General features: G+C 44.0%; 2 protein-coding genes across 7 annotated transcripts in view; one reads left to right on the plus strand and one right to left on the minus strand.

The window, feature by feature from the left end:
* Positions 1-18,551, minus strand: part of BMF (Bcl2 modifying factor) — a 19,744-nt gene extending 1,193 nt beyond the window's left edge. The window contains exons 1-6 of one of the 6 annotated variants that reach the window (XM_025390390.1): positions 18,293-18,545; positions 17,779-17,906; positions 15,870-15,948; positions 15,307-15,603; positions 13,679-13,839; positions 788-989 (exon numbers count right to left, since the gene is read on the minus strand). In XM_025390390.1, coding sequence (XP_025246175.1) covers positions 888-989; positions 13,679-13,839; positions 15,307-15,603; positions 15,870-15,948; positions 17,779-17,906; positions 18,293-18,416 — 891 coding nt within the window. In that variant the 5' untranslated portion in view covers positions 18,417-18,545 and the 3' untranslated portion in view covers positions 788-887. Of the gene's footprint in view, positions 990-13,678; positions 13,840-15,306; positions 15,606-15,816; positions 15,949-16,098; positions 16,155-17,778; positions 18,225-18,292 lie in introns of those variants that run through there. The other 5 variants (XM_025390394.1, XM_025390395.1, XM_025390391.1 and 2 more) reach the window with 5 other exon arrangements.
* A 39,545-nt stretch (positions 18,552-58,096) lies between these two features.
* Positions 58,097-120,655, plus strand: BUB1B (BUB1 mitotic checkpoint serine/threonine kinase B). The gene is made up of 23 exons (XM_025389882.1): positions 58,097-58,343; positions 62,219-62,362; positions 67,213-67,272; positions 67,688-67,832; positions 72,730-72,926; positions 80,537-80,706; positions 82,320-82,534; positions 82,706-82,797; positions 94,652-94,881; positions 97,659-97,771; positions 98,289-98,404; positions 98,970-99,019; positions 101,042-101,102; positions 101,211-101,316; positions 104,759-105,033; positions 107,609-107,742; positions 108,652-108,792; positions 109,431-109,531; positions 111,964-112,113; positions 112,796-112,938; positions 116,976-117,147; positions 117,936-118,042; positions 120,101-120,655. The coding sequence occupies exons 1-23, from the start codon at positions 58,309-58,311 to the stop codon at positions 120,294-120,296; spliced, it is 3,153 nt and encodes a 1,050-aa protein (XP_025245667.1). The 5' UTR covers positions 58,097-58,308; the 3' UTR covers positions 120,297-120,655.
* The last annotated feature ends 1,241 nt before the right edge of the window (positions 120,656-121,896 follow it).

Below are 121,896 nucleotides of genomic sequence, written 5' to 3' on the forward strand. Positions count from 1 at the left end.
GATGCTGGGGGTGGAATGCGGTCTGTCGGTGGGGTCTTTTGAAAGAAGAGCCAACGAAGGCACAGGCTGCCGGCAGCAGCACGCTGACTGGCTATTCAGCTCATCCGTGGCTGACACCCAGCTGGTCCCAGGCCGCCAGTGGTGGCAGAGGCTCTGTACCTCAGGACCAATCCTGGGGCCTCCAAGGCGGACCAAGTCAGTTTTGAGGCCTAGCCAGAAGTCTGGTTCATTTTGCGACATGTGTGAGGGGTCCTTAGAGAAACCCAACCCTCCCTGAGGTCTGACAGGAGCTGGCCAGGAATCCTTGAGCCCTTGGAGCAGGTACTGGCTGGGGCAAGTGACAACCAGACAGATGGGCAGCTGGCCGGCCAGCCTAGTGAAGCTGCTATCCTCAAGTGGAAAGCCCCTGGCCGAGGCCCTGCTGGGTTAAGGCAATGTGCCCATCAGGATCATGGTCCCCATCCACAGTGGAAGGCTCAAAAGTGTGGTGGAACTGGGAGTCTAATCCACTCGATTTCTTAACTGAGTTCCTCTGGAAAAACCACAGTCCACTTCCCAGAGAACATCACTAACGGATCATCTTCGACAACCGGTAGATTCCTCAGTCGAAGAATCTACTTGTCAGAGGCCTTGGGAATTCTCACCATCACAGACACATCAGCCTCCCCTTCAACAGGGTTTGACAACGGCCCCATTCCAGGTCAGGGGCCTGACAGAGAAAGAAGGTCCCACTTCAGTATGTTGTATGTACACACAGGGAGAAATGTAAAAAAATTAAAACGCAAAATAACCACAAAAAAACAACTTCACAAGACACAGTGTCAGTCCTGCCCGATGTCCTTCCTGACGGTGTTCCTGGTGCCCCATGTGAAGAGGGCAGCCCAGCCTCACCTAGGGCCCGCCCCGTTCCTGTTCTCTTCTCCATTCAAAGCAAGATTGTGCAGGAAGAGGAGGATCTGCCACCACACGCGATTTCGGTTCTGCTGGTGCTGAAGGGAGAAAAAAAAAGACCAACATAACTCCCACACACAACCTCAGACGACTCCCTCTCATTTCCAATAAAAGTTCAGATCTCCAAGTCTCACGGCTGGCACTTTAATCCTATCAGTACAGCTCACAGCAGGGAGAGGGGGAGGCGAAAGAGACACTGCCATGTGGAGGAGATAGTAGAGTTCTCCAAAAACAATTGCAGTTTTAACATTAAAAAGAAAAGACTAGGCTCTATATGCACTATGCACAAGAGGATTAAGCTTTTTCCCCTGCTTGCAGGATTTTCCAGAGTTTAGCCAAGTGCTGCTTTTAATCAGATTGGCTCCCGAGCCCCTCAAACCTCAGCTGCATGAACAACAAACTGGCTTCAGAAAGAGAAGAAGTGCCCCCCTCTCTCCCCCGACTCCAAAGTAACATAGAGAGCAAGGGGGAAGGGGGGGCCTCCATCTGCAAGTGATTTGACACTGTGAAGGTCAAAGGGTTAATCTTCAATTTAAACCACACTGCTGAGGCAGCAAAAATCTGATTTCATCCAGTGCAAACACGCACACACACAGACTCACACACACACACACACACACTCTTGTGCGCCCGCCCGCTCTCCCTCTCCAGCATCTCCAGCTCGGTGCTGCCCTTTTTATAGATGCTCTTGACAGTAAGCCATAAATAATCCCTCTTGGAGCGCTCTCCTACTGACTGGAGCCAATTAAACGTTAAGCAAGAACATACTTGAAAACAAAACAAAAACAAAGAATATATACTATGCTCTGGAGGTTATCCCAGGTCCTACTGTCAGGCTGGGAAGCTAGGGGCAAAGTTCAGGGGTCAGTGGCTCACCAGATTGGGGCTGGTGCCCTGCCCACGCAGGTACCATTTCCCGGGAGAGGCCCGGGCGGGGCGGGGGGCGGGGAGGAGAAACTGACGGGTGCTGGAAGAGGCGGTCTTTGTTCTCTCTTTGTCTGCCAGGGCAGGAGGACTGGGCGGGGGCCTCTCCACAGGGTTCTCAGTGGACAGGGGAATAAAAACCTAGTGTGCAGAAAGGAGCCAGCACGGGCTGGACTTGGATTACTTCAGTGGCCCCGTCAGCAAGCAAGTTTACATGAGGTGTCTGGGGGAGCTGGAGCCCTCTCTTAAACTGTCTTCAACCACAGCACCAGCCCCCACCAGGCAACTACTCCGGTCAGATGGGTAGAGGAGAGAAGAAGCCAGTGGCACCGCTGGAAAGGGGACCCAGGTTGCCTGGACTCCCAGAGCTTCCAGGTTCCGTCCAGCCCCGGCCTCCCTGACCTCTCCCAGGGCCACCATGCAGGTTGCCGGCTTCCCCTTCATGCTGCCCTAGGCCACAAAAAAAGAGGCATCCAGGCAGCTGGCCTCGGGCCTGACAACCCAGGTGAACACAGAATGCCCGGTCCATGGCAACGGCATTCCTCCTTCCCCCGTGGAAGAGCCTGGAAAACAAGCCAGCAAACTGGAGGCACAGCTCCTGCTTGGAGGGGAAGGGAAATCGGGCGTGCCACAGAAGAGGCCTGGCAGACAGCGGGTGGGGAGATGGATGGCTTCCTCGTGTTTTGTAAACAAAGATGAGTAAAAAGAGGAAACACACCCGGCTTAACAAAATCTGGTTAGAGTAAAACAGCGTGAAAATGGACTCAGCTGCAAACCCGAAGCCTCGGGCCTGCGGCAGCTGGGCCAAAGACCCCCTCTCCTCCCCTCCCCAGCTGCTGCCCGAGACAGGTGCAGAGGTCATGTGGCCGAACAAGAGGAGAATCCAGGAGCAGACTCAGCCCTGCAGAGGCCAGTCTGCTGGAATTCCAGAGCTCCTCAGGTGCTTGTCTGAGAAGACTGGTGGCAAGAACAATCATCACCATCATAGTAACGTGGGGTAGGGTGGCAGCGGGGGGTGGGGAGGAGCCAGGCTCTGTTCTGTGTGTTCTGCATCCTTGCTTCTCAAAGGGTGGTCCATGGACTAGCAGCCTCGGCATCATCAGAGAGCGGCCTGGAAACGCAGACCCCACATCGGAAGATTCCCCAGGTGATTTTTGAGGCACATTATCATGCCCATTACGTAGCTACCACACAGCTAGTTTAAGTGGCAGGGACTGGACTAAACCTAGGCCATCTGGCCCTAGAGCGATGTCCCTTCCCATCATCACTGTGCTCACAGTGCCACTACCTTTCTTTATACAAAGCAGACCCTCTAGCCTCCCCTTCACTAAATCATCTCAAAACAGCTCAATGGCCAAGGAAAGCAGGTGAGAATTCTATGATTTGGGGCTGGGGCGATTCCCATCTCTGTATGTTTCAGTTTCTCCCAAATTCCACTAATGGAGGCCATCTACTGCCCGGGCAACTTGAGATCTCTGAAGATGAGGCACAGACTCCATCATCTGGGAGTGCTGGGGGACTGAGAAGCAGCTGTGGGCCAGAGAGTGCTTTCAGACAGGAAGACTGAGGTCCTGCAGGGGACCCAGGCAGGCCTAGGCACAGGAAGCAGGGTACATGGCCGGCCCTTGGGAAGCATCTAGTTTCCCTGCCTCTGTGTGTGACAGTCCTTAGGGCTCATGAATTGGCAAGGAAGGCTCTATGGTGTATGGATCCCCAGGGACAAAGAATCAGAGGACCTGGCTTTAGGGGTGGATCTCCCATCAACCTGCTCATGAGTTCCCTCTTGGCTTATAAGGAAAATGCAGGTATTGTACTAGATCAACGGTTTATAAACCCAACTGTGTCACTAAGCCAGCTGAGGTGCTGTTGTAAGTACAGTCTCCAGGCCTCTCCCAGACCCACCGGGTCAGAATTTCATGGAAGGGTCCCAGGAATCTGTGTACTGAAAAAGCTCCCTGGGTGACATTTTAGAGATCAGAAATCATTTATTGTGTATTTTAATCATACAAGCAATACATGTTAATTGTAGAAATATTGGAAAATACAAGACATTACAGAGGAGGAAATAAAGTCACTCATGATCCAACAGCCTAGAAGAAAACACTTCACGTGTTGGTGTTCTCTCCAGTGCCTTTCGATCTCTTCCCACCAAAGTAATGTCTTATCCATTGGCCAAGCCAAAGGTCAATCCTGCCCAGGTGGTTCTGTGGCAGCCAGGCCACAGCCTTTTGGAAACCACAGAGGTGCTCTCCAACCCTAAGGAGTTTGTCATCCACAACTACCTTCAGGATTATAACTCAGAGCTCCAACAACTGAATTCTGTCAGCCGGGTGTAGGGCCTGGGAACCACCCATGGGCCCAGGAGCCCTCTCTTGACTATAAGCAGATACCACACAGGCTCCCTTTGGCCTTCTCCTGCCTCAGGGCAGCCCTCACAAGACCCTTTTCCATGAGGAAACCAAGAGAATCAAAGAATGCCCTGATTACAAAATACAACAATAAATAAAATCTTTCCTAAAAGTTTAACAAAAGGGCCTGACTAGAAAGGAAAGCAAAAGGGCTTGAAGGGAGGCCAGTGGGAGAGACGGTGAGGAGGAAGGAAGTCGGCCTTCACCGAACAGGACTAAGAACACAAAGACACCAAAACACCAGAGAAGGTGGGTCCTTCCACAGGAGGGTATGGAGGAGAAGGGGACAAGGAAGGGGAACCAGGAATGAGTGCACTTGGCCTCTGCCCCTCAGGCACCTGGCACAGCACCCGGTGCACAATCTGAGATCAACGAGGGCAGACCCGCAGAACTAGGCCTGCTCTCCTAGACTCAGCTAGGGCACCCCTCACAGAATGGGGGTTCCCAGAATACACAGTCGGGGTGACCCAAGGGATACAGGGGAGCAGAAGCTCACCCTAGAGCCCTCAGACTCACATGATTTAGAAGCCAGGGCCAAGGCATGGAGGGAATGAACAGAGGTCAACGCCCCCAGGGCAGGCGTCCTAACATGGTAGATCACAGTGTTCTCTTCAGTGAAGAGAGCGCAGCCAGGCGTCAGAGCTCCGTGCGCCTTCTTTGGCCCAGTCTCATTTTCTTGCCGTGGTCAGGGGATGAAGGCAGTCAGCTGACAAATGTTTCCATCCCTACTGTGTGCAACACCTTATGCCTGAATGCACAGCTGCTCATCCTGTATAATGGGGAACATGGAAGGCATACAGTAGGCACTCAACAAGGGCACGCTGGACCGACTACAGAGGAGTCAGCCCTGAAAGATAACCCACTTGTCAGAGGCCAGCAACAACTGATGTCTGGCCAGGTCTAAAGATGTACTTTCTGTGATAGTATCAGCCTCTCACCTGGGGAGAGGCCCAACTAGTAAAAGGCCTCCTTTTTTTTTTTTTTTTCCCTCTAAAGAGCTGGCTGTGGTGTCTGACAAGGTTGGACTACATAAATCAAACTCTGTTTCATCCCACACAGCCTCTGCCCTAAGCACAAAGCATGTTCCCTACGCTCCCTGGATAAGAATCTCCCTCTGCCTCTCCCCCTTTCAGATCCAATTCACACCCTCTGGGGGCTTTGTGTGTCACCAGTGTTCCAGATGCTCCAGCTAGAGCTAAGTCACCCCCAAGCATCAGAGGAAGAAGCAAAGCAAAGCCGTGTGCAGCTCTAAAAGAACCTAACTCACAAAATGCAAATTTACCAAACAGAGAGCAACTTATAATATCTGAGATATAGAACCGAGCACTTTCCTTTCTTCTCATGTGATCCTCACAATAGGAAGAGCAGGTATTATCAACCCATTCTAGAGCCACGGAAACAATGGCTCAGAAAAGTCATCCCAAGTTAGTTGGGAGGGGTGTTATTTGAGGCTCTGACTTCTGACTCCAAAGCTATGTTCCTTCACTAAAATTTTGCAGTGTGTTTATTCGCATTATGAAAATTGTATTACCTTTTCAAAGCAAATCACTGATCTGCTCCCCTAGTATATTTAAAGACATTGTTTCCAGATCATTAACTATTTAGTAAGGATGCTGTAGACCAGAAAAAAATAAACCTTTCAGAGGCAGAGCTAACTGAAGATCAAACAGAAATAAAGCTAAAACTGGTCTGAAATTACAACTTCAGACCATGATCTGAAAGCACACTCCATCTCTTCAAAATGCAGAATTGTCTATACTCAAGGGGAAGGTACACAGTCTACGATGCGAAGTTTTCCTCCCTCTTCCCTTTTCCCTGTCATTCTCGAAACCTACTCAGGCCAGGGCTGAAGGAAAGATCCTTGCAGTTGAGAACAGGAACATTGAGATAAGAGAGACTTTTGGAAAATTCCACTTGAAAGAAGCTAGGAAGATGTTTTCTGTTGAAATCAGCACATTTTAATCAAGCACCCAACTGAGCCACCAAGCACCTAATTGAGCTACCAAGCACCTAACTGAGCTACCAAGCACCCAACTGAGCTACCAAGCACCTAACTGAGCTACGAAGCACCCAATTGAGCTACCAAGCACCCAATTGAGCTACCAAGCACCGAGCTGAGCTACCAAGCACCCAGCTGAGCTACCAAGCACCCAGCTGAGCCACCAAGCACCTAACTGAGCCACCAAGCACCTAACTGAGCTACCAAGCACCAACTGAGCTACCAAGCACCTAACTGAGCTACCAAGCACCAACTGAGCTACGAAGCACCCAACTGAGCTACCAAGCACCTAACTGAACTACCAAGCACCCAACTGAGCTACGAAGCACCTAACTGAGCTACCAAGCACCCAATTGAGCTACCAAGCACCGAGCTGAGCTACCAAGCACCCAGCTGAGCCACCAAGCACCTAACTGAGCCACCAAGCACCTAACTGAGCTACCAAGCACCAACTGAGCCACCAAGCACCTAACTGAGCTACCAAGCACCAACTGAGCTACCAAGCACCCAACTGAGCTACCAAGCACCTAACTGAACTACCAAGCACCCAACTGAGCTACCAAGCACCTAACTGAGCTACCAAGCACCCAACTGAGCTAAGAGTTATGTGGATACAAAGATGACTAAAATATAAACTTGGTTCTCAATTGTTTTACAATATAATGGGGAGAAGAGCAAGAACACAGAGCTAAGTATCACATGAGGCAGAGCGGGTTGAGGCAGCAAATGCGTGCTCCCTTGTACCGTTGTTTTCTGGAATGTGATTGCTGGGTAGCAGGTATAGGGCGGTTGGACCATGGTTCCAGAATCCATCAAATCTGTATGGCGCCTAGCTCAGCAAACTATAGTGTGACTTCAGCATGTTACCTCACTTCTCTGAGCCTCAGTTTCCTACAACACAGGGACAATGGCGTCTAAAAGTACAAGGTTGCTGTGGTGATGACATGAGAAAAATATACACGAAGCACTGGGCCTGGGGGCAGCAATGAGCAGGCTCCTTCTTCCCTGGGGAGCACAAGGAAAACCTGGGACCCACTGGCTTTGCAGAGCACTTCTCTCAACATGCTGTGCAACAGGGCCTGCCTGGGGAGCACCGTCTTCCCAGCGGACTCATGAAGCCCCTTGGAGATCCCTGACTTCTGCTTTGAGACTGGCCACCGCAGCCACAGGCCATGGGGCTCACGATTCTAGGCTGCCAGGCTAAGCCAAGGATTCTGAAACCCAGAGGGCAACCCTTGGGACCAGTGGGCCCACTGCCTCAGACTGCTTCTGACCCAGAGGCCCGAGGAGCAAGCAATGTGGCAAAATGGAAAAGGAAAAAAAGGCTCCTTGCCAAGAGCTTCCTCAGCCCAGCCAGCAGTGTTAACAGGACGGTGAAGCCACCATGGCCGCGCCCATAGATGCTCTAAGGACAAGAGCAGTCTGAAGCCAGCCAGCTCTCAGTGGAAGATGGCAAGGCTTCCTCTAACACAACTGGCAGACACTGGCTTCAGCCACTGGGGGTTGAGGGGTACGGGTGGGGGACAGAGCTGTGCTGTACCACCCATGTCCCCAGACCCTTGTTTTGCACCTCCACAGCCTAGAGGAAGGAACTACCGAGACCCTTAGTTTCCCTCCAGCTGAGAACAGCTCCATCAAACTACTGGGCAACTTCTGCAGAGCTCAGGAGGGCATGACGGTGTGTGCCCTGGTTAAAGAAGGGAGAGGGAGGGGGTTGGGGGGGACAAGCCTGTTGTGTGTATTATGCTATGCAAAATAACCCCAGGTTCTGACTCTCAACTTGGGGTCTTTTCAGCTGACTGTTCATGTCCTGTCCAGGACCAGGTCAAGGCAAACCAGGCAAGGAGGAAGGCTGGAACCCTCTCCTTCACACACTGACTGATTGTGCTCTGGTCATGGAACAGGACCTCTTGGCTGCCAGATACGGATCAAAAGGCAGACCAGATATTTTTCTTTAACCTTCTTTCTTTGTGTCTCCCTTACTCCCCTCCTCCCATCACCCACTTTCCAAAAAAAAAAAAAAAGCCAGTTTCCATCCCATGGCCTGCCTTGGTGGGGAGGGGATGAACGCTCCGGAACTACGAGCCCTTCTCCTGGAAGAGAGAGCAGTCAGGTGCAGAGTGTGTGGGGAACTCAGCCTCCAGTCTGCCACGCTGATGACTCAGAAGCTAAATATAGCGAGCGATATAAACAGAGCCAGCCACAGAGCAAACACAGGGCCCCCAGCCCTGGCGCTGGCTCTCACGCACTCTGGCTCTCCGCAGGCCCTCCCCCAGCCTCATTCTTCCCCTGACACCGTCCTAGGTGGGCCTCCCACTCCTGGGACAGAGGCTGGCTTCCTAGGGACCCTTCTCACTCTATAGCAAACCTCTGGGGCCCCTGCCCGGGGCTGTCCCATCTAGACCCTGAGCAACCTAGTTAGCCAGCTTGAGTTCCAGAAAACCACTAATAACGAGAGAATCCCAGTGTCAGGAAGCAGTCAGGGGCTCCCTGAACAAAGAATCCAGTCTGCTAGGCAGAGAAGCTGCTAGTTAATAAACCATGCAAACACCAACTTGGGTACAACTTCCAAAAGAGCTCTCCAAATTACAAAGTCAGGTACAAACAAAATCCTAAAGTCATCTTTTAACATATTTCTAAAAGTACTCAAGTGTCCCTGACTTAACAAGTTATTTGTATCACAACTCCTAAAGGCCTTTCACATCAACTCTGCAAGGTAAGTATTAGAAATCAAGGCTTGGAGAGATTAAATGATTTGCCCACGGACACACAACTTATAAGTGGCACAGCTGGGATTTGAACACAGATCTGCCTACAAGTCTAGGATCATTTTTGTGACATTACAGCTAAAGATGGTTTCAACCGAGTGGCTGAAAGTTTTCTCAGATTTCATTTGCCAAAAAGTCTAATTACTATTCAGGGAATTTCCAAACCCGGCTTTTCTGAATGGAGCCACTCCTGATCCAAGTGAAAAAGCCATTTCCAACATGAAGAATTCCAACCCTCCTGTAGCTTTACTCATTCGACTGTCTACAGTAACTACTGTTTTTGAGGATTCTTGGCTTCTTAACATTGCCCAGAAATACCCCCACAAATGTCATGATGGGCCACTGGGACAGAAGAGACTCTCCCAAGGGGAGGGGATACCACTTCCTGTCCCTCCTTAGGCTCATGCTGAAGGAGGCCATGGCACAAGGACAGGAAAGCTGGGGTTCAGACCTTCTGACCAGGGCAGCCCACGGGCTCAGGGAGGAAGTACATCTGTACCACGCTCTTTCGCACAGAAGCTGGACACAGAAGCAACACAGCACCACCCTCAAGATAAGTCATTATCAGCAGACCATCGGGGGTCCCTGCCACAGTGTGTCAGCTTACAGAAGAGCAAACAGGGGAACCTTCACTCCTGCCCCAGCCAAAGGAAGGTGGGATGTGCGGTGAGGTTGGGAAAGGCTTTCACCTCCACTCACTCTGCCTCCAACTCTCTTGCTGCTTTGGAGACACAGAGCTGAGGCGGAGCACCCTGCTGACTCTGACCTTCTGCCTCCAGTGTTTTGCCTGTGGGTCTGGAAGAGCCACCCTGAACTGATAACTTGGGTAACCAGGCTAGTCTTCCACCTAGCAAGGCTCTCGGGAAATGTGCGGAAAGCGCAGATGGCTTGCGTGAAATGACACCGAGGGAAACTTGGAACCTGTTGCATCTGGAGCCAGGCTGATACACTCAATTGGCCATAATTCCATTTCATCGCATCACCACGCCCCCTCCCTCTGCTCCATACCTCCAAGGGAGAAGATTGTTCTGATGCAAAAAAACCCAAATAACTCAGGTCTGTAACCAGGGACAAAAAGGGGGAGTTCACACTCTCCACAGAGCTATGGACCAGTGACCACTGTCTGGCCCCAGGACACTATCCCAGATGTAGGGAAAGGTGATGGTCAGGCCTCCTCAAGCCCCATCTGCCTATTGGGTTGCCTCCCTTGGCTGTCTCAATCCAGCCCGCAATGATGGGGAACGACTGTCATTCCCTGAAGAGAAATCGATAAGGCCAAGGTCCACAAATGATCAGTCTGGACACTAATTCCTCTGGACCAGGCAGGTGGAGGGAAGTTCAGGGGAAGCAGCTCTACTCAGGGAGTCCCCCGCCAGGTGGAGTGGGAAATGAATTGTGAACCAACAAGAACAAACATGGGGGGTGATCAGGATCATAAACACAAAGAAGGAAACAGGCATTAAAGAACATCTATTAGGTGTCCCGAACTCTCATAGGTATTTTCTCAATTATCACAGTAAAATTCTGTGGTATTAGCACTAATTCATAGAAGAGGAAATAGGCTCAGTGAAGTCAAGTGACTTCCCGAAAACTAGTAGGTGGCAAGGCTGGTATTCAAACTTGGACTTTGTGACTCTGAACCCAAAGCCTAGAAACTAAATCCTAAACAACCTCCTTCCCACTGCCTCAGTTTCTCTGCCCGCAAAAGTGAGAGAAGGGAATAGGGAAAGAAGATAAAGGATAAGAATGGAGGAGTAACAACAGTACTTTCTAGATATGAAATCTTAGACTGTAGTTTATATAAGAATCAAGTTTGGAAAATGACTCACTTCTTAAAACCAGCCACTGAAACGTTCCAGGAGTACCAGTGTTCCACCTGTCTGAAGCCCCCTCCCCCAGCCCTAGCCCTTCCTGCAGGATGAGTTCCTGGTGAAGGTCTATAAGCAGGGTCAGTGGGGAGGAGGGGGTTAAAAGCAAGAAGACTCTGGGGAGAACAGCTCAAGGAGAAGACAAAAAGCCTGGCTCTTTGTACTGGAAAATTTGGGAAAATCAGCTCTTTGAGCTAGAAAGGGCTCACTGGCCAGCCTCCTACCCTTGCAATGAATTGTAGCTTTACTCAAGTAAGTAAAGAAGTAGGTAGCAAGTAAGAAGTAAGTAAGATGAAGAAGTAGGTAGCTGGCAAGAAGGGTAGGGGTATAAGTAAGTAAGTAAGAAGAGTAGGTAAGTAAGTAGGAAGTAAGAAGTAGGTAGCTGGCAGGAAGGTAGGGGTATGGAAGTAAGAAGTAAGTAGTAAGTGAGAAGAAGTAGGTAGCTGGCAGGAGGGTAGGGCTATAGGAACATGGGAGCCAGTGTGGAGTAAGAAGAAGTAAGTAGCTGGCAGGAGGGTAGGGGTATAGGGAACTTGGGAGCCAGTGTGGAGTGAAGTGTGAGGCAGAGGAGACTCTCATGAAGCTCTCCTCCAGTTCTCCTTCTCCCCATCTTGGATGGCTGTAGCTAAAAGCACAGCACCTTGTCTAAAACTAACCTGTGCCCTCAAAGAGGCAGCTCTGAACTGGGAGAAGTGATGCCGACCAGCAAAAAGCAAGGCAAGGCTGGGCACAGTGGCTCATGCCTGTAGTCCCAGCACTTCGAGAGGCCAAGACAGGTGGATCATCTGAGGTCAGGAGTTCCAGACCAGCCTGGCTGACATGGCGAAATCCCATCTTCACTAAAAGTACAAAAATTAGCTGTGCGTGGTGGTGGGCGCCTATCATCCCAGCTACTCGGGAGGCTGAGGCAGGAGAATCGCTTGAACCAGGGGGGTGGAGGTTGCAGTGAGCCGAAATCATGCCACTTTACTCCAGCCTGGGCGAAAGAGTCAAATTCTGCCTCAAAAAAAAAAAAAAAAAAAAGCAAGGCCAGACCTTCGGAGAAGGGCCTCCTCCTCCTCCTGTTCAGGACCAAGTTAGGAGGGTCCCCAGGACTGTATCCTAGTCCTGTGCCAGGGAGGGCTCCCAGCCTGTTCCCAAGCCTATAGAGGCTCACCAGTGGATGGGGGAATATTCTGGGGAATAACTGGTGAGAGAGATCAGATTTTTGCAAATGAAGCAAGCTGCCTTCCATGTAGCCCTCTAGATGAGTCTAGGAGAGCCACAGCCACTGTGTCCTCCCATCCTTTCCAGTACCAGAACTGGAAGCTGTGAGCTGGGCTCAGCCATAGGCCTGTACAACCAGGGTGGAGTGAATGGGCAGGAAGGAGGCCAAGAAACTGAAAATAAGAATCAGAGCGAGTCCACACATGGACTGAAGGGGAAACTCTAAGCCAAGTTTCCACCAAATAATCAAAGGAGAGAATAAGAACTGGAGCGTAAGTCTATTATCTAAGCATAGGGCCACCCTCCCTTCCTGATAACTAAGGGACTGGGAGGACTTACCAGGCCCAGGCCTAGCCCCAAACTGTCCTCAGAACTCCTTGGCAGAGGGCACTAACCATATCTCACCTGCAATGGCCTGTTCTTAGGAAACCCAAGGTCAATTCCTCTTCCCCTGGCACTGGCAGTGGTTTGACACTTAAGTCAACCTACTATTACCAATAGCTCTCCTCCGGCCACCTGCAGCTACCCATCTCACCTCAGAGTCTGCCCAGTCATGGTCAAGCTATGTATTCCCTTGATTTCCTGACAGTCAGACACACATACGCACATACAGAGCCAGCTGGGCTGGGGACACAGTCCCAGAAGTACAGAATGTGTTCGCTTCCAGGTGGCATGCCTGTGCTTCAGCTTGGGCTGTACCAGCACGGATGCAGCCTCAGGCTCCTCTCCCAGCCTTGGCAGCCATCCAGAAAGCCAGCCTGAAGAGGAAGGGTTAAGTGCCTGGGGCCCAGCCCAGACAGCGGCTGCTGGAGCAGGGAGGGCAGCCTCCAGTCCATGGCACAGAGGGCTCCTCCAGCACGAGCCTGCCAGCCGCCGCCTTTGTTGATGGACTCTGCCACATGCTCGGCTGACACGCGATGCTCCGCCCTGGCGGGGCTGGTGCCAGGCTGCCGGCTGAGCGCCCGGCTGGCCGCCGGTCTGGGGAGCCTCTCCGAGGTACACTCTGGAGTCCCAGACCCTGGTTCCCAGACAGAGACAGTGAGGAGCGGCCTCCCCAGCTGGAAAGTGTCAGGTTTCAACCGGTTCCACCACTTTCCCCCACTCAGGCCCCATCCCTTGGCCTGGTTACCCGTTTCCCACTGTACCTTAGCCAGGCACCCCCCAACTGCCCGGTTTCACTGCAGCACCCTGAAAATCTTCCTGTTAGGTCTGTGAGGGGCAACCCCCGGGCCACAGCCATAAGAAGAGACAGGCTGTCAAGCAGGGCTGCAGAAAGCCATCCCATTCCCAGGGAGGGACTGCAGCCTCTCCCCAGAGGGCTCTTATGGAACATGAGTTGAGAGTGGGCAGTTTACCAATGTGGAGCTCAGAGATGAGGGCAAGATGCTCATCCAGTTGGGCCCATCCTGCCCAGGGCAACCGCAAGAACCAAAACTCTGGGACCATATCTTTGAGGTCTGGCAGAGACAGAGTTGCTGACAAGAGGAGACAGGCAGGCCCTGGCCCCCAAGCCCCAGCAGACTCAACCCTCCTCCCCTACACCCCCGTGCCTACTTGCTGCACATGGAGCCGGTGGAACTGGTCTGCAATGCACTGAAGCTTTCGGGCAATCTGTACCTCTGCTCGATGTTGCCACTGCCCTTCGGGGGGCTGCTCCCCGATGGGCAAGACTGCCGGGAAACTGGCAGGGAGAGGAAGCCGGTAGCCAGCATTGCCTGCAAAGATAGAGGACCCACATCTCAGCATTCTCCACAACTGCTCCGGCCTCCCCACGCCTGCCTGACCTGGCCAAGACCGGAGGCTGAGGGTCAATCCTCATATGAGAAAGGATAGGAACCAGCCTGCCTCTATCAGGGCACTCTGCCAGGCTTGGACAGCCTGCTGCCCAAGTGCACAGAAGTTGCAGAACAGAAGTGGGAACAGAGAGAGTGGCCCCAGCCTCCCCTTCGCTTCTCCATTCACCGACAGTGCCATGACAAAGGGCAGGTGGTAATGTGTGCAGGCGAACATGACCCCTTCCGTCCTTATTTATCAAGCCACCCTTAACCACAGTTGGTTATTCACGTAGTAGCAGGTTGAAGCTCTTCTCTGGAAAAGCACTGGAGGTAGCTCTCCAGTTTCTGGGTTGAGCAAAGGAAGGGGCAGAGAAAGAAAAAATCAAAAAGTGTCTCCACTTTTTTAGTGAAGCAGAGAAAGGCTAGTCTCCCGAAGCTCCTGGGCAGCAGCACAAAAACGAGGCAGGGAAAACTCCTGAGACGCACGGAGCTGCCAAGTTCCTCTCTGGAGACAGCCCCAGGCAAGACCTCTAGACCAGCGCTCCACACTCACCGAGTGCACGCGTTAGAGCCACCGCTAGGGGCGCCAGTCCGCCGGCCTCCTCGCTCCTTTCCCTCTTCCCCGCCTGCCCGCCTCATCCAGCTTCTCAGACGCCCGCCAGAAGCGCTTTGCCAGAACTGCCCTAAGGGGCAGTTCCCTCTGGGATTGACTGCAGTGTCTCCTCAATCTGCTCGTCAGACACAGTAAGCCAGCCTCCTAGCCTTTACCCTCCCTCCATAAGCTGCAGTGCTAATAGAAGAAAATAGACCGTCTAACCTGCCCTTTTGCCAGAGGAGGGCATATTTCTCACAAAACAAACTATTTAAGCCCACAAATGAAGGGGTCTTGTCTTAGCCTTGGAAGCATCCCCTCTGCTGGCATTGGGCCCAGGCCGGCCCAACCTCTTTCTCCAGTTTCCCTTTCACGCACAGAAAGTCCCAAGTGACAACTGGGGGCCACCTTCTGCCTTTGGGAACCCTCCCTCCCAGAACCGGCTGGGTTTTCCCCCTTCATTGTCAACAGCCGGTCACAGATCCCCCAGCCTTCTCCAGGGCAAGAGGAGCCACTTCCTAGTAGGCAAGTCACTGCTAGGACACTAAAGACCTGGCCACTCAAGGGGCACAGGATGTAAAAGGAGATACCATGGACACAAGGATCCCTCCAGGAGGGGACAATTTGCCCTCTGGGGGGCCTGAGGCACAGGTGAGGAGGAATAACAAGCCGAGAGGCAGCAGGTGGAAGTCAAGGAATCAACAGCGCCGCGGATCACTCTGGGGAAGGAAACAGCAAAGGGCAGGTTTGGGGAGGGAAAGCCCCTCTTTTCCCCCAGTATCTGTGGGAGGAGTCTTGAGGCTGAGAGCACTCACCGTAAAAGAGTCGCTGGGGTTCCTCAGTTACCCCACAAGGCAGCATGACACCTTGGCTGGGGGAGGCTGGGCCGAGGGTCTGGGTGGCCTTGTCTTCCTGGCTGGTGGGTCGAAGGCCAGGGCCACAGCAGTGGGTGAGAGGGAAGAGCTGAAGTCGGCTGAGGGGGCAGTCAAGTAGGCTCTGGGCAAACAGATCGGCAGAGAGCGAGCTCCCGGGTTGGGCCCCCGGCTCCCCGTCCTCCGGCTGGAACACATCATCCTCCAGCTCCTCCACACACCGAGATGGCTCCATCTCTCCTGTGAGGGGGCAATGCAGTCATGTGGGCTGCTGCCCCACCAGGGCCACACCTGGAAGGACTCCCCTCCCCTTCTTTCTTCCGTGCTCCCCCTTCTTATTTGAGGTGGCCGGGCCACATACTGATGACATACAACCCTGGTAATAAAGCACTGCCAAGGGTGACACTCACTCCCAAAGTGTGTGCTGCCTACATGTTCAGGGGCTCTCCACACCTCTTCCCTGGGCCCGCCTGGAACCACCCTTTTTCCTGATCACGTTTTCTGACCTAGGCCGGGCACAAAGTTTGACTCAGGGTTGTGAGCGATAGCAGGAGTAGAATCAGCAGCTATATGCATGCAGGGTACCTGAGAAAATACAAAGAAGACTAGCCTCTGTTAAGTTGCTGTCAAGGGTGCTGTGATGGGCTATACATACAGTGCTCACCACACACACGCACTTGTACACACACACTCACACACACACACACACAGTCATTGTCCCAAGGAAACTCTTATCTCAGTCTGAGCTGAGCTCCAGGCTCAGCAGCAACAACAAAAGCCAGCAATCCTAGGGCAGCCAGGTTCCCTCCAAACCTCTAAGCCCCGCCCTGCTGCCCATCTACTCTAATCTCCACCCCTTGCTTGCACAACACAACAAACAGGCTCTGCAGTGTGGTAAGAGTGTGTCCTGGGAGAGGGGATAAAGACCCAAGCTAGTCATTGCAGCTGCCATCTCAGCTCTCTTTGAGCAGAGGTGAGCTGTCTGCCCACCAAAGATTGGCCCGGAGGGTAGGTTCAGCCTCTCCCAACTAAGTCTCCTCACTAGTCTCCACGATTTCAAATCCTTGTTTCCACAGCCTCCCGCTCCTGCCAGCTCTGAACCTGAGACTGGTACAACTGGTCTTACAGAAGGAAGTGAAATTCAGCCCTCTCCCTATGACCTCACTCACTGCCTATACTACTCAGGTTATTGATATGAGTTTCTTGGTGATAAAGAAGTTCCTCTTGCTCCACCTGATGGCTCTTGGAAGTCTGAGCTTGGAGCTACTCAGCATCTTAAGCTTCCAACCCAGCTCCCTACACATGCCAGGAGCCCCTTAGGGCCTCTGCAGCAGCAGCCAGAAGCAGCCACCACCTGAACAGCTACGGATAAAGGGATGAATTTCATTCTTGTCAGACTCAACTGGAGATTCCTGGGGGTTCTGTCCCCCAGTCTCTTGCCATTGAAGAATATGCCAAATGGTCCATGGATTGGGGAAGTAGCTAAAACAATCTCAGTTCAATTCACAATCCTGCCTTTGCCAAACGCAAGCTCTCTGTGAGGTGCTTGCTTGGGCCCTCCCTTGTCCCATCCCATCCCTGTCCCTGAGCTGTCTATGGTCCTGTCTCTGTCCTCTTCCCTGGAGAGTGAAGAGATGCCTGCTAGGATGGCACGTGGTGTTCTTTGGACAGTGTTTCCCAAGTGTGTGTGTGTGTGTGTGTGTGTGTGTGTGTGTGTGTGGAGGGGGGTAGGGGGTGCACTCCAGCTTATTAACAACAGGAAACAAAATTTCCTGATGAAAGGACCAAGTGCTGTCCTGCCAGTCACCTGGCAGGGGCTCCCCTCCAGCTCTCCAGCCTCCTCTTCTCAGGCTGGCAATCCCGACCTAAGAAGGGGCCCTCAAAGCCAATCACAAGCAGGGGTCATTGTCTTGGTTTTTCCTTTGAAGCCTATCACCTTCCCCTCCCCCTCCCAGCAAAGCCCCAAAGTTCAACCCTTGCCTAGACTGGACAGTGGGGGAGGTGCAGCCAGAAGGTGTGGCTCTGCAAGCCCCGGGGACCCCTCTCAGGCTCCACAAACTGTAGGTGGCTTGCTTGTAGGTGGGCGCCTCTGGAGGGGTGCTGGGCAAGGTCAAGGGTAAACTAAGGGAGGGTGAAGAAACCCTTTCCTCCCTTTTCTCCTGAGCTTAAGAGGTGATGTCCAGAGTGGCGGGAGGAGGTCACTGAGAACAGGGCCAGGGGATGCTTTATTCCTAGCAAAGGAACTCAAGCCCCGCTGCAGCCATCTCAGCCCCTAAGGGCTGGAAGAGGGATGCTGAACTTAGACTCCTCCTCCTCTTAGGAGAAGGCAGTAGCCAGACACCCAGAGCCTCGAGTGACTAGGCGCGCGCGCGCGCACACACACACACACACACACACACACACACACACCCAGACCTGGGTGACTCCAGGAGAGAGTCTCAGCCTCCGAGTCGTGATGCCAGGGCTCCGCGCCAGGGTCCAGCGTGACGAGCACTCGGGGGCTTGACGCCCAGACTCGATTGGGAAGGAGGGAAAAAGCCCAGCTGTTAAGGAGAGAAGCTTTCAGACTCCGCAGGGAGGCAGGATGCCCCACAATTCCTGTTCTACCCCAAAGTCAGACCCAGAGGCTGGGCCGTTCTCGGGCGCCCAGGTCTGCTCAGCAGTGCACCCCAGGTTCTCCTGCCTACCTGGACCCAACTCCTTCGAGTCCCAAATGCTACCCCCAAGTTCCCTCTTGGAGCAGCGCACCCAGCTGTGGGTTCTGCACCCCGTTCTCTCACCCCAGGGCGCCAGTTCTTCATGGTCACCCCAGACGCCCGCAGCCCAAACCCTTCCCGGGCCCCCATGCGCAGCGCGACTCCACTCCCCACTTCCCCAGGGAGCTGCGATCCAACTCCGCCCGGACCCCGGCCGCCACCCGGGCGCTCACCGGGCTGCGGCAGGAGGCGGGAGGCGCAGGCAGGGGCGGCGGCGATAGCGGGCGCGGGCCGGGGCGGGAGGAGGCCACTCCGCACGGTGCGGTATTGTTTCCAAAATACGCCCGCTCGGGGCATCCCGCAAACAGCTGATGAGGCCCCGCCCCCCTGCGCGTCACGCCGAGGACTGGCCAATGGCGAGTGAAGCGCCAAGTCCCGGGCTGGGCAGCTGCCAGGGACGGTCACGAATGTACGAACCTTCCCTTGGAAACACTGCAAGGGACCGAGCAAAATTCCGACCGTCGCCAGAAGCGCAGTTGGAGCGCCGTCGCCAGCGCGGATTCTGTCCCTAATACAGGCTCTGGAAGCGCCAGAGAGTCCCTGAATCCTCTATTAGGTGTCGGAGAGGGGGCGCCAAAGTAACTTTTGTCTTCTTTTTCACGGGAATGGGCAGAATAATTGCTGCGCGTCCAGAAAGGGAGGGGGGAAGGAGGCGGGGAGTTTTTTGATGAGGCTGATGCGTCCAGTGGGTGCAGGGTGCAGGGTGCGGGTCCCTATGGGATCCCAGCCTCAGGGGAAAGCTCCCTCCCGCCTGCCGAGCAGGTCAGAAGAAAACTGCAGCCCCAAAGCTGAAGGTGTGTTTGAAACAAACACATCCAGAGGAACCCTTAGGTCCTCTTCTTGACTGGGCATAGTGGGCCCTGGCAAAATAAGGACCTGGCTGAGAAGAGGAGCGCTCAAGAAGGCAGGGGCTGCTTGAGCGGTTGACACATATCTCGCATATGGCAGCATTTAGAGATTGTGCTGGTGCTGCCAGGAGAGCAACATGTCCTGTAGACCGTGCAAGGGAATCTGTAGGCTACTTCACAGACATTTACCGAGCACCTACTCTGTGCCAGATACTGGGCTGAGTGCCAGAAACCTGGCGTCTGCCCTCAAGGAGCTTACAGTCTACTAGGAGAGGTAGCCCTAAAAATAGTGAAAAGTCATAGGAATTGTATCCGTTCCAAGGATAATGACTATTGAGGAATGCAGAAAAATTCAGAATACAAAGGCTGGAGAAGGCCTCAGGGAGACAGCTTTTAAATTGAATGGGAAATATTTTTCAATAAGGAAAACCAGATGCACGTGGCTCACGCCTGTAGTCCCAACTGGGAGGCCTAGGCAAGGCGGGTGGTTCACTTGAGCTCAGCAGTTGGAGACCAGCCTGGCCAACAGGGCGAAACCCTGTCTCTACTAAAAATACAAAAATCAGCCAGGCATGGTGGCGCATGCCTGTAATCCCAGCTACTTGGGAGGCTGAGGCAGGAGAATTGCTTGAACCCAGGAGGCGAAGGACGCAGTGGGCGGAGATAGCGCCACCGCACTCCAGCCTGGGCGACAGTGAGACTCCATCTCAAAAAAAAAAAGAAAAAGAATAGCCCAGGCCTAAGGGTAGCCAGCTGAAGTGCTGAGCTGGAGAGCTTGCCTGTGCAGGGAGCAGAGGGAGGCTTGGTGACTGGATCATTGGGTGCACACTGAGATTTAGGAACAGTGGGCATGGACAGGTGGGTTCAGGTCAGATTACAGAGGTGTCCCTGGAATACCAGACTGAAGCATCTGTATTTTATAAAGGGGAGGCGGCAAAGATTTTATTGGAGATGAGCGACTTGACCAAGCCTGCGTTTTAGGAAAGATAAAATGATGAGTCCAGAAAGCAGTGAGAGGGAGCCACTCCTGCAACAATCCTGACCCACCAGGGGCAGTAGGGCTCAGCTGTGCTCTGACCACTGAGCTGCTCTCTGAGTTGTAAACTCAGATTTAAGGTCGGTGGAGCTGGGACCTTCAGCCCAATAGAGCCTGAAGTCTCCTTGTACCTTTTCCCCATCCATTCTTTCCTTTGCTCCCTCACAAGGCACCTGAAAGAGAATGAACCAGCCACATTGAGGGCTGTGGTTGCTAGAATATAAAAATACTGTCTCCAAAGAACAGAGAAGAGGGAAAAGGGAAAGAGTGGGGAGTCAAGGTTGGCCAGTAGCGCAGTCCCCCAGAAATTGATAGATGTCCAGCAAGAGGCACTAAGCCAAAAGGAGGTATATTATTTTACCCAGAGGCTTGGCCAAAAGTGCACATCTGAGCTGGTCAGAGTGACCTTACCCTTCTGCTACAAGTAAGGAGATGCGGAAACCAAACCCAGCCTCTGTGAAAGGTATTGGGAGCCCTCCGTGGTTTCCAATGCACCGACTTCCTTCCACTCCTTCCTTCCATCCTTCTCTTCTCATTTGCTTTCCTATCAGGCCAGTGTCTTAGGCTGGCCAGTGGTGCCCCGAGCATTCCTTAGGTTCAAGAGTGGAACTAAAGGACACAGCAGCTCTGAATCTGCCCTCTGGGACAGCACAGGCCCTGAGGGCTGGGGCCATCGTAGCTCTCCTGACCCACCTGAGATGCTAAAGCTCTGTCTGCTTCATCACAGCCCTGCATGGTAAAATTGGGTCCACAAGGCAAAGAAGCGGAGAGAATGGGTTATTTTTGTTTGTTTTGAGACAGGGTCTTGCTCCGTTTCCCAGGCTGCAGTGCGGTGGTGCAATCACAGCTTATTGCAGCCTCAATCTCCCAGGCTCAAGTGATCCTCCCACCTCAGCCTCCCAAGTAGCTGGGACTGCAGGTGTGCACCACCACAGCCAGCAACTTTTTAAAATTTTTATTTTTGTAGAGACAGGGTCTCACTATGTTGCCCGGGCTGGTCTTGAACTCCTGGCCTCCAGCACTCCTCCCACCTCGGCCTCCTAAAGTGCTGTGATTATAGGCATGAGCCACCGCACCCAGCCAAGAATGGGATATTGACAGGGGATCTATGTACTCACCAGGCTCATCAGGGTCCTGAGCTTTAGGGTTTATGAACCCCTGAAACTGGTTAAACTGTGTTTGTGGGTACGCACAAACATTTTTGTGAGTGGGGTGGATCCATAGCTTATAACACTTTCATAAAGTGGTCTGTGACCCTATAAAGGTTTCAGAAAATCGTCATTGTGACAGAATGGGGCTGAGGAACAGAAAGGGGTATCTCAGTGGGTCTCGCAGTTTGCAAGATATGGGGAGGGTCACATCACCAGTGATATTTATTTTAAGACCTTTCTCCCAGGTCTTCACAGCCTGCTCCCTCCGGCTGGTTCTGAAAGACACCTGTGGCTTTGCCTCCTGCACTCTCAGTCTCTAAGGTCAAGCAGCAAGGGGCCCAGCCTTCAGAGCTCGAGGGACCAGAGAAGGACTGTCAGGGATAAAGGGGTCAGGGAGGTCAGGAGCCTCACCCCCACCTCTCATCACTGTCAAAGCAGACTCCTCCCTCTATGCCCTTTTCCCCCTTTCAGCACAGCATGGACTCAGCAGTATCAGGACCTGCTGCGCTGCAGATCTGGGCTCTGAGCCCCCTGACCAATAGCAATGCCCTGGGAACAGATGAACCCTGAGCTTTTGACTGGGCTCGGAGCAAATACACAGTGCAGTCACAGCAACCTCTGTTTTGGAGAATTTCCTTTCTCTCATTCTCTTCTCGTCCCTTGCCTTGATTTGTTTTCTCCTCTGCTAACTGATGCTGGCTCTGGAAGAAGCGTCCCCAGAGAAAGGCATCGGCACGGAGGCTGATAGGGAGGAGGGCCCTCCCTGACAATCGTGGAGGGATACAAAGAGTTAAGGGGAGGCTGCTCTCAACCAGAAAGAAAACCTAGCTCCCGTAGAAAGCGGGCAGGAGCCCTCTCCATTGTCTCACCTGGCTATAGGATTTCTCTGTGAGACAAGAAATGGCTCTAAAACTCCAGTAACTGGATCACTGGAGAGGGCGGTTTTTAAAAAACCAGCTGACAGCTGAATAATAGGAATTACCAGGCAGGCTGCCCTGGGGTTACTGAGGTTTGTAACTCAACCCCCAGGGAGGGGTTAGAATTGGAAACTGATTTATGGGTAAGGTTGGGGTCTTGCTGGGGGAGCACATGGTGCCTGACCCCCTTAACTACTTCCAGAAGAGCTCATATATGTAAGAAAGACCAGGGATCTGCAAGACGTGGGTGTCCTTCCCTTGCTGGACTTGCCCTATCAAAGGGAATTTATCTCTGTTATCCATCTGTTTGCAAAGGATAGTTCCTCTCTTCTGAGTTGCAGAGTGTGTGTGTGTGTGTGTGTGTGTGTGCGCGCCAGAACAGACAGATTGGCTTCTACTAACTGGGCAAGTTAAGAAATTTGATTGCCTAGTCAATGAGCTCACTACTTGCCAATCACTGATTCAGAGGGATTCAAATAGAAAAAGCAGGTACTCTGCTAAAGAGAAGGCATCTGGGAATTCAGAGACCGGGATGTAAAGGGAAATACTGAAACCAAGGACTAAAGCTGGCATGCTACAGTCTGGGAAAACTGGGAAGATAAGGTGTGAAGTCCAAGATCCCATGAAGTATGACAACAGCATATGTTCAGTTTCATTTGGGGGGACTACTCGGTAAATATTTGTTGAATGAGGAAATGAACGTACATTCCCACGTTTAAGAAGTACAAGTAGTTCTGTATTAGGAAGTGGGAAGAAAGCTACAGAGGGGCATTCCCGATAAATGTCCTCTCTACATTGGGTTTGCCATTTGGGATGCCTGGTCTTATCTTAGTTTCTTTTTTTTTTCTTTTAAAAAAATCATTTAATAAATAGAGATGGGGGACCCCCTAAGTTGCCCAGGCTAATTTCAAACTCCTGATCTCAAGCAATCCTCCCACCTCAGCCTCCTGAGTAGTTGCAATTACAGGTGCAAGCCACTGCACCCTGCTTATCTGACTGAATTTCTTCTCACCAGCGAGACGATCCTCCTAGAAGACAAGGGTGATGCCATCTACTCCTTGATACCCTCCAACCGCTCTGCTCCAGGCTTGGCACATGAGTCACTCACTAAGTCTTTGGAGACAAATTTATGGAAAAACTATGAGCCAGGCCCTCAGGGCAGTATCCTCAGCTCCCCTCTCCTCAACCGAGTGTGCGGCCGGTGGGAAAAAAGTTGGCTTTATCCTGCCAAGGAATGAAGAAATCCAACAGAAATACACTTTCTTTCACTCTACTTCTCCCAGGATGGCAGCCTTTTTCCTGGTCAAATGTACATCACTACAACAGTACATACTTCTTTTCAGGATTGGCAGGGAAATCTCAGAAATTTCTAGCTGAAGCCAGATGTATTGCTGTCAAGGAAACCTGCCACTCGGAAGAGCTGAGGACCAGTCCCTTCCTGGCTTCAAGTGTCCCAGGTTTTGAACTTGGTGTTCAAGATCATCTGGGCTGAGAAGTGAGTTAGATCAGCTGTTTTTCAGCCAACTCCTTAGTCCCCACTGTGCTGGAGGGGAACAGGGTCTCTCTCTGGAAGGGGCTTCATGAGAGAGGGGTTCAATCACTCAGGTGTGAGTTTATCAGACATTTACTGAGCACTTGCCATATGTTAGGCTCCATGCCAGCGGCTGGAGGTACAGACACAGTCCCTGTGGGGATCATTGAACACATCAGAACCCTTTTTTCTCAAATATGAACTTTCATATACACACCTATACACACGCTCAAAGAGACACTGAGGATAGGAGGAGGGTATGGCAAGAAGAGCTGGAACTAAACAAGCTAAGGAAAAACAGCCTTCTCCCAAATGGTCTTGCCTTTCCTCACACAGAAGCATCTGGAAATGTCTGAAGCCCCACTTCCCTGCTCTCAAAGCCCACCTGTCATCAGGTGGACTAGAAAGAGCTCTGGACTAGTGTGGCCAGGCGCAGTAGCTCATGCCTATTTATCCCAGCACTTTGGGAGGCCAAGCTGGGAAGATTATCTGATGCCAGGAGGATCACTTAAGACCAGCCTGGGCAACACAGTGAGACCCTTTCTCTACAAAACATTTAAAAATTAGCTGGACATGTTGGTGCCCGCCTATGGTCCTAGCTACTCGGGAGGTTGAGACAGGAGAATCACTTGAGCCTAGGAGTTGGGGGATACGATTGCACCACTGCACTCCAGGATGGGTGACAGAGTGAGACCCGGTCTCTTTAAAAACAAAAACAAACAAACAAACAAAACAGAAAGAAAGAAAGAGCTCTAGGCTAGATGTCAGGAGATCTGGATTCAGCTCCCAGCTCTGCTACCACAGGCCATCTTTTCCAACATGCATTTGTGTGCCCTTATGCTGAGGTGGCATAACTCGGGTAAATAGTCTGGCTCAGCAGGGGTTAGAGTTTGGGGCTGACACCCGCCTCTTATCGCAATCCTGCCCAGGTCCCTGGGCTGTGATGAAAACAACTCCCACCTGTTGAGCATTTACTATGTGCCAGACATGTTGTGTCAAACGGGGTCTCATTCAGGCTTTAACAACCTCAAGATAGAGCTATTACCATCAGCCAAGTCTTACACTTGAGAAAACTAAGGTTACTTCTCCAAGTACGGGCCCACAGCAACAGAAGCACAGTCTGAAGCCACCCCAGCATGAAAGCCAGCACTCACATCCCCTACCTCTACTGCCTTTAGGCACACTCAGTCCCTCCACACAGACAAGATTCACTCCCCTTCCCCCTTCAGTAACACACTGTCCCCGTCTGCCCCCTGAACAGGAAGGCCAAGCCTGAGGGAGCCTAGCAAGGTACATTCCAGCTCTCTCAGTTGCAAACACTCCCACCACCACCACCACCTGCGGCAGAAGCTATTGCATCACCCTCAGGAAGCGGTCCAGCGGCCCAGCATCAGCTCTAAGGCACATTTTCAGTTCCTACTTCTATCCTTGACTACATTCAACAGGCTGCCCTGTCTTCCAGCCCCTGCCCTGGCCCTGTAGTTTTAGGCTAAGGTGATGACTGGGCATGGGACTGCAGTCTGCTACTTAGATGAGATTTGTACAGGTCCATTTTCTGATCACTGCCAGGTGGGTGATGGGGGTCCAGCTAAAGGGGGCTTCTCAGCTAAGGACCATTCAGAGATCCTGTGGGCTCAGAGGAAGGTCCTGTCGGTTGCAGGAGACAAGGAGGGAAGGGAGTCCCAGGCAGGTACCATAACCTTATCTCTACCTTTCAAGGACATGGGCCAGCGAGAAGAAGGCCCTCAAGAGCCTGCCAACACAGCCAGGATGTCTCTGATGTGGGGTCTCAGCCCATCAGACTGGCAGACACGCTACACTGGGCTTTGCTTTCCTCCCTCTATTATTACTATTTTTTCTTGAAACAGGGTCTCACTTTGTTACCCAGGCTAGAGTGCAGTGGTGGGATCTTGGCTCACTGCAACCTCGGCCTCCTGGGTTCAAGTGATCGTCCCGCCTCAGCCTCCCCAGTAGCTAGGATTACAGGTGTGAGCCACCAGGCCCAGCTAATTTTTGCATTTTTAGTAGAGACGGAGTTTCACCATAGTACCCAGGCTGGTCTCGAACTCCTGACCTCAGGTGATCTGCCCCTTCTGCCTCCCAAAGTTCTGGGATTACAGGCGTGAGCCACCAAGCCTGGTCACTTTCCTCCCTCTATTGCTATGGAATCTTCTGGAACTGAGGAGAGATCCTTGTCCCTGTAGTTTCTCTTCTGCCTGTCCTGGATATTCTTTCCCTCTCCGCCAACTTCTGTCTCCCTCCTCCCCACGTAGCACTCTTTCTTTATCTCTTCATCTCTCTTCCTACCCTGGTTTATTCCTGTATGCACCACCTCTCTCTGGCCTCACCCTGGGTCACAGCAACAGCAGTCAGCCTTTTATGGGCTTGTAAAATACTCGACATTTTAGTGGAAGTCATCTTGTGTGGAGAGGCTGCTTCTTTTAATGTTATCATCCCCATTTGAAAATGGTTCACTTGAGCCTGAGTGACATTTTAAATGCCTCTGCAGGTGGGGTTATCACTGTCTCTTCACACAGAGATCTACCCTAAGCCAGAGACCAATATGGGTTTCTCCCAGCTCTCAGATTGCTCTTCAAATGCTCAACCTGACTGACTCTTTGGTAGGGGGTTAAGGCACCTGGATCAGTGATTTGAATAAATATCAAGTTGTTCTTTTAGGACCAGCCCAGCCTTAAATTACCAACACTGGTTTACTCTGTTGAAAGAAATGTCAGACTGCAGTGTGAACCTGGATAATGATAGGACTATTTCAGAATCACTCCAAAGGTTATCAGGTCACAAAGTTGTACTAGATGTAATAAACCCTAAAGAAACAAACGGGGAACCCAAGGACTCTGAATGTAAAATATACAAAAGTGACCCCTGTACAAGCTTGTGGCATAGATTCTTAGTGACCTGAGGGAGAAAATACTTCTCCAGTTTATATCACCATCAAGACAAGATCATAGACTATGACCTTTACTACGGTTTGGAGAAGTTCTCAGAGGTGAGGAGAAAAGAATCTTGATGTTGCTTTGGGTATGGAACGTAGTTCCTCAGCAAAGCGTTTTTGGAGTTTACTAGTTTCCTTGTCTGCAGGAAGTTTTTGCTTAAATATTTATTGCTCAAATATTCCCTGTCGCTAGAGAGCTTCTGTATTCCATTTCTTTGGTACTTACAATAAAGTTTGTGTCATTTGCTTTGAAATACGATTTTTAAAAAATAACTTAGTCTCCGGGCGCGGTGGCTCACGCCTGTAATCCCAGCACTTTGGGAGGCCGAGGCGGGCGGATCACAAGGTCAGGAGATCGAGACCACGGTGAAACCTCGTCTCTACTAAAAATACAAAAAATTAGCCGGGCGCGGTTGTGGGCGCCTGTAGTCCCAGCTACTCGGGAGGCTGAGGCAGGAGAATGGCGGGAACCCGGGAGGCGGAGCTTGCAGTGAGCTGAGATCCGGCCACTGCACTCCAGCCTGGGCGACAGAGCGAGACTCCGTCTCAAAAAAAAAAAAAAAAAAAAAAACTTAGTCTTATATTTTGGGGACCTTGTTTCATTTGATCACATTTTCCCCTTGGCAATGGGGTCCCTTCCTCTTTCTACATATTCCCTACAGGTTGAACTGAAATAATTATTACTTCCTCTCTGAAAAAAACGATTTCCTTTACCTTAAGTATTTATAGGGTACATACTATGTGCTATTCTCATCAAACCACATTAGGAATTTTAGGAAGGCCATGAGGTATAAAACACATCTCCTGCCTGCCTTCCCACTGGCCCGCCCCACCCCTCTTCCACTTTCATCATGCCCAGGGGTCACTGAAGGAGCCAAGATTCCTTGGGGATTTAATTGGGTGGCCACAGATAACACAGTGAAATAATACTATGACCACAGTGAGGTAACACTGTGACTCAGTTAAGAAGCCAGTGTTGGCCAGGCTCAGTGGCTCATGCCTGTAATCCCAGCACTTTGGGAGGCCGAGGCAGGCAGATCACTTGAGGTCAGGAGTTTGAGACCAGCCTGGTCAACATGGTGAAACCCTGTCTCTACTGAAAATACGAAAATTAGCTGGGCGTGGTGGTGCATGCCTGTAATCCCAGCTACTCGGGAGACTGAGGCAGGAGAATCGCTAGAACCTGAGAGGTGGAGGTTGCAGTGAGCCGGGATCGTGCCACTGTACTCTAGCCTGGGCAACAGAGCGAGAATGTGTCTCAAAAAAAAAAAGCATATAAATTACCTTAAAAATCATATTCCAGTCAGCCCTCTGTATCCATAGGCTCTGCATCTGTGGATTCAACCAACCTCAGTTCAAAAATATTCAGGAACAAAACAATTGCTTCTGTACTGAACATGAATAAACTTTTTTCTTGTCATTATTTTCTAAACAATCCAATATAACAACTATTTACATAGCATTTACATTGTATTAGGTATTATAAGTAATGTAGAGATGACCTGAAGTATATGGGAGGATGTGCATAAGTTAAATGCAAATATTACATCATTTTATATAAGGGACTTGAGCACCTGTGGCTATTGGTACCCACAGGAGGCCCTAGAACCAATTCTACACAGATATTGAGAGATGACTATAATAGAATATAATGACTATAGAAATAAAATGAGACTATGCATGTGAAATGCTTGACACCAAAGTGCCTTACATATAGTAAATACTCAATAAACGGTAGTATAGTAGTTATTGTTATTAACAATAACATTCTCCTAGATTCTTTGTGGAATGGTAGTTTTCAAAGCGTGATCCCTGGTTCAGCAGCATCAGCATCACCTGGAACTTGTTAGAAATGCATGTCATTGATCTCCCTCCCAGACCTACTGACTCAGAAACTCTGAGAGTGGGACCCAAAAATCTGTGTTTTTATCTATCTATCTATCTATCTATCTATCTATCTATCTATCTATCTGGAGACAAAGTCTTGCTCTGTTGCCCAGGCTGCAGTGCAGTGGTACTATCACAGCTCACTGCAGCCTCTACCTCTTGGGCTCAAATGATCCTTCTGCCTCAACCTCTCTAGTAAGTGGGACCACAGGTGCACACCGCCACACCCAGCTAATTTTTAACTTTTGTTTAGAGACAGGGTCTCGCCATGTTGCTCAGGCTGGTCTCAAACTCCTGGCCTCAAGTGTTCCTCCTGCCTTGGCCTCCCAGAGTGCTGGGATTACAAGCGTGAGCCAGCATGCCCAGCTCAATCTGTGTTTTAATAAGCTCTCTGGATGATTCGGAGGCAATAGTTCTCCATATTGACTACACATTAGAATTACTGGGGAGTTTCTTTAAATCCTGATGCTGGCTGGGCACGGTGGCTCATGCCTGTAATCCTAGCACTTTGGAAGGCCAATGTGGGCAGATCACTTGAGGCCAGCAGTTCAAGACCAACCTGGCCAACATGGTGAAACCCCATCTCTATTGAAAATACAAAAATTAGCCAGGTGTGATGGTGAACACCTGTAATCCCAGCTACTAGGGAGGCTGAGGCACAAGAATCACTTGAACACGGGAGGCGATGGTTGCAGTGAGCCTAAATCACACCACTGCACTCCAGCCTGGGCAATAGAGAAAGACTCTGTCTCAGAGATATAGACCAATGGAACAGAACAGAGCCCTCAGAAATAATACCACACATCTACAGCCATCTGATCTTTGACAAACCTGACAAAAACAAGAAATGGGGAAAGAATTCCCTATTTAATAAATGGTGCTGGGAAAACTGGTTAGCCGTAAGTAGAAAGCTGAAACTGGATCCTTTCCTTACTCCTTATATGAAAATTAATTCAAGATGGATTAGAGACTTAAATATTAGACCTAAAACCGTAAACACCCTAGAAGAAAACCTAGGTAATACCATTCAGGACATAGGCATGGGCAAGGACATCATGTCTAAAACACCAAAAGCAATGGCAACAAAAGCCAAAATTGACAAATGGGATCTAATTAAACTAAAGAGCTTCTGCACAGCAAAAGAAACTACCATCAGAGTGAGCAGGCAACCTACAGAATGGGAGAAAATTTTTGCAATCTACTCATCTGACAAAGGGCTAATATCCAGAACCTACAAAGAACTCAAACAAATTTACAAGAAAAAAACAAACAAACAACCCCATCAAAAAGTGGGCAAAGGATATGAACAGACACTTCTCAAAAGAAGACATTCATGCAGCCAACAGACACATGAAAAAATGCTCATCATCACTCTCCATCAGAGAAATGCAAATCAAAACCACAGTGAGATACCATCTCACACCAGTTAGAAAGGCAATCATTAAAAAGTCAGGAAAAAACAGGTGCTGGAGACGATGTGGAGAAAAAGGAATACTTTTACACTGTTGGTGGGACTGTAAACTAGTTCAACCATTGTGGAAAACAGTGTGGCGATTCCTCAAGGATCTAGAATTAGAAATACCATTTGACCTAGCCATCCCATTACTGGGTATATACCCAAAGGATTACAAATCATGCTGCTATAAAGACACATGCACACGTATGTTTATTGCAGCACTATTCACAATAGCAAAGACTTGGGATCAACCCAAATGTCCATCAGCGACAGACTGGATTAAGAAAATGTGGCACATATACACCATGGAATACTATGCAGCCATAAAAAAGGATGAGTTCATGTCCTTTGTAGGGACATGGATGCAGCTGGAAACCATCATTCTCAGCAAACTGTTGCAAGAACAGAAAACCAAACACCGCATGTTCTCACTTATAGGTGGGAATTGAACAATGAGATCACTTGGACACAGGAAGGGGATCATCACACATAGGGGCCTATTGTGGGGAGAGGGGAGGGGGGAGGGATAGCATTAGGAGATATACCTAATGTAAATGACCAGTCAATGGGTGCAGCACACCAACATGGCACATGTATACATATGTAACAAACCTGCACGTTGTGCACATGTACCCTAGAACTTAAAGTATAATAATAATAAAAATAATTTTTAAAAAACCTGATGGCCATGCTTCACCTAGACCAATCAGGATTTCTAGGGGTGAGATCCAGGCATTAGGATTTGTTAAAGCTCCCCCATGTTATTCAAATGTACCTCTGGGATTTGGGAATATATCTGTACATAGAGCTTTGAGTTTACAAGAAGAAAACTATTCAATCTTTCCAATGAGTAAGTTTTCTAACGTAAATTATGGAAAGGACCCTAAAATACCCTTTTCCATCATTTCACCCCTCCTCCAAAATCTGCCCTATAAAAAAAGACCCAGGAAGAAGGCTGAGCCCCTTCTGTAACCTGAGGTTGAGCAGAGGGTCATGGAACAATTCATCCTGCTTCCTCCCTTTAGAAGAACTGCCATCCTAGGGAAAAGACATGGAGAGCTTGAGCCCGATACTAATTTTTAATCATTCCGTGCTATAAATTCCCTCTGGAGGACAAGCAGGCATCTGCCTTGACGTTAAGAGGCTCTTGTGTCACCCAAATCCTTTAATTATTCATGGAACAAGGAAGATCCTTTATCAGTCCCAACCATGCACCCCAAGAGCCTGATCCAGTTGTCCCTAGATGCAGCCTGTTTACCTGGCCACACCTGCCCAACCTGGCTTATCTTTGGTGTCTCCAAAGTCCAGGATGATATTTCAGAAAGAGAACTTGGTGTGGAGTTTAGCAGAAGATGGAGTGAAATGGAAGGCAAGATAACCTAGACCTCCTGTGCCATCCTGTGTAAGTGATTGTACAAGATGAGGTGTCTGGAAACAGTGGGTTTTCACCCCAGCCATGCCTGCGATTAGAGGGAATAGCCCCTCAGTTGTGCTTGCTGGGAAAGTTCCTTTGCTACAGGCTGTTTTAGGAAAGTAGCTAGGAGTGAAAGAAAGGTGAGATTTGGACTCCTCAGGCAGCTAGAAATCCTTCTGTGTGTACCTTATAAGCTACTTAAACTTACAAGTCCCAATTTCTTCATCTATTTATAAAAATTGGGGCTTCAACGAGACGACAAATGTATGAGTCCTAAGCATAGTGCCAACTACACAGAGGCTTATGAAATGTTAGTTTCCCTTCCCTTTCCCAGAAAAGGGAAGGAGTGGCAGGAGTGTGATCAGTCAGCTGCCTGAACCTACTCTCTGACCCCCCGGAACCTCTAGTGCCCCACTCAGTGTCACTGTCTTTCAGAGTTATTGCTAGTTAAAAACAGGATAAGATTTACATGTTAAATACTTCTCTGATACATCCCCCACCAGGGCTGCAGCAAATTTGTGGTTGAGTCCACTTTTAGTTACTACCTACTTTTCCAGTGCATAACTTAGAAACTCAAGTAGCAGAAAATAAAGTTTATTTTAATTCTAAAATTATTATTGTAAAAATGAATATGACAATCCTGTGACCTCTGTTCCTTCACAGGGAAGACAGCGTCTCACGGGCTGGACCCATTCCTCTGAAGGCTCGGAGCTTTCTTCTAGGCTTCCTTTGTGGGTTTGGGCTCACATTTCTCCATCCCCTCACAGGATATATGGCTGAATTTCTAAAGAAGAAGGGGAAGTAGAAGGAAAATGGGCTGTTGTCCTTACAAAGGAAAGGGTCCCATCTTTTCAATGACCCAGGCCCTCTAGAAAGCCCAAAGAGACCCCACATTCCCAGCCTGGGAATCTGAATAAAAATAACCTAAGGCCTCTTGGAATAGCCACATATGTTGCACTTATTTTCATACATTTAGAAGCAAACATAAACAATGAATTAATTCTGGCACCCACTAGTGACTGCGATCAACCCCAATGTTACAAGCTGTCCGGTGGGAAGCAGATGGCAGGAACGTAGCACAGGGCAGGGCAGAGCCCCAGGACAGGACAGTAGCTGCAGACCACAGGGCAGGGCAGGGCAGGGCCCCAGGACAGGTCAGCACAGCAGATCACAGGGCAGGGCATGGCCAGGCCCCAGTACAGGTCAGCACTGCAGACCACAGGGCAGGGCAGGGCAGGGCAGGGCAGGGCCCCAGGACAGGTCAGCACTGCAGACCACAGGGCAGGGCCCCAGGACAGGTCAGCACTGCAGACCACAGGGCAGGGCAGGGCAGGGCCCAGGACAGCTCAGCACTGCAGACCACAGGGTAGGGCAGGGCAGGGCCCCAGGACAGGTCAGCACTGTAGACCACAGGGTAGAGCAGGGCAGGGCCCCAGGACAACACAGTAGCTGCAGCCCAGATGAAGTTACTGTTTTGGGACCTTCCTGAAGTAAGGGGCAGAGGCCCAGTGCCTCAGAGACCTAATGCCTCTGAACTCTCTCCCCTCTCAACTCCCGCTCCTTCCTCCCTCATATCCAGGGGACGCCATGGCTCATTGACTCCCTACCTGAGCCCCAGAGGATCTTCAGAGAGCTGCCCAGCCTAGGAATAAGAGGCTGGACACATACATCTTCGGTAATACCCCTCCTTCCCCACCACACACACACACCAAGAGAATCCCCACAGCAGTGGGGCAGACGTGCGGGAGCATGCCAACAACATGGAGCCTTGTAAGGAAATCTCCAAGAGGACAGGAAGAGGGACAGATCTGGGAGTCTGGGGAAACTTGGCCCCAATTCATTACACCTGCCTTTAAAGTGCACCATCAAAGTTGCATGCTGTTTTCCTCCCATGTCTGCAGAGCCCTTTGTTCTCTGGCCATTGCTGACCAGCCTGGCTCCCAGTCAAAGCCAGACAGATTGTTCTAAAGTGTGGATTTCCACTGGCTCTCTGCATCTAATGAGCTGTCGCTCAGAACTCTGCCTCAGAAGCCAGGCAATGCCTGGAAGAAGTGGGAGGGGACAGTAGGTGTGGCAGGATCCACAGCTGGGCCTGAGCCTTGCTGGGCAAGCAGGGAGTCTGGGCTGCCCTATACTCTGGCCCCAAATTCCACTCTCAAGGACCAATTTAGCCTTTGAGTCACCTGGTCTCCCTAGGGCAGAGTCCAGCTGTGGGCAAGGTCTCTGGATCCTGCATGACCCTCAGGCCAGAGACGCCACTTGGCCTTGCTCACCTTCTCTCTTCACAGGACTGTCCACTGGAATGGCTTGAGATGGAGCCCCAAACCCCTGGGCTCCCACAGCCTGTGCTGGGTCCTGTAGATCTCACAACTGGAATCCTTTCTTTGGAGTATCCAGAAGGCCTTCTTAAGATGTGACTGTAGGCTGGGCATTGTGGGACACGCCTGTAATCCTAGCACTTTGATCCTAGCAAATGATCCTAGGCTGAGGCAGGAGGATCATTTGAGCCCAGGAGTTTGAGACCAACCTGGGCAACACAGTGAGACCCCGTCTCTATCAAAAAAGGTAAAAAAAAAAAAAAAGAAAAAAAAATTAAGCTGTTGCTAGAAAACCGCTTTGGAGAAAGGCTGTGACCTTCCCTAGGAGGAGCTCCAGCTTCTCCGGTGTAACGTGTTGCCACAAGGATTTTTTTTCCTGTGACCAAAGACATGGACCAAAACCTGCCCCTGTTACTTCCCTCTGTGTCCCTCTCTCATGGGAGGGGCTTCACACGGTACATGTTTGGTGGCCATCATGGGACAAACTGCAGTGTATCTCATCAGTGATTAAGTAAAATCATTCATGGGGCATGCACAGGGGAAAGTCCACGTGAGGACACAGTGAGAAGGCGGCCGTCTGCAAGCCACGGAACGAGGCCTCAGGAGAAACCAAACCAGTTGACCCCGTGACCTTGTTCCAGCCTCCGGAACTGGGAGAAAATTAATTTCCGTTGTTTAATCCACCTAGTCTGTGGTATTGTGTAATGGCAGCCCTAGCAAACTAGTAACACCTTTGTTTTGTGGATGATAGTAATAGAATGTAATTCTTGGATTTGTTGTGAGGTTTGAATGGGTTGACATATGTAGGAACAGAATGCAGTTCCTGGCACAGAGTAAGCACTCAGTGAAAGTTAGCTATTACGATGTAAAACCAGACTAATGGGATTTATCATATCCATTCACTTTCTCATACAAGAAAAACTAATGAATAAGCCTAGCTGAGTTCTCTTCCCTGAACTACAGACTCATACATACAACATACTCAACATCTCTGCTTGGATGAATAAAGAGTACTTCCCACAAACCTACTTGCTATGATTTGAATGTTTGCTCCAAAGCTCATGAAATTCAAGTGCCATTGTAACAGTCTTATGAGGTAGGACCTTTAAGAGGTGATTAGGCCATGGGGGTTCCAACCTCATGGGTAGACTTGGTGCCATTATAAAGGGCAAGTTTGACCCACTCTTGTTTTCTCTTGCCCCTCCGCCTTCCTCCATAAAATGATGCAGCAAGAAGGCGCTTGCCAAGTGCCAGCGTCTTGATCTTAGACTTCCCAGCCTCCAGAACTGTCAGAAAGTTAACTTTTGTTCTTCATTAATGACCCAGTCTGTGGTATTTTATTATAGCAGCACAAATGGACTAAGATATTGATTCTCCTCAATCTTTCCATCTCAGTAGAAAACTCCATCCTTCTGCTTGTTCAGACCACAACTTTAGAGTCATCCTCTTCTTTCCCTATACTTCACATATCACCTGTCAACAAACCCTGCTGTCTCTGCCTTCAAAATGTACTCAGACTCACCACTCCACCATGGCCACACCAGTCTAAGCTACCACCATCCCTTCCCTGGATTGTTGAAACAACTGATCCCTCTATTGTTTCCCTTGCCTCTTACAGACTATTTTCATCCCAGCAGCCATGGTGATCCTGTTAAAACCCATACAAGACCCTGTCATTCTTCTGCTCAAAAGCCATCACTTCCCATCTCACACAAAGTAAAAGCTGATCTTTCCAGTGGCCTGTGAGATTGAGCATGAACTGACTCCTGGTTACCTCTCCAACTTCGTCTCTTCTTCCTGTTTTCACTCACTCTGCTCCAGACACATTGACCTCCTTCCTGCTCCTCTAACATCTGGGAGAGCTCTGCTTCTGGTTAGGATGTAGAAACATATGAAAAGCCTTTGCTACAATACGATCAACAAGAAAAACCCAGACAAAAATAAAAATTATACTTTTCTACTGAGCAGTGCATGCATGGCCTTGATGAGTTGAATTCCAGGAAGAAATAAGCCCTTTATAGATGAGCAGAAGGTCAGCACAGCTTCCATACCTGAGTATGTGCCTAGTCTGGCTACAGGTGAATGGAGAAACGTGCCATAGGCAGGGGCTTTGTAAGGATAAGAAGAAATCAGCTGAACCGCAGTATGGGCTGGCAAGACAGATGACAGTCTGGAAGAGGCCCAATATAAAAGCAGGTCATTTGGGCCGATAATTCTCTGTTCTCCACCCACCCCCATTCCTGAACTTTGCCACAAAAGTGGCACTGGAGAAGGGGCTGGAAAGCAGAGTAATGGCACAATCCTGCTTAGATTCTGGGACACTGCTGGAGTCGAGTTCAAAGTCGAATCAAAATGATCTGAATCTGTACACCACCCCCACCCAGCTCAATTACTGACAACTTGAAAAGGTGGCAGAAGCTTGGGACTGGGCTACTTACAAGTGAACACAATCTGATTAAAGCTGCAATCCAGCCTTAACTCAATTCCACTGTCCGAGGAGTCCCAATGATCAGCTTCAACCTAACCACCAGACAGGGGAAAGGAATTGCAATTTCTGGGAAGTAAACAAAAAAATATATTTTCGTTTCTACTGTTCTTTTATACAAAATTTCTGGAATACACTTTTGAGAAGCAGGAGATTAAAGAAAAAGAAACATATGATCCATAATCAAGAGAAAATAGAGAAGCAGATCCACACATGATCCAGTTATTGGAGTTAGCAGACAAAAGCTTTAAAACGATTAATATAAACATGTTAAAGTTCACAGGAAAACATAGCTGTGATGGTTGAAGAGAGGGTTATTTTAGTAAAGAAATGTAAACTCTGAAAAAGAACCAAATGGAAATTCTAGAACTAAATATATATATATATATATTAAAAATTCATTGGACTAGCTTAATAGCAAATTGGACACCACAGAAAAAGGATCAATGAACTTAAAGACAAGCCAATCAAAAGTATACAAACTGATACGAAGAGAGAAAAAAAATTAATGACCAGAGTACAGTGACCTGTGGGATAACAGCAGGTGTCCTAAGATTTGTGTAATTGCAGTCTCAGAAAGAGAACAAATAGCACCAATTGTTTTTCTACAGGAAGAAATAATAGCAAAAAAATTAAAATGCAATGAAAAGGATCAACCTACAGATTTAAACTAATTTTTTTTTTTTTTTTTTTTTTTTGAGACGGAGTCTCATTCTGTCGGCCAGGCTGGAGTGCAGTGGTGCAATCTCAGTTCACTACAACCTCTGCCTCCCACGTTCCAGCGATTCTCCTGTCTCAGCCTCCCAAGTAGCTGGGACTACTGGTGTGCGCCACCATGTCCAGCTAATTTTTGCATCTCTAGTAGAGACAGGGTTTCACCATGTTGGCAAGGCTGGTCTCGAACTCCTGACCTCAAGTGATCTGCCCACCTTGGCCTCCCAAAGTGCTGGGATTACAAGCATGAGCCACCACATGCGGCCGACCTACAGATTTTAAAAAGTCATCAAACCCCAAGTGGGGTAAATACAAAGAAAAACACATCTAGACACATCATAGTCAAGTTGTTGAACCAAAGATAAAATGAAAATCTTGAAAGCAGCCAGAGAAAAAAGGAACATTACAATAATAAAAATGATGCCTAACTTCTCTTTAAAAACAATGCAAACCAGAAGACAATAAAATGACATATATGAAAAGAAAACCCAGAAAATACAGAATTCTCTGTCCAAGAAAAATAGTTTTCACAAATGAAACAGAAATAAAGATATTTTTAGATAAACAACAGCTAAGGGAAATAATTTTCAACAGACATGTACTTCAAGAAATACTAAAAAAGCTGGGTGCAACTGTAGTCCCAGCTACTGGGAAGACTGTGGCAGGAGGATCACTTGAGCCCAGAAGTTCAAGATCAACTTGGGCAACATAGGGAGACTCCATCACAACAAACAAGCAAGCAAAACATAAATAAAATAAAATAAAATAAAATAAAATAAAATAAAGAAAGAAAGAAAAGAAAGAAATACTAAAGGGAGTTCTTCAGGCTAATGAAAAATGATAGCATGATAGCAGTTGGAAGCTCAGATCTACCAGAAGGAATGAAGAACATTGCAAATGGTAAGTATGTGGGTAAATATAAAAGACTATTTTAATTTATTTTGAATGACAATTGGCTTTTAAAAACACAAATAATAACGATATATTATGGGACTTATTACATGTGTAGAAGTAGAATAGATAATAGTAATAGTCAAAAGATGGAAGGGGCAAATGGAAGTAAAATGTAAGTTTCTTAAATTATTTGTGAAATGGTATAATGTAGATCCGAAATAAACTGTAACAAGTTGAAGATGCATACTATAATCCCTAGAGAAATTACTAAAAATAAAACAAAGAGGTATAGCTAAAAAGCTAATAGAGGCTGCATGTGATGACTCACACTTGTAATCCCAGCACTTCGGGAGGCTGAGATGGGAGGGCTGCTTGAGGCCAGGAGTTTGAGACCAGCCTGGATAACACAGCAAGACCCAGTCTACAAAAAATAAAAAATAAACTAGTTAGGGATGGTGGTGCATTCCTGTAGTCCCAGCTACTTGGGAGGCTGAGGCAGGAGGATTGCTTGAGCCTAGGAGGTTGAGGCTGCCATGACCCATGATTGCACTACTGCACTCCAGCCTGGGTAAGAGATCAAGACCCTGTCTCTCTCTCTCTCTCTCTCACACACACACACACACACACACACACACACACACAGCCAATAGAGGCAACAGAATTGGACATTGAAAAACAGTTGATACAGCTGAGCATAGAGGCTCACGCCTATAATCCCAGCACTTTGGGAGACCAAAGTAGGAGGATCACTTGAGCTCAGGAGTTCAAGACCAGCCTGGGCGACATAGTGAGACCCTGTCTCTACAAAAAATAAAAAATAAATTAGCTGGGCATGGCGGCATGTGCCTGTAGCCCCAGCTACTTAGGAGGCCAAGACAGGAGGATCTCTTGATCCCAGGAAGTCAAGGCTGCAGTGAGCCGTGAGTGCACCACTGCACTCCAACCTGGGCAACAGAGCAAGGCTCTGTCTCAAAAGAGAAAACAGTGCATTGCCACTGACCATCTGCATTGCCTTTAACCATACCCACTTCCCTGGCTCGGCCAAACCTTGAAGAGCACTATGCTGAGGGCCTAGTACAGTGCTGCTCAAACCCTAATGAATTGCCTGGAGATCTTGTTACAATGCAAACTACATTTTGATTATCAAGCCTATTTGACTATCAAGGTAGGGGATTCAGAGATGACCAAGACAAGGTCCCTTTCTTCATTTGGCTTAAAATCCATACAAAACAGCATGGGGGAGAAAGTGAGCAGTGCCCAAAGGCTGGTGGAAAGACAGCAGAGGAAGAATTTCACTGGTTTCAATAAAAAAGTGCACGATTTTGGTAGACACTTGACAGAGTTAATGAGTAAGGCCATTTGGTAAGAGAGAGAGTTGGGCTACACCAAAAGTCAGAGAAGTGTAGATGAAGCCAGTGTCTGTGCAACCCAGAAGAATATGCTACTGGGATCCTTACTTTTCTTCTCTTTATTCTGATGGAAATTGCTGAAGGGGAAGAGACATGGCCCAGTCTTGGCATGGGTAACATGGGTGTTTTACTGTAGGCAAAGGCGGCCCAGGATTGGCTGTGAGGCACCTCGGAAAAATAGGCCCTGAGGACCGGTTCAGGTGTGGACTCTTCTTACAAAGGGCAATGCAAGCAGAGAGGGCCAAGCAGCAAGCAAGAGTGTGGGGAAAAGAAAGAGAGATCAGAATGTTACTGTGTCTATATAGAAAGAAGTAGACATAAGAGACTCCATTTTGTTCATCTTGCGAGTCAATTGTGCTCGACTGCAGTGTTTCCGTCTCCGTGGGTTCATTGTAGAACTTCAAATGTCTAGTGGGTAAACAGGAAGCTGATTTTCTCCTGGTGAAACACAAGCAAAACCTCTTCCCCAGGTTATCACCTTCCCTATTTCCCACGTCTTATGTTTGTTGTCTTTCCACCAAATCAGTTTTCCTTCATGTGGGCTGTTCTTTTTACCGGTAAGATGTTGTTCTGCAGAAATAGCAGTCTGATTTCTATAAATGTTTTAAAAATGTGAAGTATAGAGTGCTAGAGTAAGTTGCATCTGAGGAGTGGTACACTCCTTACTGTCTCCCTCTTCTTTTTGTTTAACTAACTGAGTTTTGAGTGTTCTATTAGTTCTTTCAACTACGGTTACTATGTCTACTTCTTTCTATATAGACACAGTAACAGTCTGATCTCTCTTTCTTTTCCCCACACAAGAGCATGACTCATTATGAGTTGTCTTGAATTATGGTCCTTTCTAAGCAGAGGGCTCTGCCTGCTGCTTTTGAATCAGGTCTGCTTTGATGGTTACAGATTTTGGTACAATCTTAAATCTAACACCCTCCCTGAGGCAGGGCTAAGTCAGGCCCCTCACTCAGTGTCTGCGCAGAGTAGTATATTCATCAGGGTTCTTTTAGAGGACAGGACTAATAAGGAGAGAGATACATATGTGTGTTATATATGTATACACATATAGAGAGAAGGGAGTTTATTAAGTATTAACTTCCATAATCACAAGGTCCCACAATAGGCTGTCTACAAGCTGAGGAGCAAGGAGAGCCAATCCAAGTCCCAAAACTGAAGAACTTGGAGTCTGATGTTCGAGGGCTGGAAGCATCCAGCACGGGCGAAAGATGCAGGCTGAGAGGCTGGGCCCATCTCACTGCTTCACTTTTTTCTGCCTGCTTTATATTTGCCAGCAGCTGATTAGATGGTGCCCACCCGATTAAGGGTGGGTCTGCCTTCCCCAGCCCACTGACTCAAATGTTAATCTCCTTTGGCAATACCATACCCTCACAGACACATCCAGGATCAATATTGCATCCTTCAATCCAACCAAGTTGACACTGTGTTAACCGTCACAGGCCAGATCAGAGAATCATGGGATTTTAGAGCTTGTAGGCCCTTCTTGTGGCCCAACACTTTCTCTTTATGGTAAGGAAACACCCCAAACTCAAACTCTGGCATCGTGCTCCCCTTACTCTGGAGTTTAGACCCCTAGTGAAGACTGCTCCCCAGTCCCTGTAGAAACCCAGCTCTAAGCCCTCAGCAAGGCAGCAGGGATAAAGAGAAAGGGGGTACAGCTTCTGCCTGGGGTGGAGGGTCAGGGGTGAGGAAGGCTGGCTGCTCAGCTTTCAGGCCATTCTCAGAGGCCAGTAGGCAGGGCTGTGTGCCTGAATATCCCCAAGGAGCAGAACCAGAAGGAAGGCCGGGGCACTTGGCTGCTGAGAATGGTGGAAATTAACCTGGAGTGTAACACCACCCCTAGAGTGATAGAAGGCCAGCAAGAGTGGAGTCCAATGGATATCACCCCCAAAACTTAGAAAGGCCATGTGTCCGGATTTGCTTAGGACGGACCCATTATATAAAATATAACTTTTATGTGAGCATAACTATTAGAGGTTCCCCCCTTTCACTACCCAAACTATTCTGTTTTAGACAGTATTTCTATGGTCACTCCAGTGTGACTCCAAGACTTTGACCACCAAGGCTAAGAGGGGGGGTTGCTGAGCCCTGTCCTGGCCCTGTGGGGCCTTCCTCCTTTGCTGCTCCTCTGCTCTGAATCATTCTAGATATACCTCCAGGATCAAGTACAAGTAGGAATAGGATTCCTATAGGGAGATCAGTCTTCTCAGAAGCCCTAGAAGCTCAGCCTGGCCTCAGGGCAGCTCCAGAAGGGTAGAGAAGGGGCCTGGAGGCACTCTGGGGCTGACTCAACATCTGAGATGGCTGGAGATACTCCTTGACTGCACCCAGGCTCCAGCCAGGCCTGTTCTAAAGCTGACTCAAAGCCCCTTGCTGGGAAGAAGCAGGGCTTGGGACAGGGCACACACTTCCAGGATATTTGCACCATGAAGTTATACTTTCCCCTCATGGGATGGGGCTGAGGAGACAGCAAGGCCTGTATAGTGCTGAATATGAACCCAGGAAGGCCAGGACACTACCCCAAGGCAAGGTAAATTAACGAATTATAATTAAAACTACAATAACACTGTTCATTGACTACTTATATTGTTGCATGCTGCCTTTCTTTACCTATGGGCTAGCTCTAGTATAATTCAGCAACAGGTATCTGAGGAGGTTATATCCCAGGGAATTACATACCAGACTTGCCTCCCCATGGGATCTCAGTCTGGGTCTTTGCCTCATTGCCATGGTTTGAATGTCTGCTCCAAAACTCATGTTGAGATTTAATTGCCCTTGTGATGGTTTTAAAATGTAGGACCTTTAAGAGGTGATTAGAGCATGAAGGCTTTGGTCTCATTAATAGATTAATACCTTCAGAAGTGGGTTAGTCATCATGAGAAGGGTTTCCTGATGAAAGGATAAGTTCAGCCCCATCTCCTCTGTCTCATGTGCTCATTTCCACTTCTACCATGGGATGATACAGCATGAAAGACCTAACCAGATGCCAGCACTATGCTCTTGGACTTCCTAGTCTCTAGAACCATACCCAGTTTGTGGTATTCTGTTATAGTAGCAGCAAACAGACTAAGACACCTCTAAATGAGCCACATTTTCCTCCTTTCATGTAGGCTAATTGGGGTCCCAACTTCCCTGCCTCTCTTCATCATCACACACTGCTCTCCAAGGTGGGAGGATGACTTTATTCCACACCTGAAATGTTCCTATGTTGCAAGTTTCCAGAGGGTCCCTAGGCCTCAAGGAGGGCTCTTACTGCAGCAGGTGTGACAATGCCCAAGTCAAGATGGTGGGTGAGGACTGGGGCTGGTGTCTCTGCTTAGCTGAAGAGTCCTCCACTTAGCTTTTGGCTGGTTGTGGCAGATAATTGAGAAGAAGGCCAAATTGCAACTGGCAGTTGAGCACCCTTGAGAATTGCACTCCTAAGGACTTTGCAGAGCAGAGCCACCATGCCAGGCAAGGCCTGCCTACCTGCAGACATTCACTTAAGATAGAGTTGGCCTTTGTTTTATTGAAACCATAGTTATTTTATCTGTCTGTCTACCACAGCCAAACCTAATCCTAACTGATATCAGTATGTTAAGATTTACTGTTTACACTCCAATTATTTCCAAAAATAATGAGACAATTTATAGTAAATGAAAAAGATACGATAGAATCATTCAAACAAGCATAAATGAATAAGAGGCACAAAATAAAAATAGGGTGACAGTTATTCCAGAAAATGTGAATTAGGGGTCATTATTATAACTGTGTGCAATATTTCACATCTCACTTCCTAGCAGCAAAGTGAAATAAGGAACACCTGATGACTTACATATTCCTTATTATCCGTGTGGGTGGTGAAGGAACAAGATTCTAGTTCTGGGGCCAGCACTGGCATCTTACAAAGCAAATCTGTTGTTATCAATAGCATCACCCCACAGCAAGGATGTGAGTTAGAAACCTGCACTGGATGGCATGCTGTGTGTTCCCCACTTGCCCGACCTGACCACTCTCCACTCTTCTTTCAACAGTGTTCTGGAAGCACTGTGCCCATCATTTCTTTTCCCCTCTGACTTCCAGTTGGTTTGGTCAATGGGGAGCCCTGGCAGGACATCAGAAGGCGGGAGGGGAGACTGGTCATTAATGCTCCTGTGGTGCCATGCTCGGCAGTGGCTGCACTCCTGACACAGCTTTTTTCAGGCTCTCCCATTGCTGTAGTCTCCCAATGGGCTCCAAGAGCAACTCTTAACTCTCTCCCCATCAGAACTAAGGGTAGCAGCTTCCCCTTGTTGCCAGTTTCTAAGTTCTTCACTACCCATGTTTGTTCCCTTTAATCCCATCCCTTCCATAGTAAATTATCCCTTCATTTATTTCACGGACAGTGAGTCATTGGTTTGCTGCTAGGACCCTGAAGATACAGAAGGTGTCTCCATTAGAAATGAATCTGGCTTTCATAACAGCAAGCCTTACAAACAGTGGCTTAAGCAAATAGGTATTTTTATCCACATTATGAGAAGTCTAGGGGTGGCAGTTCCAGGATGGTGCAAAAGCTCCATGATGCTGTCATAAAGCCAGGCTCTCCCTTTCCACTCTCCTTTCCTTAACCTGTAGGCGTCTGTCTTTCTGCCTTCATCTCATGGCCACAAGATGCTGCCCAGCTCTAGACATTTCACCTATCTCCAAAATAGGAAGAAGGGCAAAAGGGCCATGCCAACCATATCTCTTCTGCCCAGTCTTCTCCAGACTTCCATTTGGGTCATGGCTGGATCACAGGGCTACTCCTAGATGCAAGGGAGGCCGAGAAATCAGGGAACAGATTTGTCATGACTGAGTTGGGCAAATCATGACTCATTACTTGGGGCACTCATGGCACATTGCCATCCCAATCAATCACCCTGTTAACAAAGGAGAGCAGGGAGAATTGGTTTTGGGCAGGCCATGAATACTAACAGTTGCAGTGAAGCTTCCTAAGGCTGGGGAGGCAGCCTGTGTACAATGTGACAGTGAACAGAAACTGAGACAAGCTGGTGGAGAGCAGTGTCTGTATCCAGAGATAGGTTTTAGGGATACACTGTCCCTGAAACTACCTCACGCCCCGTTCCCCACCTCAGTGAGAATTATCAAGACCACATGGTGTACAGACAAACCCTAGACACAGTCAGAAGACTCCTCTGCAAATCTTCCACAGCCGCCTCAGCATTTCTCTCTCCCTCCTCCATGTGCCCCGGCTTCATATGATACTCCTGCTAAATCTCTGACCCACTGTATTGCAATTGTCTTTCCACACAAGGCTGTCCTCACCCACTAGACCGGGGACTACTTGGGGACAGAGATTCTGTCTTGTTTGTATTTGTGATCCCTTGCTCAGTTAGTGCCTGACATAAAATAACAATAACAAATGCTCAATAAGGGCAAGGGGCGGTGGCTTATGCCTGTAATTCCAGCACTTTGGGAGGCTGATGCAGGAGAATTGCTTGAGGCCAGGCGGTCAAGACCACCCTGCGCAACATAGCAAGACCCTGTCTCTACAGAAAAAAAAAAAAAAAAAAGCCTGGCATGGTAGTGTGCATCTGTGGCCCTAGCTACTCAGGACGCTGAGGTAGGAGGATCACCTGAGTTTGGGAGGTAGAGGTTGCAGTGAGCCATGATTATGCCACGGTACTCTAGCCTGGGCAACAGAGCAAGACCCTGTCTCCAACAACACAAAACAAAAACAAAAAGACCCACAAATGCTCAATAAGGATTTGTTGACTGAGCAACTGATTGACTAAATAAAGGAATGGTAGTTGGCTTGTGCTGCCTATCCTAATACACTGGGTGACCTCAGGCAAATAACTTTTATGAATCTGGGTACTTCATCTGTCAATTGGGAGAGGTGCACTAGAACATCTCCAGGACCCCTTCTCACTCTGACATTTGGTGATTTTTAACTCCCATAGAACCATAGAACTCCCACCTCTGGAGTTATTTATTTGGTTTGAGGTGTTAGCTATCCAGATATTCTCTGTTAAAATGTACATAAACCATATGAGGAAGTTATCCAAATAAGAACTCCATCAGCATCACTGTGGAAAAATCTCTGGCGTTATGATTAGCAGGTCTTAGAGTGAAGTGTCTCGAGAGAGTGAAGCGCAGAGAGATAAGCTTTGATGTGGACAGGAAAGTCTGAAGTGAGATATACTGTCCAGTCACTTTGGGACTCGTTGAGATTCTGCAAGAGGAGACAGGGAGCCTGGGTAACTGGCATGTAGGTGACATAAGGACAGTGGGGAGTTATGGAGGCACAGAAAGGTGCCAAAGAAAGTGCCATTCGTTTATTCATGCCTGTCTAGCAGAATAGCTGAACATGAATGAGCCAGGCTGTGTGTTGCAGAGGGGCACTGGGACAGGGATGGAGCAAAAAATGATGCTTTGATCCAATCAGGGTGGCCAGAGGACCTGATGGGAGACTCCTCTGGGCAGGTTGTCAGGGTGTGGTCTGCGGCCATCTGTCTTCCACTGCGATACCCCACGGGACAGACCTTTCCCTGCATGGCTGAAACAGAATGAAAGAGGGAAGAGCCTGTCACTTTTTCATGCAGTCTGTACCTTCGTTCAGCCTGCACCACGGCATGCACAGGGAGAAAGTCACACACAAGGCGAGTGGCATTCTTCCCAAGGTGCGTACTTTTGCCTTTTTGTATAACCTGTCATGCGCTCTCCCCCTCATAGATATTTTTGCCATGAATATAATGGTATTAATGTATTATTAATCATCTTCATGAGTAATTTACTTTTTTTAAAACCTCAGGTACATTGGATTAACCATAGTCTTTGGTCTATAACACTCTCTTTTTACTGATCCAGGCCTGGCCCATCTTTGTGCTTCTTTTTGTTTAATTATTTATTTATTTCAAAATAATATAAGAAACACTCACAAACTACCACCCAGGGCTAGAACTAAAATATGAAGCAGACCCACATGTACCTATATGCTCCTCATCCATTCTATCCCTCTGTCTGTTGTCCTGCTACCCCACATAGATTATTATTATTTTATTTATTCATTTATTTTGAGACAGGGCCTTACTCTGTTGCCCAGGCTGGAGTGCAGTGGCGTGATCTCAGCTCACTGCAGCCTCGACCTCCCAGGTTCCAGTGGTCCTCCCACCTCAGTCTCCTGAGCAGCTGGGAATACAGGTGCACGCCATCATCTCCAGCTACTTTTTTAGTTTTTGTAGAGATGGGGTTTCGCCATATTGCCCAGGCTGGTCTTGAACTCCTGGGCTCAAGCAATTCACCTGCCTCAACTTCCCAAAGTGCTGGTATGAGCCAACGCACCCAGCCTAGATTTTTTTTTTTTTTTGGCAGAGTCTTGCTCTGTTGCCCAGGTAAGAGTGCACTGGCCTGATTTCGGCACACTGCAACCTCTGTTGCAACCTCCTCCTCTTGGCTGGGTTCAAGTGATTCTCCTGTCTCAGCCTCCCAAGTAACTGGGACTATAGGCACGTGCCATCACACCTAGCTAATTGTTGTCGTTGTGTGTGTGTGTGTATGTGTGTGTGTGTGTGTTTTTTTTTTTTAGAAGGAGTTTTGCCCTTGTTGCCCAGGCTGTAGTGCAATGGTGTGATCTGGGTTCACTGCAACCTCCACCTCCCGGATTCAAGTGATTCTCCTGCCTCAGCCTTCCTAGTAGCTGGGATTACAGGCATGCCCCACCACGCCCGACTAATTTTGTACTTTTTGTAGAGATGGGTTTTCTCCATGTTGGTCAGGCTGGTCTCGAACTCCCAACCTCAGGTGATCCACCCGCCTCAGCCTCCCAAAGTGCTGGGATTACAGGCGTGAGCCACTGCGCCCAGCCAACTTTTTAAAATAGAGACGGGGTTTCGCCATGTTGCCCAGGCTGGTCTCGAACTCCTGAGCTCAAGTGATCCACCTGCCTTGGCATCCCAAAGTGCTGGGATTACAGGCGTGAGCCACTGAGCCAGGCCATCAGCCTAGATTATTAAAAAATTTTGATCTCTTAAACTGTGTGAGCTATGAAACCGTGAGCAGGTGTGAGGCTTATAAAGGATCACACCTACTACCGCAGTTTAGTCATCAGGACCTGAGCCAGTGCTTCTAAGTTCTAACTGGCTGAATTTGCTTATGCCTAGAGGGACCAGAACCTCAGTCAATGACACATGTTCACAGCCTTGTGGCTGGAGTCCCCAGCTTGCAGTGAAGTAAGATTGTCCACAAATATATTTCACATTGTTTTGAAATTTCACCTAAGCTAGGGTGTCTCAGCTTCGGCATTACTGACACATTGGGCTGGGTAATTCTTTGTTGTGAGGGGCTGCCGTGACCCTTGTAGAATGTTTAGCAGAATACCTGACCTCTACCCAGTAGATGCCGGTAGCACTCCCAGTTCAACAAATTCTGCAGATAAAGTTTCCCCAAAATACAATGCCCCTCCATAAAAGAAAATACAAGGCTGGGCACGGTGGCTCAAGCCTGTGATCCCAGCACTTTGGGAGGCCGAGACGGGCGGATCATGAGGTCAGCAGATCGAGACCATCCTGGCTAACACTGTGAAACCCCGTCTCTACTAAAAGTACAAAAAACTAGCCGGGCGAGGTGGCGGGCGCCTGTAGTCCCAGCTACTCGGGAGGCTGAGGCAGGAGAATGGCGTGAACCCGGGAGGCGGAGCTTGCAGTGAACTGAGATCTGGCCACTGCACTCCAGCCTGGGCGATAAAGTGAGACTCCGTCTCAAAAAAAAAAAAAAAAAAAAAGAAAATACAAGTACAGTCTGTATTGCAGGGCCTAGCTACATAACCCGTGGTCCTCAAACTAGCAGCCTGAAGGATGCCTGGAAGCTCGTTAGAGATACAGAATCTCAGGCCCCACTCACATCTAGGAATCAGGATCGCATTTCAACAAGATCCCGGGTGATTCGTCTACACAATGAAGTTTGAGAATCACATTCGTAGAGATTATACAAACTGCACATCTGTGTGTGAATAAAGTGGGCCCAGCTGTGTTTCTCAAGGGTGGGAGAGGGATTACTGCCATTTTGGGTGGGACAATGTGTTGTTGTGTGGGATTGGGAGTCCCATGCTTTGCAGGACAGAGTATCCCATCCCCATTAAATGCTCACAATGCTCCCCAGTGCCCAAGACAACTAGACATTCCCTCTAACACTCTTGGTGGAGTACAGCTGCCTTGGGGTGTGAACCCCAGAAGAGGAGAGTCCCTCCACTCTTAAGACCTTGGATGAATGCAATTTGCCTGACAATAGGACTGCCTGTCCACAGATGGGTCTGGGAGGAAAGGAAAGATGCAGAAGTTAAAACATCACAGTGCTCTTCATCACAGCTTCAAGGGGTTAGGGGCTTGCTAGGAAGTGCCAGGTGATAAGCATTGACCAAAGGGGAGCCAGGGCCATAAGCCTGGCATATCCCAGGCAATGTCCGAGCTAGGAGCATTGAGGAGTGGAACAGAGGAGATACAGGAGCCCTCTGGGAGAAGCAGGAATTACAAAGTGCTGCCCAACCAGTCAGACCAGCTGGGCCGGTTTCCCCTGAGTCCTGGCAGCCCCAAGGGCTAGTTAGAATAAAGCAAATGATTGAAAACAGTTTGGCATCCCAGAGCTGTGTCTGGGGTGAGGAAGGAAATGCATACAGGTGGGTGAGGTGCCCATTCTGTGCCTCACTCCCTTCTCACCTGCAGGCCCTTCCCAGAAGTGGGAGGAATAGGTGGCTCCACAGCTGGGAAACTTGAGAGCTTAGGGGGAAAAGCCCTTGCTTTGAGAATGCAGCTGGACTCAAAACTGAAGGGGCTGGGTTTGCTCCCCGCTTGCTGCTTGTCAGGCACAGTGAGCCAGGGTCTCCTTTCAGGTCCTCACAACTCTCCTAGGCTCCTACCATTGCAACCACCTGCACTTCCCCAGATGCCAAATGCACTCTCACTCTCCTGCCTCCCAGTTCCTCCTGTGCTGTTCGCTCCACCTGGAAAGCCCCTTCTCTCCTTTTAGTAACTCCCACTCATTTTTAAGACCCCTCTTGGCAGCACTCCCAACCTCCCTTTCTCTCGTTCTCTCAGCCCCCATGCTTGGGTGTGGGAGGGGCTCCATCCTCTTTCAAGTTCCGCTAACTCCAGGCTCCTGCTGGGGATACAGCTCATAAGCTGTTATATCATAGATTGTTTTGTTTTTCTTGAGCATAGGACTGGTGCTTTTTTCATATATATATCCCTGGTGCCTGGCACAGCACCCAACACAAAATATTCAAGAAATGTTTGTCAAATGAATGGGGGACATCCTAGAGTGCTTGGTCTAACGAGGTCATGTGCTAGCTATTCTCTTTAGTTCATTACTGTCAATCAGTCAGTTAACCAGTATTGATTGAGCGCCTGCCTCGGGCCAGGACTTAGGGATGAAGAGTTAGAACCCACATTCTCATAGCTTTTATACACCAGTGAAGAAAACAAGGCTAACTGGAGCCTTTGCTAGAAACAGGTCAACGGGTCCAATATCTTTGTTTCCCACTGAGGAGGAAGGTGCAGCCTGTGGCTAGAGGGATGGGCCTTTCTCATGCTTGTCTGTGTAGTGGGGTCTTCCTCATGTCAGCTGCCATAGGTCACTCATATTCATTGTTGGGAGTCTGTTCCAGGCACACATCCCACAGCTGGCAGTAGTCAGCCTCTGAAATGCCACATCTTCCTCACTGACAAGAGAACCAGAGCTAGCAAAAAAAAAAAAAGCCTTTTCTCTTGGAATGCCCACTGCCTTCTATAGCTGCATTAGGCCGTTTCTGCATTGCTCTCAAGAAATACCTGAGGCTGGGTAATAGATAAAGAAAAGAGGCTTAATTGGCTAGAGATTCTGCAGGCTGCACAGGAAGCATGGCACCAGCATCTGCTTGACTTCTGGTGAGGCTGCAAGGAGCTCAAGGAGCTTTTACTCCTGGTGGAAGATGAAGAAGGAGCAAGAGAGAGAAGGGGGAGTGCCACATACTTTTAATGACCAGATCTCAGGTGAACTCAGAATGAGAACTCACCTATCACCAAGGGGATGGTGCTAAGACATTCATAAGAGATCTGTCCCACGATCCAAACACCTTCCACCAGGCGCCATCTCCAACAATGGAGAGAGAAGCCCCTTCTTTCTATATGAGATTTGGAGAGGACAAACATCCAAACCATATCAATAGCTCCTTACAAAGGGGTTGGATGGAAAACTAGAAATAGGCTCAGATAGATCCAGAGAGGTTTGCAGCCCTCCATGCCATCTTTGGCTGTTAGGAGATGACGTCTCTAACTCTGCTTGTCCGGATTCTGTTCTCCCTGCTGTAGCTTGGGAGCCCATGTTGGAAGAAAGGCACTGAAATGCCTTAGAGCACCAAGTGTCGAAGACCTACATGGACAGGGGAAGCTTGCCTTTCTGTCTGGGCTCAAGAGGCTGGGGTTGGCTGGGCACGATGGCTCACACCTGTAACCCCTGCACTTTGGGAGGCCGAGGCAGGCGGATCACCTGAGGTCAGGAGTTCAAGACCAGCCCGGCCAACATGGTAAAACCCACTCTCTACTAAAAATACAAAAATTAGCCAGGTGCCTGTAGTCCCAGCTACATGGGAGGCTGAGGCAGGAAGATCGCTTGAACCTGGGAGGTGGAGGTTGTAGTGAGCAGAAATTGCACCACTGCACTTCAGCCTGGGTGGGAGAGTGAGACTCCATCTCAGAAAAGAGTCTGGGGTCCTCATCTTTGGTATGTTCAGTCATCCCAGAGGTGAGCTTGAAATTCTGAAACGTAAAGAGTTCCTCCAAAGTTACTCTGGGGGGTCCCAAATTCAAGTTTCCCACTGGCCCTCAGTCTCCTAAGGCTGTTTTAAGAAAGGGAGAATATTGGCCAATTCTGGTTGGGACCCACACCTCCAGGTAAAACTTTAAAAGGACAGCCTTTAGAGAAGAAGGCAGAGATGGGAAAGAGGCAAAACAGCTGTCACCTCTCTTTAACAATCTTCTCTTCTCGCACCTAGCTGTAGCCAGCTTCCTTCCCACATTCAGCCAGACTAAGTTGTTTCCAATCATTTGGCCCCTCCCAGCCTGGGGGCCTCTGACCTCTGGCCTTTCTTTGGAAAAGCAATGCAGAGCCCAGATCTGCAGGAGTAGCTCCCAGCTGGGCCCCCTAGCAGGGAAGAAGCAAACTTTCCACAGTTTGCACCAAGCCCCAGGAGGCAATGTCAGAGAGGAAGTGAGGAAGCCTGCCTTGGCAGAAAAGCAATGGAGGCTCGGACATATCCACCCACAGACACTCCATTCTCCTGCCAGTGTCCCCACAGTGGATTGGCTCTGCCAGGAGCCATCCCTACCCCCATTCAGCTATCTTAGAATTGTCACCTCCTCAAATAAGTACAGAGCATTATGTACACCATTTCCTCAGGCCTCAGAGCTATGGCGTCACATGCACTAGTCAGGAGAATCCCACTGGCTCTTCCATAGGCCCCCAGGGCCGCTGCACACAGGGCTTTGTGTGCAAAGTGGCCCCTCTGGGCACTTTTGAAGGTGTCTTCTCTGAGTAGACAAAGCAGAAAAATGTCCCTATTTGCCTGACAGTCACTCTTGGATGCAGCAATATTGATGCAACTGTATGTGTGACCCTGAATGAGTCCCTCCTTTTGAAGCCTTCCCCAGGCGGTCTGGATGTTTTCAGAGCGTCTGCCACGTTCTTCCTGTCCTGCTCAAGCTCTCTCTGGTTGATGGCCTCTGTCTCCAAGGCTACTGGAGGACGTCTTGCTTCTGCTGGTGTCTTCTGTGGGATGCTGACGTCCTGGCTCCAGGGAGGGCCTCCCTATGCTCTCAGAATGGCCAAGTGAGACTGTGCCCTCGGTGCCTGGGCACGAAGGCAGTGCTGTTGGAGGCTGGCATCACACAGAACTAGCTTTTGTTTTTCTTTTTTTGAGACAGTCTCACTCTGTTGCCCAGGCTGGAGTGCAGTGGCATGATCTCAGCTCACTGCAACCTCCGCCTCCCAGGTTCAAGCGATTCTCCTGCCTCAGCCTCTGGAGTAGCTGGGACTACAGGCACCACCACACCCAGCTAATTTTTGTATTTTTAGTAGAGACAGGGTTTCGCCATGTTGGCCAGGCTAGTCTTGAACTCTTGACCTTAAGTGATCCGCCCGCCTCAGCCTCCCAAAGTACATAGAACCAGCTCTTATGGCCACTGCCTCAGGCCCTCACTCCACAACACCGTAAGTCCTTGGGGCCAGGCCAAGAAAGGGTCACGATCCAAGGTGGATATCCTGTGCCCCCCTCACTCCAGTTCCCCCCAAGCCCACAGACAAACCCTGCTGCTTTCAGCATTCCTCTTCCTCAAAGGCAAACCTTGCTTGCTGGGAGCTCCGCCCATCAGTCCATGGGACATCCCTTATATACGGGAGTGAGTGGAAGCCCCCACTACCTATGGTGCTGAGAGACCCTGAATTCGCTTCTCCCTCAGAATGTGGTGCCTAGATGGTGAAGTTTATTAAACGTCAGAACTGGTCAAATCTCTTAAATTAGAGCTGAGGTTTCTGGCACCCAGAGTTTGAAGTAAGAAGCTGGCAGCATTTAGATCCTACTCTGCTCTTCCTCCATAGGCAACTCAACTCCTCTTTGCTTCTTAGAGTTTGGATCGCCTCATGTGTAAAATGAGCACAATCATGAGTAGTTGGAAACTCTAAGATTCTCCAAGACCTTCCTGGAACAGAAAATTCCTGTCAGAATAACGCCAGGGCAAAACAGTCTCATTTTGCACTTCCTATTAGCTACATAGCTCATTTACTCCACATCTTTTCTTGTTTCTTTTCTTTCTCTCTCTCTTTTTTTTTTTTTTTTTTGCTTTGTTTTGTTTCGTTTTTTAGATGGCGTTTCATCTTGTCACCCAGCTGGAGTGCAATGGCGCGATCTCGGCTCACTGCAACCTCCACCTCCCAGGTTCAAGTGATTCTCCTGCCTCAGCCTCCTGAGTAGCTGGAATTACAGGCACCCACCACCATGCCCAGCTAACTTTTATATTTTTAGTAGAGATGGGGTCTCACCATGTTGGCCAGGCTGGTCTCAAACTGCTGACCTCAGGTGATCCACCTGCCTCGGCCTCCCAAAGTGCTGGGATTCCAGGTGCGAGTCACCGTGCCTAGCCCTTGTTTCTTAACAGCCCTGCCATATGACTGCTTCTATTCTGAGTTTGTGGTCACTTCTGACCTTTTGGTTCTTTTTTGCCAGATGCAGAACAGTTGATACCTGGTATCTCTCCATTTATTGCATATATCAGTGTGGAAATTCTCGGTTAGGCAATTTCCAATGTTTTCAGAAGACCATGAAAAGTCGGGTACTTCTACCTAAAAGCAGAAGCATAGTCCAGAAAGGAGTTTTCATGGAACTGAAGAGAGAAACTCAGCTCCTTGGAGAGTTCCCTAGAACCCTGTCAGCAACAGCTACTGTGAGATGCAACTGGGCAGCAGCCAGCAGCCCCCAGCCTTGGGCCAAGGCATCTTTTCACCTTTCATCTCCCTTCCTCCTGGCAACACAAATTGGTTTGGCTTATTGTGCCCCCTTCTCATTGGTTCTTCCACCTCAAGACACCTAATCATGGGTAAATTGAAGATGCAGCTGCTGTTCTGATGGGCAGATCTGTTAACCGCTAAGGTAAAAGAACAGCATGCTTTCCCAGATGTGGCATATTTCTAGCCCTGAACACCACCCCTCTCCTTCAATTCTGTCCCCCTTGACCCTCCTCCCACCCCAGATAGTCCCTCCTTCCCTCTGTGGTTATGCAGTAAACAAGCAGTCAGCCCAAGAGTTCCCTGGAGACCCAGAGATCTTCATCTTTGGAGTGTTTGGCCTGCTAAAGCTGAATTTTGTATTATCTATGAAGGCAAGGCAAAGTTGGGGAAATCAGGCTTCACACAATTAAGAACACAGACATGTCCACAAGCCCAGGCAACAGATCATAGACTTTTGGACAACTAAATCCATCTAAAAACCACTGATGAAGGTAGGGTTGGCTTTGATGTAAAGTAAATACATAAAATTGAGGAGCTTCCTAGAACAGTCCCATAATGCTACTAGTTGCCACTGTGCCTGAAATTCCACCATTAAGATTTATTCCTGGCCAGGCGTGATAACTTACTCCTATAGTCCCAGCACTTTGGGAGGCCAAGGCAGGCAGATCATTTGAGCCCAGAAGTTCAAGATGAGCCTGTGCAACATAGTGAAACTCCATCTCTACAAAAAATACAAAAATTAGCTGGGCATGGTGGCACACACTTGTAGTCCCAGCCACTCAGGAGGCTGAGGTGGGAGGATCTCTTGAGCCTGGAAGGTAGAGGCTGCAGAGCCAAGATTGCAGCACTGCACTCTAGCCCAAGTGGCAGAGTGAGACCTTGTCTTGAAAAAAAAAGAAAAAAAGAAAAGAGAAAAATAAAAAGATGTATTTCTTCATAAATTTTCTTCTCCTGGAGCCTCCTGTTAAAATACAAGGAGCCCTGGAGGAGCAATATATTGAGTAGCACGTCCCAAAATCTGTTCTGAAAGGAGTGTGGAAAGGTTTCTTTATGGTCAAGTAAGTTTAGAGATGCAAACATATTTTAATACCCCCTGTGGTAGGCGGAATAACAGCCCTCAAATATGTCTATGTCCTAATGCACAGAACCTGTGAAGATGTTACTTTATGTGGCAAAAGGGATCCGGCAGATGTGATTAAGGTTCAAGACCTTAAGATGGAAAGTTTAGCTTGGATCATCCAGGTGAGCCCAATTTCATCACACGAGCAGAGAAACGTTCCTGACTGTGCTCAGAGAAAGAGATGTGGCAATGGAAACCAGGTGAGAGAGATACTCTATTTCTAGCCTTGAAGATGGAGGAAGGCAACCATGAGTTAAGGAGTGCCAGTATATGCCTCTAGAAACTGGAAAAAAACGAAACAAATTCTCCCAAAGAGCCTTCTGATAGATACCCGGCCCGGCCAATATTTTATTTAGCACAATGAGACCCACGTCAAATTTCTGACCTATCAAACTGTAAGATAATAATAAATGTGTATTGTTTTAAGCTGTTAAGTTTGCAGTAATGCGTTACAGTATCATTAGGAAACAAACACACCCCCATCCTTGGAGATTCAGGTGCACTTTGGCATATTAAGGGCTCCACGAAACTTCTCATTTAACCCAGCACTTTAGAGACTTAATTGAACACCAAACTCTTAATCCACCGTAACATGTATTAGCATCTTAGAACATGATGTGAAAAATACTGCATCTCAGCATTAACTATTTTTAACACCTGAGTGTGATTTAGTTCCAATGTTTTCAATGTGATAAGTGAAAGAATGGGACACAGGACAGGTAAGTTTTGATGGCCCAGCATGGAGGTCTAAAGAGGCGAGGCCGGGGTTGGAAAACTCATGGGAGAGCGGTGAATGGATAGGTGGGCACATGCTATGAACTTTGGCTGCTACACAACTTGTGTTGTTGTGCTCAATAGTTTGTGCCAAGGCCTCCTTGCCCTTCAGGCTGCCCATCTTCTCCAGGACATTTCCCCTGACCTCACCCCAGGACTAGGTTGGAAGCCTCTCTCATATGCTTCCATGGCCTCCTGAGTTTATTTCTCTCCAGCTCAAATTGCCTGTTTTTGTCTCTCCTACTGGCCTGAAGTTTCTTTTCTTTTTTTTTTTTTGAGACAGAGTCTCACTCTGCCGCCCAGGCTGGAGTGCAGTGGCCGGATCTCAGCTCACTGGAAGCTCCGCCTCCCGGGTTCACGCCATTCTCCTGCCTCAGCCTCCCGAGTAGCTGGGACTACAGGCACCCGCCACCTCGCCCGGCTAGTTTTTTGTATTGTTTTAGTAGAGACGGGGTTTCACTGTGTTAGCCAGGATGGTCTCACTCTCCTGACCTCGTGATCTGCCCGTCTCAGCCTTCCAAAGTGCTGGGATTACAGGCTTGAGCCATGGCACCCGGCCTTGGCCTGAAGTTTCTAGAGGGCAAGTTCACTGTTCTCATCTTCTGTGTCCCATCCTGGTTCAGCACATTGGGGTGAGCCTTTGTCTCACCCTCATTAGACTATACATGTGTACGAGCTTAATCCTGACTTTCTTAGAATTGGCGGGTGCAGTTAAAGCCTATCCCCACCCAGGCCCTATGTTGGCTGCCAAGCTACAGTCCAGCCTAAGAACTCATTTTCCAAATTAAACCACAGAGCACCTCCTGTCATACATTTTGGAGTTTTGTTTTGTTTTGTTTTACCTACCTCCTTCTTTCTCCGTAGTGAAACAAGGGGTTTAGCCTGAATGAGTTCTACATTGTACCACAGTTTATGGGAAATCCGACTAGATTACAGGAAAGACTGAGATCAAAAGACCAAATGCTACATTTCCAAGATCGTTTGTAGGAAATAGTCAAAACTGAGAAGCCGTAGATATGAACAGGACACCCTGTTGAAAGGAAATGAAGTGCTAGGCCAGTACTGGCATAAGGTAAGAGATAAAATGAGCCAGTGAGAGAATCCCATGCACCGCATCTCACATGATCCAGGAAAGCTTCCTGGATGTGGAGGACTAGGATGTAAAGAGTAACCAAAATTTCCTATGAGGAATCACCCCTTCCCCTCTCTCAGTCCCAAGGTGAAACATAAGACTTGGTTCTGAACAATCAAAGCCCTGAAATCTACTATCCCCAGTGACTGTTTGGGAGGAAGGGGTTAAGCAGGGTGACTCCTAAGTCTGAATTTGAACCTGTAAGGATAAAGTCCTGAATCTGTTGCCCAATGGAGAATGACAATAAACCAACAACAAGAGTACAGGCGAGGTGGAGAGAGGCCCAGTCCACATGACTCCTGGGTTAAGCTTTATCTGAAGTCTTTTATATATAAAAGACAGTAAATTCCCTTTTCTGAGTAGGCCGGTTTAAGTTGGATTTCTATTTCTTTGGAATCAAGAGTCCTGATGATTCAGAGGAAAGAATGACTTACATAATGTGAACAAAGACAGAAAGCTGGGAACTAAGAAACAGGGAGTAGTGGACAGTATCCTCAGCACCTGCCTCTGGGAACTGCTGCTTCTCCGACCATCCCCACAGTCATAAAGGAGAAATCCCCTGTACCTGTGCTTTCTTAAACGACCCTGTTCCTGCCTCAAGGTGGCTAGTGCCTGTAATCGCAGCTACTGGGGAGGCTCAGGTGGGAGGATCACTTGACCCCGGGAATTGGAGGCTGGAGTGAGCCATGATCAGGCTACTGCACTCCAGCCTGGGCGACAGAGCAAGAAGAAGACCCTGTCTCTAAAACAAAACCAACCAAACAAAAAGACCCTACTCCCCTGGTCACATCTGATCTATCACAGTTTCTTCCTCAGAAAATTGAAATTGCGACGAACAGTTTAATGTCAGTCAAGGCTCGTCTCCTGAAGGGGAAAAGAGGTGAAACCTTGGGAACCATAGCATGGCTGTGTTTACTGCTTGTGGACTGAGCAGAAGAGAAAGCAAGACAATATCATCACTTTATAGATGAGGAAAGCTGACGGTCAGAGAGATTATATAGCTTGCCTAAAGTTGCACATTTGGTATGATTTTACAGAACTAGAATCCAGCTTTTTTGAATTCAAGGGTGGGGCAGGAAACAGCTAGGTCCGTGGCCTAAGAACCCTGCACGGGTGAGATTTGGGGCAGACGGCAGGGGTAGTCACTCTAGAAGAGTCAGGCCAAGCGCAAGCACTCAGAGACATCTCCCAGCACTCAAAACAGCAAAGAAATTCTGGTGCTTTAAGTGTTCCTCGCTCGGCTCAGAGACTCGCCTTCCAGCCACGACTCAAGACAGCACCTGCGGAGAATTTGTTTCGCCTAAGCCTGTTGTACTTCCGCGGCCATTGACTCCGGGAAACTACAATTCCCATTATGCACCGCGACTTCGCGGACTAAACCGGTATAAACTACAAGCCCCAGAATGCTTTGGGCGAGAGGCTAGCGCACGGAAGAGCGAAGGGGCGTGGCCACGTCGACCGCGCGGGACCGTTAAATTTGAAACTTGGCGGCTAGGGGTGCGGGCTTGAGGTGGCTGATTTGTAAGGGAGTCGAGTGCGTGCCGTGGTCGTTTCTGTAGCTCCGAGGGCAGGTTGCGGAAGAAAGCCCAGGCGGCCTGCGGCCCGGAGGAAAGACCTGCAGCAGGACGAGGACCTGAGCCAGGAATGCAGGATGGCGGCGGTGAAGAAGGAAGGGGGTGCTCTGAGGTAGATACGGGAGAAGAGCTGCTGGGGGCTGGGCCTGAGAGGACCCGAAGGTGCCTGGTAGGTAATAGAAGGTTCCGCTCGGAGTAGTCGAGGGGGAGATCGGCACTGTCAGAACAGGCCCCGCCGGAGCCTCCTTCCTTTTGGAGTCGAATGCCAGAGGTGGAGGGGAAAAGGCAGTGGACTGAGGGCACGTGCGAATCCTGCCTCATCCAGCTTCAAAGCGAAGAAGGCCGCGGGACCCCAGCGGAACAAAGACTTTGGAAGTTGTAATGTGGTCTTGTTTGTAACTCAGCTCAGCCACCTGCTAGTTGTTTGACCTTGGGCAAATCGTATGTATGGAAAACGCTGATGTTAATGCTGCCTTACGTGGTTCTGGGGGAATTCAAAGTATTTGTTAAGTAACTGCTTCCAAATAAGCCATCAACAAAAGGCAGGTGCTATGCTAATAGCACAGAGATCTAAAAAGCCTTTAGCCAATATCATAGACATCTAAATTATGCCAATAGCGTAGAGATCTAAAAAGCCTTTCTCTGCATGTTTGCGGCTTTTCCTTGTATTAAAAAAAAACTATATTGCAGTTCTAGGTTGGAAATGTGTATGTGTGTTCACCATGGTGCCCACAATACCTAGATAAGTGCTATGTCATGGGCTCTTTCATTCATGTAACGAGTATTTTTTTGGCTAAGCTCTGAATGCAGCAAATATACACACACCCAAATCTCAACCCTCATGAAGCTTAAATCCTGGGTTGGATGAAGGTGGGGGAGTCAGACAATAAGGAAACTGTTAGGTGGAGATGGTGGTCAGTATTAAAAAAAATAAAGCAAGTGTGGGTAGGGAATATTGGGAGTGGAGACTGGTGCAATTTTAGCTTGAACACTGGAGCCTCACTGAGATGTCATTTTGGTCAAGATTTGAAGGAATCTCAAAAGCTAGCGGTTCTATATCTGAGGGAAGTACAAAGGCTGAGGGTGAGAGCTGGGGAAGGAAGTTGCATCTGGCATGTCCAAGGCCATTGTCACTGGAGCAGAGTTAACTAGAAGAGTAAAAGGATATTACATAAAAATGGTGAAGATGCAGACATTGTAAGGACTTAGCTTTTACTCTAGTTGTAATCAAAAGTCACTGGAAGGTTTTGAGCAAAGGAAGGACATAATCTGACTTGGGTTTAAGTGGGGTCACTTTGGCTGTAGTGTTGAATACACTAAAGGCAGCAAAGGATGGAAGCAAGGGACACTAGTTAAGAGGTTGTTGAAATAATTCAGCCTGAAATAATTCAGCTCAAAAGTGAGTTGAGCCAGGTGGAAAACAGTGGAGATGATGAGAAGTGGCTGATTTCTGTATATATTTTGAGGGTAGAACCAGTAGGATTTGCTGACTGACTGAGGGGTATGAGAAGGGCATCAAAGTTGGCACTAAGATTTTTGGCTTGGGCAACTGAAGAATGGGATTGCCATTTATTTGAGAAAAAGGAAGACTGTGGGAGGAGCAGGTCTGGGAGGAAGTGGGGGCAGTCTTAGCTCAATTTGGGATATTTAACTGAGATAATGTAATCACTATTTTTAAGAGCAAGAGAAGAAAGTTCAGATGAATTCAACAAACATTCAGGGCATAATAGTGTTATATTTTGTATTAGATCGTGGGCATACAAAAATAAATGGCATAGCCTTTACCTTTACAGGGTTCACACAATGTAGAGCAGGTCCTGGTATAATGTCGTTTTGTTATAATGTTGATGAGAAAAAAAAATAATTCATTGCGGGGCTGCTGTGTATGTGAAGTTTGCATGTTTTCCACATGTCTGCATGGGTTTCCTTAGCTACTCCAGTTTCCTTCTACATCCCAAAGATGTACCTGTTAATAGGCGTGTCTAAATGATCCCAGTCTGAATGAGTGTGAATGTGAGTGCTCCCTGTGATGGAATGGTATCCTGTCTAGGGTTGGTTCCTCACTGAGTTGCTGAGATGGGCTCTGGCCACCCTCGACCCCGAACTAGAATAAGTGAGTTGGAAAATGAATGAAGGAATGAATACAAATTATTGTAAAATAAAAATCTGTAAAGGCTGGGCGCAGTGGCTCACACCTATAATCCCAGCGCTTCAGGAGGCTGAGGCAACAGGATTGCTTGAGCTCAGCAGTTCAAGACCAGCCTGGACAACATAGTAAGACGTGTCTCTATTTAAAAAGTTTATAGAAAGTGTGTATGATAATCATACAAATGCATGACAATAAACAATGCCTTATGAAAGTGCCCAGCATGCCCACTATAATGTTACTGTTTGTTTTTGAACTTTGTGGTGGTAGGAGGTACTTCTTGAAATTTTCACCTCAAATGTTTATTCCTTGAGTTAACCCACCAACACTATGACTGCAGTCACTCACGGATTCACGAAAAATTGGGTAAATGATTATTTTTTGTTTTCATTAATTGTTCTTAAGTGTATGGATAGCTCACATTTATTTCAATGTTTAATATTAAAAGTGTTTCGAGTCTTTATTTAGAAGTTTGGTGATGTTTTTGTGACCAGAAATATGCCATAGGAACATAACTCTTGTTTATGTCGATCAGCCTGTGGTAAAATTGGTTTTGTTACATATCATTTTGATTAAAGTCATAGTTTCCAAGAAGCTGTCTCCAATGTTAAGTGAGAACTTATTGTAGTTAAAAAGATGTAACTGATTACAACTTGAATTATTAATCACAGTTAACTTTAAGTTTTCAGCGCTCATCTAGACTGAAGTCCCATATAACTTTCACTCTATTTCAAAGATTAGTTCCAATGTGTCTCTCTTTTTAAGTCCAGAGATGATGTCTCTTAGAAGTAGTCTTCTATCTAACAATTGCAAACCTCTGAAGTGCAGAATACATAATGGCAATTACCTCCAAAACGTTTTGGGGATTCTCTCAGTAGGCTTGATAGAATTGGGTGTGGGGATACAGGGGATTGTGACTAGTAAACTGTGTGTGTTTGCTTCTGCTTTTGGCTACCTATATGTACAGACTTCAGTTTTGAGTCATCATTGAAACATGGGACATTAGTCACACCCACACGTTGCTAATTTTAATTTTTTCTTTTTGAGACAGGGTCTTGCTCTGTTGCCCAGGCTGCAGTGCAGTGGTGTGATCATGGCTCACTGCAGCTTCGACCTCCTGAACCCAAGCAATGCTCCCACCTCAGTCTTCTAAGTAGCCGTGACCACAGGCATGTACCATCACGCCTGGCTAATTTTTCACTTTTTGTAGAGATGGAGGTCTTCCTATGTTGCCCAGGGTGGTCTTGAACTCCTGGGCTCAAGCACTCCTCCTGCCTCAGCCTCCCAAAGTGATAGGATTATAAGCATGAGCTACCATGTCCGGCACTAATTTTAAATTAAACTAGATGATGCATTCAGTGGTAGGCATAGAATTACTTATTGCCTTTTTGTCTACTTTGCCAAATTTATAACACTTTTGTTCTCTTCTTTTCTTTCTGCATTAAGCCCTATTCATTTTTCTTTTCTTTAAAGAAAGAGGTGGGGTCTCGCTATGTTACCCAAGCTGGTATCAAACTCCTGGCTCAAGAAATCCTCCCACTTTGGCCTCACAAAGTGGTGGGATTACAGGTGTGAGCCACCACACATGGCAATGCCCTATTCTTATAGTGCTGTCTACAATATCCTTGCCAAGTTGTCTTCCATTGGGCAATACTGTAGCCATAAACTTGAAAAACAGCTAACAAGCTTAGGCGTATAATAATAATAATAATAATACTGTGTCAGTCCACTATATTCAACCCAAGACCATGAATAATCACCTATCGGAAGACATTTACAATAATCTAGTGCTATAATAGTCAATGTTGGTATGAGATTTACATTTGTTTCCTTCTTCACAGTGAAGCCATGTCCCTGGAGGGAGATGAATGGGAACTGAGTAAAGAAAATGTACAACCTTTAAGGCAAGGGCGGATCATGTCCACACTTCAGGGAGCATTGGCACAAGAATCTGCCTGTAACAATACTCTTCAGCAGCAGAAACGGTGTGTAGAATGGCTGAGTCTCAACCTGTCATCATTCATCCCAAATGTTGTAGATAACGTGGGTGTGGATCCGTGAGGGATGGCATAATGAGTACTCTTCAAAAATTGGTAGTATGAAAATCTGTTCTCTATCTGCCTTCATATCACATGACAGCCATCTGAAGATATCCTCAAGTATAATTAAGAACAAAGGCTATAGGATTTCATTTCATTGTGGTGCAGCCAAACTCTTTTTATTAATAGAAATGCAATTTATACAGGGGACAGTGATAAACATAGTAAAGCAAGTATTACATTGCAATGCTTCCCAAAAGTATTATGTTAGGAAGTTATTTTTGAGAGTATGACCAAAAAAAATAGTGGTCTCCAAAGACATGTAAACCTCAGAACAATTGAATTTATACTAGAAAGTTCTCAATAATGATTTAACAAACTCTGGATAAATAAAAGCTGAAAAATACTCTTACGTTATTCAAATGGACCTGTGGATCTTGTTCTCCTTTAATACATGTTTTGATAAATATGCTTTTTTAAAAAAAAGGTAAATCAAAATATCAGTTTCTACCTTGAATCTCTGACAAAAAGAAATACTGCCATTACAGGCAAATTATCATAATTTGGGATTATAATGTAATGACTATTCTTATTAATCTCTTTGGATTTTTTTTTTTTTTTTTTAAATATGACAGGGTCTCCCTCTATCACCCAGGTTGGAGTACAGTGGCCTGATCTCAGCTCACTGCAACCTCTGCCTCCCGGGTTCAAGTGATTCTCCCACCTCAGCCTCCCAAATAGCTGGGATTACAGGCATGCACCGCCACGCCCGGGTAATTTTTGTATTTTTAGTAGAGATGGAGCCTTGCCATGTTGGCTGTGCTGGTCTTGAACTCCTGAGCTCAAGCAATCCACCCACCTTGGCATCCCAAAGTGCTAGGATTACAGGCGTGAGCCACCACACCCAGCCTCATTCATCATATTTTTTCATGTTACATGCATCAGTAGATTACTGTTTTTATTGCTGAATAGGATTTCATTTATTTATTCACCAGTTGATGAATATTTAGATTCTTCCAGTTTTGTGCTTTATGAATAATGTTGCTATGGACATTCTTGTACAAGGCTTTTTGTAGACATAATTTTCTTTTTTTTTTTTTTTTTTTTTTTCAGAGATGGAGTCTCAAACTGTTGCCCAGGCTGGAGTGCAGTGGCATAATCTTGGCTCACTGGAAGCTCCACCGCTTGGGTTCATGCCGGTCTCCTGCCTCAGCCTCCCTGGTAGCTAGGACTACAGGTGCCTGCTACCACGCCTGGCTAATTTATTCTATTTTTTAGTAGAAACGGGATTTCACCGTGTTAGCCAGGGTGGTCTCCATCTCCTGACCTTGTGATCCGCCCGCCTCAGCCTCCCAAAAGTGCTGGGATTACAGGCGTGAGCCACCACGCCTGGCAGTAGACATAATTTTCATTTCCCTTGGAATGGAATTGTTGAACCATAGAATAGATGTATGTTTAACTGTTGAAGAAACTGGTTTACCAAAGTGGTTGTAAGATTTTACATTCCTACCAGCAACTCGTGAGAGTTCATTTGTGCCAAATCCACTCCAGTATTTGGCGTTGTCAATCTTTTTCATTTTAGCCATTCTAGTTTTGTGGAGTTGTGTCTCATTACTTTGCATTTCCCTGGTGACTAATAATGGTGAACGTTTTTTCACATGCTTTTTGGCCTTTTGTATATCTTCTTTTGTGGTGTATCTGTTTAGATATTTTGCCCAGTTTTCAAATTGTGTTGCAGGGGTTCTTTATTTACTTTTCTCAGGAGCATAGATTCAAGTTTTCCCTGATACAAGTTTCAGGAACATAGTTCAAGATTCCCTGAATCTATGCTCCCCAGTAGGGGTTCTTTAGTCTCTGTAGTCTCCGTATTAGTCTTTTATCAAATATGTGTTGCAAATATTTTTTTCCCTCACCCATGGCTGTTTATTTTCTGGGTGTTTTTTTTTTTAACTGCTAAGTTTTAAATTTTGATGAAGTTCAATTAATTAGTGTTTTCCTTTTATGGTTAGTACTTTTTGTGTCCTCTTCAGGAGACTTTTGCCTACCCCAAAGTTGCAAAAATACTCTCTTATGTTCTCTTTTACTAGTTTCATTATTTCAGCTTTTTTTTGAGATGATGTTTTGCTCTTGTTGCCCAGGCTGGAGCATAATGGCATGCTCTCAGCTCACTGTAACCTCCGCCTCCCGGGTTCAAGCGATTCTCCTGCCTCAGCCTCCCGAGTAGCTGGGATTACAGGCGCACACCACCATGCCTGGCTAATTTTTTGTATTTTTAGTAGAGACAGGGTTTCACTATGGCCAGGCTGGTCTGGAACTTCTGACCTCAGGTGATCCACTGGCCTCGGCCTCCCAGAGTGCTAGGATTACAGGCGTGAGTCACTGCGCCCGGCCAAGCATTGTTTTGGCTTTTACGTTTAGGTGTATGATTTATCTTAATCTTAAATTTATCCTTATATATGGTGTGGGGTTGGAGTAAAAAAGTTTTTTTCCCCCCATATGGGTTATCTTTCTAGTTGTTCTGCCGCCATTTGTTAGATTTTTTTTCCTTTCCTCATTGAATTGCATTGGGGCCCTTTTCAAAAATCATTTGACCACATATGTGTGAGTTATTTCTGGACTCTATATGCTGTTCTATTGATCAAATTGTTTATCCTTTCACCAATAATACACTGTCTTGATTAGTTTTACATAGCAAGTCCAGCAGAGTGAGTTCTACAGCTTTTGTTGTTTTTCAGAATTGCTTTAGTTATTCTTGGTCCTTTGCCTTTGCAAACAACTTTTGAAATCATCTTGGCAATTTCTAGAAAAGAGCATACTGAAAAGGAGAAAAAAAAGGCTGGGCGTGGTGGCTTACGCCTGTAATCCCAGCACTTTAGGAGGCCGAGGCGGGCGGATCACCTGAGGTGAGGAGTTTGAGACCAGCCTGACCAACATGGAGAAACCCTATCTCTACTAGAAATACAAAATTAGCCGGGCATGGTGGCACATACCTGTAATCCCAGCTACTTGGGAGGCTGAGACAGGAGAATCGCTTGAACCCAGGAGGCAGAGGTTGTGGTGAGCCGAGATCGCGCCGTTGCACTCCAGCCTGGGCAACAAGAGCGAAATTCTGTCTCAAAAAAAAAAAAAAGAGAGAAAAAAGAAAAGAACCTCCTGGGATTTTGATTACGTTGGTTTGAATCTACAGATCAATTGATAAGATTGCTGATTTTTATCAGTAACATCTTAGATTTTATTTTTTCACCATTTCTGCAGATAATCTCATTATTTCACACTTTAATTGCCATATTAGCCTCATAATTGTGGTCCCTTCTTCTTATGCCTGGCTATCCTTATAAAGTTCTTGATTAATCTTTTTGAAATCTTATATTTAAGATGCCCTCCAATAGTGGCTGGAGTAGATGGAATCCAAAGTCTTTAAATTTACATTTAAAGCATATGCTTCCTACTTCTCCAGGGGTCTCTGTTTGTTCTCGGTACTGACTTTGTTATAGCTTAGGGTCCACTCACCTTCCTTTGGATGAACTCTTCCACCTTCGTAATTTTATTCAATATTAGTTTCCCTCTGTCTTGAAAAAACTGTTTTTCTTTCAAATTCTGTGGTTCCTTCAGAGTCTCACCTTCTGAGGCTGCTTCTGTGATACCTCCTTTTGACTTCTTAAAGCCTTTACTATCCATTCTTGGCAACTATAATTTCGTATACCGCTTTGTATTACTAGTTCATTTTTCATTTGTGTACTTTGTTTTTCTTATTAGAGTATAGATTCCCATGTGACAGGAACTAATTTATTATTTTTAGATCAAACATAACTTCTTATCCAATTTTTATTAATCATTTATCCAAATTATGGCTTATTACCTAATTCTTCCCCTCTATTCTAACTGGTCAGTCTTAACTTGGTCTTAGCCCTCCCTGCCTTTGCCAGCATTTTATAGTCATATGTTACCCTTTCTTTGAGGTATTCTCCAAATTATCTATGGTATTATTCTTCTCTGACTAATGTTACCCATGGAATTTTTTTCTGAACTTTAAAATTCTTATTTATATATTTGTTCATGTGTGTAAACCCTTTACATTTAAGACTGGTCAACCTAATAAAAAAGTACTATTATTATCCCCATTTTACAAATAAAGAAACTGAAAACAGAGTTTTAAGTAGCTTGTCCATGTTACTCAGCTTGTGATTGGTGGAGCTGAATTTGAATCTAGGTTGTCTTGTTCCAGAGTTTTTAACTGCTGTGTGATATTAATACTACTTTTCTGTATGTTGTCTTGAAATTTATTTCTCTAATTTCTATATATTTTCTCTCTCTTCTTATGTTAAGTAGAATCTTATTTCTATTCTTTTTTTTTTTTTTTTTTTTGAAACATAATCTCGCTCTGTTGCTCAGGCTGAAGTGCAGTGCTGCGATCTCTGCTCACTGTAACCTCTACTTCTGGGTTGAAGCGCTCCTCCCACCTCAGCTTCCCGAATATCTGGGATTACAGGTGCTTGGCACCACGCCCAGCTAATTTTTGTATTTTTAGTAGAGACGGGGTTTCACCATGTTGCCCAGGCTGGTCTCAAACTCCTGACCTCAGGTGATCCACCCCCCCTTGGCCTCCCAAAGTGTTGGGATTACGGGCATTCGCCACCATGGCTGGCCTTTTTCTATTATTTAACAAACCCATAAACTCTAGTGCAATAATTTAGATCAATATGACCTACTTATTACATGAATAAAAATGGAAGTGATACTTGTTCATTGGCTGTTGTCACTATTGCATATGCTAACTTTTTCTGTTTAAATTTCAGGGCATTTGAATCTGAAATTCGATTTTACACTGGACATGACCCTCTGGATGTTTGGGATAGGTGGGTCTTTTTATTTCACAAGGACAATAGAAACATTAACAGATAAGTCCTTATGGCCATGTTTCTCAAATTAGGGTATATGGAGTGTGTGTCAGAGTAGACAGTGGTGTCCTGGGGGCACAGAGATCCAGACTAATCATAATATATTTTCCTGAAGTGTTTAAGATTCAGGAAATTTCGAGTTTATGATGTACGCCTTTGAACTACACCCTTGTATCCCTATCCTCAGTTTTTCCCAGAAGCATGTATTAGAGATACTTTGGAGAAGTTTGAGGGATACAGGCTTAGGGTATGTCATTGAGGACCTCAAAAGAAACATGCTTTACTTCTGCTTAAATCCAGAATGGGTCTTGGAGCAGGAACAAAAGTATCTGTTCAGTTTAAAATGTGTTCTTATCTTTTTCTTCCCATTTAGGTATATCAGCTGGACAGAGCAGAACTATCCTCAAGGTGGGAAGGAGAGTAATATGTCAACGTTATTAGAAAGAGCTGTAGAAGCACTACAAGGAGAAAAACGATATTATAGTGATCCTCGATTTCTCAATCTCTGGCTTAAATTAGTAAGTCTTTCTCAAGTGTCATCTGAGTTTTAAACTAAGGGAAAGTAAAACCTGAGCCATTTTGAACCATTTAGTAGATTGGAAACATTTAATAAATATGCAATACTTCTTAAATTGGTTCTACTTAAAGGTGGACTTAAATATAGTATAATAAGGTATTTTCGCCCTTTTAAGATTGATCGCAAAGTCTGTAGATCTCTCAATGAGTATGGATTATTAATTTACTTTATTTTTTGAAACAGGGTCTCACTCTGTCACCCAGGCTGGAGTGCAGTGGCTCTATCATGGCTCACTGCAGACTAAACCTCCCGGGCTCAAGCAATCCTCTCACCTCAGCCTCCTGAGTAGCTGGGACTACAGGTGCTATGCCATTACATCCAGCTAATTTTTTAATTTTTAGTAGAGATGACGTCTCTCTCTGTTGCCCAGGCTGGTCTCGAACTCATGAGCTCAAGCCATCCTCCCACCTTGGCCTCCTCCCAAAGTGCTGGAATTATTTGACCTCCCAAAGTGCTGGGCCTCCCAAAGTCCTGGGTGTAGGCATAAGCCAACACCCCTAGCCCAGATTACTTACTTATTTATTCTAAACATAACTGGGTGTAGTGGTTCATGTCTCTGGTCCCAACATTTTGGGAGGCTGAGGTGGGCTGATTGCTTGAGTCCAGGAGTTCAAGACTAGTCAGGGCAACATGGTGAAACCCCATCTCTACAATAAGTACAAAAATTAGCCAGGTGTGGTGGCACAGCACCTGTAGTCCCAGCTCCTCAGGAGGCTGAGGTGGGAGGGTCACTTGAGCCCGGGAAGTCCAGACTACAATGAGCTGAGATTGCACCACTGTACACCAGCCCAGGTGACAGAGCAAGATCCTGTCTCAAAAAAACAAAAACCAAAGCAGAAAAACATAATTGGGCCATTCAACTGTACTGGATGGGAAGGTGCAGGAACTAACATTTGGCAGCAGTGTGGTTGTTTGGGGAAAAACTTCCCTCTGTGATTCTGGTATCCCTTTTACCCCTTTATGAAAGTCATCAACATAAAGAAGTGATATTTTAGTTTTTTATTGGTCTTTGGACTTTTTTCACCTAGTGTATTGCTACAGCCAAAAATGTCTGCCTCAGCTGGGCATGGTGGCTCATGCCTGTAATCCCAGCACTACTTTGTACTGTCTCACTTGACATGTAGGAAAAGCATATTTTTCATTTAAAAAGTGACCACGGTTTCTTAGACATTAATATTACTGCTTTTATTCTAAAATAGAAAAAAAAATAAACATTTGGAATTATTTACAACCACTGCAATATGATGAAATATTGACATTAAAACTGATAAGATTTCTTTCTAAAACAAATCTGTCGACATTAAAAGTGATAAGATTTCTTACTAAAATAAAGTAAGAAATAAATTTCTTACTAAAGTAAGTCTTGAGGAGGAGTATTTTAAACTTCCAATACAGTTGACCCTGTCCATAATGGAACACACACATACACACAATAAAACTGGCCCCTTTGCCACAGATTATTATCCTACCTCTAAAAAAAAAAAAGACAAGGAACAACTTAGAAGAAACAGTTGCTAAATTTAAACAGCTAAACTGTTTATTTATTAGTTTTGTGTTTTTTTGTTTTTTTGTTTTTCTTAACATATGGGGTGTCAATCTATCATCCAGGCTATAGTGCAGAGGCAGGATCATAGCTCACTGCAGCCTCCCACTCCTGGCCTCAAACGATCCTCCCACCTCAGCCTCCCAAAGGGCTAAGACTACAGGTATAAGCCACCATACCTACCTCCACATAAACTACTAATAACTCAGGGCACATTTATCAAGAATTCTTACAAATCAATAGGGAAAACAAGCCAGTATCATAAAAAGCATAATCTAGATCAGTGCTACTGAAAGAAGGGTTTGCATACTGTGTGAGATAAGTACAAAAATTGAAAGTGAGCTTTAGAAACTTTGGTAACAATTTGATGTTGCCGGGACATCCAAACACATCATCATTCTTTGAGTAACTTCTGTTTTTATTGTATTTTATATCAGTCCATAATGGAACACACACATACACACAATAAAACTGGCCCCTTTGCCACAGATTATTTGAGAAGCACTGGTATAGACAACTATCAAATTCAAATGATCAGCACTAGAATGATCAGCAATAATCTGAACTTTGTATATGGCTAACTTGGTACATATTAAACTATTGCTTTTTCTTTGTGGTTCTGGTCAAGAGGAGTAACAGATTAATTCTTCACACTACTTTCTTTTGCTTTGCAGAAGGATTTCTCCAGTGAGTTATTTTATGTGACTCCTACAGTCTAGCTAAGGAAAAAATTGTTTCTGGAAAGCATCTGGTATTTTTATTTAAAGGTATAAAATTATTTTAGTTTGGCAATTTAAGGGTTACCAAAAAAAAGGTTTATTTAACTTTTAGATCTATTAATCTAACCATATAGTCCTTTTATTTATGTTATTTCTTAAGTGATCTCATTCAGCACTCTGAATAACCTGATCTTTACTGGCTGTCTCATGCACAAGAACACCAGAACCATTCAGAAAGCTCTCAAAGTAGTGAAATCACTGTTAAACTATATTTATGTAGTGACAGATATCAAAGATTGGATCTTATGCTGGTAGCACATTCAGAATTATAACTTTTCTTGAAACACCACCACATATGAGAAAACATCGCTAATTTAAATAAGCAAGAAAAATCCGTTTACTGAATTACTGCAAAATTAAACTATAAAATACTAATCATTTTTGTTAAAGATATAAATAAAACATTTCATTTATTTAAGCATTTGTTGTACTAGACCATGATTAAGGGCTAGCATATAATAGATAGCAATGTCTTCTGACTTTGTAGAGCTTAGTTTATCTGAAAGACAAATGTGAAGCCATTAATTGTAACTGTAACAAAAAGAAAATTACGAGTTCTGTAGGAACACATACAAGAAGGACTTAATCTAGGCTAGACAATTAGGAACAGATAAATAGGAGACATTTAGTAAAGTAACAAATGGTAGCTTCTCTAGTAGTAAAAGAACTCCTAACTAGAACATTGAAATGCTATTTTTGGCCAGGAGCGGTGGCTCCTGCCTGTAATCCCAGCACTTTGGGAGGCTGAGGTGGATAGATCACGAGGTCAAGAGATAGAGACCATCCCGGCAACATGGTGAAAACCCGTCTCTACTAAAAATACAAAAATAAGCCCGGCGTGGTGGCGCGTGCCTGTAGTCCCAGCTACTTGGGAGGCTGAGGCAGGAGAACCACTTGAACCCAGGAGGCGGAAGTAGCAGTGAGCCAAGATTGCGCTGCTGCACTCCAGCCTGGCGACAGAGCGAGACTCCGTCTCGAAAAGAAAAAAAAGAAATGCTATTTTTATGTAAAATTAGGAATTGTTTTTAATAGCTTCTAATGCTGATTAGAGTCTGGTGGAATGAGTATTTTTGCGAATTATTAAATTTTAGCATTAACAATTTTTACAACCATCTCAGAAAGCAATTTGTTACCTTTTAACATAGTTCTAGGAATTTCTCTTAATGGAATAATGTAAAATGTGAAAGGTTGTATGCATGAAGTTATTTATTTTAGAATTATTTATAATTGGGCAAAAATTAGAAGTTGTTTAAATATCCAGAAGTAGATGAACAGTTAAATTATGGAAGCTCTATTAGATGAAACATGATGCGTTCGTTTAAAAATAATAGTGAAAAGAATTCGAGGCTGCAGTGAACTATGATTGCGCCACTGCAGTCCAGCCTGGGCAGCAGAGCAAGACCTTGTCTCTAGAAATAAAAATAAAAATAAAAAATAATGGTTAAGTGTAAGCAGGCAGCATGGAAAAGTGAATGATGCAGTATGATAGTGGAATAAAAGCAAATTTTATTATGATCAAAACTTTATAAGATAATATATAACCTTTTATCCTTAAGGAAAAAAAGACTGAAAAAATTTATCAAAATGTTTATGATGTCAGGTTTTTAGTGATATTTTCCTCCCTCTTGCTAATAGAGTTATCTACATTGTATATGGTCTCATAATGTCCCTTCTAAAACACAGATTTGACTATGTCATTCCTTTGCTTATCGCTCACCCACCCTTAACACATATAACAATTACTATTAGGCAGATTCAAAATTGATTAGCTTGACATTCAAGGCCTATCACAGCCTTTTTCTCCAGACTGCTACCTTACCTGGACCCCTGCATAACTTTTAATTTTCTGTATCTTTGCTTATGCTATTTTCTGTATCTTTGCTTATGCTATTTTCTGTGGCTGAAATACCCTTCCCTTCCCAGTTTCCACCTGATGAAAGTCCATTTCTCCTTCAGGGCTAAGCTCAAATGTTAACCCCTTCATCCCTGCTTTTTTTTCTTTTCTTTAGAGACAGGGTCTCACTCTGTCACCTAGGCTAGAGTGCAGTGGCACTGTCATAGTTCACTGCAGCCTCAAACTCTGGGACTCAAGTGATTCTCCTGCCTCAGCCTCCTGGGTAGCTGGGACTACAGGCACCTTCCACCATGCCCAGCTAAATTTTTAAATTTTGTTGTAGGGTCTTGTTATGTTGCCCAGGCTTGTCTCAAACTCCGAACCTCAAGCGATCCTCCTACTCCTACCTCGGCTTCCCAAAGTGCTGTAATTACAGGCGTAAGCCACTGCACCTGGCTTATTACTCCTTCTTGAAGCCTTTACTCTCCAACTCTTCTTCTTACAAATCTCTCAATTTTGTCTCTTTTTTAGGTCCTCCCAGTGTATGGTCCTTATCACATTGTAATAATGGATTTTTTTTCAATACAGGAATTGCATGTAGTATCTCCAGTGATTGTTTGGCATCTAATAGGCATTCAATATGTGAATAGAAATTAGTTAACTGTTAACACTTTTGTTACAGGGGCGTTTATGCAATGAGCCTTTGGATATGTACAGTTACTTGCACAACCAAGGGATTGGTGTTTCACTTGCTCAGTTCTATATCTCATGGGCAGAAGAATATGAAGCTAGAGAAAACTTTAGGAAAGCAGATGCGATATTTCAGGAAGGGATTCAACAGAAGGCTGAACCACTAGAAAGACTACAGTCCCAGCACCGGTAAACTTTCTTTGGAGTTTGTCTTAACTCTTTAAAAATAATAGAAATAAATTATCTCTTTTTTGCGTCTGAATAAAGTGCTTTCTGGTGGATTGGCATGTTAAGTTTACTTAGTTACTATTCAATTTTTTTAAAGATATATTTAAAAAATTTTATTTATCATAGAGTAAAATCCACTCTTTGGTATACAGTACTATAAGTAAAAAGACTTGTAATCATCAACACTACCAAGATACAGAATAATTTCACACTCCCTAAAAGAATTCCCTTTGTAGTGAACATCACACACCGGGGCCTGTCGTGGGGTGGGGGGAGGAGGGGAGGGATAGCATTAGGAGATATACCTAATGTAAATGACGATTTAATGGGTGCAGCACACCAACATGGCACATGTATACATATGTAACAAACCTGCATGTTGTGCACATATACCCTAGAACTTAAAGTATAATTAAAAAAAAAAAAAGAAGAAGAATTCCCTTTGTAGTTAGTGCCTTTGCTTAACCCAAACCCCTGGCAAACACTGATTTATTCTCCAGCCCTGTGGTTTTGCCTTTTCCAGAGTGCCATATAAATGGAGTCATATAATATACAGCCTTTTGAGTCTGGCTTCTTTGATTTAGCATAATGCATTTGAGTTGTAAAAGTTCTTTATAGATTGTAAATATAAGCCTTTGTCAGATATGTGATTTGAAAATATTTTCTCTTGGCTTAAGCCTGGTCTGTTCATTTTCTTAGCTGTCTTTTTTAGAACAGAAGTTTTTAATTTTAAAGAAGTCTAATTTACAAGATTTTCTTGTATGAATTGTGCTTTTGATGTGTCTAAGAATTTTTTATCTAGCCAAAGGTTGTCATAGAGATTTTCATCTTCAAGTTTTCATCTTCAAGTTTTATAATTTCACTTTTTACATTTAGATCGCTGATCCATTTTGAGTTAATTTTTGTAGAAGATAGAGGTTAAGTTTTTTTTTTTTAGCATTTTAATGTTCATTTGCTCCAATGCCATTTCTTGAGAAGACTAATCTTTCTCCATTGAATTGCCTTTATACCTTGATTTAAAAAAAATTAGTTGATCATATTTATGTAGGTTTATTTCTATTATTCTGTTTTTTCTACCGATGTCTGTGTCTATCCATTAGTGTTTACCATGCTATCTATACCCTTATAGTAAGTCTAGAAAGCAGATAAAATGAGTCCTCTAACTTTGTTCTTACATTTAACTCTGGTAGTTCATTTGACTTTCTATATAAGTTTTAGAATCAGCTTTCTGGGATTTTGATTAGGATTATACAGGAATATGGTATAATTCTCCATTTATTTAGGCCTTTTTTTTTTTAAGTAAACTTCGGTAGATTTTTGTCTTTCAAGGAATTGATCCATTCATCCAAGTTAATGAGTTTGTGGGTATAGACTTGTTCATAATATTCCCTTACTATGCTTTTAATGTCTGCAGGTTATGTAGTGATTCTCCCTCTTTCTCCTGATATTGGTAATTTGTGTCTTCTCAGTGTAGCTAAGATATCAATTTTATCGATTGTTTTAGAAAACCAGCTTTTGGGTTCATTGATTTTTTTTTTTTTTTTCCTCTTAATGATTTTCTGTTCTTAATTTTATTTCTGCACTTTATTTCTTTCCGTTTACTTTGGGTATAACTTGCTCTTCTTTTTGTAGTTTAAGGTGAAAGCCTAGATCACTGATTCTAGACCTTTCTCTTTTTCTAATATAAACATTTAATGCTCTAAATTCCCTTCTAAGCACTGCTTTAGTTGTATCCCACAAGTTGTGATATACTGTATTTTCATTTCAATTTAGTTCAAAATATTTTCTAACTTGTCTTGTGTCTTCCTTTTGACCCATAAGTTACTTAGAATGTATTACTTAAGTTAGTAAGTGTTTTTGGATTTTTCAGATATCTGTTATTGATATCTAGTTTAATTCCATAGTGGTCAGAGAACATAATGTATATGGTTTCAAGTCTTAAATTTGTTAAGATTTGTTTTATCACCCAGATTATGGTTTATCTTGTTGAATGTTTCATGTACACTTGAAAAATACGTGTATTCTGTTTTTTAGAGTGTAATATTCTGTAAATATAATTTAGGGCAAGTTGACTGGTAGTCTGTTCTGGTCTTCTGTATCATTGATAACTTTCTGTCTACTTGTTATATCAATTACTAAGAAGGGTTTTGAAGCCTCTTTGTGATTTTGTCTATTTCTTTTAGTCCCATCAATTTTGCTTAATATATTTTGAAGTTCTGTTGTTAGATGCATAAACATTTAGAATTGACCTCTGTATCATTATATAATGTCTCCCTTTATCCCTGATAATACTCCTTGTTCAGAAGTCTACCTGGTCTGATATTAGTACAGCTACCCCAGCTTCCTTTTTGTTTGTGTGATACATCTTTTCCCTTTCTTTACTTTAAAAAACAAAACAAAAAAGAAACAAAAAAAAAACAAAACACTTTTAGAGTTGTGTAATCATCATTACAATCTAATTTTAGAACATTTTTCACACCCTAAAATGAACCCCATGCCCAGTAGCAGTCACTCCCCATTCCTACTTACCTCGCTCCTAGGCAACCACTGCTCTGCTCTTCGTGTCTATGGATTTGCTTATTCTGGACATTTCAGTTAAACGGAATCCTACAATACATGGACATGGTCTTTTGTGATTGGCTTCTTTCACTTAGCATACTATTTCCTTTTTTTTTTTTTTCCAGGGAGGGGAGGGTGGAACGGGGATTTTCAGCATACTATTTTCAAGGTTCATCATAAATGAACATAGTTGCGACATGTATCAGTACTTTATTCCTGTTTATTGCCGAATGATATTCTATCATATGAATATTATTTATCCATTTTATTTATCCATTCATCAGTTAGTGAACCTTTAGGTTGTTTGCAACTTTTGACTATTACAAAATAGTACTGTGTGAACATTTGTGTAACAGGTTTTTGTGTCATTTTCTTTTTACCTTTTTGTTAAGCCAGTCGAATTTAGCAGTGGAGGGTTATATACCAACTTTAGTGACACTTACGTTAATTAACTTCTTTAACTTTTAACCTGTCTATGTCTTTATATTTTTTAAGTGGGTTTCTTATACACAGCAAATAGTTGGATCGTGTTTTTTCCGTGAACTCTAACAATATCTTTTTTGTTATGTTGAGACCATTCAATAGAATTTTTAATATTGTTGGGTTTAGGTCTACTATTTTATTATTTGTTCCATGTCTTTTGTTCCTCTTTGTCCTCTTTCCTACCTTCTTTTGGATTATCTGAATATTTTTTAGTATTTCATTTTAAATTGTATTATCGGCTTTTTGTCTATTACAACTTTTTATGTGGTTGCTATAAGGTATATAATATACCTAAACTTTCACATTCTACTTAGAGTTAATATTTTACCATTTAAAGTAAAATACAGAAGCTTTATAACCATAAAGGTTCCTTTATATTCCCTACTCTTTTGGTATACTTGCCATATGTATTGCATCTATATGCATTAAAAACCCCACCAGACAATATTTTGTTTTGCTTTCAAAAGCCATATATATATCTTAAATAACTTAGGAAAATAGTCTTTTGTGTTTACCCTTTTTTCTTGTTGTTGTTCTTTCTTCATTCCTGAAGCTCCAAGTTCCCTTCTAGTATCATTTCCCTTTAGTCTGAAGAACAACTTTTTTTTTTTTTTTTTTTTTTTTGAGACGGAGTCTCGCTCTGTCTCCCAGGCTGGAGTGCAGTGGCCAGATCTCAGCTCACTGCAAGCTCCGCCTCCCGGGTCCACGCCATTCTCCTGCCTCAGTCTCCCGAGTAGCTGGGACTACAGGCGCCCGCCACCTCGCCCAGCTAGGTTTTTTTTGTATTTTTTAGTAGAGACAGGGTTTCACCGTGTTAGCCAGGATGGTCTGGATCTCCTGACCTCGTGATCCACCCGTCTCGGCCTCCCAAAGTGCTGGGATTACAGGCTTGAGCCACCGCGCCCGGCCTGAAGAACTTTTTATAGCCATTTTCTTTCAGAGCAGGTCTGTTGTCAGTTCTCCTAGTTTTTCTTCATCTGAGAATGTCTTCATTTCATCTTCTTTCCTGAAAGATATTTTTACTGGATATAGTATTCTGGGTCCTCTTTTCTTTTCTTTTCTTTTCTTTTCTTTTCTTTTCTTTTCTTTTCTTTTCGAGATGGAGTCTCGCTCTGTCGCCCAGGCTGGAGTGCAATGGATGGCACGATTTCGATTCTCTGCAACCTCCACCTCCCAAGCTCAAGTGATTCTCTTGCCTCAGCCTCCCGAGTAGCTAAGTAGCTGGGACTATAGGCATGCACCACCACACCCGGCTGATTTTTGTATTTTTAGAAGATATGGGATTTCATCACATTGGCTGGGCTGGTCTCAAACTCCTGACCTCAAATGATCTGCCCACCTTGGCCTCCCAAAGTGCTGGGATTACAGGCATGAGCCACCATGCCCAGCCAACATTTATTTTCTTTCACCACTTTAATGATGTTATTCCACTGTCTTCTGGCCTCTGTGCTTTCTTTCCTTTTTTTTTTTTTTTTTTGAGACAGAGTCTTGCTCTGTCGCCCAGGCTGGAGTGCAGTGGCGCAATCTTGGCGCTCTGCAAGCTCTGCCTCCCGGGTTCGCGCCATTCTCCTGCCTCAGCCTCCCGAGTAGCTGGGATTACAGACACCTGCTACCACAACTGGCTACTTTTTGTATTTTTAGTAGAGACAGGGTTTCACTGAGGTAGGATGGTTCGATCTCCTGACCTCATGATCCGCATGCCTCGGCCTCCCAAAGTGCTGGGATTACAGGCATGGGCCACTGCGCCCGGCCCTCCATGGTTTCTAATAAGAAATCTGTAGTCATTTAGTAGTTTCTGACCTATACATAATGTGTTGATTTTTCTCTGGCCTTGTCCAAGATTTTTTCTTGTTTAGCTTGGGCTTTCAGAAGTTTGATTGTGATGTGTCTAGATGTGATTTTTTTTTTTTTTTTTTTGAGGCAGAGTCGAGCTCTGTCACCCAGGCTGGAGTGCAGTGGCACAATCTCAGCTCACAGCAACCTCCACCTCCTGGGTTCAAGCGATTCTCCTGCCTCAGCCTCTCGACTAGCTAGGATTACAGGTATGCGCCACCACACCCAGCTAATTTTCTATTTTTAGTAGAAATAGGGTTTCTCCATGTTGGTCAGCATGGTCTGGAACTCCTGATCTCAGGTAATCCACCCGCCTTGGCCTTGGAAAGTGCTGGGATTACAAGCATGAGCCACCACACCCTGCCTAGATGTGATTTTCTTTACATTTAATCTGTTTGGAGTTCACTGGGCCTTTTGAATTTGCAAATGTATGCCTTTCACAAAATTTGACAAGTTTTCAGCCATTATTTTTAAAGTGCTTTTTTATACCTACATCTCTTTCTTCTTTCTCTCTCTGGGACTTCAGTTGCACAAATTTTAGATCATTTCTCCCCACTCTGCTACCAAGAATCTGTCCAAATTAAACTTTTTGGTATCATTCCATAGGTCTCTGAAGCTCTGTTAAGCCATTTTTCTTTTTGTTTTTTAGATTGGCCCATTTTTGTTGCTCTGTCTTCAGGTTCACTTATTGTTTTCTCTTCCATCTCCATCCTGCTATTGAAACCATTCAACATAAATTTTTTATTTCAGATACTGTATTTTTCAATTCTAAAATTTCTATTTCATTCTTTTTTATAATTTCTGTTTCTCTGTTGAGAATTTCTGTCCTTCCATTCATTTCAAATGTTTTTACCTTTATCTTATGGAACATAGTTATATTAGGTACTTTAAAATCTCCAAGCTGGGCACGGTGGCTCACGCCTGTAATCCCAACACTTTGGGAGGCCAAGGCGGGCAAATCACTTGAGGTCGGGAGTTTGAGAGACCAGCCTGGCCAATATGGTGAAACCCCATCTCTACTAAAAATACAAAAACTACCTGGGCGTGGTTGTGAGTACCTGTAATCTCAGCCACTCGGGAGGCTGAGGCAAGAGAATCGCTTAAACCCAGGAGGCAGAGGTTCTAGTGAGCCGAGATTGCGCCACTGTAGTCCAGCCTGGGTGACAGAATGAGACTCTGTCTCAAAAAACAAAATAAAATAAAATCTCCATCTGAAAACGATACCATCTGGGTCATTTTATGTTTGCATTCGCTTATTGTTTTTTCCTTTGAAAGTTGGTCACATTTTCCTAGTTCTTTGTGTGTCAAGTAATTCTTGTACCCTGGACATTTATCCTGACCCTATGTTATAAGACTCTGATCCTGTTGGCTGATATTCTCTGGAGAATATCTATGTTTTTGTCTTAGTAGACAACCACACTTCAGATATTACAAGTTCTTTGTCATCTTGTGTGGCTATTCGTTCCATTGTCAGTTCAGTTTTCAAGTCATTTGCTATATTGCTTTGGGTCTGTCCCATGCACGTCCTGCTTAAGGGTTTATCTGGGGCTTGGGCAGTGGTTTAATCATAGTTCAGTTCTCAAAGCCTTTTCTGTGCTGCTTTGAATCTACCCTGTGCATGCACAGCTCAAGAGGGAACCTAAGATGTGTGCCAATTCACATACAGAATTAGGAGATCCTCTTGTTCAGCTCATTCCTTTGCAGTTCTCCTCCCATATTCTTTGGCCTTCAGAGTCCTCTTTTCCCAGTCCTTATGCCAGTAAGGATTGGGGTTTCTTTAGGAGTTTCAGATTCACGTACCACCATTGCAACAGTTGAAAACCACAAGAGAAAATAGAAGAATAAAAAACAGGAAACAATCCTGCGTGGGTTGTTTCTTCAAGTTTTGACCCCTCTCCACAGTCCATTTGCTTTTGTTGACTTTTCAGAGCCCTCAGTTAGTTGCTTTTTTTGTATATTGTCTACAGTTTTTGATCCTATCAGTGAGAGAGAGAGAGAAAAGGTATAGTGGGCATACTCCATCTTGGCCAGCACCTGCAATTTATTCTGGGTTTTTTGGGGTTTTTTTACCCTTATGATAATACTTTTCAAGGCTGGTTGAATGAAGCAGTGGTAGGAATGGAGAATCTTTTCTGATAATACTTAAAACTGTGGTGGCAGCATAGGAAGTTTACTTTTCAAACTTCTGCCAGCTTTGCTAAAGTAAAATGTCATGTCATATGCAACTTCATTTCATATAGGTCAGGAGAAACTGTATATGTGCGTGTGTGTGCATGCATGTGTATAGAAAAAGACACTCAGTGATAAAATAGATGTGGCATAATATTAACAATTGGTGGGTCCAGTTTTCTAATAAAAAGTTGGTGGGGAAACTCTAATCTTAATAAATTCTGTGATCTTAGTCTTAATAACCCTAACCTGATCCTCAGATCAACTTAATGGTGATTTTCAGAATAATTTAAATTGGTCAAACTTGGGCATTTAACGGGAAAGTTAAATCATTCTAGCCAAAACTTTTCATGATCTTAAGGTGACTCTCTTTACTTCCGAGAGAATAAACATGTTCTTTGGGATATTTCTGCATTCTTCCCCCAGCCTATTCTTCTAATTTGTTTACTTTAACAAATTGGAAATTTAGAGTCTGGTAAAGTCGTGGTCACCTCACTAAAAGTTAGTTGTCCATTCTGCTGCTTTAGACAATTCCAAGCTCGAGTGTCTCGACAAACTCTGTTGGCACTTGAGAAAGAAGAAGAGGAGGAAGTTTTTGAGTCTTCTGTACCACAACGAAGCACACTAGCTGAACTAAAGAGCAAAGGGAAAAAGACAGCAAGAGCTCCAATCATCCGTGTAGGAGGTGCTCTCAAGGGTAAGTTTGTTAAATGTTATTTCGGAAAACTGTTAGTTTCTAGTGGTAAAATCACATAAGTGGTAAACTCATGTAAGCAGATAATACATAAGTATACCTGTGGGCACTGTTCTAGTTTGCTGAATACTGAGTAGCACAAAGAAGGAAGTCAAAGGAGAGCTAATATTACAGTGTACAGTAAAATCAAAATGCATCAGTAACTTTGTGTCTTAATTAAGAAAGACCTAATATTTAGGAAGCATCAAGATTTTCTGAGTTTGAATTGTAAGTTGAAAGAAGATATGTAGTAATATAGCAGGTGTTGTTAAAGTGAAACTTATGTATACCAAAGCCTCAGAGAATGATACTAATATGGTTAAGAACCCTGCCTTTGGCCAGGCGCGGTGGCTCAAGCCTGTAATCCCAGCACTTTGGGAGGCCGAGATGGGCGGATCACGAGGTCAGGAGATCGAGACCATCCTGGCGAACACCGTGAAACCCCATCTCTACTAAAAAATACAAAAAACTAGCCGGGCGAGGTGGCGGGCGCCTGTAGTCCCAGCTACTCGGGAGGCTGAGGCAGGAGAATGGCGTGAACCCGGGAGGCGGAGCTTGCAGTGAGCTGAGATCCGGCCACTGCACTCCAGCCCGGGCTACAGAGCGAGACTCCGTCTCAAAAAAAAAAAAAAAAAAAAAAAAAAAAAAAGAACCCTGCCTTCAGAGCCCTTTGGGACCAGACATTAGACTCTCTGTATACCCAAAGATCAGCAATAATTTTGTTTTAATTAACATTGACTTTTTTTTTTTTTAAGAGATAGGTTCTCGCTCTGTTGCCTGAAACGTGGTGGTGCAATCATAGCTCACCACAGCTTCAAACTCCTAGGCTCAAGCAGTCCTCTTGCCTCAGCCTCCCAAGTAGCTAGGATTATAGGTGTGAGCCACTGCATCTGGACAACACTGACTATTTTTTAGAGCAGTTTTAGGTTCATAGCAAAATCGACCAGAAGGTACAGAGAATAATAAGCTTTTATTTATTATATTTATAGCAGTTGGACATGTAAACCAGACTTTTTTTTAATCTCTCATTTCTTTCCTGGTATCAATTTATCAATAATCAGAATGTTGCTTGGTGATTCTAGAATTAGGATATAGAAAATGTATGGTCCCAAAGGCTATTTCATCCAGATTGTGATGAAGCTTGGTTAATAACCAGCCCCACAACAGAGAAAACCCCTAATAAATGGGTTAATTTTGTATTCTCTAGTTCCAGTATATCTCTGGATATACTCCATTGAGAGAAAGTTTAAAACTGAAGAATAAAACTTAGGTTAGTTTCTGATAAAACTAGATAATGTTATAATGATGACTGAAGGAAGATGTAGAATGTCTTTTTTGGAAATCTGTGAATAAAAGATGGGGGGTGATTGGAGGAGGGAAAAGGCAGAATATAAGTAACAAAGAATGGATAAAATGATTCTATTTTTGATTTATTAAGTTTTTTTATTTAAAAAAATATTTTTTTCTATTGTAGTGGAAATATTCTCCTTGAGTTGGGGAAGAATAGGTATACTTTATCTGGCATCTAAGTTAATAATGAAACATTTTACATGAAGTTTTAATATTTTTGCTCCTAGCTCAAAGCCAGAACAGAGGACTCCAAAATCCGTTTCCTCAACAGATGCAAAGTAATAGTAGAATTACTGTTTTTGATGAAAATGCTGATGAGGCTTCTATAGCAGAGTTGTCTAAGCCTACAGTCCAGCCATGGATAGCACCCCCGGTGCCCAGGGCCAAAGAGAATGAGCTGCAAGCAGGCCCTTGGAACACAGGCAGGTCCTTGGAATACAGGGTAAGGACTCTTAGATCCAGTGCTTTGCTGACACAACAAAGACTTCACATTTAGAGTAGAGAAGTATTTTTACCACCTCTTTTAATTCCTCTTGAATATTTAGGTATGGTCTATATATGCTGTCTCAGAACATAAAACTATGGTAATTTTAGTTTTCTTCTTCATCTCCAGCCTCGTGGCAATACAGCGTCACTGATGGCTGTACCCGCTGTGCTTCCCAGTTTTACACCATATGTGGAAGAGACTGCACAACAGCCAGTTATGTGAGTGTGGTTTTTGGATATTTTGAAGTGAGAATTATTAAGAGTGGGCAGAGGCACCTATTCTACTTCCCAGAGGCATTTTCTTCTTTGTGAAGATGAAAGTAACCAGGCCAGGTGTAGTAGCTCACACCTGTAATTCCAACACAGGTGGAGGCAGGAGGATCCCTAGAGCCTAGGTGTTCAAGACCAGCCTGGGCAGCCTAGTGAGACCCTGTCTCTATTTATTAGAAAATAGTAACCACAGTTTTGTATATCCTTTATGTTTGTATTCCTTTGAGTATGTTAGGGTTAAAAGACCATTTGTTAATATTTTATTAAGGAATAAACTTATTAATTAGGTTTATATTTTCATTACTGAACATTGCTTTAGGAAAATTAATGGCGGCTATTCTGGAAGATGGATTGAACACAGATAAATAAGCTATTGGAATGGTTCAGGCAAGGATATTAAGGAGTGGTATTTGGGCAGGGTAGTGGTAATGAAAGCAGAAGGGAGCATGGATGGGAGAGGCTTCAGCAGTTAAGTTCGAAGATTTGTCTGATGGGATAATGGGGATGTAGGGAAAAGATAATGTGATTTAAGTGAGACGTTCTCATTTTGTCATTGATAGTAATGAGAAATGATGATAGTTTTCCCTTTTATCCTGCTTTTTCCTTCTGGACATATTTTTCTCCTTTCTTCCTAATCCTTAGCGTTTCTGTTTTTAAGAAAAAGTATAGTAGCTGGTGGTTAAATAAACAAGCCAGCAAGCCAGCCTGAGATTTAGTCTAATGCTTAACATTGCCTAGTTCTTTTTTTTTTTTTTTTTTTTTTTTTTTGAGACAGAGTCTCACTCTGTCGCCCAGGCTGGAGTGCAGTGACGTGATCTCGGCTCACTGCAAGCTCCACCTCCCGGGTTCATGCCATTCTCCTGCCTCAGCCTCCCAAGTAGCTGGGACTACATGCGTCCGCCACCACGCCTGGCTAATTTTTTGTATTTTTAGTAGAGACAGGGTTTTACCGTGTTAACCAGGATGGTCTCGATCTCTTGACCTCATGATCCGCCTGCCTTGGCCTCCCAAAGTGCTGGGATTACACGTGTGAGCCACCCCCGGCCCTGGTTCTAATACTAGGTTGAATTCTGTCCCATTGCAAGAGTTACCTCATAACTAATTTATAACTCCCACTACATGCTAGGAATGCAAAAATAATAATTAAGATTTTGAGCAAAAATTCTGTTCTGCCTAAGTGCTCAGGACAAGGGGAAGGCTATTTTTTTTTTTTGTTTTTAAACAGAGTCTTGCTCTGTTGCCCAGCAGGCTGGAGTGCAGTGGCACCATCTTGGCTCACTGCAACCTCGACCTCCTGGTTCAACAGGCATGGCAGCCCATGTTTGCCATCCGAGCACTTTGGGAGGCCAAGGCAGGAGAATCACTCGAGGCCAGGAGTTCGAAACCAGCCTGAGCAACACAGCAAAAACCTGACCCTACAAAACAATTTTTTTTTTTTTTTTTTTTTTTTTTGAGACGGGGTCTCGCGCTGTGTCACCCAGGCTGGAGTGCAGTGGCGCGATCTCGGCTCACTGCAAGCTCCGCCTCCCAGGTTCACGCCATTCTCCTGCCTCAGCCTCCGAGTAGCTGGGACTACAGGCGCCCGCCACCACGCCCAGCTAGTTTTTTGTATTTTTAGTAGAGACGGGGTTTCACCATGTTAGCCAGGATGGTCTCGATCTCCTGACCTCGTGATCCACCCGCCTCGGCCTCCCAAAGTGCTGGGATTACAGGCTTGAGCCACCGCGCCCGGCCTTTTTTTTTTTTTTTTGAGACAGAGTCTCGCTCTGTTGCCCAGGCTGGAGTGCAGTGGCACAATCTCAGCTCACTGCAAGCTCCACCTCTCAGGTTCACACCATTCTCCTAACTCAGCCTCTGGAGTAGCTGGGACCACAGGGCCCGCCACCATGCCTGGCTAATTTTGTCTGTTTTTTAGTAGAGACGGGGTTTCACCGTGCTAGCCAGGATGGTCTCGATCTCCTGACCTCATGATCCACCCGCCTCAGCCTCCCAAAGTGCTGGGATTACAGGTGTGAGCCACTGCACCCAGCCAACAATTTTTTTTTAATTATCTGGGTATGGCAGTGGGTGCCGGTAGTCCTAACTACTCGAGTGACTGAAGGAGGATCACTTGAACCCAAGAGTTTGAAGCTACAGTGAGCTATGATCATGCCACAGCACTCCAGCATGGGCAACAGGGCAAGAACCTATCTCTAAAAAATAAATCAATTGTAATAATAAAGAAAAACCAGCCTGGCATGGTGGCTCATGCCTGTAATTTCAGCACTTTGGGAGGCCGAGGTGCAAGGATTGCTTGAGCCCAGGAGTTCAAGACCAGCCTGGGCAACACAGGGAGACCCCATCTCCACAAAAAATTTAAAAATTAGCCAAGTGTGGTGGCTTGCACCTGTGGTCCCAGCTACTTGGGAGGCTAGGCATCACTTGAGCCCAGGAGTTTTAGGCTACAGTGAGCTGTGACTGCACCACTGCACTCCAGCTTGGGTACAGAGTGAGACCTTGTCTCAAAAATAAATAAATAACAAAAAGAAAAAAGAAAATCCTATGAGCCTTTATAGAAATTTATAACATACATTTATAGATGTCTGGTTTTTCTAATGTTTCAAGTCATTTTGTAGAAATACGACTTATGTTAAAATTAATATGGTATAGGAAATATTAAACTTACTATTTTTGAGACAGAGTCTCACTCTGTTGCCCAGGCTGGAGTGCAGTGGTGCAATCTTGGGTCACTGCAACCTCTGCCTCCTGGGTTCAAGCGATTCTCCTGTCTCAGCCTCCCAAGTAGCTGGCATTACAGATGCCTGCCACCACGCCCAGCTAATTTTTGTATTTTTAGTAGAGCCGGGGTTTCACCATGTTGGCCAGTCTGGTCTTGAACTCCTGACCTCGTGATTCGCCCACCTTAGCCTCTCAAAGTGCTGGGATTACAGGCATTAGCCACCACACCCAGCCTTTTAGAGCTTTTTTTTTTTTTTTTAAACTTCATTGAAGTATAATCCCGTGGCTTTTAGTATGTTCACAGAGTTGTGCAGCCCTTACCACAATCAATTTTAGAGCATTTTCATCACTCCAGAAAGAACCTTGTACCCAATCCGGTAAGACTCAATTCCCCACCATTATCCTAATCCCCACCTTAGCAATCAACTGTTTTTTTGTTTGTTTTTGTTTTTGTTTTTGTTTTTTGAGACGGAGTCTCACTCTGTCGCCCAGGCTGGAGTGCAGTGGCGTGATCTCTGCTCACCACAAGCTCTGCCTCCTGGGTTCATGCCATTCTCCTGCCTCAGCCTCCCGAGTAGCTGGGACTACAGGCGCCCACCACCACGCCCTGCTAATTTTTTGTGTTTTTAGTAGAGATGGGGTTTCATCGTATTAGCCAGGATGGTCTCGATTTCCTGACCTCATGATCCACCCACCTTGGCCTCCCAAAGTGCTGGGATTACAGGCGTGAGCCTGCGCGCCTGGCCAACTGTTTTTGTCTCTAGATAATTTACCAATTCTAGACATCTCATGTAAATAATATAATATGTGGTTTTTGTTTTTGTTTTTGTTTTTAGACAGAGTCTTGCTCTGTCACCCAGGCTGGAGTGCACTGGCGCAATCTCTGCTCACTGCAACCTTTTCCTCCCGGGTTCAAGCAATTCTCCTGTCTCAGCCTCCTGAGTAGCTGGGACTACAGGCATGTGCCACCACTCCTGGCTAACTTTTGTATTTTCAGTAAAGACAGGCTTTAACCACACTGGCCAGGCTGGTCTCAAACTCCTGACCTCAAGTGATCTGCCCACCTCGGCTTCCCACACTGCTGGGATTATAGGTGTGAGCCACTGCGTCCGGGCAGTGTATGGTCTTTTCTAACTGGTTTCCTTCACTTAGGGTAATGTTTTCAAGGTTCATCCACGCTGTGACATGTATCAGTACTTCATTCTTTTTTATTGCCAAGTAATATTCCATTGTGTGGATCCACAACATTTTATTTAACCATTCATCAGTAGATAGAAATTTTAATTGTTTTCATTTTTTGGCTATTATGGATAATGTTGCTGTGAATACTGTATATACATTTTTGTGTGGACATGTGTTTTCATTTTTCTTGGCTGTATACCTAGGAGAGGAATTGTTGGATCATGTGATAACTCCATGTTCAATATTTTAAGGAACTGTCAAATTGTTTTCCAAAGAAGCTGCACCATTTTACACTCCCACATTCCCCTAATGTACGAGTACTCCAATTCCTTCCCAACACTTGTTATTATGCCTTTTTTGGTTATTGTCATTCTAGCGGATGTAAAGTGGTATTTCGCTGGTTTCGATTTGCATTTTCCCAATGACTAATGATGTTGAGCCTATTTTCATAGGTTTATTGGCCTTTTGTATATCTTCTTTGTAGAAATGTCTGTTTAAATCCTTTGCCTATTTTTCCTTTGGATTACAGTAGTCCCTCCTTATCTGTAGGGGATATGTTCCAAGACTCCAGTGGATGCCCGAAACTTCATAGTACCAAACCGTTTATATACTATGTTATCTTATACATGTACTGTGGCCATAACTTTTGCAGTTTGAGGTATAACAGCAAAACTAACTATGTTTTTTTTTCCTTCTTCACAATTTCACCGATAGAAGATTCATTCTTACTGTAAATCTTATCAACTTCAGCGTATGATTTTTTGTCTTTGGGAGACTGGGGCAGGAGGATTGCTTGAGACCAGGAGTTCAAGACCAGCCTGAGCAACATAGTGAGACCTCATTTCTACTAAAAATAAAAATAAACTGGCTGGGCACAGTGGCACTTGCCTTTGGTTTCCCTTACTATGGAGGATGAAGTGGGAGGATTTTTTGTACCCAGGAGTCCATGGCTGCAGTGAGCCAGGGTCATGCCACTGTACTCCAGCCTAGGCAACAGATCCAGATCCTATCTCTAAAAATGAAATAAAATAATAAAATAAAAGTTAAGAACTTTCACCTTTGGCATATCCAAATCACCAGCAGCACTACTCTCGTGCTTTGGGACCATTATTAAGTATAATAAGGGTTACTTGAGCACAAGAACTGCAATGCTGGGACAGCTGATCTGATAAGAGTCAGCTACTAAGTGACTAATATGTGGATGCTAAACAAAAGGATGATTCACATCCTAGGTGGAACAAAATGGGAGTATATGGGATTTCATCAGGATAGTCAGAACGCCTTGTAATTTTTATTTTTATTTTTTGAGACCGAGTCTCACTCTGTCACCCAGGCTGGAGTGCGGTGGTGCCATCGTGGCTCACTGCAACCTCAGCCTCCTGGGTTCAACCAATTCTTGTGCCTCAGCCTCCCAAGTAGCTGAGATTACAGGCTTGTGGCATCACATCCAGCTAATTTCTGTGTTTATAGTAGAGACGGAGTTTTGCCATATTGCCCAGGCTGGTCTCGAACTCTTGGGCTCAGTGATCCACCCGACCGACTCAGCATCCCAAAGTGCTGAGATTACAGGCATGGGCCACTGCGCCTGGCCAGAATGACTTGTAATTTAAAACTGATGAATTATTTCTGGAATTTTTCACTTAATATTTTTGGACCATCATTGACTGTAGATAACTGAAACTGCTGAAAGTGAAACCATGAGTAAGGAGAAACTACTCTATTTAGTTTTTTATTGTTGAGTTTAAGAGTCCTTTAGGTATTCTAGATACAAGTTCTGATCAGATATATGATTTGCAAATATTTTCTCCCATTCTGGGTTGTCATTTTATTTTCTCAATGATCTCTTTTGAAGACCAAAAGTTATTTAAAATTTTGATGAAATGCAATTTATCTGTTTTTTAAAATTTTGTCCCTAAGCTTTCGGTGTCATATCTTAGAAGGCTCTGACTAATCCAAAGTCGTGAAGATTTACTTCTATACATTTTCTTCTAGGAGCTTTATAGTTTTAGCTCTTACATTTAGGTCTGTGATCCATTGTTAGCTAATTTTTGTGTATGGTGTAAGGAAGGAGTCCAAATTCATTTTTCTCCATGTAGATATCTAGTGGTCCCAGCACCACTTGTTGAAGACTACTCTTTTGCCATTGAATGGTCTTGGCACTCTTGTTGAAATATCAGTTGACCGAAATGTATGAATTTATTTCTAGACTCTTAATTCTATTCCTTTTATCTATTCGTCTATCCTTATGTCAATACCACACAATCTTTTTTTTTCCCCCTACACAATCTCGATTACTGCAGATTTGTAGTAACTTGAAATTGAGAAGGATGAATCCAACTTTGTTCCTCTTTTTGAAGATTGTTTTGACTGTTCTGATTCCCTTGTAATTCCTTATCAATTTTAAGATTAACCTGTCAATTTCTGCAGAAAAACCAGCTGGAATTTTGATAGGGATTCTGTTGAATCTGTAGGTTAAGTTAATGAATATTGACATCTTAAAAATATTAAGTCTTCTGGTTCATGAACATGGGATGTCTTTCCAGTTATGTATATCTTTAAATTCTTTCAATGTTTTGTAGGTTTCAGAATACAAGTTTTGCACTTCTTTTTCTTTAATTAATAGACTTTATTTTTTAGGGCAGTGTTAGGTTTGCAGAAAAATGCAGTCGAAAGCACAGAGAGTTCCCATATACTCCCTCCCCATCCCTCAACCCTGTGCACAGTTTTTCTTATTACTAACATCATGCATGAGTGTGGTACATTTGTTATAATTGATGAACCAATATTGATACATTATTATTGGTTAAAGTTCTTTGTTTACATTAGGATTCACTCTAATGTGTTTTACAGTTCTGTGGGTTTTAACAAATGCATAATGTTATATATCCATCATTACGGTGTCATTCAGAATAGTTTCATTGTCCCAGAAATCCCTGTGCTCCATTTGTTCATCCTTTTCTCTCTCTCCCAAAATCCCTGGGAACTATTGATCTTTTGATTGTCTTTACAGTTCTGCCCTTTCCAGAAAGTCATGTAGTTGGAATCATAGTATATATAGCCTTTTCAATCTGGCTCCTTCCACTTAACAATAAGGTTCCTCTGCATCTTCTTCTGGCACAATACCTCATTTATAGTGCTGAATGATATTCCATTGTATAGATGTGCCACGATTTGTTTATCCATTCAACCACAGGAGGTCATTCTGGTGACTTACAAGTTTTAGCAATTATGAATAAGGTCGCTGTAGACATTCATGTGCAGGTTTGTTTGCTTGTTTGTTTGTTTTAAATAGTCTTGTTATTTCACCTACAGTAGCATGATCCTGGCTCACTGCAGTCCTGACTCCTGGACTCAAGTGATCCTCCCACCTCGTGCTCCCTAGTGGCTGGGACTACAGGTGCGTGCCACCATGGCTGGCTTATTTATTTTTTTTTTTTAAAGACAGAGTCTCACTCTGTTGCCCAGCCTGGTCTTGAACTCCTGGGATCAAGTGATCCTCCTGCCTCAGCCTCCCAAAGCACTGGGATTACAGGCATGAACCACCACACCCAGCCAGGTTTTTGTGCAGACGTAAGTTTTCAACTCATTTGGCTGGATTGCATAATAAGACTAATTTTAGCTTTGTAGAAATGTACCAAGTTATTTTTCAAAGTAGCTATACTGTTTTGCATTCCTACAACCAATGAATGAATGCTTCTATTGTTCCACATCCTTGGCAGCATTCAGTGTCATCAGTAGTTTAGATTTTAACCATTCTAATGTGTGTGCAGCAGTATCTTATTGTTTTAATTTGCAATTCCTTAATGACATGGGAAGCATCTTTTCATATGCTTATTATCATCTATATATATATCTCTATATATATATCACCTATATATATACTATTTTTAGAGACAGTGTCTCTAAAAATATATATGAATATATAAAATATATATAAATATATAATATATAATATATAAAATAAAAAATATATAAATATATGTATATATATATATATATATTTTTTTCCCCCTTAGAGACAGTGTCTCACTCTGTTGCCCAGGCTGGGCTCAAGTAATCCTCCTGCCTTATCCACCCTGGTAGCTGGGACTACAGGTGCATGCCACCACGCCTGACTAAATTTTTTTTTTTTTTTTTTTTTTTTGAGACGGACCGTCGCCCAGGCTGGAGTGCAGTGGCCAGATCTCAGCTCACTGCAAGCTCCACCTCCCGGGTTTACGCCATTCTCCTGCCTCAGCCTCCCGAGTAGCTGGGACTACAGGCGCCCGCCACCACGCTCGGCTAGTTTTTTGTATTTTTTTAGTAGAGACAGGGTTTCACCGTGTTAGCCAGGATGGTCTCGATCTCCTGACCTCGTGATCTGCCCATCTCGGCCTCCCAAAGTGCTGGGATTATAGGCTTGAGCCACAGCGCCCGGCCCTAATTTTTTTTTTTTAAGACAGGGTCTCAGCCATGTTGGCATGAGAAGTTCGCCAACATGGCAAAAGCCCATCTCTACTAAAAATACAAAAATTAGCCAGGCCTGGTGGCGGGCGCCTATAATCCCAGCTACTCGGGAGGCTGAGGCAGGAGAATTGCTTGAACCTGGGAGGCGGAGGTTGCAGTGAGCTGCGATCGTGCCATTGCACTCCAGCCTGGGTGACAAGAGCAAGATTCCGTCTCAAAAGAAAAAAAAAAAAAGACAGGATCTTACTGTATTGCCCAGGCTGGTCTTGAACTCCTGGCCTCAAGTGATCCTCCTGCTTCAGCCTCGCGAAGTGCTGGAATTACAGGCCACTGTGCCCAACCTCCATCTATATGTCTTCTCTCACTTCCTTATTTTAAATTTATTGTGAAGTATTTTACTGTTTTTGAAGCTATAGTAAATAGAATTGTTTTCTTAATTTCATTTTCTTTTTTCCCTTTCTTTACATGTTGCCTTGAGATGAGATTAATTTTATTTTCAGATTGTTCACTGCAAATGGATAAAATACATTGATTTTTGTATACTGATCTTGTATGCTTTGACTTTGATGAACTCGTTTGTTATCTAAGATCATATCTTCTGCAAAAAGAGATCGTTTTACTTCTTCCTTTCCCATCTGGACTCCTTTTATTTGTTTCTCTTGCCTAATAGCCTTGACTAGAACTTCTAGTACAATGTTGTATAAAAGTGACAAGAATGGACATCCTTGTCTTGTTCCTGATCTTAGGGGGAAAGCATCTAGCCTTTCACCATGAGTATGATGTTAGTGTGGGTTTTTCATAGATGTCCTATAGCAGGCTGAGCAAGTTGGGGAAACTTTTTTTTTTTTTTTTTTTTTTTTGAGACGGAGTCTCGCTCTGTCGCCCAAGCTGGAGTGCAGTGGCGCGATCCTGGCTCACTGCAAGCTCCGCCTCCCGGGTTCCCGCCATTCTCCTGCCTCAGCCTCCCGAGTAGCTGGGACTACAGGCGCCCGCCACCGCGCCCGGCTCATTTTTTTTATTTTTAGTAGAGACGGGGTTTCACCGTGGTCTCGATCTCCTGACCTTGTGATCCGCCCGCCTCGGCCTCCCAAAGTGCTGGGATTACAGGCGTGAGCCACCGCGCCCGGCCAGGGGAAACTTTTTAAGCATATAAATGCTTGGACCCTACCATTACAGTTTTTGATTCACTGAGTCTGGGAAGGACCGGTATCTTTAGTTGTACAAAGGTATATAAGAAAATAAAAGGTGGCCGGGCGCGGTGGCTCAAGCCTGTAATCCCAGCACTTTGGGAGGCCGAGATGGGCGGATCACTAGGTCGGGAGATCGAGACCATCTTGGCTAACACAGTGAAACCCCGTCTCTACTAAAAAATACAAAAAACTAGCCGGGCGTGGTGGCGGGCGCCTGTAGTCCCAGCTACTCAGGAGGCTGAGGCAGGAGAATGGCGTGAACCCAGGAGGCGGAGCTTGCAGTGAGCTGAGATCCGGCCACTGCACTCCAGCCTGGGCGACAGAGCCAGACTCTGTCTCCAAAAAAAAAGAAAAGAAAAGAAAAGAAAAGATATATAAGTTATTCTGATCCACAGGGTTGAAAATATCTGCTGTATCATGGTTGAAGTATCTTATACTTCATTCTTTTAAAATCTATGCTACCACTCTGATTCTCCCCCCTCAACTGAGCACCTTGGACTTAATATTATTGGGTTCCTACTGCTATATTCTTAACTCTAATCCTTTTGGATACTAAACCATGAAAAATGGTTTGTATTGCATAGGTTAACTTATTTTTTTATATACTGGGTATCATTAGGATATGGTATTAAGATTTATTTTCACCTATAAATAATGTAAGCTACTTGATGATCCCACTTATGGCTGATTTCCTTCCTTATCATAGCAGAGGTGGTACTCAGAACATAATTTTATTTTCCTTTTTTTAAAATTTCAATAGGTTTTGGAGAACAGGTGGTATTTGGTTACACAGATAAGTTACTTAGTGGTAATTTCTGAAATTTTGGTGCACCCGTCACCCGAGCAGTGTACACTGTACCTGATGTGTAATCTTTTAACCCTTATTCTCCCGAATCCCCAAAGTCCACTGTAGCGTTTTTATGCCTTTGCATCCTTGTAGCTTAGCTCCCACTTAATGAGTGAGAACATACGATGTTTGGTTTTCCATTCCTCAGTTACCTCACTTAGAATAATGGTCTCCAATTCCATCCAGGTTGCTTCAAATGCCATTATTTTGTTCCTTTTTATGGCTGAGTAGTATTTCATGGTAGATATATACCACATTTTCTTTATCTACGCATTGATTGATGGGCATTTGGGCTGGTTCCATATTTTTGCAGTTGTGAATTGTGCTGCTAAAACATACATGTGCAAGTATCTTTTTCATATAATGACTTCTTTTCTTCTGGGTAGATACCCAGGAATGGGATTGCTGGATCGAATGGTGGATCTACTTTTAGTTCCTTAAGGAATCTCCACACTGTTTTCCATAGTGGTTGTACAAATTTACATTCTCCCCAATAGTGTAAATGTGTTCCCGTTTCACCACATCCATGCCAGTATCTATTATTTTTTGATTTTTTTATTATGGCCATTCTCACAGGAGTAAGGGGGTATCACATTGTGGTTTTGATTTGCATTTCCCTGATAATTAGTGATGTTGAACTTTTTTCATATGCTTGTTTGCCATTTGTATATCTTTTGAAAATTGTCTATTCATGCCCTTAGCCCAATTTTTGATGGGATTGTTTGTTTTTTTCTTGCTGATTTGCTTGAGTTCCTTGTAGATTCTGAATATTAGTCGTTTGTCAGATGCATAGATTGCGAAGATTTTCTCCCACTCTGTGGGTTGTCTGTTTCCTTTTGCTGTGCAGAAGCTTTTTAGTTTAGTTTAGTCCCATCTAATTATCTTTGTTTTTCTTGCATTTGCTTTTGGGTTCTTGGTCATGAAGTCTTTACCTAAGCCAATGTCTAGAAGAGTTTTTCCAATGTTATCTTCTAGAATTTTTATGGTTTCAAATCTTAGATTTAATTAAGTCTTTGATCCACCTTGAGTTGACTTTTTGTATAACGTGAGAGAGGAGAATCCAGTTTCATTCTCCTACATGTGGCTTGCCAATTATCCCAGCACCATTTGTTGAATAGGGTATCTTTCCCCACTTTACGTTTTTGTTTGCTTTGTCAAAGATCAGTTGACTGTGAGTATTTGGCTTGATTTCTGGGCTCTCTATTCTGTTCCATTGGTCTATATGCCTGTTTTTATACCAGTATTATGATGTTTTGGTGACTATGGCCTTACAGTATAGTTTGAAGTCAGGTAATATAATGCCTCCAGATTTGCAGAACATAATTATTGATGGTCCTTGTAAATTATTTTTTGTTTATTTTATCAATCTTATTTTTTTTTATTTTTACCCATATGAATAATAGTAATTTTGCTTCTTTAGGACACCATGTAAAATTGAACCTAGTATAAACCACATCCTCAGCACCAGAAAGCCTGGAAAGGAAGAAGGAGATCCTCTACAAAGGGTTCAGAGCCATCAGCAAGCATCTGAGGAGAAGAAAGAGAAAATGATGTATTGTAAGGAGAAGATTTATGCAGGAGTGGGGGAATTCTCCTTTGAAGAAATCCGGGCTGAAGTTTTCCGGAAGAAATTAAAAGAGCAAAGGGAAGGTGTGTGTAATTCAAGTTTGTGAAAAGGACTTAACTTAGTTGTGTGAAGGTTGAGCTGATCTACTACGTCTGAAGAAAACTAACCTTATACTTAGCACCTTTATGTGATATTTCTATGGTTGTACTGTTTCTTTCTGTGTATCAGCCAAACTCCCATTGCTGCCTTCCACGAAAACTCCTTGAGGTGTGGGGGTACTGAGTATGTTTAGAAGTAAAGGAAGAAGTTCTGAACTGTGTGAACAATTTATGTTCCCCAATACAATAAGCAGGTGGCTATGATCCCTGACATGCATATATGTGCATTCCATGCATCCCTATTAAGTACTTTCCTAATGCTATTGCTTGAAATATTCCACTTTACCTTTGATATTTTGTCTGAAATTTCTCCAGGAGCTTATTTAGATTAACCTACTAGGTCACACTGCAATGATTTAGATTATGGATATTCATATTTTTAAAAGACATTATAAATTTAAAAAGTTTAAAAATTGAGATATGGGAATTTTTGGGAAACAGGAAACGGTTCTGATTCTGGAGCCTTGAGTACTTGAAAGCAAGAGGTAGGGCAGAATGGGCTGGAAAGTAGGGAAGTAAGGCATATGGGGCTTAAGGCTTGAGAAGGTGAAGGAGAGTAAAGAAGGGTACAGAAAATGAGGTAGGGGAGGGTCCACTTCCATTTAGACATTTTTTATTAGGATCTATAAGGAGAAAGTAATGTTTCTTTTATACATGGATGTCCAGAATAACCTACTAATATAGCTCAGCTCTCTTAAGAGGATGTAGTGTTTGTGGGGTTAGCTGGGAAACTTAACCATCACTTATACTTTGAGGAGCAATCTTTTCTGAGTTCCAGGTGACAACTTTGGTAAAGCAGACTGTTAGTAAGTTTGGAATTGTTTTCATTTGTTACACTAATTAGTGTCATCCAAGATTGTCAAAAGTGCTCTGGGTTCAAATTGAACCTGTGTGTCTAGGTAGGAGAGAGGGATAGTTGCAAAGCAAGGTGTTAGTTGAGTAAGGGTTTTAGAAAAGGAGAACCACTCCAGCAAAGAAATAGGCTAGAAGGGTGGCCAAATATGAACCAGAAAAGGAACTAGGTATCTAGATAAAAACTGTTTCCTAAGGGAAAAGCTTAGTCTGTACCAGGTATATAGAAGGAAAATGAAAGTCCATTTTAGGGCTGAGCATAGTGACTCACACCTGTAATCCCAGCACTTTGGGGGAAAAAAGACCAGCCTGGGCAACATGGTGAATTTTCATTTCTGTGGGAAAAAGAAAAAGTACATTTTGTTTTCAACTAGCCAGAGAAGGACCTACTCTAGATTAGATGGGATTTAATTAGGAATAAGAAGGCACTGACCTCTGAGAATTTTTTAATATTCATTTCTATTGTGTTGTTTTGTTTTGTTTTGTTTTAAATAGACGGGGTCTCCCTGTGTTGCCCAGGCTGGTCTCAAACTCCTGGGCTCAAGTTATCCTCCCACCTTGGCCTTTCAAAATGCTGGGATTATAGGCATGAGCTACCATGCAGACCTTAATACTCATTTCTCAGCTGGTCTCTGAATCTATTTCATGAGCTTGTATAAATTCCCATCTGTGTATAAGTTTGTACCCTTATATAAATCCTCATTTCAATAAATGTGGTTTCTAGTTATTGTCAAAAACTGGCTTCGAAGACTTGCTAACTACTTACTCTCAGGGAAGAATACAAGAAAAGAAGAAGCCACAATCAGGGCCTACACAAAGGTTGTTTTTCTTTGCATTGCACTTCCAAATCATTTTTCCCTCTTCTTTCAAAAACTCTGGCTTCTTTCAGATTTCTATCCTCTAATTCTTTTCTATTTCCTGAGCCTCCTTAGTGTACTCACCTCAGACTTTTCAGTCACACCCCATCATTCATTAATTGACTAATAAGCACATGGCTCACTATCTATGCCTCTTTACCCTAACCTGCAAAACCCTGCATGGCCAAGCATGGTAGCATGTGCCTGTAGTCCCAGCTACTCAGGAGGGTGAGGCAGAAGGATTGAACCCAGAAGTTTGAGACCAGCCTGAGCAATATAGCAAGACCTCATATCCAAAAACAAACAAAACCCCATGTGACTTAGCCTTTGCCTATCTCTCCAACCCCATCTTTTTATATTCACCCTCTTACTATGCTGCAACCACACTGAACTTCCTTTGGATTCTTAGACACAGTGGTCTTTTCCTGCATTAGGGCCTTTGTGCCACCTAGTTGGTTAGCCTAGAATCTTACCCCAGAACTTTGGCCCCTTATCATTTAAGTTACAGCTTAATAATGTCACTTTATCAGAATGATCTTCCCTGATCACTGGTCTTAAGTAGCCCTCCCTTGGTTCACCTCCATCTGTCTACCGAGTCACACATTCTCACGTCATCTATTTTATTCTTTTTCTAAACTGATTTTCTTGTGTGTGTGTTTCCCCCAAATTTGATTGTTAGCATCACATAACCAAGGACTTTGTATTATGTACCACTGAAACCTAAGTACTCAGAGTTGTGCTTGGCACATAGTAGGTATTCAATATTTTTTCCTTTTAGTAGAAACCTGTGTTGTTCAAAGGTATTCTGTTTTTTTATTGAATGGATAAATAAAAGAATAGAGGCCTAGACCACAAGTTGAGGACCTTGTTCCACTTAAATCATTTTCATCTGTATTAGTAACATATGTGTTGAGGAGATGAGCTCCAAAGGCAGTTTTGGACAGAATGAGTTACTATGAGGAATAATACCTCAAGCAACTTTACTGTTTCTAGCCGAGCTATTGACCAGTGCAGAGAAGAGAGCAGAAATGCAGAAACAGATTGAAGAGATGGAAAAGAAGCTAAAAGAAATCCAAACTACTCAGCAAGAAAGAACAGGTGATCAGGTAATTTTTCTTTTTTCAATACACAAAACTAAAATTTATTGAAACAAACTTAAACATTGTAAAAATATAGAAGGTTAAAATCCTCCCAACCCCCATTTAGAGTTTCTGGTAGCTTCCTAGCTGTTAGTAGCAGGAAAGTTCAGCGGGAAAGTAATTTAACAGGTGACTTCAAATAGAATTTGTGTCATGTGAAATAAGTGGTGCAGTTTATTGACTTCTTAGTTATACTCCAAATCATTATGTTGTTAATTCTGGCTTAAGCTTTTTATTCTAGCTATGTTCCATTAAAATGGGATTGCCTAAAGAGATTTAGTATATGCCTGGCACTGCTCAGTTGAGTACAACAGTACCGGTTTAGAGTAGGAATATAAATTATTGGAAATGACTTTTGTGGTATACTCATCTTATCTTGTTAGTGGATGTCTAGGGAAAGAGTACAGTAAAGCTAATGTTAGAGCTTGAAAATAGTATTTTCTGGGTGCAAGGGACATTGATTTTGTTTATTTAATGCAAACAGCAAGAAGAGACGATGCCTACAAAGGAGACAACTAAACTGCAAATTGCTTCCGAGTCTCAGGAAATGCCAGGAATGACTCTATCCAGTTCTGCTTGTCGAGTAAACTCTTGTGCCAAGTAAGATTACATTGGTGGAAGGGACAGTGCCTATAGGAGGGCATTTAGACACAACCCTTGATTCTCTAGTGCCTTGAAGTCTCTTTTACAGTATTGAGACATGGTTTTTATAAGTCTCTGTCACAACATAAGCTTTGATTCTGATTAGGGAGGACAGAGCATTGACTGTTTTCCACTGAAGAAACATGTTTCTTATAGAAACAAATACATTAAATGTTTTTAAAAAGCAAAATCACCCATTTCTACCACCAAGAGATGACTACCATTAACACTGTTCTGTCTTTTCTTTTGTGTTGTATTTTTGTTTTATTTTATAAAAATGTCAGCTTACCATTTTGTAATCTGCTTATACTATTAATGCAACTTGACATCTATTATCAAATATATTTCTGCAACATTTTTGATAACCAAAGGTTCCATCTTCTTTAAGAGAATTTGGATTGACAGTAATAATTTATCTTAGAGTAAATATTATATTTAATGGAAAAACCTCCTGGACTTTTAAAAACTAAACAGTTCTTTCTGTGGGTATCGAGCACATGATTTAGAACAAGTTTCTTCACAGAGAAACTTCACTTGCGGAGAACATTTGGCAGGAACAACCTCATTCTAAAGGTGAGTTGTATTTGACAACCTTGAGAAGAACTTGCTGATAACAAATGTATTATGTAATAAATGGTAAATATTTTTATTATGATAAAGGGATTGAAAGAAAGAGGGGGACTAGGATGCTAGGAATTTAGTGTAGGCATATGCTTTATGATAGGAAAGACATTTGAAAGAGTTTTTTTTAAAGATTCCTCAGTGTTTCAAAATATTTGGTTTAATTGTAATTTTAAATTTACACTAACCACCAAATCTTATATTTTAGTTACTGTACACTAAACAGCCAAGACACTAAGGAAGGTGTTTCTTTTCAGGGAAAAAAAAAAATTGAAGCTACTTTATATTCAAATTGGTTTTCTTCAGAACATGTTAAAAGTGGCGAAACATGGCCGGGCGCGGTGGCTCAAGCCTGTAATCCCAGCACTTTGGGAGGCCGAGACGGGCGGATCACGAGGTCAGGAGATCGAGACCATCCTGGCTAACACGGTGAAACCCCGTCTCTACTAAAAAATACAAAAACTAGCCGGGCGAAGTGGCGGGCGCCTGTGGTCCCAGCTACTCGGGAGGCTGAGGCAGGAGAATGGCGTGAACCCGGGAGGCGGAGCTTGCAGTGAGCTGAGATCCGGCCACCGCACTCCAGCCTGGGCGACAGAGCCAGACTCAGTCTCAAAAAAAAAAAAAAAAAGTGGCGAAACATGAATATCTACTTGGAAATGGCTTTGCAAAAATAAAAATAAAAAACATTAAAATCTAATTAAACCTCTGTTTCTAACCAACAATTTATTGGAAATGTAAAGCATGGAGGAACATTGTTAATAAAACAGGGGGATAGAATTGGCAAAATCCAGCATCGTGGGGCTAGCAACCCAGTTTGTTGAACAAAAACTCCCCCCAAAACTCTATAGAATAAAAGAGATTTAAGAGGCATTTGAACAATCACAGTATACGGATCTTAACTCTGCATTCCCAATTCAAACAAACTTTAAAAAAAAATTATTTATATTTTTTTGAGACTGAGTCTCACTCTGTCACCCAGGCTGGAGTGCAGTGGCGCGATTTCAGCTCATTGCAAGCTCTGCGTCCCGGGTTCATGCCATTCTCCTGCCTCAGCCTCCTGACAGGCTGGGACTACAGGCGCCCGCCACCTCGCCCAGCTGATTTTTTTTTTTTTTTTGTATTTTTAGTAGAGACAGGGTTTCATCATATTAGCCAGGATGGTCTCGGTCTCCTGACCTCGTGATCCGCCCACCTTGGCCTCCCAAAGTGCTGGGATTACAGGCATGAGCCACTGTGCCCGGCCAAAACATTTTTTTAATTGGTAAAATATGAAATTTCTGACTGGACATTTGATATTCATAAATTGCTCATTTTATAGGTAGGTATCATGTTTTGGGATTGGGATTTTTAAAAAGCCTCTTTTAGAAATATGTACGGAAATATTTGCAGATAAAATGACATGTCTGGAATTTGGTTTATTTTTTTTTTTTTTTGAGATGGAGTCTCGCGCTGTGTCACCCAGGCTGGAGTGCAGTGGCGCGATCTCGGCTCACTGCAAGCTCCGCCTCCCAGGTTCACGCCATTCTCCTGCCTCAGCCTCCGAGTAGCTGGGACTACAGGCGCCCGCCACCACGCCCGGCTAGTTTTTTGTATTTTTAGTAGAGACGGGGTTTCACCATGTTAGCCAGGATGGTCTCGATCTCCTGACCTCATGATCCACCCGCCTCGGCCTCCCAAAGTGCTGGGATTACAGGCTTGAGCCACCGCGCCCGGCCAATTTGGTTTAAAATAATCCTGTTGGATTGGGTTTGGGGCTTAGTGACAGTGGTAGGGAATCTAAACGGAACATGATCATCTATGTTTAGGTAATTATTAAATTGTTTAATGACCTTTTATATGTTTGAAGTTTTTTGTTATTAAAAAAACATTGCCTTGCTGCTTTCAAACAATACAAAATACTGATTAATTGATCTGGTTGTCTTGAAGAGTAAAGCATTTACTCCTAGAGTATGTATCTAGTCTCTCTTTCTCTAGGTCCCAGTATACCTTTCTCCATTTTTGATGAGTTTCTTCTTTCAGAAAAGAAGAATAAAAGGTTTGTTTGTTTGTTTTTAACTTAAGAATGTTCTGTTATTATAAGTGAGGATAAATTAGGGGCTACTGTTATGAAAAAAATTGCTAAGTGAGGTATGTCTTTTTCCAGTCCTCCTGCAGATCCCCCACGAGTTTTAACTCAACGAAGACCCCTTGCAGTTCTCAAAACCTCAGAAAGCATCACCTCAAATGAAGATGTGTCTCCAGATGTTTGTGTAAGGAGCAGTATCCTTAAGTTAATGTAAACGGGCTAGTGGATTGTTTATTCAAATCCACAAAAGCTTAAGGTTAAAATTGAAACCACTGACTTGAATTAAGCACATGAAAAGATGCTCAGCATTATTACTCAACAGGGAAATGCAAATCAAAACCACAGTGAGATACTACTTTATATCCACTAGGATAGCTATAATAAAAAATTATGCACAATAACAAGTGTTGGCAAAGTTGTGGAGAAACTAGAACATACATTACTGGTGGGAATGTAAAATGGTGTAGCAACTTTGGAAAACAGTTTGGCAGCTCTTTAAAATGTTAAACACAGTTACCATATGATCCCACAGTTCTGTGCCTAGGTATATACTCAAAATAATTGAAAACACATGTTCACACAAAAAATTTATACACAAATGTTCATAGCTATATTACTCATGATAGTGGAAACAACCCCAAATGTCCATCAACTGATGAATGGATAAACAAAATGTTGTATATCCATACCATGAAATATTATTTGGCTATAAAAAGGAATGAAGTACTAATACATGTCACAACATAGGTGAACCTTGAAAACGTTATGTCAAGTGAATGAAATCAGATACAAAGACCACATATTATATGATGTCATTTTCATGAAATATCCAGAATAGGCAAAGGTATGGATTGAAGTTTTCCAGGGGATTAGGGAGAGGGTGGTGGAGAGTGACTGCTAATGGGTATGGGGTTTCTTTTTGGAGTGATGAAAGTATTCTGGAATTAGATAGTGATGATGGTTGTACAACCTTGTGAATATACCAAAAACCACTGAAATACACTTCAAAAGGGTCAATTTTATGGTGTATGAATTATATATCAATTTTTATAAGTGAGGATAAATCACTAATTTTAAAGCCTTTTGCACTTTTAATTTTTTAACCAACATAGCAAAAGACATTTGTTCTTTTTTATATAAAATACCTTTTGTGGCAATGCAAAAGTTATGTGGGCCAATCGTTTTTCTTCAGTAATGTTCTATATTAACCGCTGTAGACTAATGACATAATGCTTAGGGTGAAAAGACCCTGTGTAGACATTTAAGTCAAAATAACCTTTATTATTGGCATTTTATTAAAGTTTTAAGGAGGAAAAATCATTCTCTTCAAACCAGCCTCTGGAAGCTTGTCATGAGACTGAAAAGAATTGAGTATGTTTAATCTGAAGACTTTTAAGGGGTGATGTGAGCAGTAGCTTTAGTGACTTAAAGCAGCGTTTTCCACATCCTAGGGAATCATTTGGAGGAAGTTTTTTTGAAAACACTTTTTCATTTTAGTTTCTTCTCTATTGAGGTATATTTTATATCCGGTAAACTGCACAAATATTGTACAGCAGGGTGAATTTTTCCATGCAATTTTTTCTCCTAGCAAGATATAGAATTATTTCCATCAACTCAGAAGAGACTAGGGAGTCTTTTGTGACTAACAGTGCTTAAGCCCCATTCCATCAATGTGCCATTGGAATTTCCAGGGAAGAAGTCCAACCATGTATTTTTGTCGTTTAAAAAATACTTTCTCAGATAATTCTGATACAGTTAGTCTACTGACTGCTATGAAAAGACAGTGATATAAGAGTAATTGATTACATACTGTGTTCTGGAGTATACCACCAGAGAACAGGCTGGATTTGGATGCAGTGGTTCTAGATTCAGCTGTTCAAGGCTACGCTTATTTGTTAAAGGAGTCCAACTTCATCGACCTTTTTTTTTTTAACCAATCTTTTACTTGAATTTTGTTACTAGGTACCTAAAATATGTAAGCTACTAGGGCTATAAGTAGTATTTGCATAAAATGTATAGATTATAAACATCTATTTTACTTTAATCACATATATAAATACATATATATATATATATATATTTTTTTTTTTTTTTTTTTTTCTTTTTCTTTTTTAGATAGGCTGTCTGTCACCCAGGCTGGAGTATAGTGGCGTGATCTCAGCTCACTGCAGCCTCTACCTCCTGGACTCAAGCATTCCTCCCACCTCAGCCTCCCAATTAGGTGGGACTACAGGTGTGAGCCACTATGCCTGGCCAATTTTTTATTTTTTGGAGAGACACGGTTTCGCCATGTTGCCTAAGCTGGTCTCAAACTCCTGGGCTCAAGTGATCCTCCCGCCTCAGCCTGCCTCCCAGAGTGTTGGGATTACAGGTGTGAGCCAATACACCTGGCCAAATCTTTTTTTTTTTTTTTTTTTTTTTTTGAGATTGAGTTTCACTCTTTCACTCAGGCTGGAGTGAAGTGGCATGATCTCAGCTCACTGCAGCCTCTGCCCCCTGGGTTCGAGCAATTCTCCTGTCTCAGCCTCCTGAGTAGCTGGGATTACAGGCGCCTGCCACCACGCCCAGCTAATTTTTGTATTTTTAGTAGGGACGGAGTTTTGCCATGTTGGCCAGGCTGGTCTCGAGCGCCTGACCTCAGGTGATCCACCCACCTCAGCCTCCCAAAGTGCTGGGATTACAGCCACTGCACCTGGCCTATTATTTTTTTTAACTATACTTTGTTTCTTCCAGATGTACCGCCCACCTTTAGTTACTCAGTCAGAAATTCAAAGTATATGTCAAATTGGTAATGATCTAGAAGATTAATCTCTAGTATCCATATGGGTTAAATCAGATAGGCACTATTTGTATACTACAGGTAAATATGTAAAGTGGTGTAATTTCTCTGAGGACAGCTAAGTAATACATATAAACTTTAGTGTTTATAACCTTTTGACCTGATAACTCTACTTTTAGGAATTAATCCTAAGAAAATTAAAGTGTTTCTAAAGATTTATGTATATTTAAAGTAGTTTTAAACTAGTAAAAAACAGAATAGCCTGAAAGTTGGTTAATTTCTTATAGACCCACAGTGTGGCCATTATGTTTTTAAAGAATTTTATATAGCATAGGAAGGAAAAAATACAAAAAGTATGAGAAACAGCAATACACAGTATCATGAATGCTACATTCCCTGGTTTTAAAACTCCTTTTTAAATGCATAGAATATGCTGTGCATGTATCCTACCAGACATACATGAATTATCTTTAAGAAATAAATAAAAATTAGGTATGTAGCATAGGGGAAGAAGACCTAAAAACTAGGAGGATAGCAGATTATTAGAATATTTACTAAGTGAAAGCCAGAAGAAAGATAGTATTTGTGCTTTACTTCATAGGTGAAATTTGTTGAGGAACAAAACATTGCCCAATATTTTTCTTTATATGGAGAATCTTCCTGGTACATTTTTTGGATGAAGTATAGTTTACTGTGTTCATGATATAAAAACCTTTTTATCTTTGCCTAGATATTCTGATATGCTATTTCTGTATCCTATGTCACTGAGCTACTGTGTCTCTCTCAGTAAAAAAGTTCTTCATGTATTGAAATAGTTTAGCTAAACTTTATATGGTTTTCACTTCAGGATGAATTTACGGAAATTGAACCCTTGAGTGAGGATGCCATTATCACAGGCTTCAGAAATGTAACAATTTGTCCTAACCCAGAAGACACTTGTGACTTCGCCAGAGCAGCTCGTTTTGTATCCACTCCTTTTCATGAGATAATGTCCTTGAAGAATCTCCCTTCTGATCCTGAGAGACTGTTACAGGAAGAGGATCTAGATGTAAAGACTTCTGAGGACCAGCAGGCAGCTTGTGGCACTATCTACAGTCAGACTCTCAGCATCAAGAAGCTGAGGTGATTGGGAATTTACAGGTTTTACAAACCAGATTGTTTACTCTCTTATTCTGTGTGTGTTTGTCAGTTATAGTAATCAGTTATCAAGTTCTTACTAACTGCCAGGTACTGTGCTAAGTGCTTTGTATGAGAGTAGGGCTGCCCCAGATAAAATGTCAATGGTTGATTTGGATGTGAGGGTTAAAAGTAAACTTTGATGGTGAAGAAACTAAGTGGTCCGAGAGGGGTATTGTACCACTGAGGAAAACTTTGCAAAGTGTACATGATTGTCAAAAAGTAGGCATTTAGTTTTTCTTTAATATTGAGTTTAAAATAGTGGTAGGATAGCTTTTGTTAATTTTATTTATTTATTTATTTATTTATTTATTTATTTATTTATTTACTGAAACGGAGTCTCTGTCACCCAGGCTGGAGTGCAGTGGCGCTATCTCAGCTCGCTGCAACCTCCGCCTCCTAGGTTCAAGCGATTCTCCTGCCTCAGCCTCCCAAGTAGCCGGGACTGCAGGCGCGCACCACCATGCCTGGCTTATTTTTATATTTTTAGTAGAGACAGGGTTTCACCATGTTGGCCAGGCTAGTCTCAAACTCCTGACGTCAGATGATCCACCCGCCTCGGCCTCTCAAAGTGCTGGGATTACAGGAGTGAGCCTCTGCGCCCGGCCAGCTTATGTGAATTTTAAATAGGCAACTAGAGATGTGCTTTTTAAAAAAGTATCTTTTGATAGAGAGGTGAAAATGAACTATGGAATAGATATGAGGGAATGGCTTACAGCCAGGGTCTGAGCCTTGTTTTAGGTCAGCTAATTTAAACTAATTCCAGTTTTAAGAATACTTTTTAATTTGCTAATTTTTGCTTTTAAAGCTACATTTTGAGAGACCAGATGCAGTGGCTCACCTCTGTAATCCCAGCACTTTGGGAGACTGAGGGGGCAGATCACTTGAGGCCAGGAGTTGAAGACCAGCTTGGTCAACAAAAAAAAAAAAAAAAAAAAAATTTTGAGCTCTACTCAAAAAAACATTTTTTTTGAAACTTTTTCCCTACAAGCTTTTAAGCACATTTGCTAGGATGTATTCACACTGCATGATTTGGGTTTCTCTTTTCTTTGCCTAATCTTTTCTTATTGAAGAAAAAAAAGTCCAGAGAAAGGATAAAGAGGAAGAAAGTGTCAATGTTAGTCAGTGTTTCTCAATATTATGGAATATAGAGTAGATATTTACTATAGGTAATATCTTTATTTACTATAGGTAAATAAAGCATAAATCCAGAAATGTATGCTTGTTCACCAGATTTAGACATGGCTTGTTCACCAGATTTAGAGGAGGTTACCTAGATTCTGATTTGGGGAAATAATGGACTTGAAAAATGAGATTATTGCTGAGTGCATTGGCTCTTGCCTGTAATCCCAGCACTTTGGGAGGCTAAGGTGGGAGGATCCCTTGAGGCCAGGAGTTTAAGACCAGCGTGGGGAACAAAGTGACGCCTTGTGTCTAATAAAAATCAAAAAAATCAGCTAGGCATGGTAGTACTCACCCAGCTATCATTTCCTGGGCTCAAGTGATTCTCCCACCTCAGCCTCCCAAGTAGTCGCAGAAATTAGCTTTTTTGTTTTACAACCTTTTAGCTACTTGGGAGGCTGAGGTGGGAGGATCACTTGAGCCCAGGAAATTAAGGCTGCAGTGAGCCATGATCGCACCACTGCACTCTAGCTTGGGTGACAGAGTGAGATCCTGTCTCAAAAATAAAATGAAAAGTAAAAAAAAAAAAAAATGAGACTATCAAATAAATTGATAACAAATTATAAATTATTTAAACCTAAATTTTATTAAATTGTATTAAAAATAAAAGTATAACATAAAATTATAAAATTTATAGATTAAGGCTGGGTGCAGTGGCTCACACCTATAATCCCAGCACTTTAGGAGGATGAGACAGGTGGATCACATGAAGGCAAGAGTTCAAGACCAGCCTGACTAACATGGTGAAACCCTGTCTCTACTAAAAATACAAAAATTAGCCCAGCGTGGTGGCAGGTGCCTGTAATCCCAGCTACTCAGGAGTCTGAGACAGAATCACTTGAACCTGGGAGGCAGAGGTTGCAGTGAGCCAAAATCGTGCAGTTGCACTCCAGCCTGGGTGACAAGCAAAACTCTGTCTCAAAAAAAAAAAAAAAAAAAAATTATACATTAAGAATTTATGAAATTATAACAAAGTTTATATATATTACTCCTTTTTTTTTTTTTTTTGAGACGGAGTCTTGCTCTGTCGCCCAGGCTGGAGTGCAGTGGCGCCATCTCGGCTCACTGCAAGCTCCGCCTCCCGGGTTCACGCCTTTCTCCTGCCTCAGCCTCCCGAGTAACTGGGACTACAGGCACCTGCCACGACTCCCGGCTAATTTTTTGTATTTTTAGTAGAGATGGGGTTTCACCGTGTTAGCCAAGATGGTCTTGATCTCCTGACCTCATGATCCACCCACCTCGGCCTCCCATAGTGCTGGGATTACAAGCGTGAGCCACCGCGCCCGGCCGCCAATATATATTATTCCTATAAGAATTAACTTATTTGTGATTCTTTTAGCCCAATTATTGAAGACAGTCGTGAAGCCACACACTCCTCTGGCTTCTCTGGTTCTTCTGCCTCGGTTGCAAGCACCTCCTCCATCAAATGTCTTCAGATTCCTGAGAAACTAGAACTTACTAATGAGACTTCAGGTAGGATCATACATACCACTATATCCATGCCTAGCGAACACTTGTTTATCTCAGCAAACTGAGCTCTATGTTTTTCTTTCCTTCTTTTTTTGAGACAGGGTCTCACTCTGTCACCCAGGATGGAGTGCAGTGGCACAATCATAGCTCACTGCAGCCTCAAACTTACTAGGCTCAGGTGATCCTCCTACCTCAGCCTCCCGAGTAGCTGGGACCACAACTGCACCACCACCATGCGCAGCAAATTTTTGTATTTTTTTGTAGAGGCGGGGTTTCGCCATTTTGCCCAGGCTGGTCTCAAACTCCTGGCCTCAAAGGATCCTCCCGCCTCGGCCTCCCACTCTCTGGGATTATAGGTGTGAGCCACCATGCCTAGCCTAGGTGTTTTTCTTAAAGAAGTTGCCCACCGGGTACAGTGGCTCACGCCTGTAATCCCAGCACTTTGGGAGGCTGAGGTGGGTGGATCATGAGGTCAGGAGCTCAAGACCATCCTGGCTAACACAGTGAAACCCCGTTTCTACTAAAAATACAAAAAATTAGTTGGGCATGGTGGCGGGCGCCTGTAGTCCCAGCTACTTGGTAAGTTGAGGCAGGAGAATGGCGTGAACCCGGGAGGCGGAGCTTGCAGTGAGCCAAGATGACGCCACTGCACTCCAGCCTGGGCGACAGAGCGAGACTCCGTCTCAAAAAAAAAAAAAGACAGAAGTTGCCGTAAATTGTGAAATTTCTAGAATAGATTAGTACGAAGTGAACACAGTTTCATAAACACCTGAGACAGGTGAGTGTAGTTAAATTAACAGTGCTGACTGTGTAACCTTGTTTTTTTTTTTCTTCTACTCTGTTATAATATCCAGTTGAAGCATTAGGTTATTTTTTTGGTGATATCTTTTCACCTTTCCCTCCCACTAGCAGAAAACCCTACTCAGTCACCATGGTGTTCACAGTATCGCAGACAACTACTGAAGTCCCTACCAGAGTTAAGTGCCTCTGCAGAGTTGTGTGTAGAAGACAGACCAATGCCTAAGTTGGAAATTGAGAAGGAAATTGAATTAGGTAAGTACCATTGAACGCATGTCCTCTGGTGTATGACAGCATACAAATAAGTGATTATTTGTACTTAAGCTTGATGCTTGAGCAGTGTAAATATTCCTAGATTGTATTTTTTAAAAAAGCAATATAGAGGATGACACATCAGTAACTTCATGTCTTTTTTTTTTTTTGAGACGGAGTCTCGCTCTGTCGCCCGGGCTGGAGTGCAGTGGCCAGATCTCAGCTCACTGCAAACTCCGCCTCCCGGGTTCACGCCATTCTCCTGCCTCAGCCTCCCGAGTAACTGGGACTATAGGCGCCCGCCACCTCGCCTGGCTAGTTTTTTGTATTTTTTAGTAGAGACGGGGTTTCACAGTGTTAGCCAGGATGGTCTCGATCTCCTGACCTCGTGATCCGCCCGTCTCGGCCTCCCAAAGTGCTGGGATTACAGGCTTGAGCCACCGCGCCTGCCACTTCATGTCTTAATAATAGGAATTATGTCTTCTCCTCTTACAATTTTTAACAAATTATTTTTAAAAGTACTGTAGATACTACTAACTGGCAAATATACCAGTGCCTCTGTTCCTTAAACCAGGAGGTAAAAGCTAGAGGGCTGTATATGTTCACAGTGATTTTTAAATGGAATCAAACTTTATCAACAGGTAATGAGGATTACTGCATTAAACGAGAATACCTAATATGTGAAGATTACAAGTTATTCTGGGTGGCACCAAGAAACTCTGCAGAATTAACCATAATAAAGGTGGGACTAATTCTTTGTAATTTCAGTTACTTTGTAAATAATATGGATTGAAGCAATAACTGTCCTTATGGTACCATCACATCTTTCTAATAATCTCTCTCAATATGTCCAAATATATTAAGTATCCTTTCAGTTTCATTTTTTTGAGGAAATCTCTGCTGATAGTTTCTGGCCTGCTCCAATCTGGACAAGTTATACATTAACTTTCACACAATCACCATCCACAGTCACCTTGGAATTTCCATTTATTATCATCCTAGATATTCACATTACCTTTTTATTATATTGGATACCTAGTTTCTTTTTATCCTTTTCTTTCTTTCTTTTTTTTTTTTTAAGGACAGGGTCTCTCTCTGTCATCCAGGCTGGAGTGCAGTGGCATGATCACAGCTCACTGCAGCCTCAACCTCTTGAGCTCAAGCAATCCTCCCACCTCAGCCTCTGGAATAGCTAGGACTGTAGATGCACGCCACCACTCCCAGCTAATTATTTTTTGTAGAGACGAGGGCCTCCCTGTGTTGCCTAGGCTGGTCTTGAATTCATGACTCAATCAATTCAATCAATCCTCCCACCTTGACCTCCCAAAGAACTGGATTACAGGCATCTAACTTTGCTTTTGAATTTTTTTGCCATTCTGAGTCTCAAAGCTTTGTGTGAAGTTATTTTTCCCGCTTTCTGGATCCTTATAGGATCTTATTCTTGTCCCCACTATTCTGAAATGTCACAATTACATGCCTTTTCATAAGTTTGTTGTCACTTATATGTTAGATACTCAATGGCCATTTCAATCTGTCAGTTCCCTCAGTTCTGAGAAATTTTCTTCAATGGAGAAATTATTTTTTCCCCTCAGTTTCCTCTGTTCTCTTATTCTCTAATTCCTTTTATTAGAGGTACATATGGCATCTTTTGGAGAGAACCTCTAAAAATTTAACTTTTTTTCTCCTATGTTTTCTCTTTTTACTTTCTGAGTATTTTATCAGCTTAATATTTTTGATCTTTTTACTAGGTTTTTATTTCTATATTTAATTTTCAAGAGCTTTTTTTATTCTCAGAATTTTCTTTGTAGCATTCTATTCTTTATTTCAAAGACAATATTCCTTGTCTTTCTGAAAATACTAATGATACTTTAACATTTTTTTCTCCCTTTGTCATCTGTTTCTTCTTGTTTTTTTTTTTTTTTTTTTTTTTTGGTTTTTTTTTGTCGGTTTTTTTTTTTTTTGTCGGTTTTGATCTCTTTCACACTACAGGCTTTCTTCAAGTCTCTGACTCTCTATTCATATTTAAGTATGGGACACTGAAAGCTAATTGAAAGCTCTGTGTATATGGAAAGACCTTGACAGCTGTGGACCTCAACGTAGAATGATCTAGCTTGGCCATTTTATTGGAAAACCCTCCAATCTTTAGATCTTTTCTCTTGAGCTGATCAGAGAAGTCTTCTCCCTCAGAGGAGACTTCTGATTTTCTGCCTGGAGCATATAAGCCTGGCTTCTAGCTTTCTGAAAGCCGAGTAAGGAAATTGGTCTGAAGAATGGAAGGGCAGGGAGGTACATCTTAACATCTTAACCGCTGCATATATAACATCCGATATATACACTTTTCCCTGTTTTCCATGTTATTTCTATGCCCCTCCGTGGTGCCTAGTGCTCTGTAGTCCAGAGCCCTTCTGTTTTATACTCACTAGGTAATAAACTTCTGGTCTTCGAGAATAGTGGAGAGGTAGTTGCTGGGCTAGGCTATTGGAGCAGAGGAGGGAAGCTGGGGTCTACCTTCCTCTTTTTTTTGAGACGCACTTTTGCTCTTGTCACCCAGACTGGAGTGCAATGGCACGATCTTGGCTCACTGCAGCCTCTGCCGCCCAGGGTCAAGCAATTCTCCTGCCTCAGCCTCCCGCGTAGCTGGGATTACAGGCACCCGCCACCAAAAACCCAGCTAATTTTTTGTATTTTTAGTAGAGACAGGGTTTCATCATGTTGATCAGGCTGGTCTTGAACTCCTGATATCAGGTGATCCACATGCCTCGGCCACCCAGAGTGCTGGAATTACAGGCATGAGCCACTACACTAGGCCTACCTTCCTCTTAAATGGGATTCAGTCACTCCTGTCTTAGCTCCACCCTCAGCGTCACTTCCATGGGTAATTGGTGCTGGCAGTTATATACTATAGGGAAATAGCCTTGTAGTGTAAATGTAGCTCAGCTTTCTCCTCTGCCAAAATCAGTTTTTATTCTAACTGGATTGTTACCTCCTCTTCTCTTTCCAGCTTATTCTCTTTCCAGAATTTGTTGCTATTGTGTCTTTTATAGTAGATTTATGCCTTTAAAAATATCTCTTTATTATTTCTCTATCAGAAGGGCTGGAAGGAATGTGTTTCAACCTGCCAGCCATAACCATATACTTAATTGAATTTAATTTTTAAAATACAATATCTTACAGGTATCTTCTCAACCTGTCCCATGGGACTTTTATATCAACCTCAAGTTAAAGGAACGTTTAAATGAGGCCTTTGATCATTTGTGCAGCTGTTATCAATATCAAGATGGCTGTATTGTTTGGCACCAATATATAAACTGCTTCACCCTTCAGGTTTGTAATACTAAAAATATAATTTAAAGTCCTCAAGTAGAGAGATTTGTGCTCCATTTCTCATAGGAATTTAGTACAAAACCTATCAATCTTCTAGAAATAGACCAATTCAATTATAAGTTAAAAGCATTGATAATTTTCTCAAGTTATTTTGACCAAAGATCTCTTTGGTATTCTTTTAACTTTTTTTGGTCAGTTGTCAAGCATAAATAAAAGTAGAATTGTACAATGAACTCCCATGAACTAGTCATCTATGATAATCTTAGCTCATGGCCACTCTTGTTTTAGCTATGCTACCCCCACTGGATAATTTTTTAAACCCAGACACAATATGTCATTTTACTCTTTGGTTTCTTCTTAAGAAGGTTTGCTACAGATTTTGATGATAATATAAATTCTCAAAAACAGTTGGAATGAGGGTATTTTAAAACATTTATTAAGTACCTATTTTGGGCCAGGCTCACTCTTGATGCCATTCATCATTATGTCATTAAATCCTTACAAACAATCTTATGGGAGATTGCAGTATTATTAAAACTGGGACATAGACTCAGTCTACAGAGGTGCCTGTGTTCCAGTAGAGAACAAGGAAGACTACAAACCATCAGTGACCAAGGTATTGAGTATAACTACAATCTGCCAAACTTGAGAAATAGTGAGTTTTCTGTCCTTCAATTTCCAGGATCTTCTCCAACACAGTGAATATATTACCCATGAAATAGCAGTGTTGATTATTTACAACCTTTTGACAATAGTGGAGAAGCTTCACAAAGCAGAAATAGTCCATGGTGACTTGAGTCCAAGGAGTCTGATTCTCAGAAACAGGTTGGTCCTTTTCATTGTTATAATTCTATCAGCTTTCTCTTAAAACATGGATAGTTGCCACTTTTTTTTTTTTTTCTTTTTGGAGGCGAGGGTCTCACTCTGTCACCTAGGTTGGAGTACAGTGGCATGATCTCGGCTCACTGCAGCCTCCGCCTCCCAGGTTCAAACGATTCTCCCATCTTAACCTTGCTAGTAGCTGGGACCACAGGCACGCACCACCACGCGCGGCTAAGTTTTTGTATTTTTCGGTAGAGATGAGGTTTTGCCATGTTGCCCAGGCTGGTCTCAAACTCCTGATCTCAAGTGATCTGCCCACCTCAGCCTCCCGAAGTACTGGGATTATAGGCGTGAGCCACTGCACCCGGCCAAGTTGCCAGTTTTTAAAGCATTTTGATAAATGCCATATGGAGGAACACATTATGTTAAGAGAATATTTACCTAAAAGTAAAAAATCATTGAGAATAATTTAAAATAATTCAAAGAAATAAACACATTGAGGAAATAGACTAAATCAGATAAAATAATTAATCACTGAGTATTGTGATGATATACATCAAGACAAGATATAAAATATGAATATTTTGAGGAATATAAAGTGGATTGTTTAGTCATTCTTTGAGTGGGACCCGTGCCAATCTAGCGAGGATGCCAGCAAAATCAAGGCACTGCTCAGTTTCATAGACCAAAGCTTAAGTCAGGCCTGACTGACATGTTAGCCAAGAGAAGTGGGTAAAACTAGAGTTCAAATACAAACTATGCCAAGGAATGGGGCTTAGTGTTCAAATTAAACCCAGTGTGTCCATCAGGTTCAAGGAGTGAGCACAGAGCAAGATAAATGAATACTAAGAACTGTGAAAATATAGATCACGTTCAGGCATTAATTAGGCAAAAACAGTCCAACATTTTTGCTTTGTGAAAAGGACTAGAGGACTACTACGTTCTTTTAGTGATCATTGGTGTTATAGTGTTTGAGTAAAAGCAACCTGGTTTAAAGATGCTTTGTCTGCCCAACCGGATGTCTTGGATGAGGTGTTAACTGTTTCTGAGGCCACTGGTATATACTAATAGCTGGACTTATTCTTTACATTTCTTCTGACGACTTAATCTATAAGAAGAGATTGAATTAGACTCTAATTTATAGTTAACATGGAAATTAAAAGAACCCTCAATGTGTTCCTGTGATTGTAACCAAAAGAACCCTCAATGTGTTCCTGTGATTGTAACCAAAAGAACTAGAGAATCCCACCTTCTCCCCTGAGATAGCACAGTCAAAGTCTTTCCCAGACATAATGTAGCAGCATTTCTCATCCAGGGCACCATAGATATTTTGGATGAGACAATTCTTTGTGCAGGTATGTTCTAAGCAATGCAGGATGTTTTATATTCCTATTCCCCCCACCCACCCAATTAAGTGCAAGTAACAATCCCCTAAGCCGTTGTGACCACCAAAAATCCCCCAAAATTTCCAAATATGAGAACCCCTGGTATATTTTCACTCTACTTAACAACATTAAAATGACAGTGCTGAAATTCCCAGGGCTATGGAAATTGGAAGCAGAGGTATTTTCTAAGCCTTTTAGAATTAGGCATTTGTGGTCTATGGAGTACGATAACCCTTCTCTCAGCCACCAGAGGCTCTAGGAAAGTACATAGTATTAAAGAGGCATTGCTTTTTACTTTGTCACTGCTTATCAAATTTAATCAGAAATTTCACATAGATTGATAAGGAATTTAAAGCTAGAAAGGGGCCGAGCACAGTGGCTCATGCCTGTAATCCCAGCACTTTTGGAGGCCGAGGTGGGCAGATCACCTGAGATCAGACCAGCCTGAACAACATGGAGAAACCCCATCTCTACTAAAAATACAAAATTAGCCAGGTGTGGTGGTGCATACCTGTAATCCCAGCTACTTGGGAGGCTGAGGCAGGAGAATTGCTTGAACCTAGGAGGCAGAGGTTGCAGTGAGCCGAGATCGTACCATTGCACTCCAGCCTGGGCAACAAGAGCAAAACTCCGTCTCAAAAAAAAAAAGCCAGAGGCCGGGCGCGGTGGCTCATGCCTATAATCCCAGCACTTTGGGAAGCTGAGGCGGGCAGATCATGAGGTCAGGAGATCGAGACCATCCTGGCTAACACGGTGAAACCCCGTCTCTACTAAAAATACAAAACGTTAGCCAGGCGTGGTGGCAGGTGCCTGTAGTCCCAGCTACTCGGGAGGCTGAGGCAGGAGAATGGTGTGAACCCAGGAGGCAGAGCTTGCAGTGAGCCGAGATGGCACCACTGCCCTCCAGCCTGGGTGACAGAGCAAGACTCCATCTCAAAACAAAACAACAAAAGCCAGAAAGGGCTGGATGCAGTGGTTCACATCTGCAGTCCCAGCACTTTGGGAGGCAAAGGCAGGAGGATCTCTTGAGGCCAGGAGTTCAAGACCAGCCTGGTCAACATAGCAAGACCCCATCTCTACAAAAATAAATAAAAGCCAGAAAGAACCTTTTGAAATTGCTTAGTTTAGTTGCTTACTTTAGTTTCTACATATTTTTTGTGAGGAAAATGAGATCCAAAAAAATGGAATGTCCTATCCAAAGTAACAGTGAGTTAGTAGCTAATTAAAGGACTAGGACACCTTCATGCATGCTTCTTTTTATTAATCTATGAAACATTTTTTCCTGTGCCTCCAAATTTATATAAATATTTTACAATTACACTGGGCATGGTGTCTCACATCTGTAATGCCAGCACCTTGGGAGACCAAGGCAGAGGATCACTTGAGCCTAGGCGTTCAAGACCAGCCTGGGCAATATAATGAGACCTCATCTCTACAAAAAAATTAAGAAATTAGCCAGGCGTGGTGGCACACACCTGTAGTCCCAGCTACTTAGGAGGCTGAGATGGGAGGATCGCTTGAACCCAGGAGGCAGAGACTGCAGTGAGCTGAGATCACACCACTGTACTCCAGCCTCAGTGACAGTGAGAGCTTGTCTAAGAAACCAAACAAAACACACACATGCACACACATATTTTATATATATATAAAATACACACATATATTTTTTATATATCAGAATCCACAATTCCTATGATTGTAACAATAGATATATATACTATATATATATATAGAATATATATATATATTTTTAATTATAGTATAGTTTAATGGTGGCCAAAAAAGGTTGGATCTTGTGCCAAGGAAAAATGGGAGCAATTGTCAATTTTAAAGTAAAATACATAGATCATTCTGTGCTGTGGAGGTATGTAACTGGAGTAGTTAAAGCCTGTATTTAGGAATATTGCACCAATATCAGGAGTTTGAGGGAACTAATTGAGAAAAACAGAGACAAAAGGAGCACATGAAAACCCACTCTTTTCATTTATAAACAGTTCCTATGTCTCCATGGAGAATAGTGTTATTAGGATAGATAAACCCAAGGAAAACAAAATTAATTGATAATTAATTAGTATTATAAAGTTTTTTTTAGTAAATAAGAACTGGAATTACGAATAAGAGTAAGATAAAATATGGTGTTTTACAATATAGGTAGGACTTTATAAAACAGACTTGCATTGTTTTCCATTAAACTCTGGAAGGAAGAATCTGAACAATACCTGGAAAGCCTATCTGGAATAGTAAACAAGAAAGGCTATGACACCTATAAAATTTTAATTTCCTCCATCATAATTCCTGTCAGTGTATAAATCATTGCAATTGTATGTGTTAATGTGTACAGTACAGGGAAGAAGCCTGTGCTCTGCCTCCATACTTACTTTATATAATATGGAAGCTTGATAAATGTTTAATGGTGGCCATGCATGGTGACTGAAATATACTTTGTGTCACCAAACTGGTGACATTCCTTCCGCATTGGGTGGACACTGCCACTACTCTTGAGTCTTACAGGTGCATTTTCAAAATTAACCACTGGAGGGAGTTGTCGGCATAGCTAAGATGTACTCAAGGTACCTTTTTTTTTTTTAAAGACCAGCTATGCAGCTTCTTTCATGGCCTATTTTTATTATCTCCTTCTCTTAAATCTGGGCTCAGAATCCACGATCCCTATGATTGTAACGAGAACAATGAAGCTTTGAAGATAGTGGACTTTTCCTACAGTGTTGACCTTAGGGTACAGCTAGATGTTTTTACCCTCAGCGGCTTTCGGACTGTACAGATCCTGGAAGGACAAAAGATCCTGGCTAACTGTTCTTCTCCCTACCAGGTAAGTGTAAAACAAGCCTGAGCAAATATGGAGAGGGTTTCTTAATCTCTTTATTATCTAGATAAGCTATAAAAGCTGGTGTTTACTGATACTGACTCTCCCAGAATAGATGACCTAGTTTTCAAATATCACCAAGTGAAGTAAAATGTAACATTTTTGTGTTACAGCATTGAAGAATATACACATACACGTGCAAACACATGACTAACTGTAACCAAGTGCCAGGGCCATTCCTACTGCCTACCACCCATGTAATCTTTTATAAGTCATTTTCTGTGATCTTCTCTGTAAAAAAGGGATAACAGTCTCTGCTGTGTGTTTATCAGAATTGTTGTCAGGAGTAAATGAAGTAATGTATATAAAAAGAACATTAGCACAAACGTAAAGTCTTTTGTATGGTGGTGTTATATGCAGAAATTCACTCTAACTCAGCTCTAGACATAAGACATTTGCTGATTGAATATGTAGCACAAACCTGAACTAATCATGTGGACCCCATTTAGATCACAGTTGGAGTTCATGCAAACTCAGTAGGTCTACAGATTTGAATGTGATAGTCCAAATATTTCATCTTTTGTTCTTAAGGAGATCTCCTAGAGTTGGCTCTATTGATCATTTCTTTGGAGAGCTTCTCCCTTTACTGTAAGGGTGAGGAACAGTCTACTAAAATGTATGTCATAAATTAAACTTAGTTAAGCACTGTAATACCTTTCAACTTCCTACCGAAATAAGCTGCCATGGTAGAGGCAGAGAATTATTTTAGCTGATGGTGCTTTTTGTGATTTCAGGTAGACCTGTTTGGTATAGCAGATTTAGCACATTTACTTTTGTTCAAGGAACACCTACAGGTCTTCTGGGATGGGTCCTTCTGGAAACTTAGCCAAAATATTTCTGAGTAAGTATTGATGAATTTCAGGGTCTCTGCCCGTCCCTGTAATTTTCTGTTTCTCTTGGTAGCTATCTCTGCTTTGGCAGCCTTAGTTTTTTTAACCCAAATGCCATGATTCCAGTAGTTTCAGCGAGTTTTCATTAGAGTATCAGCAGAGCATCTAGTGCAGGATAAAAGAACTGCTCATTAAAAATAAGATTCAAAACTATTCAGACTTCAGGACCTCATTCTGAATGTAGCTGTATCTTCCAGACTACAGCTATAGTATGGAAGCTTCCCAGTTTAGATATGTGAAAATAAACATTTCATGAGAATAATTTCCTAATCAATTGGTGTTAGCCTTAAATTCCTATTTATTTATTTATTTATTTATTTATTTATTTATTGAGGTAGAGTCTCGCTGTGTCACCCAGGCTGGAGTGCAGTGGTGCAATCTTGGGTCACTGCAACCTCTGCCTCCCAGGTTCAAGCGATTCTCCTGCCTCAGCCTCTTGTGTAGCTGGGATTACAGGCGTGCACTACCATGCCTGGCTAATTTTTGTATTTTTAGTAGAGATAGGGTTTCACCATGTTGGCCAGGATGGTCTCGAACTCCTGACCTCGTGAGCCGCCCACCTCAGCCTCCCAAAGTGCTAGGATTACAGATGTGAGCCACTGCGCCTGGCCTAAATTGCTTTTTAATAACGATTATTACCAAAAGTTAATAAGCATCTCTTGAAAAGACTTACATTTCTAAACTGTATGCTAATTTTAGGCTATTATTTATTTAATAAGTGGATAGAACCGAACCAGATAACTGAATCTCCTGGTGAAGAAGTAAATGGTCTCTTAATAAGCACTGCTTGGTCTCAGAACCTTAGTACTCCCTCAAGCCTGCTCATAATTATTAAGTCTGCCGAGCATGGTGGCTCACACCTGTAATCCCAGCACTTTGGGAGGCTGAGGCAGATCACCTGAGGTCAGGAGTTTGAGAGCAGCCTGGGCAACATGGTGAAACCCCGTCTCTACTCAAAATACAAGAAAATTAGCCGGGTGTGGTGGCCCATCCCTGTAATCTTAGCTACTTGGGAAGCTCAGGCACGAGAATCACTTGAACCTGAGAACCCGGGAGGCAGAGGTTGCAGTGAGCTGAGATCGTGCCACTGCACTCCAGCCTGGGCAACAGAGTGAGATCTCCATCTAAAAAAAAAAAAAACAACAACAAAAACAAACAACTTAAGTATCTATGTTCCATTTTAGCTTAGCTTAGCAAATAAGTTCCCAGCATAAGTTTGCCAGTCTGTCACCTATTGTTATACTCTTTGGTTAAAAAAAAAATCCGTGTTGAAGATTTAATGCCCCTTCTCTATTTTCCTCTTTGAATAATTGAATTATAGTTTTCTCTTTATTTAATTCAGAACTTGGCCAGTGTTATCTCTTACATGTACTTTTTAAAATAGGCTTGAAATACAATGTAAGACATATAGGATGGATATAGGTATGTCCACTTGGCTATGGGCCAGACAGGTCTGGCTAACACAAGCAGAAACAAGTGGGGTCAGTTGGGGTTTCCTAACAGCCCTGCCTTATCTAATAAGGGAAGTTTCTCTGATCAAAAGAAAATAATAATAAGCAAAGGTACAAACATATTAAGCAGTAGTTACTTTAGTCAAGCTTACAATTCTCAGAGAATTGTAAAGATGATCCACTACTTGGGTGGGAGAAAGGAGCTATAGCCTTTTTGATGACCTAGACTCTAGGAAAGTTGGAAGAAATAAAATTCCTTTTTCTTCTATTTGTAGAAGAAAAGTGCTATGCCTTAGTACACAGAGGAAATTTATAGATTTAGATGAGAGAACTTCTTTCCCTTTATGTGCATTGTATCTTGGCTTTTCCCACTATGGTAGCCCTTTTTTGTAGTTCTTCCCTGGGCTTTCAAAGGACTATTTGAATGATCTCTAACCCTAGAGTTCTAGGTATTACCTTACACCATTTTGGTGCATAAATGTACCACTGAGTTAAACTAAAAGAAATTATAATTTTCATATGCCTAATCTTGATGGAAATGGTTTTATATATTTTTAGGCTAAAAGATGGTGAATTGTGGAATAAATTCTTTGTGCGGATTCTGAATGCCAATGATGAGGCCACAGTGTCTGTTCTGAGGGAGCTTGCAGCAGAAATGAATGGGGTTTTTGACACTACATTCCAAAGTCACCTGAACAAAGCCTTATGGAAGGTAGGGAAGTTAACTAGTCCTGGGGCTTTGCTCTTTCAGTGAGCTAGGCAGTGAAGTCTCACAGATTCCTGCCTCAGAGCAATGGTTGTATTGTGGAACACTGAAACTGTATATGCTGTAATTTAATTTAGGACACATTTAGATGCACTACCATTGCTTTTCTGCTTTTTGGTAGACGTGTATTTCGAATATACGAAAAACTGACATTTTTTACACAGTGATATGCTTACTCATGGCCTTGTCTAACTTTTAAGAAGAACTATTTTATTCTAAACAGGCTCATTACAAATGGTTACCTTGTTATTTAACCCATTTGTCTCTACTTTTCCCATTTGTAATTTGTAAAATGTTCTCTTACGATCACCATGTATTTTGTAAATAATAAAATAGTATCTGTTAAATTTGTGCTTCTAACATGTCATGTAGTCTTTGCAAACTAAAATAACAAATGGCTTAATTTTGCAGAGAGGGGCTATTTTGCCATGGAAATTTATATATCCTAGACTTAGAATTGTTGCAATAGGGTTGTGATGAGACAGAATAGCCAACTACTTCTTTAGGTGGGTCTGACCTTCAAATAAGTGGTCTAGACTGAAAAGTAGGTAAGATGATATGCATAAGACCAAATTTCCTTCAATTTCAAGTGGCATGATTGTATATGTGGCTTATGTTTTAATGTTTTCACTTTTTTGGAGACAGGGTGTCCTCTGTTGCCCAGGCTATCACCTGGCCTTTCCAGACTCTGGCAATTTTCCCACCTCAGCCTTCCAAGTAGTTGGGAGCACAGGCTCACACCACCACATCTGGCTAATTTTTTGTACTTTTGTAGAGATGGGGTTTCGCCACATTGCCCAGGCTGGTCTCGAACTCCTGGGCTCAAGTGATCTGCCCACCTCGGCCTCCCAAAGTGCTGAGATTAGAGGCGTGAGCCACCATGCCCGCCCCTGATGCTTTCACTTTTATCCACCAAGCCCCTTGGTCTATTTATATGATCTAGTGGCGCTGCTACTGGGTCTCTTGATTAGGAATCTGACTGTTAGAAAATAAAAGCAAATGTGTTAAAGAGGGTTTAGCAACCTTTCAGAAATGGAAAAATCACCATTCTATTACATGCAGAATGACTTGGAGGGGGCAAGGGTCAGTGAAAAAATAAAAGGAAATTTTGTTTGAAAGATTTGAGGAAGCAGGAGGTCAGAATAAAATGATAACTTTGAAGTATGAAATAGTTTGGAAGAGAATAGGCCTAGATAAAGTACTGGACTCCCAAAAGGAAGCATGAATTACACCTGGCCTCAGGGATAGGGAAGAAAATTGGTAGAAAAAGGCAATGAAAATTATCCAACTATCAGCTGGGCACCGTGACTCATGCCTGTAATCCGAGCACTTTGGGAGGCCAAGGAGGGAGATTCACATGAGGCCAGGAGTTTGAGAGCTGCCTGGGTGACAAAGTGAGCCCCGTCTCTACAAAAAATAAAAATAAATATAAATTAGTTGGGTGCGGTCTCACATGCCTATAGTCCTAGCTACTTGGGAAGCTGAGGCGAAAGGATTGCTTGAGCCTGGGAGTTCAAGGTTTAGTGAGCATGATTGCGCCATTGCACTCTTGCTGTGGGCGACAGAACAAGACCCTGCCTCTAACAAA

Source organism: Theropithecus gelada, chromosome 7a (assembly GCF_003255815.1).
Source record: "Theropithecus gelada isolate Dixy chromosome 7a, Tgel_1.0, whole genome shotgun sequence".
Classification (NCBI taxonomy): domain Eukaryota; kingdom Metazoa; phylum Chordata; class Mammalia; order Primates; family Cercopithecidae; genus Theropithecus; species Theropithecus gelada.

Coding starts and splice junctions, on each gene's coding strand:
- BUB1B (XM_025389882.1), top strand. CDS start 58,309: ATGGCGGCGGTGAAGAAGGAAGGGGGTGCTCTGAG. Junction 94,882..97,658: donor ATTAAAAGAGCAAAGGGAAG/GTGTGTGTAATT, acceptor TACTGTTTCTAG/CCGAGCTATTGACCAGTGCA. Junction 105,034..107,608: donor CTCAGCATCAAGAAGCTGAG/GTGATTGGGAAT, acceptor TGATTCTTTTAG/CCCAATTATTGAAGACAGTC.